Source organism: Stegodyphus dumicola, chromosome 5 (genome assembly GCF_044657685.1).
Source record: "Stegodyphus dumicola isolate Sdum_Otavi_A_Nest chromosome 5, ASM4465768v1".
Classification (NCBI taxonomy): domain Eukaryota; kingdom Metazoa; phylum Arthropoda; class Arachnida; order Araneae; family Eresidae; genus Stegodyphus; species Stegodyphus dumicola.
In genome coordinates, this window is record NC_140772.1 from 631,537 (window position 1) to 775,715 (window position 144,179).

General features: G+C 33.4%; 1 protein-coding gene and 2 long non-coding RNA genes across 7 annotated transcripts; 1 reads left to right on the plus strand and 2 right to left on the minus strand.

Moving 5' to 3' along the window:
- Nucleotides 1-15,143: 15,143 nt before the first annotated feature.
- On the minus strand, nt 15,144-47,702 carry LOC146996999 (uncharacterized). Of its 3 annotated transcripts, none has more exons than XR_015041047.1 (6): nt 46,947-47,702; nt 43,432-43,652; nt 40,205-40,305; nt 38,270-38,452; nt 21,537-21,684; nt 15,144-16,485 (listed from the first exon to the last, which is right to left on the minus strand). It is a non-coding gene; the product is annotated as an uncharacterized LOC146996999 (long non-coding RNA). The 3 variants fall into 3 exon arrangements; XR_015041046.1 differs by lacking the exon at nt 21,537-21,684 and adding an exon at nt 27,663-27,814 and having other exon boundaries at nt 40,205-40,314; nt 46,947-47,685; XR_015041045.1 differs by having other exon boundaries at nt 40,205-40,314; nt 46,947-47,674.
- Nucleotides 47,703-62,284: 14,582 nt separating this feature from the next.
- On the plus strand, nt 62,285-91,457 carry LOC118203841 (uncharacterized). 3 transcript variants are annotated; one of them, XM_085816408.1, is made up of 6 exons: nt 62,360-63,781; nt 64,951-65,055; nt 74,061-74,145; nt 77,735-77,830; nt 83,015-83,090; nt 89,948-90,990. In XM_085816408.1, the coding sequence occupies exons 1-6, from the start codon at nt 62,427-62,429 to the stop codon at nt 90,004-90,006; spliced, it is 1,776 nt and encodes a 591-aa protein (XP_085672534.1). In that variant the 5' UTR covers nt 62,360-62,426; the 3' UTR covers nt 90,007-90,990. The 3 variants fall into 3 exon arrangements, 2 of the variants coding, with proteins under 2 accessions (XP_085672535.1, XP_085672534.1); XR_015041048.1 differs by lacking the exon at nt 83,015-83,090 and having other exon boundaries at nt 62,285-63,781; nt 64,951-65,006; nt 89,948-90,057; XM_085816409.1 differs by lacking the exon at nt 83,015-83,090 and having other exon boundaries at nt 62,285-63,781; nt 89,948-91,457.
- Nucleotides 82,811-111,157, minus strand: LOC146997000 (uncharacterized). The gene is made up of 2 exons (XR_015041049.1): nt 110,929-111,157; nt 82,811-84,044 (listed from the first exon to the last, which is right to left on the minus strand). It is a non-coding gene; the product is annotated as an uncharacterized LOC146997000 (long non-coding RNA).
- Between the last annotated feature and the right edge of the window lie 33,022 nt (nt 111,158-144,179).

Consider the following 144,179-nt stretch of genomic DNA (forward strand, 5'->3'; position numbering starts at 1 on the left):
TTAAACAATATTTGGATACACATACAACACTCAACAAGATATTTATGCGTCATTTTAATTTGAAGCCTATAAGGTTATTTCTCCCACTTTCTTGGCGAGCCTTCGTGTAGTGGTCCGGTATTTCAGAGGTTCGCTGTTCAATTCCCAGCGAAGGCGTTGTTAATTTTCAATCTTTCCTGCTTTCAAAAATACCTAATGTCTCTACAAGGCTCCCCAAACATTTTGGCTAGTTTATATTGATTTCTTTCTCTTTAATTATCGATCTTTTTTGACAATAATTAGAAATTTGTCTCAATATGCAAATCAATGTTCTCGCTAGTTTCTGCGTGCTTTATCTCCTAACTTGTCAACCTCTCCACAATGTACCTATGAGGGTTTACTTGATCTGGTAAAAGTTAAATAGTCCCAACCCCCACCCCCACCCGATAGACGTGAAGCAAATTATCACTATGTCTGAAAGTAACTACAATATCAGACAAAGAACTTAGAACATTAAGGCATGTTCTGATGCTAACAAATTCAATTACAGCTCACGGTGACGTAATTAAACAAGAACAGTCAAATTCAAACTAAAAACGTGGACGAGTGGTCAAAGATTATACAATTTAATTTTAATTTAATCTGGCTCCGTAACTCTATCATATGAGGAAACAGAAATGGGAAGTTATAGTAAAGGCTGAAATAATAAACAATTGGGTAATTTACATAATAATAACTTCACATATCTTTGAAGAATAATTTTCTTTATATATTCGGTTTCTTTCTTCAACGTGTTTCCTTTTAATTTTAGAATTTTGGGATTTAATTAAGGATTTCTGTTATTCTAAAAAACACTAAATGCATTTAGAATGTACAGAAGAGCTGGTGTGGCAGAATTTTTAGAACTTAGTGACACACAGAACAACGAAATCTAGAAATGGCAAAACTTTTAGAATTTAGAGCGGGCATTGGAAGTAGAATTTAGATAGGCACTAGGCAGCAGAATTTAGGATACACAGAGATTGCATCAGGTGGGAAAATGCATAGCACCAGCTCTGTGACCAATTCATTTAGACATATTAGATGAATCTTTTAAATTGTATGTTTTTAATTTCTATATTAATAAAAATTCGCTTCTTTCTATAATGGCTGCCCAAGTGATAAGATTAGAAGCATTTTTGATATTTTCCATGCTTTTGTCTAGTGAAAAGTAGAGAAAATAAAAAGAAGATAAACATGTTAAGAAAATGATTTTAGTATCAAGAGTAAAACATTCAAATATTATGTTTCTATTGTTCTTCCAGACGTTCTCCAAAAAGTAAGAAATTCACTTTCTGTAAAATGCATCCATTACGTCCTGATATGTTGATACCATGGAGGCATTTTTCATTTTGTCACATATTTCTCGAATCTTATAGGATCGTGCGTCTATAAATCTTGCCTTCAAATCCTTCTAAACTTTCCATGCTTCAATGTCAAAAATATTAAAGAAAAATTATCCCAACCAATTCTGTAACAGCGAAAAGCCAGAAATATTAAAAAAAAAAAAAAAAAAAAAAAAAAAAGAAAGAAAGAAAAAGGAAGGAAAAAATGTAAAATTAATTTTATAGAAAAAACTGATGAAAAATATGAGAATTTTGAATAATTTAAGAGAATTAATTACTTGGGATAAACGCTTACTATGAAAAAAATAAAAAGAAGACATTTTAACTAATTACATAGCTAATTTTGCTTTTACTAAGAGCTGTTTTGTAAATTATGCTTTATAGCTACATACCTTATTTATTTGTCAGATTTAAAATATTGTATAATAAGTTGCCAAAATAAAACTTTATAACATGACAGCAAAAAATAAAAATTTTTTATTTTAATGTTATTTTTTAAATATAATTCTAATATATTAGCACTATTTTAATGAAATTTATCATTGATGTTATGATAAATTTTATGTCAAATCGTTATTAAATGTTATCAAAAATTTTATGTCATGTCATTTTATAATCAATGTTATGTCAAATAAAAACAATTATGAACAATGTTATGATGCTTAAAAAAAAATCGCCGAAAAATTCTCAGATCTCGGAATTAAAAATTTTCTATAGAAACTGATCTTAAAAATCGCCAAAATGTTGACAAGTTGTCAAATTTAGAACCATTTAATAAAAGAATTCACAACCCCAAAAGCGAAAAGTTGTTTAAGAGAAAAAAATGAATTTTGAAATGCTTATGTTTCACTTCTTGCTTAGAAACTCGAGTATCCGATCATCAGAAATCGAAACAAATTATAACCCATGAACCCATTCGTCATGAACGATAACGTCAATGAATCGCCAAAAATATTCCTCCAAAATGCTAATTCACACTCAAAATGGCAGTCGTAAAAACAAACAGAAATTTCAGATGATTAAAATTAAGGACTTCTACTGATTTTGGCCAAAATTAAGGACTTTTAAGGACCATAAACCGATTTCAAAAAATTTAAGGACTTTTAAGGACTCTTAAGGACCGTACGAACCCTGTGCAAGATTTATGACGTCAAGGGAATCAAAAATTACAAAATACCCTCAGTATGCATTTGTTTCCTTTATTAAACGTTTCTTTCAATGTAAGTTGTTCAAGTTACTTCTCGTAATTTCTTGTTCAGTTATAAAGTTTCTGAAATTGCCAAATGGAGAATTTCCATTAAATTGCAAATCGTAATGTTTTCGTTCTCAGCCACTTCCTTGCCTTTTATTCCACTATAGTAGATATTTAGAACCATACTTCAGATTTCGACTAATGTCTCTTTTTAACATAACTCAAGGTACTTACGTACTATCGCAGCCATCCTGACGCAATCTGACGACTTTTTATGGATGAAAATGTTAAGGTTAGTTAGCATGTGCAAGCTGGTGGGTTTTCGCGCCTTCGTTTTTAGAAAGATTCCCGAACTATCGATATTTATTTGTTTATAAGTTTGGTAAACAGTATCAACATAGAAGAGAAAGCTTAATTTAGCAATTTAAAATACAAAGTTAAATAAATAAGGTTTATGCCATACATTAAAAAGTAAAACACTTATAGTCTTCGAATCCTTCTGTGGTTTTTTTTGTTTTGTTGTTGTTGTTATTCTTTTCCTGAAATACACAGCGATCTGTTTACACTTTTAAAAAAAACCGGCTTTCTGCAATCTTCGGCAACAGCGGCTATTTACAAAATACATTTCCCCGTTGTTCCCTTTAGAAAATTTTCAGCAAAATATGTATTACTGTCGAAATTTTACGGTAGTTTCTTCCATTGCTGGTGAATTCCACAAGCTCACATTTTAAATCTAAGTTTAAAGCAAAAAAATCTCACGATTTGTGTATCAAAGATTGCTATAAGCATTGGTTGCCGGAAGAATGGTTATGCGCATAGCTGAAAGAGTTCGGCACGTTCTGAAAATTTGGCTACTTTTATTAAGATGGTTGAGATAGTTCGTAAGTAGCTAGCTAGCTTAACGTTTAATTACCGTCTACTGTACACTATTGACGATGCATCATAAGACTGGACACTAAATTTTATTCACTAAACAAGCAGCTTCGCTGCCAGACACCAAACGTTAAATTTAAAAACTGCGTAGAATTTTACTCTCGCGCGCTGCATATGTAAATGTTTTATTCCGTACAGTGTTGCTACTGCTCGCTTTGAAGCCGTTGAGTTTATTAATAAAAAATTCGTTAAAGTTTTACAGAATATGAAACATCTTCGAAACTAAAAATTCGAGCCTCCAGGTGCCCATGTTCGGGAGGAGGACTACGTTATTCAAAATTTGATGTTTTTAGGTACCGTTGTTTTCTCGCACTGCGAGAAACATACATACATTTAAGCAGATTCTTCATTATTTTATTTCCTTATATATAACACAGGGCGAAATATATTTGGTGGCAACACTCTGAAAAGTGTTACAATGCATTTAAGTGTTTCGAAGTTAAATGTCGTTTAGAGTCTAATATCCAATTCGGGGCTAACGTCCCTTTTGGCCTAATAATAATGTAGAAATATATATATATTATCTTTTTTTTAGATGCGCGACTAAAACTAGTGTCTATTTTAATCATTTAGTTTTTTCTCCATTTTTATCGCACAGTAGAATATGAAAGCTGTTGAGTTTTTTTATAACATGAAACTATTATTGTTGAATTAAGTTATGTAAATTGAAATTTAATGGAATAAAAAATTGGTTTTTAAATTAATGTAATTTTCCTGTATGTAGTCTTAATTATTTATACTCATTTTCATTTTATGAAGCTATGGAAATTTAAATACAGTGGAGTTAAATATTTAATGCGTTTATTAAATTACTTAAAGTTACTAAATATTTATTTTTATGAACCTATAGAAATTCAAATGGGATGGCGCTAAAAATTTAATGGGTCACTAAAGGTATAATTTAATTTATGCCTTTAGTTAATCTGCATTCAATAGTTGCAAAATTTTCAGCAATTTAAAGGTTTTTTCCCCCCAATGGCAGATTGTGAATAATTACAAATGTAACCCAGTCCATTAATCTATACAAGGCCAGATGTGGTGGTTTCTTTATTATGGAGGCACCCAATAGGTGGGGCAATTTAAAAGTTGTTTAAATAAGGCTGAGCCAAATTTAGCAGAACTGTGAATTCAGTTTCTACACTTTCAGTGTCTTTTTGCCGAGTGGGACCAAAAGTAAACTTCCAGTTTTGTGCACAGAAAAATCTGCCTTCTTGCCCGCTGGCTTTAATTGTAAAATTTGATAACTGTTTTCACTGTACTTGGTGTTTTACATTTTACTAGTAGCTTCGCTGCCAGCCTTCGTCTGGCTTTTAAATGTACCGAAAAAATGGCTGAAGGGAACACCAAACGTTAAATTTAAAAACTGCGTAGAATTTTACTATGCAGAACAACTTCATAAAAAAAGTTATTACGTATAGCAAAATCACAATGAAATAAGCAATATCCCTTAATACAAATATTAATTATCCTAATAAATAAATTAACGAACTTCCCTTTGCAAAATCTTAAGAACTCAAATGGTATAAAGGAGGTTAAAAACTTTGTTTCCTAAAAAAATCACTCAAAATTTTTCAATATCTTAAAAACAGTGAAATGAGCAATAAATAACATAAAAGAATACAAAAAGCAAAAAATTCTGAAAAGCAAAATATAATTAATGATATTTTATCTTAGATTTTCAAGAGGAAAAACTTTACAATGAAATAAGCTATATCCCTTAATACAAATATTAATTATCCTAATAAAAAAATTAACCAACTTTCCGTTGAAGAAAAAAAATCATGCACAACTTTTCAATATCTTACAAACAGTGAAATAAGGAAAAAGTAACATGAAAGCAACCCAAAAAACATAAAATTCCGCGCACAATTTTACTCTGAAAAATAACTTGGTACTTACGTATTATCGCAACCAGGTTGGCGCGATTTGTAAGTTTGAGTAAAAAAGTATGAATAGAAAGAAAATGTACATTTATTAATTACAGATAATTTTTAATACAGTTTTTTATATTATTTTGTTTTAAAATATAAAATATCAATTAAACCCTTCCAGTTTCGAATTTCAATAAGTTGCAGAATTATTTTTTCGGCGGAAATCTTTTGGCTATTGCTTTTAGCACTGATTGAAAACCGTATTCGCCATAACCATGTACACGTCGACTTATTTTAACTTAAAAAAAATCCCAGAATTGCACAAAAATGGCATTGCGCACACTCTTGACTTTATCCATCTACACTGCTATTTTCTCATGAATTACAAAAATTTGCACGAAAATGCAGAAAATTTTGTGAATCTCCACATACTTTTTTTACAAAACTACGTATAACACGTAGGGTTGCCGTAAGTAGGGTCGCCAAATTTGGCAATTTATGCGAATTTTGGCCTGGTTGCGTTAATACGTAAGTACCAATAAGGGTATAAAAAATCAATAAAAATGTATTATATACAGTGTCTCACAAAAGTGATGGGACACTTGTGCTTTACAAAAGGAAACTGCAATAAAATAAATTTAAAAAACATGTAAAATGTTTTGTGGGTGTGTTTCATACTTAAAATTAGTAACAATTATTACATAACATACATTTTCTCAAAATATTAAAATATTAATTTAATAAAAATACAATTGTTTAGAACGGAGCAGAAAATGGCTCACTTAAATTATGGGACACTTACTTTTCCATCAAATATTTATCCAAAAATTTTACTTTTTAAAAAGTTTTAATATTTTGTTGGATTTCCTTTTACTTTTAAAACATGATTTAATCTTCTTGGGATGGATTCGACTAATTTTTTTGTGATTTCTGGAGTAATTTTACCGCATTCTTCTTGAAGCACCGATTTTAATTGTTGTTTTGAAGAAATGGTGTGTTTGCGAATTCTTGATTCCAATTCTTGCCAAATATTCTCTATGGGATTTAATTGTGGAGATTGTGGGGGTGTTTTTATTATTTCAGGACAGTTATACAGCAGCCAGAGTCTAACGTTCAAAGCACTGTGCTTGGGGTCATCCTGGTAGAATTTAAAATCGTTATGAAGGTTCAATTTTCGTGCTGAAGATTTCAAATTTTGATTTAAAATGTCAATATACTTGTACTGATCCATTATACTGTCAATAAAAACAAGATTACCAACTCCAGCGGACGACATTCACCCCCATACCATAACTCCTCCTCCACCATGTTTTACTGTTGGCACCAAGTTCTGTTTGCGAAATTCTTCCCTGGGTTTTCTCCACACCAAGATTCTACCGTCAGAACCAAATATAATTACTCTCATCAGCAAATATAACTTTCATTCCAGTAATCGGAATTCTTATTTATGTTGGATTTTGCGAAAGCCAGTCTGAGTTTTCTATCCTTTTCACTTACGAAGAATTTTTTCCTGGCTACTCTACCGTGATATCCAGTAGATCGAATTACTCTTCTAATAGTCTCAGAATTAACAATTACTCTATATAATGCTTGTAAATCAGCAGCAACTTTAGGAGCACTCATTCTTGGATTTTTTTTAAATATTTCGAATGATAATTCGCTTTATTCCATTGGATAGCTTTGATGGTCGGCGAGGTCTTCTTTTATCCTGAATCATATGATTCTTTTTATATCGTTTAATGATATTGAAAACTGTTGAATGACTGAAGTTAACTGTTTCAGTTGTTTCTCTAATAAATTTTCCACGTTCAATATGCAAATTAATAACTAATTTTCGAATTCAAGGCAAAGTTTCTTTTCGTTTAGCATTCATGGCTGCACAGAGCTAAAAAACACAAAAATTCCAAAACAAACTGGAGAGAAATACTGCAGACAATTTTATAAATTATTGGCAATTGCTTTTGAGTAAAAATAAATACCCCAAAAGATATTTTTATTGCTTACTTCAGACGATTTTTGTTGCATAGTACGTAATGTCCCATCACTTAAGTGAGCCATTTTCTGCTCCGTTCTAAACAATTATATTTTTATTAAATTAACATTTTAATATTTTGAGAAAATGTATGTTATGTAATAATTGTTATTAAATTTAAGTATGAAACACACCCACAAAAAATTTTACATGTTTTTTAAATTTATTTTATTGCAGTTTCCTTTTGTAAAGCACAAGTGTCCCATCACTTATTTGAGACACTGTATATAAAAAAATGACAATGAAATATGCCAATGTCTTAAAAACAGTGAAATAAGAAATAAGATGAAAAATTGTTGCCAAACAATTCAAAATGATGCGATTTCATCAAAAATCTATCAACAACAATAAAAAAGGAAAATTGTTGCCCAAATCATTTTAAAGATGTGAGATGTGAGAAGTACTCGGAAGCTTCATTTAAAAAAAATTAAAAAAGTACAAAATATTACCATTTTTCCAAAACTGTTTTTGTAAAAGTAGTCGCAAGGATGAAAGTTTAACGTGTGGCAAAAATCAAAGAAAAATAAACTGCAGATTTTCAAAAATAAACTTTTTTAGAAAAAATCCCTTTGAAAAGGTGTTAAGCTCACTTTGTTAAATAAATTCGTATTTATGGATTTATTGAAACATGAAATTTATTTTAAGTTCGTAAAATAGTTAAGTGCCTACATTTCATGACGATGTGAAAATGGAGTGTGCAGAGTAAAATCTTGGTTTCCTATAGGCCATTATGTCTCAAAATGACGCGATTTCGTCACAAAACATAAAATTAAAAAATTTTTAATTCGAATTTCGAAAAAAATCCCTTCGAGGTGCCCTGGCTCTTGTCTAGATGCACCTATGTACCAAATTTCGTAGCCGCGAGTCTATTAGCTTACGTGCAGCGCGAACGAAAGACACACACGCACACACAGACAAACTCTTTCTTTTATTATATGTAAAGACTATATTTTTCAATTTTAATAAAGATATTTTGATGTTTTATGTATTTTTGCCTTGCCACGAAGTGTGAACTGAATGAGAAATATATATCTAATGAAATTCGAGGAAATAAGTTTAAATTAAATGCAGCAAAAACAAATCGTACAAGGAAGTCATGTGGTAATACACATTCGATTTTTTATAAAGCAATGGAAATTTCAATGTAGTGACATTAAAAATTTAATACGTTTTTAAATTAGTAATGGAATTATATTAATTTATGTACTCTTAATTGCATTTATTTTCATACTAAAAATTAGAATTTTAATTGCACCATTTGAGAAAAAAGTAACAAAAAGTGGTAGTTTGCATACTACATCATTAACAAATAAAATATGTATAAGTTAAACTTTCGGATTGTTTTCCCTTCCATAATACAAATTCTTTAGTTACATCCTTAATTCAAATTTCAGGTATAGTACGCATTAATTACATTAATCTACATTCCATTACCAGCAATATTCTTATATTTCAAGAAGGATAAGTTTCTGAGACATGTTACTGCGATTTTGAACAAGCGATGAACTAAAGTTCAAGAGCTTGACAGGTTCTAGATGATATGAAAATTTCTTTAATAATATCCCAATTTATTGAACGATGATCGCTAAGCAAATCTCTGACTTGATCGACACGCTGTTATTTAAAGTAAATAATCTAACAAAGCGAGTTTCGTCTTCGGTGTATTCTTTCCCTTCATTAAACATCTTACACTACTCAAAATCTCTTACGCTGAATAAAATATTGCCTTCAAAAGCATTTTACAAAGTTTCAAAAACTTACCTAGCGGATTTCCATCGCGAGGACAAAATTTCACGCATATTCTTTGCGATTAGAATCGCTATTTTGGGAAATCTCCAAAGGAAAATTTCTTTATTCATTAAAAATTAATATATCTGCAAACGATAAAAGAAAATGAAATGCGAATTGTTGCCACATGTCGATGGAACTCGTCAACTTCTGAAAAATCTTCGCAAACGATTTTTGGACGCTCGCATTTTAAATTATTCATTCTCAATATTTTGATTCCAATGTAGGGAAATGAATTTTAAATAACAAAAGTAAAATGTAAATCCGCTGCACTACAGAAATCTATAGGAAGCATAAAACGTAATCTGCTGTGATTGCTATGAGCAATTAAGCTGAGAATGGCTGTATATGAATTGAAGAATTTTTCATTCAAAGCAATTGAGGAAGTTTCCAAAATTACGTAATTTCCTACCGTTTCTAAGAAAAAGAAATGAAATCTTACAAGAAATCCACTTTTTCTCTATCTTGTGTTCCTAATTGGAAAACTAAATTTGAAACAGTTGTAATACTTCTTTCATTGAAAATTTGTTCACATTTGTTCACTTGAAAGCCATTCTGATTTCATCTCAAGTAAAAATTTTTAATTTAATTCTCAAAAAATAGAGACATGATTTTCAGAAATATTCAGAAAGGGAAAAAAAGATTTCTGGATTAGGCTTTTGTCATTTTCCTCCATCTACCAACTGAAAAAGAACTCTAGACACATAATAATAAAACATCTTAAAATATTGACAAAATAAAAGGAATTTTCAAATACAAACTGGAAGCAATGATTTTACATATTTTAAGCCAATATTTCATCCTATGAAACTGATTTTTCTTTTCAAGACTAAAATGAGATGGAATCAAATACCACACTATATAATATTTTACATGACGTATTTCTACGGTTCTAAGACGCAAATAATGCTAACACCTAACTCTTAATTTCAGAACGCAACCGAAGAAAGGCTGATTCCACGTGAATAAAATAAAGAAAATAAACGTTTAAATACGTTTAGCGTATATTTTTTTAATAAGTACACCTTGCACAATATATATATATATATAGCTTTCTACAATTTTTATTTTTTACTTATTTTGCAGCATATTGCGCAAGATGTTTTCTTGACCAAAATTGGGTTTTCAAAAATTGTTATTACTGCTTTGCTTGATAAATTATATATATATATATATGGGTTGTTGTGTTTGGCAATCACAATTCATATTCAGATAAAAGACATTTAATGAAACATTAATACATGTATAATATCGTTCATTTATTAATACAACATCTATAACACCTTATATCTATAAAAAAACATCTTACATCTCCTCTCATAAAACAAAGTGTTCAAAGTTCTATCAATTTCACTCGTGCAGTCAACAGCTAAAAATTAGACAGCTCGCGAAGAAAATTGTTAAGCTATGGATTTAGTATCCCACATTCAGGTTTCTGCTATGCGTCGACCTCGACGACATTATTCTACTCTTGACATCATAAAAAGAACCATCATCGTGAATAAGCCGAAACCTGAAAAGAAGTACGAAGGGAGAGGGGAAGATTGTGTGCTAAGGACAATATTGAAAAGAAACATCTTAATTGTCCTTCATCTTTTACTGAAATAAAAGTCATTATTAGGTGAAAACTCACAGTTCGGTTATCAGTTGTATCACTTCAGGTTAAAAACGTCATAATCAGTATTATTTTATTCATCTTCTGCTTGAGTCCATTGTTTTATGTACAAGTACAGCGCATGTACTTGTTTTAGTGGGTCCTTCATGATCTCCTTCTTTTACAACATCATAGGAGTCATTATTCTTTATTTTTACAATCTTTTACGAGCCTAGATACTTTGATTTTAACTTAAAGTTTGGTTCAAATTGCGTCCTTTTGACTGCTACTAAATCATTAATTTCATAACATTTTGAAGAACGTCTTCGAAAGTTATATGTGTTCTTATTTTCTTCTTGTACCTTAAACATTTGTATTTTCACATCTTTTCGAAGCTCTTCTCCGTAAGTTTCAAAACTATTTTGAATTCCTGCGTCAATTATTTTTTTTCCAGAAGTATAATCAGTATTTGCTTGAAAATTAGAAGCATTTTGTTTGCTTACTTCAGATATAAAATTAACAGCTGATATTGCTTTAGAAAGTCTTCTTTTGGGGACAGAAGATTCTTCAAGAAACGGCTCTTCTGTGACGTTGTCTTATGTTTAGTTGATTTGTAAATTGATGTTGAAGTCGCGCTAGATGGTGTTGGAACAGCATCAGCACCACATAGGTCTCCCTAATGTTCCCAATCATCAGCATTAAGAATTTCTCGCAACTGAAGACAACCTTTCTGATATAATTCTGATATTTTCATGAGTGATACACATTTTTCTTTCCAATTCTGCTTATTTAGCAAATAATCTCTTCTCCATAATTTCCCTCATGTAATCGTTTTCTAAAGCTAGCATTTCTTGCATGTTCAGTTTAACATTTTGAACTTCATTTTCTTTCTCAGACAGGATTTTATCTTTGGTGATTGCTACTAAATCATTAATTTCATAACATTTTGAAGAATGTCTTCGAAAGTTATATGTTTTCTTATTTCCTTCTTGTACCTTAAACATTTGTATTTTTGCAGCTTCTATTTCATTCTTGGCATCTAATAGTTCTTTCTGTAAAATTTCTACAGTCTGATACAGAAAGTTTTCTTTCCATAGTCATCACTTGTTCTTCATGAACATCCAAATCCATTTGTAAAATAGATTTTACTTGTTTTAGTTGAACACTTTCTTTATCTCTTATATCTTCTGGGTATCACAGATATAGGTTTGTTATCTTTTAAAATAATATGCATTTCAGAATTAGTATCTTAGGCTTGTCTTCCTTTAAGTTTTTCAGACATACCAGGATCCAGGATGGAAGTTTGATATTTCTGTTTCACCTGCGCACACTGAGCCGGTTCTTGGTGGTTGTTTTGGTTACGCGGTCAGAGCGGACAGTGGCTACAACGGACACGTGAGAGTAGCTAGGTGGACAGAGCGGACATTCTTGCACTTATTGTGTTGTTTTCCTAATCAGTCATATGTCATCTATTGTGTAGTTTCGAGCTTTGCACCTGCTGTAGAGATAAGCCGATACTTATAATAGAAAATGTCTTTCTCATTTTCTCAGTCGATGTTTGATCCTTATGAAGCGTGTATGTCTTTTTATAGCGTCGAAAAAAATCTGCGATGGAACCCATAGCCATTTTAAAAAAATTACTCTCTACAAAAAAGGAATGTTTAGTTGTAGATGATTACCCACACCGGAAAAATAAATTAGGAATGAGTTGGGTATGTGTAAAAGAAAAGACACATCGTTGTAAAGGAAATGTAAAGAGAAATTTTCAATACAAAGTACTGAAGAAAGTACATATACGAAGTACATTTCTGCGTGCCCAACATTACTGAGAACGAAGTTAAAAGGAAGTTAGAGACTTGCAGAAGAAAAGTCCCCCCCCAAAAAAAATCAGTTCTCGTTCCCCATATATTTCCAAAACTACTTTCAGAATTATATCAAAAAGGTTATGATTTCATTACTAAAATACCGGTATACTCCAGTGCCAAGACTGTTTTATGTAAGGAGAGGAGAAAGGCTTTGGGAGCTATCCTAATTAAAAGGCTAAATATTGACAAATTAAATACATAAACTGATTCAAAAATTTAAGTTTCTCGTTTGAATATTTTGATCAATGTTGTGTTAGTTAATATTTTTTGTATTTTCCATAGCTGTCACTGATATTACTTACTGAACCAACTCACAGAACATTTAGAATTCGTCTGCAATTTTCATCAAAACAGATAAATTCAAAGTGTGCAATTTTGCCGTTTAAGTTTTAGTTTAAAATACTAAAATTCAAACAAAAAATGCCTACAGTGTTTAAATTGTAACATGTATTATTTTGTGCTTTTGTATTTTAATATGTTTGTTTATATTTTTAATATGTGTTTTTGTTTAATTTAAAAGGGTCAGAATTCAAGCAAGTAAATTTACACAATTTAAAAATTACAGTAAGCATACTTGTCTAATTTTATCTTAAAATTCTAAAAGTTAAATGCTTACAGTTACATTTAAATATTTCTAGTAGCTTTATTTGCCATTTTTTCCCCTTAAATCTTTATTTCATGTTTTATATTTATTTTATTTTTGTTTGAAAAGTTTTAGTTTAAAATACTAAAATTCAAACAAAACATTGCCTGCAATGTTTAAATTGTAACATGTTTTATTTTGTGCTTTTGTATTTTAATATTTTTGTTTATATTTTTAATATGTGTTTTTGTTTAATTTAAAAGGGTCAAAATTCAAGCAAGTAAATTTACACAATTTAAAAATTACAGTAAGCGTATTTGTCTTAAATATTTTATCTTAAAATTCTAAAAGTTAAATGTTTAAAGTTACTTTTAAATATTTCTAGTAGCTTTATTTGCCATTTTTACCCCTTAAATCTTTATTTCATGTTTTATATTTATTTTATTTTTGTTTGAAAAGTTTTAGTTTAAAATAATAAAATTCAAACAAAACAATGCCTGCAATGTTTAAATTGTAACATGTTTTATTTTGTGCTTTTGTATTTTAATATTTTTTTTTATATTTTTAATATGTGTTTTTGTTTAATTTAAAAGGGTCAAAATTCAAGCAAGTAAATTTACACAATTTAAAAATTACAGTAATTAAGACAAGATTGTGTCTTAAATATTTTATTTTAAAATTCTAAAAGTTAAATTCTTACAGTTACATTTAAATATTTCTAGTAGCTTTATTTGCCATTTTTTCCCCTTAAATCTTTATTTCATGTTTTATATTTATTTTATTTTTGTTTGAAAAGTTTTAGTTTAAAATACTAAAATTCAAACAAAACAATGCCTGCAATGTTTAAATTGTAACATGTTTTATTTTGTGCTTTTGTATTTTAATATTTTTGTTTATATTTTTAATATGTGTTTTTGTTTAATTTAAAAGGGTCAAAATTCAAGCAAGTAAATTTACACAATTTAAAAATTACAGTAAGCGTATTTGTCTTAAATATTTTATCTTAAAATTCTAAAAGTTAAATGTTTAAAGTTACGTTTAAATATTTCTAGTAGCTTTATTTGCCATTTTTCCCCCTTAAATCTTTATTTCATGTTTTATATTTATTTTATTTTTGTTTAAAAAAAATCTGAATTTCAGCTTTAGAAAAACTATTTAAAAATTACTAGTTTATTTAATTTAGTTTTTTTGTTTTAAAATGCTAATATGAGCCGGAAAGTTTTATATGCATCAGAAAAAGAAATATGTATTTATATAAATTTTGCAGCTTAGAAACCTTGGAAGTTCTATCATTAGATGAAAAAGAATAATTCATTCATTACATAACAGTGAATGGTTTAGAAACATGTAATTTAAATCAGAATTTTCCGAATTCATTTAGTAGGAAAAAAGTCCATATCAATCATGAAATTGGTAAATTGGTAATTGTAAAACAAGTTAAAAAAAATTAAGGAAATGTCGTTTTCCAAATAATTCTTAATTAAAATACTGGATTGACAGTCTCATTAATTCACAATAAGGGGGGGGGCAAAGACCATAACAAAGTTTTGTTCACATCTAATACAGCAAATGCTTTATTGTGTGCTGCTGCAAAATAATCATTAACGGTTTTTGTAATAAAATAGTAACCATAATAATACAACATACTACGAAATCATAGCACCCATATAGTGCCACCTATTCCAACTGGGCACAAAAATAAGAAAAACTAAAGCAAGTCACAATTTTTTTTTCTGCTGTAGCATTTTGTGAACCAAAGTGGTCCTTTCATTTATATCCAACAATTTAAATATTTCCATACATTGGTAAGATTTACATTTTCATACATTGGTCAAACATTAACATTCAAGCATATATTACTACAAACTGACAAAACAGCAGTGTGTGTTATGAAGCATTTCAACAAGGGTGTGTTTCTTCGTCACACACGTATATACATACATAAAAATATCTTTCTACATTAGTAATAATAATATTATTGCAAATAATATGATTCAGCATCATAAGCATAACAGTATTTTTTTAGGGGAACAGCTTTAGTACAATACATAAGTAAGAAATTACATTAAACAAAATGGTCTCGCAAAACAGATTTAATTCATTAATTTGAATCAGTTTTGCCAGCAAAGATTTTAAAAGTAGAACTGAATAAGATATATTCTCATGTGCTTTTAACTCAATCAATGTCTGAATTAATATAATTTATAAGTATAATATGGGCATACTACTCGTATATATGTAATATATACAATCCCTTTGTTTTCAAATAATTTTCAATCTACAACTAAGTAGTTTTTGAAGCAGCTGTGTGATGCCATTTGTAATAAGCAAACTATGACTCTAATGATTGTATTCCACAAAACATAGAATTTGTTATTAATAAAATAAATATACTTTAAATAGTTTTTGACACACTTCAATCTGCATATCGCTTCATTATGAATAAATAAATTTCTTAAACAATTTTTGTGTTAGATTAATATACAATAACAAAGTTTTGTAAAGTAGGGAAGAATCATAGTAGAGGTTTTGTGGATTATTTCTCTAAAATCCCAAGTATTCAGGAATGGTACTTTCATCTTTTATAGATAGAACTAACAACAGCTGTACATTGACAGCAAATTTGGTGTTCAGTACTGTAATTAAAAAATGAGTTTAGATGTTGCAATAAATTTTACTCTTCACCATTTAACATGTTTTGATAAATTCTATCTAAAAGCTCTCAAAAAATTGTCCATGGCGTCACTTCACTGGCTTTCTTTGAATTATAAGCAAATTTCTGAATTATTCATACCCTACCCCAAAACATAAATTTTTTTACACTTCAGTTCGTGAATTTGTAATACATTTTCTGGTATTGGTCTGAATGTTCACGTTCCTGCACAATGAAAGAACACAACACTGCACAGAAATCGCCTCTTCTTCTAAAATGCACTTTTCACAAAGTTTTTTTTTTGGGGGGGGGAAGTTTTTTTTTTTCTCTTAACCACAGTAATGTTTGACAGCAGTTTTCGTTGCCTTTTTATGTTTTCCTTTATTCTTTCTATGATGTGTTGGTCTTCAGAAAAAGATGGCGACTGCAAAAATGCAGGAATGATGGATAAGAAGCCATTGCTAGGTGGACCAATGGGAGCACCTGATTTGGTAAGATCACGCCTCATCATCATTACACGATCAAATCATGTGTAGGGCGCCAGTGACAATTTACACATCTGGGCGGACGATACGAGCTTGACGACCTTCCCATTCCAACAACAGTTCACCTAAATTCAAAGGAGATTCAAATAAATATTTAGTCAAAATTTAAATAAATACTCATTCATTCATTTAAACAGAAAGAACAAAATGTTATTAATAGAAAATTGCTAACGGAACATTGTTAATGGAACACTGTTACATAATGAAACATTGTTAATATTGTTATTTAAATTATTAACTTTGCTTATGACAGAAAATTAAGATATTAGCCGAGAAGCTAAATATAGAGATACTGCGAGAAAACTTGGAATATCATTAGGCTTACCAGAAGTCCTCTTTTGACTGGAAACGATCTCGTCTGACGATGCGGTGCCTGCCTCTCAGCCAGTTATTGGTATTTTTCCACTTATGTGTTTAAATTTTAAAAGTCCAGAATACACACAAATGATATTAATACAAGCCTAAAAGAGCTTACAACATTCTACAATGCATTCGTTATTACACTGAGGCACAGAAAGAAGTTTTGATGGAGCAAAACCTCTTATATGGATACACAGCAGTGAATTAACATGGTCTGAAATTGAAGCTTCAGGTGTAATTAAAAAATGTTGTCTAAATAAACAATTAAAACACAACTTTGAAGCTTTAGAACAGCCATTTTATTTTATTTTTAACAATAACAATGGTAAAGCAAAAACTGGTAACCATGGTAACGCTTTACGACTGTGCAGATAGTCTCGCAGACGAATACAAAAATTTTAAACAAGGTGAAAGCATTAATGAAGTTCCCGCAAATAACGCAATAAGCATGGATCATCCTTTTGATAAAGTTGATGATTGCAAAGGCTTTTTGGCTAACTAGTTTGAAAATTTGGAACGGGATTATTTGGAAAAATAAATACTGAGAAGATGGATGGATATTTTTCCGGGCATTTCAAAGGAGTCTGATGTGTACACCACATGGCTTCCTTGTAAATATTAAATTATGCACATTTTTCTTGCATTCCATTTATACCTAACCTAAAATTAAATTAAACCTACTCCGTCGATAGCGCATAAAGCAAAATAGAATAAATGCATTCTTTAAAATTCACTGTATTTATTTACCATAGAGACACCCTGGAGCTAGTTTCACTTAACAGCGTTACATTTCATTCATTTTATAACTCGGAATGCACAAAAATGATATCATCTCAAGAATTAAATTATATTATCTGAAGAAAAAAATTATATCATCTGAAGAATTACATATTTTGCCTAGGCTTTGTGTATAATGTATAGACATTCTATAGAATGACAAATGCTCTTTATTAAAAGATGTTCATTCCTCAAAAGTACAAATGTTATTTTGAAAAAGTAATGAAAGAGTCCCATTAAAAATCTGTCATTCAAAATACATAAAAAAGTAGCGAGATGAATTTGATACAACATTATAAATTTGTATTTTTTATCTGGTCGAGACTGGGAATCAGTAAGACAACAATCTACCTGACAACGGAAATTAATTTCAGAAATAGTCATAAGTTTCACAACAATGCCCTTTATTAATAACTTTTTGTTTTTTCTGGCAGAGCTCACAAAGGTGGTTGTACAGTTCAATATCATTTATGTGCAATGTTTTTGTACTTGTTAAGTTTGTTAAGTTCTTTCAACATTCTGTCGCCTCGCCCATGTCCAGTACTCAAATGAGTTTTCATGAAGTACGGGAAATAACTCGGCATCCGCAACGTAGTACTGTACAGTATTGACGCTTCCTTTAAAATGATAAATCAATGTACTTTTCTTTTCCACAAATACACATCTTAGCGATTCAGGAACCATTAGTCCCATGGTTCCTTCTTAGTAGTCATTTGGGTTTTCATACATGATTTATTAACTTCTAGTAAGTAGTTTAGGTTCTTCGAAACAAATCAGAAATGTATTTCATGCTTTGCCTGTTTCTCATTTGGCATTCCTAGGAAATGTATGAAATATGAATAGTTTCATACATTGCCAGCTAGTTATAGGTATTATGTACAATGCCTTTTAATTTTTTTATTACTATGGAATTCATATTTCATGAATCATCTTCAAGAATTAGATATAAAAATATACAATTTTAAAAAATGTGTTTTAGTAATACAATGCGCATGCGAAATTTCATGTGAACAGATGCCTATGAGGGCTGAAAGCTTACATAAGAGAATACTAAATCATTTGTTCGAACCATTTTAAATAAAACTAATAGAAAACAAAACAAAAGGTGCTATGCCATTCAATTGACTTCTCTACATAAAAACAAGCACTAATCTGCTGCAAATAACAGGAATGATTAAGCATTAAGCAATATAATTGAGATAAACATAGTGAGCAGGGTGCATGCACAATGCTTACTCACCTAACGGAGGCTAGTCTCCAGATATATTGCTCAACCCTGAATGCAGCACAAAAAAGATATGGAGTGAAGAAACATATTAAGAATGCAGGCATAATAGAATGAATGCAAATAACACTGCTTAAGGAATGATCGAAGAATATGCAAAGAAGCACAGTGCACAAAATAAATAAAAAAGTAAAATGGGACAATGCTATATCTGCCGTTCTACTAGGGAAACGCGTAGAAAAGATGAGTGTTCTTAAACGTATACTCTAATATTTCAAGTCTCGTAAACTAGCGTTAGTCCTGCATATACTCTTAATATTTTCTAGTCTCATCTTCAAGTGTTCGCTACCAGTAACCAGTTCAATATGCCAAGCAGATATAAAATGGTGCTCCGTGTAAAAGTGAACCGCACGTTTTTCAATGAACACATAAATTTTTAACTCAACACAAGTGAGTACAATGAACGTGACAAGCAAATATTAAATAGGAACTCTGCAAATATGTGAATAGCACATAGGATGTACATTAATATACCCAGTCGATATTGTTCGTTTTAATGCATCAGAATAACTTCTTATATTCAAATTCTACAGTCAACATTCTCTATAAACTCACAATCACAATGCATAAAACACTGCTAAAATACTCATTCAGCACAGGGTTTCTTTAATAACCCATCTTCCAGAGTAACTTTATAAATTTCGCTACAATTTTTAATACTCCACGGAAAATTTTGGCTGGGCCTAGTGATAACAGAATGCTCCATCAATTGAGTCATACAACAGGAGGTACAGCAACTCAGCTGGTGGTAAGTAAGTAAGCGTACACTCTCCTTGGGATAGAAACTTCTCCTTTTTATGGGATCAGATGAGTACCGTTCACTCGCTGAAATAAACCGGTTCTTATTTATAACTTACAGCTCACTAATAATAACCTTGATGGAAAAATTCGAGAAAAAATTTAACCTTATTCGGGTACATTATTATATTTTAATTACGCAAAAGCCCTCCAGGAATATCTGCCTAAAGAGAGTGATGCCTTTGTGGAGGATTTTTGAAGTAAAACTGGTTCGTATACATGTTACACACCAGGAAAAGCAAGAAAACGCCATGCAGCCATCTCGTTTGCCGGGATTCCAACCTACTAATGTTCAGCGACTTTACTGCTTAGGCATAGATATTTTCAGAGAATTTGTTTGCTCCCGATTTTATTTATTGAGATGATGGTAAAGCCTTGAGGGCTATCTATCTAAGGGAAGGATGCCTTCATATAGATGACTTTCTAAGGGAAACTGGCTCGTATACAAACTTCAAATGGTGAAAGCCACGAAATGACTCATGCAGCCAATCCATTTGCGGAATTTGAACATCGTACCGAACTACCAGTGTTCAGCGACTTTATTGCTCGGCCGCTGGTGGGCTGTTTGCTCCTGAAGAGAAGAGACTTGTGTCCGATGCTTTCAAAATCAACAGAGTTATTGAAAATCTACATCAAACTAAGGCTGAGTTTGCACCTAATATGTATAACTGAAATTGCAAATTAAAATTACAAACCACGATGTTTGGCGACATTTTGTTGTTTGGCAATTTTTATAATGCCTTTTAAATTTTTTTGGCGGCTTTATTTTTTGTTTGAGGAATTTATTTCAGTTTAAAAAATTATCCTACAATTATCTAATTATTATAATTCATATTAATCTAATTATTGATCATCATAGTGATGTATTTACAGCAATGAAAATATTACTCATCTTAATTTTTGCTCAAACTCAGTCTTGAGAATTTTAGATTAACTACTGGAAAATTGCCGCGAATTCGCAAACAGATGTTTTGAACAGATACAATCGAAATTTATTAATATTTTAAATCTGTGCATTAGCCATTTTTTTGTATGGTTGGAAAGTGCTTTCAAGCATCAAAATTCTAAGTAATAACTTCCATTATTGAGATTTTCAAGGAAGCAAACAGAATACAGTCACTTGAAAAAAAAAAGACTTATGCGAGATTATCACTTAAAATGCACAAAACGGTTTTTACTATCAATGTCATTTGAGGCTGCAGTTTTATTAATTAAAATAAAAATACTAAATTTCAATTTCCTTTTTCTGAATTTTTCATATTTTTAGCAAAAAAAGATGCAAAATCTTACAGCGGTATGCTTCCGCTGAAATTTTTAAGAGTCTGCATGAGATTATTCTCTCTTTATAGATGCACATAATCATTTTTACAATCAATGTTATTGCGATGTTGAGATTTTCTGTATTTAAACAAAAATGTTAGTTTTCAGCTTTCAATTACTGATTCAGATTTTTACAGCAACAAACGAAAACTTTTATTGCAGTGGCTTTCCATAATCCAAGCAGAATAAAGCTACTTGAAAATGAGAGACCCACGTGAAATTATCGCTCGAAATGCTAAAAATCATTTTTCTAATCAATGCCACCCTCACGTTGAAGTTGTACTAAATTTAAATAAAAATGTTATATTTCAAATTTAAAACACTGCTATTTCTAAATTTTAAACATTTCTATTGCTTAGAAATGCAAAAATTAAATGTGTAAAATAAAAGATACATATAAAAATATTTCAGTAGTTTTAATCGCATCATAAATACCTTTTCTTCCCCCCCCCACTTTAACGGCCGGAAAGAAATCAAAGTGAAATTATGTTTACAAATTATGTTTCAGTGACTTGTTTTATTTTCCCAAGTCTTATTTCCTATAGCAGGTAACAATCAAATCCCAAAAAGACTTACAGATATGATAGGACATAACACTGTTCTCTCTACCAAGAATCCATTCCTTGTTCCTATCTATAGGCTCACTGGTGGGAGCGAAGACGATGATCGGATAACGTTGCAATAAACTCCTGCATAATTCATCCCGGTTGACCATCTCATGGAACTGAAATGAAATGAAGAGCAATTTCTTAGATCATTTGAAAAAGTAAAAGCCGGAGAAGGTGTCACATCTCCTTTAAACGAAATGATTTGAATAGTCACAAATGCAGATTCTCTTTTGAAACGAATCAAATTTATAGAATTTTTTTTTTTTTACTTCCAACCGCAGCGTACAAACAGAACAAAACAAAACAGAATGCACACAAAACAAACAGGATATTGTACAAACAATGCAATAGAATGCAGTATTGTGCAAACAGAACTCAGTGAACATATAACGCTAAAAACCAATATCTCATCATTTGCCCTCCTAGTGCTCCAGTAACTTTGTTGTTGTTACTTATGCTCACTTGTCTGACATTAAAATCAGCCCAAACCCACAAAATTCCTCTTGGCAAGGAGTGCAAGATACGCTAGTCGTTGGCAACAGCATTGAGCACCTTACAGGTGACGGTGCTATTTAGCTCAATTCCGCCCTCCATTTTGATGGAGAGCACCCCTGGAAGATGGGTCGAGGGTCTCCCACCCCTTTCCCCTTCCACCAAGCCACACGAGAGGACTCTCGGCTCGCTGCATATCCAGAGTGTCACCATGTCACTCAGAAACTAAACATTTACAAACATTCATGCCTTGTCCAAGATTCGAATTCGGGCCCTTCGGCACGGCAGTCGGCCACGCTGACCACTATACCGGTTGGCCGGCCCAACACCTCTTCACCTCAGAGACATGGACATAATCAAAATTACTTTATTCTAAATGTACTATAGTATACATATTTTAGTTGTATATGTACTTTATTTGTAATATGCCATTATATTGTTGCACCTGTATGGGTCCGTTATGAATTGTCCGATAAAAAAAATGAATAAGATTTATTATCACAACAAATAAAACAAAATGCTTAAATTATCTCAGATATTCCTACATTATCCCGATATCTCACAGAAGTTATCTTTTAAACCACTAAAATCGTTTACATTCAAAAGGTAGAGAAAGATAATCAGATTTCACCACAGCAGTTTTCTAAACAAAACTCATAAAACAACTAACTAAAGAATTGAGAGGTTTTCATGCCTCTTATATAAGCTTTTTAAATGTACGAGAATTTTTTGACACTTTCTCAAAATCAAAAAGAGATACGATTTATTTATTAAATGCACATGCTCTTGTATTTTTAATTTTCCTGCATAGCTCTTAATATTCCTCTTAATATTTGTCATGCACTGCACTGCACGGGGAATAAAACAATTTAATTTATAATTCTACTAACATTAGCTATTTCTATACCAAATCTGTAACAATATGTAATATGTTGTACTTTAATTGCGACATGGTGTATGAACCAAAGTATTATTGTATGGCAATGTACTATCTGCCAAGCCTCTTGTATGGCACTGTATTTCAATCAGCGACTGGTGTTAAGGCCTCTCACCCTTTCCATACCATCTTGGGATGCTCTGGACAAGGGGGATGCTAATTAATTGCTATTGTAGATGTGCGGTGCTTGTCACCTCAGAGGCTCCGTGCAGCACCAGGCACGTTACGATAGGGGTCCTGTCCATTTTTCATTTGAGCCACAGCTGGGCAGTTAATACCAGAACAATAGAAATACCAGAACCAGAACAATATTAGAAATACCAGAACCAGAACAATAGAAGTGGCATGCCCAGTGCTTAAATTGTGGCGGAGCCCAGCTCCGGGGCTTCTAAATTTTTAAGATAAATTACAATTGTAGCCAGAACACACCGGAGCCCTAAATAAGATGAGCTCCGGTACTACTTTTTATAAAACTAAGCCACAATTTCAAGGACAAAAATTAGAATTCCTAACGTTTTAGTTTAACAATAAGCAGATCTTGCAATACTCTATTTCCCTAGAAATACGAGCTCATGAGAACATGAGACGTTCAAGTAAAGTCCCCTCACTCACATGCAGAAACCTTTCTGTTTAAGAAGGGCAATAAATTTGGGGGAGTTTGTTTAGGAACGCGTACATTTCTCGCCATGCCATCATATCTAGTGCATTCTTATCGATGCTTACAGCTAGTTACCCTTCCAGGAAGGAAAATTTGTGTTCTTAAATGAGCATTAAGTGACAGCGAGTACAGTAAGAGGAAAAACTGAGATAAACTGCTCAAGCACATCCTACACATCGTCTTCTCAGAGTATCCACTAATGTAACCAAATACGGGGGGTGAAAAAAGCGTAACCAGCAACTTCGCATTCATTCTTAACAGATTCAGACTCATTTTACCCCTGACATACATCCGCTTGATGGCTATAATTGTTGGCTTTAGTTTTTCCTTATGCAAATTTTGATTGGAGGTCAATCGGTGGTAAGCTAACGTGGTTATGGAATAAAGCATGAATTTTATTTAGATTAGTCTTAGCTTTATTTAAGGGAAGCAAAATATGCTTTGCCTTTATCTCCACTGCCATAACGGTTATGGGCCCAGAGCCAACAGCTAACCTGTTACCCAGTTCAACTCAGCATTGAAGGAATGTAAATGAAGAGGGCCGTTATCCACGAAAAGAAGCTGACCTGTCTTAGAAGTTTGTTCAAGTCGTTGTGCTCACGCTTAATTGAAGATGTCATTACTACCTGAAAGTTTTGAGCTGCTAAACCATGACAACTGGGATCGATGGAAAGTCGATATTAAAATGCTGGTACTGGATAGAAATTGTTGGATCTTCATAGAGGATGAAGAAGAAGAATTAGATAAAAGTACAACAAGACGTGAAAAGCAGGAATTCACATTGAGAGAGAACAGAGTCTTCACTACATTATATTATGGAATTAAAACTGAGTTCAGGCCACTGATACAAGAATGTTCAAGTGGTAAAGAAGCATGGGAAGTTCTACAGAAGCAATTCGAACTCAAAACAAAAAGCAAAGATAATTCAGTTACTGGATGAATTTTTTAGCATTAGACATACACCAAATGAAGAAATAGGATTATTTATCGCGAGGATAAAAATGACTGCAAAGTTGGCTGAAGCTGGACACAACTTGCCAGATCTTTTTAAAGGATTTCAAGCAATAAGGAGATTACCCAAGGAATACGCCGGCATTGTACAGTTGATCTATAGGTGGAAGGACGAAGATTTTACGCTGGAAAGAATTGCTGAAGAACTGGTAAGGGAAGAAAGCCGACTTATGGTAAATGCTGATTTAGAAGACAGCAAGGTAAGCGTGTTCAATACTATTAGTTCAAATGCAGGGAAAGATATGCAGGGAAATGGGGAATAAATGCAGAGAAATGGGGAATATGAGAATAGGACCTTGTTTCTGACGTCATAAATTTGGACACTTAATCGCTCAATGTGAAGAAAATGTAAGTAAAAATCAGAAATTTAAAATAGACGATAATAATGGACAGTTTAAAGATAAAGAATTAATGTTAGTAGAAAATTATGTAACAACTACAGATAAAGGAGGTAACGCAGGTAAATTTAATTGGGTCGTAGATACTGCAGCTACAACTCATTTCTGTAATAATAGAAATTTAATGACAAATTTTGAAGAAATAGATGATATACGTATGTCTTTAGCTGTAGGAAATTCTGAAAGTAAAGTACAAGGAAAGGGTACCATCAAATTTGCAGTAAAAGTAGGCAATTGAATAAATTGGATTGAGTTAGATAATGTGTTATATGATCCAAATCTAAAAAGAAATTTACTATCGGGAGCAAGGTTAGAAAAGGCAGGTGCTCATTTTGTGATTTCAGAAAGGAAGATGTGGATGTATTTTAATAATTGGGATAGATTATGCTACGCTAAACGATATGACAGACTTTATCACGTAAAACCATTTAGATATGCAACAGATAAAAAGGAAGCTGGTTACGGTACAGAAATTGGAAAGTTAAATAAAGTAGACGATACGATGCTATGGCTTTGGAGATTTAGCCACGTAAATTTTGATTATGTTAAGAATACTAATAAGAATCAAAGCGTGAAAGGGTTACCAGAAATTGAAAAACCAATGGATAGGTGTGAACCGTGTATTATTGCTAAATCTAGTAGAATAACTTTTAAAACTGTTCCGAAGAGATCGGATAAATCATTGCAGTTGGTTTATTTAGACGTTTGTGGCCCACTCCCAGTTCCATCTAACGGTGGGAGTAAATATTTCCTCACTATTGTGGATGACTATAGTAGATTAGTAATAGTGTATTGTATGAAAAAAAATTAATCATTCTACAACTTTAAGAATTATCATAGGCAAATGGAAAGACTGACGAATAGGAAATTAATAAATATATGCACCGATAACGGTGTGCAATTCTGTAACAGGCAATTCGAAAGGTACTTAGCCGAAAATGGAATTAGTGTTGAACGCACAAACGCGTACACCCCAGAAGAGAACGGTGTGTGTGTGTGCGTTTTAACCAAATGGCATTAGACAGAGTTAAAATTATGCTTAATGATGGTAAAATGGGAAAAGAATGGTGGGCAGAAGCACTTGGCTGTTTCGTACATACGTGGAACAGAGTATGTCATAAAAGCAACCGAACCCCTTATGAAATGTTTTTAAATAGAAAAACCAATGTTGTTTATTTTAAAATATTTGGTTGTTGGCATGCCAAAACAGATTAGAAATAAATTACAAATGAGGTGCAAAGAAGAAATCATGGTAGGATATGCGAAGGAAACTAGGGGTTATAGGATATGGCTACCAGAAGAACACAGATTAATAGAAACCTGTAATGTGTTCGTTGAAAAACTGAATTTGATGAAACTTTGATTTCTGTTCCAGGATGCAAATGGCATCCTGGAACAGAAATCAAAAACTAAGTTTAAAAGACTAGAGGAACCTGAGCTATTAGCAGAATCAGATGAAGAACAGGAAACTTCTATAGAAGAAATAAAGTTCTCAGATGACAAATTTACCCCGAAAGAAGAATCAGACTTAAACTGGCAAAGAAAAGCAGTTAAAAGGCCAGACGGAAGATGTACAGACATATATTATTATGTAGAGGGAACAGACACCCGTTTTAGATCCTATAATGATATTGAAATGTATTGTGAGGCAAGAAATATTAAATTTGAAAAAGATAAGTTTGATTTTAGTGGAAAAAACGAATACTCGGGGAAAGTTAATTTTGTAGAAAAGGAGACTAGCTCCGTGTCTGAAGAGGCAAATTCCGTAGAAATTGTTATATCACAAAATTTTAAAGAAGCACGAAAATCAGTAAATGCCGAAGAATGGGATAAGGCAATGAGAGAAGAAATTGAAACAATGAAGAAAAGAAAGGTTTGGGAATTAGTCGAAAAGCCAGAAAATAAAACTATGCTAGGAAACAAATGGTTCTATATGCTAAAAAGAAATGAAAAGAATCAAGTGGTTAGATACAAAGCACGTTCAGTAGCACAGGGATTCAGGCAGAAAAGAGGTGAAGATTTTTATGACGTTTACAGTCCTGTAGTAAATTTTTCAATCATAAGAATATTTTTCACTATACTGGTATGTTTATATATGGATGGACTAATTGTCAGTTAGATGTAAAGAATGCATATTTATATGCAAACCTAAATGAAAAATATATATGACCCAACCAGAGGGATTTATTGAAGAGGAAAATAAAGTGTGTTTATTACACAAGGCCATTTACAGTCTACATCAAAGCGGCCATGAATGGTTTTGTGAATTTGAAAGTACTTTAGAAAATCTACATTTTAAGAAAATACAATGGTGTAATTGTGTTTATAAAAGTTCAGATGTAACTCTCTTGTTATATGTAGATGATATTGTGAATTTTAGTAAAGATCAATATGGTATAAAGTAATTTCACAGCTGAGTAAGTTTTTTGATCTTAAAGTATTAGGCAAAACTGAAACGTTACTTAGAATTGAATTCTTAGAGAATGAGAATGGGGTTTTTATATATCAGCAAAAATATATCGAAGAAACTTTTGAAAAATTTAAACATTTTCAGATACCAATAGCTTTACTTCCCATAGCTAAAGGCACTATTCTTACCAAATTAGATTGTCCATCTACAAGTGCAGAAATTGCGGAAATGCATACATTACCCTTTAGAAATCTGTTGGGATGTTTAGTTCTTGTAGCTAACAGGACAAGGCCTGATATTACATATGCAGTGAATATCTTATCACAGTTTCAGGAGAATCCTGGAATTAGGCATTGGGAAGCATTGTTGAAATTGCTTGGTTATCTCAATAGTACTAAATTATATAAATTAAACTTATCGAAGATTAAACATCTAAATTTATATTGTTATTCAGATGCTGATTATGCAAGTAATAGGAATGACAACTTGTCCATGGGAGGATTTATATTATATTTAGATGAAGTACTGGTAATCTGGAAAACTGTTAAACAAAAAAGTGTAAGTTTATCAACCATGGAAGCGGGGTATATCGCCTTATCTGAAGCAGCGAAGGAATTAATGTGGACAAAAAATGTCTTACAAGATGAAATTTTAAAGTTTAATTTAAGAGAATATAAACTATTTTGTGATAACAAGTCTGCCATTGATTTTTCTAGATCGCCAAACTAAGCACAGAGACATAAAATATCACTTTATTAGAAGACTAGTAAATGATGGAGTGTCTGACCTTGAATTTATCACCAGTAAATTAAATACTGCTGACTTATTTACAAAAGCGGTGACTGCTGTTAATTTAAGGAAGTTTTGTTTAGATGTTTTCAGTGTTTAAAGACAATAAGTGCTTTCGTATAATAGAATTGAACTATGAACTTCTGTAATTCTGTGTAAGTTTTTTTTTTTTTTTTTTTTTTTTGTATTTGCATGAGGAAAACAGGGCCGTTTGTTGGCTTTAATTTTTCCTTATGCAAATTTTGATCGGAGGTCAATCGGTGGTAAGCTAACATGGTTGCTGCTGATTGGCCGATGACGTCAAGATCTGCGGGTTGGCCAAGTATTATATGTACGTCAGTATCGGCGAATGTGTGTTTTTATGAGTTAGCATAATGCTAGCTTTCTTTCACTCATATGATTTTAAATGTAAAGGCTACAGTGTTAGCTTATTTTAATTTACGGAATAAAGCATGAATTTATTTAGATTAGTCTTAGCTTTAAGGGAAGCAAAATATGCTTTACATTTATCGCCACTGCCAACACTATATATATAAAGAAGAATGTTTGTGTATTTGTTCGCAATTAACTCAGCTACTACTATAGCTATCGTCACTATTGTTCTACAATTCTTTTTGGGGTCCTGAGAAAGGTCGACATCCACTGCCTCCCCAAAAATAGCTAAAATCTGAGATATTAATTAATTCTGAAAACTCTAATATTCGACCTCATTTCTTCGAGTAGGAACAATCTCGCACGTTGGAGATAAAATTCTGCTTTCTTTCGAGAAGTGTTGTCACTGCTTGCTTTCAAATCGTAGAGTTTGTTAAAAAAAGTTTGTAAGTTTTACGATGAAATAAAAATAGCTTTGCTCAACATTAAATACATTTGCTACCTTTCAAATCGCAGTTTGTTAGTCAAAAATGGGTAAGCGTTACAATATATATATATAAAGAAGAATGTCTGTGTGTGTGTGTTTGTTTGTTCGCATTATTGACTTCTAATAAATTATGATAAACCTTTTGTCACATTTAATGGACTGAAATTGAATATAGGTGACATATTGGACGGAACTTGAGCTTTTACGTCCTTTTGATTAGAAAGACGAAAATCATTAAAAACTGTGTGCGATTGTTGCCAATATAATGGGAGAGAATTAGTTTATTTTTCTACAGAAATTTTTCTGTGGGTTCCATATCGCATCAGAGTGAAAAAGGTATGACTATCAATCGTTTTTTTGCATCGTTATTACAGAAGGATTACAGTGGTATCGTTCTCTCCGTTGTTAGATACATTATTCTAAATTTAACTTAACTGGCATCGGATACTTCCTCTAGTAAGTAAATAAATAAAAATGACTCATTTATAGTTTTGATCTCTAAAAGAACATGTATAATATGTAAAAAATGCTTTTTTCTCGAAAACTTCTTAGAATAGACTGCTGTTAGTAATTAAAAAGATGTAGAAAGGAAGACAAAATCTTCTCAAACCTCTTTGAGTCAAGCAGAATAAAATATTACGGTAGAATTAAAATATTCTCTCGAGAGGCAATATAAGTGGATAGCTATCTTGGTTAATTCTGATTGCTCTGGTTCATTAAGCCTAATTAGCAAATTCTGTGTTAGGTTTTTGACAAGTGAATGTCAAGCTACTAATTTCTTTTAAATAATGGCCTTCCTTTTTCTTTCCAAAACTCTCAGACATTGAGTTGGAGTTAGATATTTTTCTTAATTATTGGTCAAACAGTTGATTCGAAAAAGAAAACTGAACCAGGAGTTTAATTGCCATCTTGGGGCACGTGAGTGGAAAAGCGTTACTACTATTTTTTTTTTTTAAACTGAGGAGGAAGGGAAGTAAATATAAAAATTTAAAAATCTGAAAATTTTCAGATTTTGTATTACTCCCAAAAGGGCGTTTTTTAAAGTTTTTGTGTGTTACCATTATTTATTAAATATGTTCTTTGCACTTAAACCATAAAATTCAATTCAACGGCAATATCACCAAATATTTAAACGATCATATCTTTAGATTTCCAATACACAGTCCTGTGCACTGGAGATTAAAATGTTTTATTCGTACAGTGTTGCTATTGCTCTCTTTGAAATCGTCCAGTTTCTTAATCAAAAACTCATAAATGCTTTACAAAATATGAAATATATAAATAAAACAAATTCCAAATTTGGGCTTCCAGATCCCCATATAGGAATGGAAGACTACGTTATTCAAAATTGGATGTCTCTAGGTACCGTTGTTTTATCACAATGCCAGAAACATACATACATTTGTGCAGATTCATCATTATTTAATTTTTTTAAATATAATACAGGGCTCTAATATTTGGTGGCAACAATTTAAAAAGTGATTTGCCGTTTATAGTGAATCAACACAAAAATGCCAAAAACGAAATGAATGGCCCTTCTCGGTAAATTCCCGTTTGGGACAATAAAATGAAATAAAACTGAAAGTGTTCAGATTTTAAAGTCACACAAGAGAGTTTATTAAGATTTTCTAAACACTCGCTGAGTTCGCAGCTTATTAGTCTGCTCTTGAACTCACTTACATAATTTGTTTTGTTATACACATTGCTTTCTTCGCTTTTACTCCGTGTAAAATTCAATGGTAAAATGACAAAAGTATTATTTTACATTTAATGCAGCATATCTTTAGAATTTCCAATACAGTAACAAGTATTATTATGCAGTTTCACATTTTTTTCAGTCTTTAATCAGTTCATCATATTAGTATTCAGTTTTGATAGCAAGATGGCTTACAAAACATTTTTTTAACATTTTCTTATTAACATTGTGTTATATTGCTATGTGCTAACAATATTGTTAATTTTTTCTTATCTATTAAATATAAGGTTCTTCACACTTCACCACATAAAATTCAATACCAAAGGCAAAATCACTAAATATTTAAAAACAGCATACTTTTAAATTGGTGATACAATGGAAGAAGACGCCATGCATATTTTTATATTTGCTATACTACTTCTATAAAAACTAGTTATCATGAAAAGTTAGAGTCGAATTTGTTTATTAAAATTGAAAGATAAATAACTTCCACTTTTCTGAATGGCAACAGCTTCGCACGCTGGAGACAAAAATATTTAGTTTCAAAGTTTCGCCGTAGGTTCCGTGGTTTCAAATCAATGAGTTCGTTAATGAAAAATTTTAAATTTTAAATGAAAAGTTTTTTAAAATATGAAATAAATAATAAAACAAATTTGAAATTCAAAAAATCGGGCGTTCAGGTGCAAATATTTGCATGCAGGACTACGCTATTCAAAATTTGCAAAAACATATGCTAGTATGCAGCTTTTAAAAATGTTCGTTGTGACATTTTTCTGAAGTGTAAGCGGCGTAATTGGGAAGAAAGCAATGCTTAATAACAAAGCTTTAAAAATGGATAACTAGTAGCGAGTGCAAGAGTAGATTAATAGACTACAAGCTGAGAGAGAGCACAGAAAACCTTAGCAAATTCATTTAAGCGACCGTAAAAATATTAAACCTTACCGATTTTTTAATTTCTTCTAAATATATAAAACATTTTTACACAAGAAGTGCAATATAAAAATGTAAAAGGCAGGAACACAAGAAAACACAACCACGAAAATTACAAAGCACTTAAAACTTCCTCAGAAAATATGTGTTACGTACGACATGCTTGCAAAATTTGAAAGCTTTTAATATTCGCTTTTAATAAAGTGAAAACTTGATTGTGTTTGCATAGAACAGCTGAAATGCCATACGTTTCATTTTGAAATAACTATCGAAGAAAAACTGATCGCATTGAAGAAGGATTGGTTTCGAACAACAAACATCATTAACATTTCCTTTTTTCTTACCTAGTAGAAGCAGACTTCAGATAAGTCAATAATTTACTGTAGAAACCAAGAAACTATCATGTTAAGCAATTTTATGCTAAATATTTAAAATATTACATTAATACCTCGAGCGCAGAGATCGCGGTAATAAAAATTGAGCCATTGTGCAAATAAAATCTGTGATTCTGTTTCTGAAAACTTGTGTATATTTGTAAAATCAAAAACAATAACAATACAAAAAATAATAAGGCAAGAACCTAGTAAACCATTTTTCATATTCTAATTATTAAGTTATTTATGTGCCATAATTTTTATTACATTTATGTGGTATGCTGTACATTATAGAGAAGAATATAAGGGGTTTGCAGAAGAAAACCATACTTTTAAAAGCAGTTGTACAAGTAACAAGTAAAAGGTCATTCTTTCATGAAATACATGGTCAAGACAACAACAATAAGTAAAAGCTGGAAAGCCTTTTAATATTAAAACATATTTTTATTTTTACTTATTACGTGCTCTGCCTTTAGGCATTACACGGAAAGGAAGGAATGCCCTGTGGAGGTCATTTTAAGGGAAACTGGCTCGTATCCGCCTTATGCATGGGGAAAACCACGAAAACGACCGGGCAGCTAGCCCGTTTGCTGGGAATCAAACTCCGAAATGAATTACCAGAGTTCAGTGGCTTTTACTGCTCGGCTGCTGGTGGGCCTCTGAACATACTAAGAAGGGTTTTTATGAATTTCAAGAAGAGTTATTCTAGTCTTTTTTTATTCAAGAGAAAATTACTCAAATTCTTTCTATGAATATTTCATGAATCACTCGAATATTTAACTTTTTTAATCAATAACTGGATCTAAATTTTAAAAGTTTAAATAAAACACATCTCCCTATTCGAATGAAACTAAGAAATATTTATCATAATTTAAATTCTCTCGAAAATTAATAAAGTCTTAAATTTCACTGAGTGGTTAATCTAATATAAATGTACTATGCCAAAACAATTAATTGACTAAACAAATTAATGTATCATTTAGGAAATGCCTTTTTCATGAAATAAGCTTTTATTTGACATTAAAGCACTTTAAATTTATTTTTAAATCTAATGAGAATATCTTATTTAATTTAAAAAAGGCTCAATAAATATTATTTCCGTTTTCAAAGCTGTACCAATACTCCTTTTGACTATTTAATTCCTGATCTTATTTTTAAAAATTATTTGCTATTACAAATGAATTTCTTATGATGTATTTTTCTTTCTAAATATTTCAAATGAAATTTTATACATTATGTGAAAAAGCATTTTTTTTTTTTTTTTTTTTTTTTTTTTAATCAATGGATTTCTTCAAAAGCCCATAAATTGCATTTAAATGTGCTCGTGAAACTCTTGTATACTGTAAAATTTATTTTGGTTAGCTTTAATTATCTCATTCATTAATTAAAGGGAAATGCAAATTATTAATCTACTTGGTTCTATACATTTACAAATGTACACAGTTGTATATTAAGAATTTAATTTCTTAATAATAGAAAAAGTGTTAAAAATTAATATTTAATAATAATGGCACCTGGTGTCAAAACCTGAAGTATTCCTACAGAAAAAATTTCAGTCAAATGTAAATTGCTTGTCATTTGCTATATGAGATTTTTACGTAGTAAATAATAAATTGCAATTTATTAAACAGAATGATATAATGATTTGTAATTGTGATTACAAATAATAATCATGCAATTATGATTAGAAATCATTAAATAATCCATAAATAAATGGAAATCATTAAATCATGCATAATTAAATGTATTAATAAAATATGTATTTTAATGATTATTTAATAATAAAATGTAATTTATATTAAAGAGCATTATTTCAGTAAACAGGATTTTGACTTAAATGTTCACAAACTTCCCTTAGAAAAGGCTTTACTTATAAAATTACCCAGAAAAGCTACCTTATCTGAGAAGATTTTCAATAAATCTCTATCGATTTTGAGGGCGATCAGGCACAGTCCCTCATCTTCAGGAGTAAAACATTTTTGCGAACATCTCGCTATCTTAAAAATAGCTATATAAGTCTAAACTGCGTCCTTCAAATTAATCATGCGATCTTACATAACACTTAATGTAGATGCCTCTTGCGAAATCAAAAAGATTGTAAATCAATAGCAATAATAATAAATAATTGTAAATCGAAACTTTTTCTAATTCAAACTAAAACTTTTGACTCCCTTCCTTCTTCCCCTGAATCCTTCTCGCTTTCATCCTAGCAAGACGCTGCTGCAATCATCTAGACTCGCTTCTATTGCCATTGTATCATGTATTGATTAGTGCTCCTAATCCCTGCTGATGAAAAGTCAATATGGCTGCTCTCTGTGTTATTTTCCCAACAGCAGTGGGATCAACAAGATTAATATTATCTCCTGCTTTCCAAAGTATGAAAAATGAGCTCTTGAATAATTTGACCAAGGACTCTTTTTATTGCTAGATTTTACTCAGATAAATACTACAAATGGAGGATGCAGAAATCAGTACTCCCAATAATCATAACTCATAGCAGCTGAAAGGAAACTGAATGTTACCTGCTATTATTTTTGTGAGTCAAACAAACTTCGGATGGCAGTCATGGGTACAAAAGTCCACCTGTGGTTTCAAGGTCTATGCTAGAGTGTTGCACTGGCATGTAAATATTGTCATTTCAGTCTCTCTCCAACTGTTAATTGATGAGAAATCTTGAACATGCATTGTGCAAAGCAGGAGTTGAACATCCTGTGTATAAAGAATATGTAGGGCAATGTGAGGAACATTGGTTTGCCCATTGTTCTATTGAAAGGAGAGGGGACAGAAGCCCTGAATATATTCATAGCCATGGGCATTAAAACCTCAGTAATATGATAGTGACTGGTAAGAGTACCAGATATACACACTACAGGTGAACAGGATGTGCATCCAGTGCACCTCATACTGTTGCTGGGCCAGCATAATGATGAAAAATGCAAGCTTCGAATATGCATTCTCCACACGTGGATATGACTATCATAACATTCTAAAAGAAAAGTGAGACTTATTAGAAAAGGTGACATCACACTTTTCATGAACCTGTGTTTGGTGCTGAACACACCATCAAAGGCATTGATTCCTGTGTCAGAGTGTGAAAGTAATGCTCACTTTACAAATAATCTACAGTGCTTCAGATGCCATTGAGCCATACTTGATGTTAAGCGATATATCCAGTTTCCTATAAAAAATTCCTAACAGTCATGTGGGCAAGATATCTGTCATTTGGCGCAATAGAGAGAGAAGACCAATGAGATTCTCAGGCCAATCTCTGTGGTTCTCCTGGAGTTATTAACTGCAAAGTCTAGCAAAAATCATTAGACCAAAATGATTAGCAGTTGGGATACACAGTAATTCACAATACTGAGTCCCCTTGCAACTGAATTCTGAGACATGTTAGTATGAATTGCTTCTTGTCTTATGAGACATTACATAACCCCCAACCTTCAAAATAACAAGTAAACATAATATATGGATGAAAAACTGGCATTTTAGTCTGCCTTTTTAAATTACTTTGTAGTGTTATTTACTCTTTCATATAATGTACACATGCTGTGGAATACTGAACATTTGCATATCCCAGCATGTTCTACTTTTTATGCAAATTTCAGATTTGATGTGTGATTCTGTCATGGTGTAATGATTCAAATGGCCAACAGCTACAAATAACAGTTCATTACATATAAATTTTACAACCTTGGTAAGCATTTCCAGATAAAAAATCTTCATCTGAAGAAAATACAAATTGCTGTTCCTCGAGCAGTGTTTTTTTCAGTGCCTTTTGATATTAGACAATGATCAAACTATTGAATACACTGAAAACAATACACTCAATACAAAAGCTCTGAAAAGGACTCAGTAGTGAATGGCATTAATTGATTGCAAAAGATGCTTCTTGACCCAGTTAAAGCAACACCTCTAACAGTTTAGAAACTCAACAAATTAAAAACAGCTTAGGAAATTATTTAGGACATTACTACTTAAATAATTATTTAACTCATAATTATTAATTTAATGCAATTCTAATTCTAGAAAAGACTGGTCCAAATTCTAGAACCAAGTGCTTTTGTTAGATCAAATTGAGTCGATTTTATGTCAATTTTTGGCAATGACTCCCCAAGTCTCTGGGCTCATTCCAATGAAGGCCAGGAAAACACTAAAATTATCATAAAAGGCACAAGGATTTTTATGTGCTGTAAGTTTTAGAAATTATATTAAGAAGTGGAATATTCCACAGATACATCTTACACTTATTGTTTTGGGCAGTATGCTAATATCCCATGTTACGATTGCCCTGTTTGTTAGTGATAAAGAATGAAAAAAAAAAATGTGCTAAGTTTAAAGCTTATTTTAAAATAAGTTTCATTTCTCAGCTTGATGTGTAATTAATTTAGCCACTGTTATGGATTTAAGCACCCAGCAAGTATCTGACCTTTGGAGGGTAAGAAAAAGTTTATTTTGAATGTAGTAGTTGATTAAAATTGGCAAAATTGATTCATAGCTGTAATCAGAAAGAAAATAAATATTGGAAATCAAAGGAAAAAACTTGTTTTCCTATTTGGGTAAGAAAATGTTCAACACATTGCAGAAAAATGTGTGTAGCTACTAAACACATTTTCCTGATAAATGAGCAAGAGCAAAAAATTACTTCTTTGTGTTTATTACTATGTGATTTTATGAATTAAGAAATGTGAAATATTATTAAATTAGTTCAAACACTACTTTCTACCCTAAATCTGGTTTACTACTTTTAAAGATAATATTTATTACTTTTCAATCCTCTTCAGCTCCAATATGTGTCTCCTACTAACAAGAAATTAGCCACCCCTTTTTACTGCATTGTCTTCTTCATATAAATGCAATTTTATATACTAATTCCAGCTATTACATTATAAAGAATTTAGTCTACGGAAAAGTCACTTCATGTTGTCATTATGCTGCCAGAGTATAACTTTGAAATTTTAAATGAAAAAACTGAGAATGCAAATGTCCTTTTAAAACAAATGCTAACAAAATGCAAAAAAGAAAACTCTATTATAATACAGAAATAAAAAAAACTGCAAGTAACTTCTTTTCTTGATATTTTCTGTCACATTGCAAATACTAAGTAAATCTTTCATTTTCTAAAGTATTAATCCTAGAAATGATTTCCAGTTACAGAAGTTTTTAAAACAAGATAGAGAAAGTTATTGAAATAAATTCAATTATGTATATCAAAGAAGTCTATAAATATAAAATCAAATATTGTATATGGTATCGGTAGCACAAAAATATTCATTATGGCATCCAAGTAAAATATTCATTATGCCTAATCATGTATATATGCATGTATGTAGGTGGGTACCTATATATTTATTTAAACACATAAATATGGCTGACAAATTCACAAAAATATTCAAGAATGAATTTTCTGACTTAGATACCATTTCAATGCTTAAATTTTCAAACAAATTTAGGGAGCATTTAAAAGACAAAAATGCTTGTTCGGCAATTAATGGTTCTATATTATAAAATGGTATCATATGTTATGAAATTTGTAGCTTGCCCACTGAATTCTTACATCACATAGAATTCAATAGTAGATTCACATTTAGAATTCTCAATAGTGTGTTAAATGTTGCCATAAATTTTCCTACTTTCTATTGTCATTTCTGAATTCATCATATCAATGCATAGCTTTCTTAACAAAATGACCTGCACAACTATCTTTGTCTTTTTAACTTTATTATTAAGCATCCCTTTCTTTGCACTTACCCCACACAAAATTCAATAGCAAAATCACAAAATTTTTAAAAACAGCATATCATTAGGATTCCTGATGTAGTATTAAGTGTTGCCAAAATATTTTTTTAAATTCCCTACATCATTTCTTTCAAAATAATACATAACAATAACATTTAGAGGCAGTATCCTTTTATTTGAAAAGTAATGTAAACATAAAAGTGGTGCGGAGAAAAATGAGAAGCGAGCACATCTGGCGATAGTAAAAAATTAAAAATAGAAACATCTACATAAACCTACCATCCCAGAGTTCAGTTTTTACTATAAAAATAACCATTTCTCTCATAAAATGAGTCAATGGTTAATAATTTAACTTAAATGGGCAACACAATACCTAACAGAACTTAAAAATACACTCAATTTTCTCACCTCAGAGTATGGCCCAAACCACCAGTTTGTAGGATCAAGTTCCTTGCTCTCAAATCATCCAATAACTCAAATGCATTGATTTCAGAACCATCAATAGAAATGTCATCATCTAATGCATGCATCTTCAAAGAAACCTGATGGTTGCCACCAACGACTTCCAGTTGATGCCATTCTCAGGAAGAACTATAGGATAAACATGAGCATGAGAATAATTCAGTTCATGTAGTAGATGCGATAGTATGCCTGAGAAATGAGCAAAATAATTGAAAATTTTAAAAAATTAATAAAAAGTGATATAACTAAATATTACTGAAATAGTGAAACCATTTTAATGCATTAAAAATATTTTTTTTGTGCGTATGTGTGTATTTATAAATATTTATGGGGCAAGAAAATAAAAATTCAGCACTAGAAATTGATGGATGATTGTCAATCAAATGGTAACTTTAATGTACATTTTAAATTGCAACAATGTATTGTTCAGTTAATGAAGCAAAAAGAACTTGAATGATTCTTCTTTTTAGTGGCAACCAAATTGCTGATAAAAAATCTGAAATTTTAACAACTGTTTCTATGCAGTGGTTTTATTGTTATATATAAATACCAGCATTTAGTTACTTTCTTCAAGTGTCTTCTCATAACAATGAAGCAGGAAATGAAATAAGAACTGGATAATAACAAAAGCCTTCATATGCAGAAAAGGTTTCATTCACCTTTTTTGTATATTATATGCACAATGAAGTGCATATGCATATCTACACAATGCTATTCATCCCTAAAGATAAATATCATTATGCAGATATTCTGGTACTGCTGCCTCATTTTGAACATGTGAAGATATTCCCATAGGATATGCACAAGTGTAAGTTTAGCATCTTGAAGCAATTGCTAAAAATCCTGTGATCATGATCTTTGTAGTCTCAGCCATAATCATGTGTAGCCAATAACACTAAACCTTAGTTCAGGTGATCACCTAACTACATGAGCAATCCAGACAGGACGCCTCATTTAGTTGACTCTTTACACCTGATTAGATAAATTGTGACTACTTATTTCTTTGTACAGACTTCAGAAGCCAAAGAATTGTGATAGTACCACATCCAACAGCATGCCACTGTATCAGCATCTGCCTTCTATGAGTTGTAGAACACAATGACTGGTTCATTGATGAATGGAAGCAAGTGGCATGCAGGTATGAGTCTTGATTCCAAATGCATTAAGCTGACTTTAAGGTTAGAAATACGGTACTATTCTTATGAAGCCAAACTTCCAATGTACCAGTCTGAAAATGGACAAGGTCATGATGATTGTGATGATTCAGTGATGGTTCGAGACAGCTTCCTTGACAATGTTTGGGATCTTTGCTATTTGAACCAACAAGTATGTGAAACTGCTCAAAAGTCACATTTCTTATCACTTTTCTGCTATCTGGATGAAAATAGAGTGTTCCAAAAAGACAATTTCTCTCCTGAGGAGCATTTTACAGAATTCTCTTTTCTGAAATGGCCACCAAGAACCCAAACTTATTAAATGATTTGGTATATCTTGAAGGAAGAGGTGTGATCCAATCATCCAACATCACAGTGTTCTTAATTTAATCATGGGAAATCCTAGATGTTTGGCACGGCTTACCCCTGAAACATTTCTGCTGACTTTTTGAAAGTAAGCCTCAGCATGTGATAGACATTGTCAGGGTTAACAGAGAAATAACTTATTACTAATCAAGTATCCGTAATACAGTGACACTTCAGCAGACATCTTATGATTACGTGAATACTATGTATAATATTTTAATAATTATAAATGCATTACTTAATAATTTCTTTAAAGTAAAGGAAGAATGGCATTATGTAAAAATAATGGAATAACTCAAAAACATTTTCAAGCATTTAAATAATATCTCATGTAATATTCAATTTGATAAAACATATTTACCTCCATTTGTAAAAAATTGTAAGTATGCACTGTGGTTCCTACTAGAAGTTGCACCAATGCATGCCAGATTGTCTCCATATCTTCCAATTCGTACAATAAATCTGATGAATCTAAAAAAAAAAAAAAAAAAAAAAAAAAAAAACATTAAACATATTTTATTACAAATGAAATAGATTTTATGTTCTTATGCAAGATCATAAAAAAGGTAATGCAGTATTCAGAATGATGATGTCCACTTTCAGTCAGTGGAAGTTGAGCTGAAAAGGAAAATAAATTACTTTTAGCCAAAAATTGTCTCCCACGTAAAGAAACAGGTGCAAGTAACCAAATACTTAGCAACTTTGGCCTGGACTTGGCAGTTTTCCTCTTCTCCAAGTTATCCATATGAACAACTTTACCTGAATGTCTGCTTTTCTCAGTTTTTTGCTCATTTGGTCAAAAACTGTTAAATTTGGCATATTAATGGACAGTAATTCTTTCTTTGATAGAACAGTCAAAAATCTCTAAAATACAATTCATATGAATTTGATCATGTTTAGAATAAATTTTAGTTTATAATTAAAATTAAAGAAATACGTCTTAAGTTTGGCTATAGTACTTCAAGCAAGAAATTATCCAACAATGATGAGATACATTTATATGAATTTGAGATAGATTAACTGTATCACTTGTCAAATTGTTGTCACCAAATATTAGCATCCTATATTATTTTTAAAGAAATTAAATAAAGAAGGATCTACATGAATTTATGCATGTTTCTTGCATTGTGAAAAAACTACCGTAGAGCAATCAAATATTGAATAATGCAGTCCTCCACCCAAACATGCGCATCTGGAAGTCCAAAATTTGAATTTGTTTTATTATCTATTTCATGTTTTACAAAAATTTAATATATTTTTGCTTAAGAGACTCAATGATTTCAAACCAAGCAGTGGCAACATCGTACGAGTTTGGTGTTTGGCTGCTTTTAAATATCTTGCGATTTTGCTGTCAAATTGAATTTAATGTGGTAAAACTGAATACTGATATAGAGCTGATATAATAAACTGAGAAAAGACTGAAAAAAATTGAAAAATTGCAGAATGTATTCCTAATATATGTCTTTTATACTGTCTCAACAGTTAAAGCCCATTCTAAAAACAATTTGCTCAAAGTCCAGAAATGAATTTTCTGGTCTTTTATTAATATTTCAACAATTTAATGTATTTTATGCATTTTGAAATTATAATATGCATAAATATACTATGAAAAACGAAGTTGATGATATGTATAAATAAGCACCATAGCATGATATTTGAATTATACATTTAACTTAGTTATATATTTAATTATACAAATTAAACTACTGCTTATTATAAAGAAAACTATATTTAAGGAGGCAAAGAGTTGCATGTGGCTGTTCAGTTTACTGGAGGAAATTTTGATGAATTATAAAATTTCTGACCACACCCCAAATTATGACAAAAACTTAACAGTGCTTTGTATTTTCAGTTTGTTTGTTTAATAGTTTTTATGGGGAAGCACAATATTCTTAAAGTGAAGATGCCTTAATGGAAGACCTTTTAAGGGAAACTGTCTCCCACTCACATTACACAAGGAGAAAAGTAAGAAAATGCCCATGTAGCTAGTTAATTTGGGAGCATCGCATTTTCTGAACTGACGAAAATTTTAACAAACTGAAGTGAAATTTCAGAAACATTTCCCTTGCAAAATGTGTAAAAGAAAAATTAATCTTATCCCTTAGACAGATTTTTTAGTAACTTTGCTACTCAGTCATTTGAGCAGCTTTCTCATTTTATTGGAATGTTTGTATAATTAATCAAACATTTTATTTTGTGTTATATTCATATTTTACATATTTTTCATTTAAAATTTCATATACTTTTCGCTTTTCCCATGAAAAATGAGTTCAAATCAAAATTCCAAATTGTCTCACATGTTGAACTCACAATATGATCTCACAAGCTTTTGAGATTATGTTTTAATACTATTTATAATGTCTTTAAAGCTTTAACTATTCTAATTAATGCTGATTGCAATTTATGTATCTAACACAGAAATATCAAATATGAGATTAAACTACAAAGTCAGAATGTAGCCATTTGCCATGTATGTTATGCTTGCTGTTTCATTTCATTTTAAAATAATAATTTAGAGGTATATGCATCAGTGAAATTTTTTTTATAATTTATCCTATGAAATTTAATTTAATTAAATAACTGCAAATTAAAATGAAAGTACTGTCTTCCAGGAATAGAATTTGAATTTACTGTTGTCTACTCATTTTTTAAAATAGTATGTTGAAGACAGAAATCTCAAGGTAGCTGAATAAACTAATTACTTTTAAAACTTATTAAGGAAGAGAGTTATTTATAAATCCATGCATTTTAACTTTCTTTAAGTTAATTTGTCTAGATTCTTTTTAAATCAAAATTATATAGAATAACATGTTTAATTTTTCCTCTTCAAGTAAGAACGCGAGTAAAATGCAAATAGAAGAAAACACAAATAGCCTGCTCTGTAGAGGCTAAAAGTTAGTGCTGTTAATTAATATGCAAAATTTGGCAAATAGTTGCCAAATATAAGCCAGTTGAAGACATGCAACTTAAGCAAAAGTTAACACCCAAGTAAGACAGGTAGAGATGCAAGATATTTTCTCAATGGAAAGGTATTATTTACTTGCAACCTGCCTCATTTCCCTTTCTGTGTGTGGGGGGAGGGGGAGAAATTTCTGCTCTGAGTATACTAATTTCCCTTTCGGCTAATCTTCCACTGACTGAAAAGACACCAAATCATTCAAAATATCTCACCAATGTTCAGAAAAAATATGTTTTCTGTAATATGCAGAAACCGGTTTATTTGATTATGACAAAGCATGTCTATGTGCATATATCCCAAAACTAAAGAAACAATTAGAAATAAAATTAATCAGTCCATTTTATAAAAAGAGCCATAAAGAAAAATTGTTACTTAGTGTTCGGTGTCTGAAAGAGTATTGCTTGGCAGCATTGTTTTACGCCAAGCAGAGTTTGGCTTTAGTGTAACCCTAAAGTTATTTCGTTTTTGCCTTATTAGTATGTATGATTTTTGACTTGATGTGGGAGCATATGGTTGTTCGCTTTTAACTAAGTTACATAGGTAACTATAAGCACATGCGTGTGCTAGTATTCAATAATGTTGCTTTTGTTAAAATAAATTTGTTATTGTTAATATTACAGTCCACTTACTGAAGTTAAGTTTCATTAAATAAGTTGGAGCTATCTTCGGCAGGAACAGCATCTCATAAATCTAAATCAACTGCCTCCAGAATTCTTGGGCCTGGACCACAGAAAACAACAGCAGTATCTTCCACAAGAACAGAACACAGCTATGCTATTCTTCCACCTACTACATAATTGCAATATGTTGGATCAAGACTTGCTTCATGGAAACTTTCTTTTAGAAATGTCTAAAATAAAAGAAATAAGAATAATAAATATTTCCACCTTAAATATACAATGAAAGACACAGTATTAATAAACATTAATTCCCTTTTGTATACTAAATTTTTTGATGAAGCAAGTTCTAATCAGATTCAGCAAAGCCACACAAATATTTCCACAAAAATAATTATTATGTTACTATTATTTGCAGGTAAACAGCCTCAAATATTTAAATAAAGCATACAACTAAGAGGTCCATGATGAGTAAACCAGATGTAATTATGAGGGTAGTGTGCGAGTTCATAATAAATTTACGTATAATAATTTTTATCAGTTTTTATTTATTTACGGTGTCAATTACGATTTTAAAATAACTGTGTTTGTCTTATTGAATAAAATTCAGGTACACAAATAAATGATTACGACAATGCATTCAAGGATTATCCAGTCCTCGAGGCTTCCTTTTATTTAGCACTTTTATTTAGCACTATTTATTTAGCTTAAATTAAACTCATTCATGTTTGCAACATACAGAGAGAAGTACATGAGGAAAGCAATGAAAATATTCACACAGATAATATTTGAACTGAAATAGAATGAACTGCCAATGTACAATTACTTTATCCACTTGATTTATGACACATAAATAAATTTGTGTTAACAGTTGAATATTCATCCAGAAAGTTGTATTTGTCAGCAATTTTCAAATGTATTTTATTTTTATTGCACGCAAACATTTGGTCATGAACCTCAGTAGTAATTTCTGCTTAATTAATTTATTGCGTTCATACATATACTGAATTACAAAAGCCCTAATATAATATATTTAAAAGAAACAGTAGACTACATATATAGTTGCTAATTTGTGATGCAATGAAACTTGTTAATAAATGATACCTAAATAAATTTAAAATAAAAAAAATTCTCATTGATGATGACTAGAAGCTTCAGTCAATTTAACAGTACAATTTTGTTCCTACAATCATAATTCTAGACATGGCAAAAGAAAAACTCTGGCACTTAGGAATTTTTATGATGAATGGCTTTCAAAATAGCTTTGTTTATTTATTTAGATTTATTTGCCAATGTATGCAGTAAAAGACTATAGATAGGCGAATGAATCTAATAAGGATGCATTTTCTTATATTTAGTAACAAACAAAATACACAAGTTTTTTTTCAATACCTGACAAAATGTAGGCAAAAGCTATTCCATAGTGATTTAAAAAATTGACTGGACAGCTATAGCTACGAAGCATGGACAGTATAGCAACATTTAAAAAAGTTTTCTGAAGTCAATTAACTTCTGTCCCTTTAAAAGTAATCCTCTTCTACATTCATATGTCATTCTAGCATTAGAATCATGCCTAGAATGCCTATGCCAAAAATTATTTAGCCAAAAATTTCATGCTACACAAGAACGTAAATTTAACCAGTTATGATTTAGAAATTTACACTTCTCCTTTTCATTTCCCTATCAGAATGCAAACTAGTTCGAGAAAACTTGAGGATTACAGATTTTAAGACAAAGCCTGTTTCTGCTTCTCGAGGCCACATTTACTAGATTTCACTATCTCAGTAATTTATTATTATATCTATCTCACTATCTCAGATAAGATCACAATCCAAAGTCTCTGGCTTTGGATTGTGACTGCTGACATTTAAATTGTTATGCTGGTGAGAAGTTTGAGCCAACTTCCCATTAAATGAATTGTGCAATATTTGATTACAGGATTAGTTTTAATTTGAATTTGAATGTGACTTTTAAGATAGCTTGCGACAAGTCATTGTTTGACTTTGTTAAACATGAGATGTGCAGTTCAAGGATCTGATTTAATAAAAAGGTTATATTTTAACCATCAGAAGTCTTTGTCAGTCAGCCAAGCAATAATTCACTTCAAGTCCATTAGGAGTTTGAATATTAGTTTATGCTGCGAAAGAGCATCAAACTCTATACACTGAAGAGAGATTTTTTTCATTCCTACCTTCAAAAAGCTAATACAGCAAGCTACTGTGTATTGTGTAGGTTGTATTTTGTGCAACAAAAAGCAAGGAAAAGGTGGGAGCATGAAACCAATGAAAATGTACCTTTAAGCACACTTCATGAAGATTTTATAGGACCGTTACTATAAACAAACAAGAATTGACCCCTGTAGACGCTTTTATAAAGTTTGTCTAGCTGTATCAGTAAAGCTGACATCAGCCCAAGATTCATCTTTGGAGATCCTTTTAGAATAATTACAAACAGAGATACGGCTTTCACCTCAAAGAACTGCCCAGATGATTACTGTGCAAAAGATAAAAACCCAGTACATATTCTAAACTACAGGCATTCTGTGAGGAAATGGTCAAGCAGAAAGTATCCATTCAACTTTCATTCTAATTCTAGTCTTAGCCAAATTGTCTACTGAAGATCCAATAAAATGACACAAGTATGTTGCAGATGCCCAATGCATGTTAAACAGCCCTAACTGCAGAAGCACTAGGAGATCAGCATTCTGTCAGCAGATCTGTCAGCAAAATATATTTTATTAAAGCAAGCAATTCATACAGCAGCAGAATATTACAAAGACTACTTTTTAAGGATACATGTGCCCTCCCCCTCTTTTATTCTATGGCTTCTGGAGCCAAACCTCATGCAGACATAAGGAAGAAACAGAAATAAGTGATTATCATTTACAAGAAAATTGTTTCTAACAGCTTATTATTTTTTTCAATTCAGTGTGACCATAACATTAGAAATGTAAAATTATAAAGAGACATAGAAAGGTGAATGCATTTCAGATTTATGATGCCATCTAAACCAATAGTAGAAAAAAAAATAATGAAAATATATCTTATAAAAAATTAAACACACATGAAACAAAAAAACCTATGAAAAAATTACTTTTATTCACCCATTAAAATGTTTCATTAAAACTGCTAATGACATGATGTTTGGTTCAGAAAAGCATCAGTTGAATCAAAATTTTCTTCTAACAGATTAGCACGATCTGCAGCACTGCTTATGATGGTGTTGTCAATTGCCCAACATACCTTAAAAGTTCTTCTACCACTTACAGATTCTTGATACCAATGAATACAAATATCAGTTGATTTTGCAGAGGCAGGTAAACCCAGTATATGTATTGTTATTTAAACTGCAGGTTAAAATATGAAATAAAATTATGTAGAATAATTACTTCAAATTATTATTAAAACTCTATCTTTTTCATCTTTATACAGTTTCAAGGAATAAACATAACTTCAGGAATAGACCATCCTTAGATATACGAAATACTAATAAAAAAACAAATATTTTAGAAAATCAAAGTTTCTTACATTCAAATATTATTTTAGCTACAGTAGCTGAGAACAATGGGGTGCCCATTTGTTCCAAACTAACTGGAGCAGATTTATCTTGAATAATGCTGTTGTGAATATTTGTAAACATCTGAATCCTTTCTGATTACACTTTTTGTTTTTCTGCATTCTTGTGGTGTTCTATTCATTTATTGTTTTTAGGCTGATAATTTTGGGGTTTACTTGATTTCATCATTCATTTCCTTTATTCCTTGGCAGCAATTTTTGCTACCCATTTGGGAATGAGAACTTGTCAACTTGGTGCTTTTATGGGAGATTTGCAAAAACACATTTTCAAAGCCAGGGTTCGTACACATTTCTGCACATGGAAATTAAGTACTTTTAAAGACTTTTAAGGACCATTAATGAAAAAAAATTAAGGACCTATGAACAAATGGGAACTGAATAAATTCAATTAAAAATATTATCTATGCCTGAACTTCACTTTTGTAACACCATCCTAAAAATAATATATAGATCCGTAAGTAGGATGCATTATTATTAAGCATAGCTTAATTAACATTATAATTAATAAGTGTGACAATAAAATTAACTTTATGGAATTTATCAAGTAGCATTAAATATTTTACACTTATAATAATTGGACATATTTGAAAGAAGATAAGTGGCATTTTATTTATGTTTTACAAATAGTTAGCTTTATGTTTATTATTATTATTAATGTTTCATTTTGTAACATACTCACTCAGTCTAGAGATTTAATAAATAGTAAACAGATTTTATGTCAAGGGGCATAGGTTAAAATGAAATCATAATCAGCATGATTCATAACAAAAGACTGGTTGTTGTCACCATTGCCTAGAAAGAGACCTGCTGATCAAAACAAACCTGAGAGGCCTGATGTAGGCACGGTTGGCAGGTTCTGAAAGTTAGCTGGGCTCCGTCTGACGCAGTTACTGTCATAATTTCATGTAGAGTTTCAGGGGTTGAGACTCAGATAATATACTTTAAGGTTCTAATAAGCCAATAAAGCATCAGAGGTGATAAGTTATTTTTCAGTATTTTAAGTGTCACTAGATGCGAAGAATAAGTTTTACATAAGTTTTTACATTTTTGTGTTTTATGTTGTGATCACATTAAGGGTTAATGAAAGGCAATAACTCGCTTTAATATGCAGAGATAATTTTTAAAGGTAAGCAGTTAGTTATAAGTAATTAAATTAGGTATTAGATAACCTCAGTCATTATGGATTTACATGGTCACTATTAAATTTTATTTATTTTTTAACAATATTTGTTAAAAAAGGCGCTAGTAAAATCACAATCTAATGAAATTTCACAGTTTAAAATACCTATAATTTGTAGGGTTTATATTTATTTTAACTAACATTTATTTTAAGTTTAAACTATCTTTCCTGTCAAGCCTTGCTTTCCCCTGGAACTGCCAATGCCAGAATATGTAAATTTTAGTAGAATGCGCAAGGATTCAAATTATCAGCGGAAGTATTATGATTTAAATAGAAAGGAAACGAGTTCGGTGTGTGATATTCTTACTTCACGAGCGCGGAGGTAGTTAGCGAGAAATTGAAGAACCCTGCGTTTCGGCATATGTGCTTGGCGGGAAGTAGTGTTAATCGTTCAAGTGAGCTTCAAGTCTGCTGAATTAGCAGCGGTATTGAAACGCGGTGAGTTAGTTATTTTTAGAGAGCCTCGTAGTTAGAGTCTTGTCTTTAGTTTCTTTTCAGGTTATTATTTTTATTTGACCACCGAGTTGGCACAGTCCGTGAGCGTCAAGAGCACGCAATTGTAATTTATTACGTTGAATAAAAAGGGACTTAAACCCTTCACAAGACTCTGTCTTTTATCCAGTTTTCACAGTCACCCCTTGGTTGCGTGCAAGTTGGAGGCGCGCAACGCTACATTGGCGCCCGAACACTTATCGAACTGAAATGGCCGAAAATTGGATGGAAGCCGCTGGACAACACCAAGAAATGACAAACCAGTTGGAAGGATTTGGATACCTGGTCCAGACTTTGAGAGCGTCAATCAAGCCAAACGTCCATTTCGATGGAAAAAATTCGGTGGCGGTATTTCTAGAAGGTCTAGAAAACCACTTTCAGCTCGACCCTGTTCCTGAAAGACAAAAAGTTGCCATCGCCACATCAGCAGTAAGAGGACAGGCCGCGCTATGGTGGAAAAATATAGGCAAATTTTTATTAGGGGTATTTGGAAGCCAGACATATACATTTGAAAATTTCAAAAAATCGTTAGTAAAGGCCTTCCCCATAGTGAAAGATCGCGCACGGCTGGAAACCGAACTATATAGTTTCTATCAACGGGATATAGCAGAATTGACGGACTTTATTCTACGAAAAATCAAGCTAACGGATATGCTGTATGGAAAGAAACCCAATGCGGAGATTATTGAAATAATATTACCAAGATTGTTACCCGCTGTTCAAGACTACTTTGAAATTAGAAACCCAAGCACATTACAGGAACTCTTCGAATTGGCGGTGAAGTTTCAAAATCGCAGAATAGCGGAAAAAGCGAGAGGGGAAACATATTCTCAAAGTACCCGAAGGAAATCTTCAAATGAGGAAACCAGAAATGGATATCACTCTTATGGGGGAAAGAGCTATCAAGCTAACTCATCGAAACTCGAAGGTCAAGGCCCAAAAAGAAAATTTGAAAATAAACATCCGCGTACCCAGAAGGCACAGATTGAAAGGAAAGCTTTAAACGAGTAGAGGGGCCTGTGAAAGGGAGGGTCCAGACCCCGGAAGTTTTAAAAAAACCCTCAAACAGACATTTAAATACGGTCATCGTAAAAAACTCACAGCTACCAATTATACAAGTCCTGGTTGGCGATGTACCAGTAGAAGCCCTCATCGATACAGGAGCAGAAGGAAATTTTATGAGTGAAAATTTCTTCAAAAAGAATTTTTATAGGGTACGATTATTTAAAACCAAAAATACGGAAATTATAGCGGCGCAAGGAAAAACATGTCACTGCATCGGGAAATTATCATTAAACTTACAGGTAAAAGAGGAAAGTCTCAAAGTATTAATTTTTGTAGTGAAAGATCTGCAAAACTCTCTTATTTTAGGTATGGAGTTTTTAAGGGCCGCGAGGGCCAAATTAAATTTTCAAGATAGTTCCGTGGTGTTGGAGATGGACCAGAGGGTGGTGGAACCTGTGGAGACACCGCAAGTGGACCTTAGCCATCTGAATGACCATGAAAGGAAAGCAATACAGCAAGTGGTGAGTAATTTTTCTCATTTGTTTTCAGAAAAACCAGGAAACTGCCAAATAGTCACACACAAGATTGAATTAAATGCCGAAAAACCTTGTAGGACTAAACCTTATCGGTATGACAAACAAAAAGACGTAATCATCGAAGAACATATTCAGGAGATGTTAAAGAATAAAATAATAACGTCCATAAATAGTGAGTACACGAGTCCAGTTGTACTATGTAGGAAAAAGAACGAGTTTCCTCCTTCGGATAAAAGGGCTTGGAGGTTTGCTATTGATTACAGAAAACTAAATAGTATTACCAAATTTCCAGTTTACCCTTTGCCGGTTATAGACGAGATCATTAGACAGATCAAATCGACAAGATATTTGTCTACTTTGGACTTAACGTCTGGCTACTATAAAATAGCTATGAGACTCGAAGATATACATAAAACCGCGTTTATAACAAAATCGGGCACTTATGCATTTTTACGCATGCCTTTTGGGTTGTGTGGGGCCCCATCAACGTTCCAGAGAGCTATGGACATTGTTCTAAAGCCTGTCCTAGGAAAATCAACTTTAATTTATCTAGATGATATAATTATAACGAGTAGTACGTTGGAATAACACATTAATGTTCTAGAACAAGTTTTTAAATTATTAAAAGAGGCCGGTCTTACAATTAACGCCTCAAAATGCAAGTTCGCAACTAAAGAACTTAAATATCTCGGTTATAAAATTTCGCAAAAGGGTATAGAAACGCAAGATTCAAAAATAAAAGCTATTAAGAATTTCCCACCGCCCAACACCGCCAAGAAACTTTCTTCTTTCCTTGGGTTATGTTCTTACTATCGATCTTTCATAAAAGATTTCGCTAATATTGTTGAACCACTCTTAGTAATCAAAAGAAAAAGGGGTAAATTTACGTGGACAGCGGAAGCTAACACAGCATTTGAAAGATTAAAAGAAGCGCTCATTAATGCCCCTGTTTTAAAATTCCCGGAGGGGGACGAAAACCTGGAAATTGCAGAAGGTGCGTCAGACTATGCGGTGGGTGCGGTTCTTATGCAAAATAACCATCCTCTGGCATTTTTTAGTAAAACACTGAATCAGACACAAAGGAATTATACAGCTACAGAAAGAGAAACATTAGCCGTATTAATGGCTGTACACAAATTTCGAGTTTATTTCGGCAAATCGCCAGTAACAGTCTTTTCGGATCATGCGGCTGTTGGTAGACTTTACTCGGGAAAAAACCTAACGCACAGGTTAATAAGATGGGCTTTAAAACTCCAAGAATATAATATCACAATAAAATATAAACCGGGTAAGGAAAACAATGTAGCTGACGCACTTTCTCGTATAAAACTGGACGATGAAGGAAATGAACTTAAATGCGCTGTGTTGACTTCAAAAATTTTAGATTCTAGAGATACGGTTATTACTGAACTGAAAGCTGATCCTCAATTTGGAAATATCTATGCTTATTTGAAAGACCCCGAAAGCTTCGAGCACACAGATATCGATGTGATAAGAAATAGAGCAAAAAACTATGAAATAATAGATAATTTATTATTCTATACGAAAACAACAAACGAAAATCTTGAGTATAAACCAGTCATCCCAGCCTCGCTTCGATTAAGCATTTTGAAGGAATTACACGAAGCAAAAACAGCGGGCCATTTAGGGGTCAGAAAGACTATAAAAAGGGTACGCGAGGCGGTATATTTCCCGCAATTATACAAAATAGTAACGGCGTATGTCAGGTCCTGCAATCAATGTCAGTTAATAAATGATATTAATTACAGCCCGGCCGGGTACTTAAATAGCATTCGCGCTACATTTCCGAATGAAATTTTAGGCATAGATCTTCTTGGTCCCTTCCCCCAGAGCGAGTTAAATAAAAATCGTTTTCTTTTAGTAATAGTAGATCATTTTTCAAAATGGACAGAAATTGTTCCACTTAAACGCGCGTCAGCCAAAACAGTCGCAGATGCATTCTTACACAGATACATTTTAAAATACGGTGCACCGATAAAAGTCATTAGCGATAACGGAAAACAATTCATTAGTCAAATATTTGAAAACATATGCAATGGACTTGGCATACGCCATATCAAAATGGTTCCGTATAGACCACAGGCTAACATAGCAGAAAGAGTTAATAAAAATATAGTAAAAATAATTCGCAGTTACGTGAGCACACATCACAAGCGCTGGGATGGCTACATAAATGAATTAGCTTATGCTTTAAGAACGGCAAATCATGATACTACGGGGAAAACTCCAGCAGAATTATTTTTAGGCAGAAAGTTAATTACGCCTTTAGATAAATTATTCTTTGTGCAACAAAGAGAGCAGGAGTTCAAACAAAAAGATGTGCAAAAGCTGATTGATCAGGCGCTTAAAAGCTCGGATACTGCAAGAAATAGGCAGAAAATATATTATGATAGAAAACGCCGTGAAGCAGATTTTAAAGTTGGGGATAAAGTATTGAAGCGGAAATTTTCTTTATCAAGTGCCCCAGACAATTTTACGGCAAAGCTAGCTCCAAAGTTTGAAGGCCCCTATGTAATTCAGGAAATCAAAGGAGTAGTATTATATCTTAAGAACGAGAGAGGGGAAATCTGTAAAGCAAGTCCCGACCAGGTGAAAAAATACTATAATCCAAATGATTTTGAAATCCTTAAAAGTTTCTTGCAGGACTCAAGTCTAAACGAAGTAGAAGGTCCAGAGACAACAACAACTATTCCACCACCCAAGAAACAGAGAACTGAAGAGAGACCTAGCCCTTCTAAAACCCGGACGTCGGTATCAAAAAGAAAAAATAACTTTCAGACTCCAGCGTTTAATAAAAACAAAAATACAGATGCACCGAGTAAAGAAACCGTGGTAAAAAGAAAAACACCACCTACAAAGGATTGCAGGAGAAATTATACATCAAGGAGAACGCGCACACGGCCACAGAGTCAGGTGCCAGCAAGGCCGCCGTTCCAGAAACTGAAACGGCAACAGGAGGCACAAAAATACGACGAACAGAAGAAATTCAAGGACTCCAGACCGGAGGACGTCAAGACCAGCCGTCCCAGGGAAAAACGGAAATGCCAACCACCAGACGATTACTCCGCCAAGAGGCCAGCATGTAGAGGACGCAAAAGAAAAAGTAATGTGGACGACACTCGGAGGTCAATAAGGAGAAGATTGACGTCCATGAAACCTCTAACTTGGGAGCAATATTGCCAAAAACGAATGACGGAGTTTCAAGCATCGAAAACTCAAAGATAAGTTAAAACCTTCTATAAATTTTTTTTCTCTTTTGTTCCGAAATGTTATGCATAAGTACGAAGTTCTATGTTTTGACGAAAGTCAATATGTCTCGGTTGAGACTTAGGTTTGTTTTACTTTATTTAGCTAAGGCAAAAGTATTATTTTCTTTAAGTGTAAAAGCTAAAAACAAGCATTTTCTGTTGGTCGAAAGACTAATTCTGTTATGTTAAAGCCAAAATTTGGCCGAAGATAAAAATAACTTCGTATTCTTGTATTAATAAGAATTTTAGTTTCAGTGCCGCCAGCTTGGCGAAGAATGAGTAAAGTAAAAATTTATTTTCTCTTATTCATTTTATGGTAAATTGTAAAAATCATATGTATTAAAATTTTGTAAATGTACGTAAATACTTGAATGTTATGTAAAAGTAGAATTTAGTCTAGAAGCATAAAATTGTAGATGCTAAAAGTGAATGCTTAAAAGCAATGAAGTCAAAATTTAAGTATTAAACTGTAAAGTCATGCTTTAGAGCGAAAGCCTGCATGTTTAAAGATGAATGAGGGGGAAGTTAGAATGAATGTGTTTTGTAGGGTTCTCCACCTACATTTGAATTTTTAAGAATATTAAAGTAGCTCATTGAGTTGTAGAATGTCGAGTAAGGTGTGTCTATTTGGTCGTTGAATTCTAACAAATCATGGTGGTTAGGGGAAGTGTTGTAAGACTAAAACACGAATATTCCCGTTTGACACCATACACGGTGGAGAGCCAGGGTAAAGTTAAATTAATGCTTGAAAAATTGAATGAATGTGAAGTAAGCAATAACTAAGAAAAACGAATCATTTAAAAACAAAAATTTATTGTGCCAAGAAAGTGTAAATTATAATGTATTTAGAAAGATACTGATACTTATTCCTTCCAGATGCTGGAAGGAAAGACCAAGATTGATTGAGTAAATCCAGGAAAAGTTGCTGTAAGAAGAGAGAGTTATAACGATCAACAGAATTTTAGTATACAATTTGTTATATAAGATTTTTTTTGTGTAAACGAGGTTCTCGCCAGTTAGTTCAGAATTAGAAAAACTTACAACAGGTCATTTGTAGGACCTGCTTCCAAGTTTTCCAAATTCTGGCAGCGGCAAATGTAGGGTTTATATTTATTTTAACTAACATTTATTTTAAGTTTAAACTATCTTTCCTGTCAAGCCTTACTTTCCCCTGGAACTGCCAATGCCAGAATATGTAAATTTTAGTAGAACGCACAAGGATTCAAATTATCAGCGGAAGTATTATGATTTAAATAGAAAGGAAACGAGTTCGGTGTGTGATATTCTTACTTCACGAACAAAGAATATAACTAGCTCATGTCTGTCACATGTTGTGTTTACTTTTGGCCCTATTGACGTACCACATCTCTCATATGCCATAGTTAATGCAAGGTGTTAAATTTTACAGCTAACAAATGCAGAAAGCCTGGAGTTAAATTTTCAAAGTTTATAGTTGACAAAAGAACTGAATGTAATCATACAGTGATGTGTACTGTGCTGGATATGTGCATAACATATTGTTTGTTCTGCATTGCTACTTTTACCTGAGTGGATTCTCTTTGCTGAAGTGAGTTAAGGGGTGATAAAATATAAATAGAATACAAAGTCTATAATCCGGACTCGTCGGGACTTCGGTAATTCCGGATTAGGGGTTTTTTTTTTGGATTATAGATCATCAATTTAAATCTGGTAAGATGACATGAAGAAATTATACAATTAAAAATATGAAATCGTAATTTATGAAATAAAGAGCAATTATGATCTAAAGGGTATCAAAATTGACAAAAAAAATAATAATATTTATTTGTTTACTTTATTAAACATTTCTTTCATATTAAGTTGCTTCGCTTTTTTTTTTTTTTTTTCCTAATACTTTCTATAAACAGACATAATTACTTGTTCAGTTACAAAGTTCCACTGTTCAAGTCCTGTAAATGCTGTGTCGAGTATACCGACTGACTTGTCAATTGAAATTTTTTCGTTTTCAATAACCTCTCTGTCACTTTCTTCGCTATACGGTATTTTCTGGATCTAGAACCATACTACAGATTTCGCTGTCCATTTATTGATGATTGGGGTATTATCATTGCAATGAAAAACTTCTGCTATATCATCTTCATTTATTACCACATCTCCACATTTCTTTACAAAATTTAATAACTGGAAAATTTCGCCTTTGGTTTGCGATGTCCGAAAACCTCCAAATTTGCGGCTATCATCTTCATCCTTCCAATGCGCATGTGCAAACGTGCGTTAATGCATATGTGTAAACGCATTACATGCATGCGTAAAGCATACAAAAGAAAATTTCGCCTTTAGTTTGCGATGTCCGAAAACCTTCAAATTTGCGGCTATCATCTTCATCGTCCTCACCATGAAATATGGTAGCTGGCCATAAATTATGCCATGCATTTTTGAACGTATCTGGAGACACATCCTCCCAACGCGCATGTGCAAACGTGCGTTAATTCGTATGTGTAAATGCATTACACGCATGCGTAAAGCATACAAAAGAAAACTGTGGCTTTGAGTTTCGGATTATAGATCATTCCAGATAGTGGATGTCTGTATTACAGACTTTGTACTGTATTATGCTTTTAATATTGAATTTATGATCAATTGCTCTAAAATTAAAAATTAATTTTTCAGTTTTTTAAGTTCCTTACTATATATTAAAGCAGAATGAAATATGTACTGAAGGTCTGAATTTTCCTGTACCCCCCCCCAAATTCTGCTATGCTACATCAAAGTGGCGGGGTGTGTCACTGGGCAGAATGAGCGAAGTATGTTGGGAGCATAACTCCTGGTAGGGCCACCTTAGACATGAAGGCCATTTCAATATGCCCTGCTAAAGCATAGCAGGTGAAGATCCTTCACGGGATTACTGTCTTAGTGATCGGGTATCACAATCCTAGGCCTTTTTCATCCTTTCTATCCTTTTTCCATCTCCTCTCAAATGTTAACTTTTCTCTTTTTCTTCTGCTTTGTGGTATTCCTCTTCCGAGGTTGAGGTTTGTTATGAGAAACTAGAACTGTTCTTGTCTCTAGTTTTCGAATGGTGAGAAAACTGCGTGCGTGGAGATCCATGTCACTGGAAAGGAGGGTCCTGGTAGTTGAAGGACGAGGTACTGTCCCCAACACACTGCTTTGGCTTCTGCTTCTTCTAAATGGGAGGCACTTTATCGTACTCATGGGTATCAATCGGCTGGCCACTGGTCCTTTTGTCAGTGGCTTGGGGACAAGCTCTCGGGAGTACCTGCTTTTAGGAAAGCTGACTGTGGGGCTTCAGTTTGCATATAAACCTGGTTATCCTTGGTGCAGGAATCTGAGTCCCCTTGTTGGACTCTGTGGTGGGTGGGGATGCCAGGTTCAAATTTTTATTTCCTTCAAATATGGCTTTGCAAAATTTTATTACACTTCATGAAACTGCCAAGTAATCATCTAGTAAAAGACCTCAAACTACAGAAAGTACAGAAAACACCTAAATTGTTCCCCTATTTTTGGTTATGACAAGATCTGCTGAATTGCATAAAATGTCACATTTCCTTGTTCAAAAATATATAAAAGCCTGTGCAATGTTTGTATGTAGAATGTTTCGAGCCACTCCTTCAGCTGAGACATGAGTAGTTGTCTCTTCACTATTACTTCAAAAACTGTTTCACATCCTGATAATTCAGCCAACTACTTAGTGCTCGATAGCCAGTTTTATTTGCTCTACCAAGTGCATCTTTCTTGTATTCCTGCTTTGGGATTATGCATTCAACAGTGGATGCAAGAACATGGCTTCTAAGAGGTGAAAGTTCAAGCAGTAAAATATTTGGAAATCCTCCTTGGAAAGATGCTTACATTGAGCTTCTCAACACATTTTCCAACTTAGCTAAAGATAACACCAATGATGATGTGTACAAGCAGATTTTCTATGAACATAGACAGGCTTTCAATGACTATGTTGCAGTGTATACAGATGGATCTAAGTCCCAGGATCACGTCGGCTCTGCCTTCGTGTGCGGGAATACTGTTGAGGGAAGAAAACTTTATCTCGCTTATACCATCTTTACTGCAGAGATTGTTGCTTTGCTATTAACTCTATCTTCCATAGGTAAACAACATATGAAAAATTTCATTAGTTACACACACTCGCTTAGTGTGCTAAAAGCTCTTGAATCCTATGTGGATAACACAAATCTGTTACTCGTAGAAGTTCTGAAGTTCAGTGTTAGCTTAAAAGCCAAAGGTTACCAGATCCTTTATTGCTGGGTACTAAGCCTTGGCTTGGTACCCAACAATAAAGGATCCTACAATAAAGGATACAATAAAGGATCAATAAAGGATTGACAATGACCTTGTCGTGCTTCCATTTTATCCTTCTGTTAGCTATAAAATTGCACGGATTCTCCAGAAATTCAATTTTCAAGTCGGTTTCTCGCCTATTAATAAAATTCACCCTTCGATTCTAAAAGATTGCGTTTCTGTCTTGAATTCTTGGGGAATTTATAGGATATCGTGTCAGTGTGGTTTAAGATATATTGGCCAAACAAAAAGAGCATTAAAGTTTCGTATCAGGGAACATGAATCTTATGTCAGAAAAGGCGAAATTAACAAGTCTTCAATAGCAGATCATAGTTGGACATTTAACCATAATTTTGACTTTGGGTCTGCAAAAATTATCCAAAAGGCTTCTTCCATAGGTGAATTGGATTTTCTTGAGGCTTTTCATATTCACAAAGATTTAGCATGTTTAGTTAATGATTTTAAGTCCAATCCAGTCCTTCGTAATGCCTTTAAAATTCTACTATCTTAATTCAGTTATTTTTGCCGAAAAATGGTGTTACCTGCTCGCATTTGGTATTACCAGAGGGTATAAAAATCTGTTCAGTGGTTGCTTTCCATTATTCGAAGTTCAGATTTTGAGCGTGAAGGTGCATTTGCCCCTCGCTCCCTATTTTTAACTTCATCATTTTTCTTGTCCTTTGTGTTACATGTTTGATCAGATAGCCTGGCTCAGTAAAAGTAGGCGGCCAGTGCAACTCTGATTAAAAATTCGGTTACAACCACGTGCAGTGCTAATAAGGACCACGTGTTTCTAAGACTCCTTTCCCTGTATTTTTCCTCTTTCTTGTTATTTCTTTCTCCTGATGAGGAGGGACCTTTAGCTGCCCTCGAAATCGATTGTTTCAAAATACTTACGCTAAATACAAGGTTGTTTTTACGATTTTGATTGTCACATTGGCGTGTTTCTCTTCTATTCTAGTCTAATAAAGGATCCATTGGTGTTGTGGGAAACGAACTGGTGGATGTCACTGCAAAATATGCCTGTTCAGCTAACCCGTTCCCTATTCATATAACAACACTTTGATTGGGAGGAAAATTTTGATGAAATGGCAAAATCTTTTGGATGCACAGTTAACCAATAAATTACGAAATACAAAACATAAAATAGAACATTGGAAATGTACCCTATACCGAAAGGAGGAGGTCCTTCTGACCTGATTAAGAATTGGTTTCACAAGGCTAATACACAGATACCTATTGATGGGCGAAATTGAACCAGTTTGTGCTAAATGCAACACTGTTTTAACCATTAAACACATTTTAATTGATTGTCCAAATTTTAATTGCTTTCGAAATTTGTTTTTAATACTTGGGAGATTTCAGCAAAAGATTAAGTTGGTAAAGAACTACATTCTAACATTTTTAACTTTTTAAAAGCTACAAAGCTTTACCATGTTAATTGGATGCCCTGAATCCAATTTGAGTTTCAGAAGATCTAACTGGGATCTAGTTATATTCATATTCATCAGAATTTATCCTTTGACTATAGAGTTTACTATCTGTATTTCATGGTTTTCAAAAATTAGTAAAAAAGAAAATTGTGTGTTTGATCTTATAGCTTGCTATTTTATACCTATATGTAACATTGTATTAAATTTCCAATCATGACTCGTGAGTATGCACTGAATGGTGCATGTGTTCTTGTCTTTATTTGTTTAAGTTTTGAAAATACATAATCTTTTGTTTGGCGCAATATTAATCACCATGGGTTTTGTGCCGAAAAGTTCCAACCAACCAACCTAAATTTTCTGTGCTTTTCAAATTTCTACCATTTTCCTAGAGAAAAATGCAAATATCTTTCGGATATTCTTACCTAACATTTTGTTAGTTATTTAACTTAACATTTTGTTAAGTACTTACTACTTACCTTATTGGTCCAACTTTTTTTCACATTGCTTGTTTATTTTTATTCATTACATTTTTCTTCGCAGATTGATGGCGGCTAAGTGAAATATCCCATTCTACCATCTAGATTCTTCTTATCACCCTTTTGTTGTTCCAGACATTCTTTTATCTGATGCAGAGTAAAAGCGCACTGTCACTCTCTTTCCATTCGATACAAGCAAATTTCTAGCAGCATACTATGTTAACAAAAAAAAATTTGGATTTTACCAACTGTATCATCTTATCATGAAACATTTCTTGTTTTTCCTTATTTGATTAACCCTAAAGGTAGGAAATGCATATATGGAAGATAAAGTATATGCGAATTAAAATTACAATTTAAATTAGCAATAGCCAGTTAATTAAATTAGCCAGTTAAATTAGCAATAGCCAGTTTATATTTAATTTGGTCATTTCCCTCTCTGTTCTAAAAATATTGTTAACTGTTTCTGGACTGTGTTCTGTCTAGATCAGTCCATATAATATGACTTACATAACATTGAAGATGTAACTAATTCAGAACTTGAACTTAAAATTTTGAGAATAAATCTTTCTCTTAGTGAACTTTCATATTGAATAGCTATGCTCTTTTGCATATCCCTCTGTTCTTGCTAAGACACTGCCTTGCTGCTCTATTCCTACTACAGTATCAGAAAGGTAAATATTTTTTAATAGGCATGACTAGAGTGCCAAGTGAATTGTGGCTGTAAATGTCAATTGAAATAAAGATGAATATTTATTTGCCTCAACTGCCAAGTTTGTTTTTTTTTTTCAATATTGATCAGCATTCTATGCTATCAATATTGCTAAGTTTGCTGTATTGCATATAGTTACTGAAAACTTAGTGTATTAAAATTATTTTTTTGCTAGTGAACAGGATTTTCATTACTGCATATAATGTCTGAAAGAGATTATAACATGCATTAAAAAGTTTCTACTCTTTAAGTACCTTGAAAGGTGTTGCAGCAAAATAGTTTTTGAAGCAGTGGTTGGCAAATTAACTTTTAAATTTTATAAACTAATAATGTATGTTTATATTAGATTTCTGTTGCAATGCTTAAAGTTTCAGTAAATTTAGATATGTTTTGATAACTGAAAACTGGCATCTATTAATGTATTTATTCTGTGGCTGTTTTTACTTTTATATCGTCCAAGGATTATATTAGAGGCAGTTTTATCTTTGCTGATTTCTGAAATTTATTTTTAGTATTTATTATTAATATGAAAATATTGTTACGAATTTGGTATTTAAAAAGCTAATGTTAGTTTAATTATAAATTAAATGGTTTTATTTCTCGCGCAGTGCAGCGCGTGACGAATATTAAAAGAAAGCTAAGCCGGAAAATTGAAAATACAAGAGCGCGTGCATTAAATAAATAAATATCTCTTTTTCATTTTGAGGAAGTACTGGAAAATTCTAGCGCGTGATTTTAAAATCTTATAAAAGGAGGAAAACATCTCAGTTTGTAGTAGTTGCTTAGTTTGTTGTTGTTTAGAAAACTGCTCTTGTTGATTGTAGCGAATTCGCGGATTAGCGTTCTTTAGCTGTTTTGAATTACGTTCTATTGGACATTTGAGTAGTTAAAAGATAACTACTGTGAGATATTGTAATACTGCATGATAATTTGAGAAGATTAAGCATTTTTGTTGTGATAATAATAAATTTTTGTTCATTTTTCATCGGACTTGTGCATTCATTTCATAACGAACCTGTATGCACGCAACAATTTTTGGTGTTAGAAGTGGGATTTGAATGCCAATAACAAGAGCGATGGAAGAGCAGTTAAGGCAATTGATAACAGCCTTTGCCTCGTTTAAAGAAGAAATGAAAGAAGAGATGAAATCTAGCCAAGGAAAGATGGAAGGGGCCGTCAATTCCGTTAAGGAAGAAATGAAATTGGGCCAGGAATCTGTTAAGGACGAAATGAAAGCCGTTCAAGCTAAGATTGAAGCAGGTCAAGAAGAAATGAAAAGAGAGATTACCTGCATAATAGAAAATAAATTTGAAGCTATGGAAGGCAGAATTGACACAGTTGAAAATAAAGTTGGACTAATTGAAGAAAGAGTTTCTTCGGTGAAAGAAGAAATAGAAGAAAGAGTTTCTTCTGTAAAAGAACATATAGAAGGGAGAGTTTCTGCTGTGGAGGAACGAATTGAAGGAAGAGTTTGTGCCGTCCAACACCAAATCGAACAACAAATTGATGAGAGAGTTTCTGCAGTTGCCAAAGAAATGGATACTTTAAAGAAATTCGTAGCGATGGCAGGGAACAATAGTGATGGTTTTAAATTTTTACCCATGCCTGCTCGTCCCTCTCTGAAGTTATCCACTTATGATGGGAAGACCTCCTGGCAAGTGTATAAAACACAATTTTCTATAGTGGCGGAGGCGAATGAATGGGATTCCCAAACTAAGGCCTGTCATCTCGCCGCTTCGCTGAGAGCAGACGCAGCGGATATCCTGCAGACGCATCCTGAAAACCAAAGACTTGACTTCGAAGCTCTATCCGGCGCATCGGAGCTGCGCTTTGGCAAGAAATGTTTAAAAGACTACAGCAGGCTTCAATTAAAATCCCACTAACAGAAGCCCACCGAATCACTCCAGGAACTCGCCGCGGATGTTGAAAGGCTGTCCCATCTCGCCTTTTCGGAATGCCCGACAGAAACAAGGGAAATCCTGTCCTTACAATACTTTATCGACCGCATCCGAGATACTGAAATACAGAAAGCTCTTCGAATGGCAGATGTAAAGGACATAAAAAGCACTCTGTTCGCCATGAAGTTCGAGGCAGCCCAGCAAGCAACTAGTAGAGATCGCTACCCAGTTAGAGCTGTGCGAGTCCATGAGCCAGTGGATCAACTGATGGCTCGTTTAGATGATTTAGCCAGACAAGTCGAAGATTTGATACGGAGTAGGAGCGAGAAGAAAGTGGCTCTAAGGTGTTGGAGATGTGGTAGTGAAGGTCACCTAAGACGGAATTGCAGAACACCCCAGGGTACGGAATATAAAGCAAATGATTTTACCAGACAAGTCAGTGGCTTGAGACGGAACAGAAGTGAAAAGAAACTAATTCTAAAGTGCTCGAACTGCGGAGTTGAAGGCCACATACGAAGAAACTGCAGAACACCCCGAGGTACGGAAAATAAGACCATTTCCCAGCAACAACGCAGTAAACAAATTAGTGACCATATCGAGGAACGGAGGTTGCCAGATAGTGAAAAACCTTGTTTTAAAGCTCTTAAAATTTATACAGTGAGTGGCAACAATAACGGACTGTCCATCAATGGGAATATCGATGGAGTTCCTTGCAGTATGATCATTGACACAGGAGTTAATGTTACCATCATTAGGAAAGATTTAGCTGAACAGTTTAAAGATAAACTTATTTGGACGCCATCCTGTGTTAACCTTCAGACTGCGTCTGGTGACAAGATCGACATAACTGGGAAGTTAAACGTAAACATCAGGTTTGGAAGTGCCGCCTACCATCACACGGCATATGTGGCGGATATTACAGATCCATGCATACTCGGATTGGACTTTTTAAGGAAATACAATTTTTCCTTAGATTTCAAAAACAATAAGCTGCTTTCAGCATCTGATGGCATGACTATCCATCCTCAAAAGGGATCCTCGCCTGGAAATGTCGATGCCTTGTCCGAAAGATCCAGTTCGGGAAGCTGCCGAAATCATACTAGGGTCGAAAAGAAACGCAAGACTACCAGCTCTTCTCCAGCCCAGATGCTCTTCGGTCAAGACCTTCGACTGCCTTGTGACTGCCTGTTTGATCGCCGCACGGATGCGCCTTCACCGCCTGAGGAACACATCCAAGATGTCCAGGCCCGTTTTGAAGTGATGCCCCGTTTCGCACGAAATCGAGTGAACTTGGCGACGGAGAAAGTGAAGACGAGATACAACACGAGAGCTACTGGACATAGATCCAAGAAAAGAGACAAGGTGAGGTTGTGGAACCCGATTCAACGAAAAGGACTCAGTCCTAAATTACAGTCACCTTCGGATGGTCCATATACAGTGCTGAACACGAATGACGTTGTGGTTCGGATCCGTGAGTCTTCGAACTCTTACGACAGGTTAGCTTATTACTATGGCCATAGTACATAATGTAAATAATTGTAAATAGTATCAGACCATGGTCCTTTTTGTTTTCAAATGTGTATTTGATTTGTTTTGTATTTAGTATTTGATAGCATTTGATTTGTTTAAGTTAGTTATTGCATTTATTGTTTATGTTGTTTGATATTGTAATGTAACGTTTATGCCACAGTTGTAAGTTTAGCTTCCTGTCCAGGGATTGTACTGCCCGGGACGTGCAGTCCTTGGGAAGGGGGCAGTGTTACGAATTTGGTATTTAAAAAGCTAATGTTAGTTTAATTATAAATTAAATGGTTTTATTTCTCGCGCAGTGCAGCGCGTGACGAATATTAAAAGAAAGCTAAGCCGGAAAATTGAAAATACAAGAGCGCGTGCATTAAATAAATAAATATCTCTTTTTCATTTCAAGGAAGTACTGGAAAATTCTAGCGCGTGATTTTAAAATCTTATAAAAGGAGGAAAACATCTCAGTTTGTAGTAGTTGCTTAGTTTGTTGTTGTTTAGAAAATTGCTCTTGTTGATTGTAGCGAATTCGCGGATTAGCGTTCTTTAGCTGTTTTGAATTACGTTCTATTGGACATTTGAGTAGTTAAAAGATAACTACTGTGAGATATTGTAATACTGCATGATAATTTGAGAAGATTAAGCATTTTTGTTGTGATAATAATAAATTTTTGTTCATTTTTCATCGGACTTGTGCATTCATTTCGTAACGAACCCGTACGCACGCAACAATATATATTTTTTTAAATGAAGCTTTAGAAAAAATTGTTGTGGATGTTTAGGTCTGCTTTTTGCAGTTTATGAATTAACAATTTTACAGAAAAAAAAAAAAAAACTGTGTTTGAATTTGCTTTTGCTAAAGTGACTGGTCATTTGAAGTGTTTTTTTTTTTTTTTTTTTTTTTTTTTATTTTGCTTAATATGTTGAAAGCGTAATGCTTCATTGTCATTTAAGCTTTTTAAAATATGAATCATTAGATTCATATTTTAAAAACTGTTTGTTTGTTGATATTACTGTTGTTTACTTCTTTTTGATATTGCTATTATTTTGTTTTCAGTTGGTATTACTATTATTTTATATTCACCAATGTACTTCATTTTAAACTTATCCGATATATGATTGGACCAATATTTTTATATTTCAGTTTCTGTCAAGATACAGTAAAACTAGGCAAAATGCATTACGTTATTTATTACAAAAGTAAGCATATTTTTTCATTTTACTTACTAATTTTTCTAGATACCTTATGGTATGTATATTTTAGATTTTTTTTTTTTTCCTTTTCCAAATGCTTTGTAATATACTGAACTCTCCTGTGATGACCACCTTTTGTAGACAGCTAACTGCATGAGAATATTAACAAACACTGGTATTAAACATTACCTCTGAGGTGACCAAAATCATCTGAAACCTTGAGTGGTTTTTCAAAAGCATTCTCTGTTTGTATAAAGGCATTTGAGAATCAATCATTATTATTGAAAATGCGTGATAAAGAGTTAAAATCAACAAAAATGCAAAAATTATTTTTCATCATAGTAAAAAAGTTAAATGAACTCATCTGTATTTTCACATATTATCAGATGATAATTCATGTTAAGAAATCTCTATGGGCTGTTTGTCTTGCTTCATTGTCTTGGAGTCCTTGTGTGAAGAATTGTTGTTAAAAAGGTTAATCAGTTGCAAAGAAGATGAGGTTAACCACTTGTTGAAGGTTAAAATAATCATAAGACAAAGCAGAGTATTCATGGACTGATGTCTCCACAAAGTGCTGAACAAGCCATACAGTATTATTTCCAGGATTCAGAGAAGCCTTCTAGGTTTAGGAACAGTTCGATGCTAACCACTAAGAGGTGCTTGCTAAAAGTTCGTAACCTGCATGATGTGGCTTGCATTATCTTTATAGTTTCATGCAATGATATCTGGCAGGTAATAATTTTCAGAGCTTAAGCCACCTCAGTAGAAAGAAATTCATTATTGTCTGTTTGCTACTGTGTCTCCGGCTCAATCTGAACTTTTCTTTCTTTAGTGAATATATTCATTGTAACATCAAGCGAAGGGATCAGTTTGGTTGTCTGAGGGATGCAACAGGCAAGCATTATTTTGAATGGGTGTGTTATTTTGACACTCAGTTGTGTCTCTGCCTTTGTATCTTTCATGCATATTTTTTAATTTTATTAATTGTAGGTGACTTTTAACCAATTTGCTCAAGGAATGAACAGAATTTTTGTGTTTGAAGTTGAAGGAAGTCTATGATTTGTTTCATGTAGGATATCTGATGGTATAATTTTAACATCTTGTAGAATTCCAAAAGTGTGTGTACTTTTTCTTCATTGGTTAGATGAAAACAAATCCCAATGTGACATGCAGTTCACCTTCTTTCATGTTTCTGATATTAATATAAGTTACTTTTCTTCATTCTCAGTGAAAAATGGGTTAATCTTGTAACTACTATTGTAAAAATCATTGCATTATGCAATTATTTCTAAGTAAAGTACAGTGCTCATTTAAACCCTTTAAAATGTCAAATATGAATTTGGGGAAATGTTTTGACTAGTTGCTGTTTTAGAAATAAAATATGCATTTTGATTGCCTTCTTTTATTAGAGAAGAAAATTCTAAATCTGAAGACTATGGCAGGTGAAGCATGCAGAACTAAGACTTGTTAATAGAACATATTGTGTCAGTTGATAATTTTATAACATCATACATTGAGTAAAATAACTGATAAGTATAAAACAGCTTGTTAAGAAATATGAATACTATTTGAAGAAAAATTTTAGATAATTTAAAAAGCTGGAAGCATGTTTTATTTATTTATTTATTTTTATTTATTTATTTATTTATTTTTATTTATTTATCAGACACATAGCAGTGTAGAAGTACAAGTAGTCCTTCTTCAACACAGCATCCTGTAACACGGTTTCGCTGTAACACGATTCATAAATTGCAAGAACCCTATAACAATATACAACAGGGATAAGATTAGATTGTCTTTAAAGAAATTGTTTTAGTTCTCATTTCATCAATAGATGTCGCCGGTAGCTTAACTCATGTTCAGTCTTTCTTATCTCATCTTATCTAATAATCTTATCTTGTTCATTTGCACTTTTGCAAATGAGGATGATGGTTTGGTAAAACCATCGAAACTAGTCCTGTGAAAATTTGAAAACATAATACTGATTTTTGTTGTTTGACTTCTAAATTAATGTCTAGCCCTATATCGAGAAATTTAAAATGACCGGGTAAGAACTAGTAAGCAAAGTAAAATTACGGATTTTGTAAAGATGGAAGAAAATGGCAGAACTTTAAATGAAGAAAGAAATAATGAAAGTGAAAGCGATTTCATTCCACTGAAAAAACATTCTCTGTTGATTATACTGAGTAATGACAAAGAAGAAATTTATTACACTAAAGTTGTATTAAATTAAAATATGTAATATTCTTTGTTGTGTGTTGGCCCCTTTTTATATTGGCTCTGGGTCTCGTACAACATGATTTCACACAACACGGCATTTTCTAGGAACCTATCTACTGTGTTATACGAGGGTTACTTGTATTGGCATTATATTAGCAACATTATGGTAATGATAATCTTAAATTGAAGCATTTTAGTTACTCATAATAAAGAAACAATTCTAAAACAATTGAATTTCGGCCATAAAGACCAAACATTGTTCAGATCATTGTTTTTACAAGTATTTCATAAAAGCATTATCAGTATGATTGTCAATCCATACATTTTACAAGCATTTTAAATCTTGCAGTTATAAACATTTCAATCATTTACCAAACCACAAGGTTTAAAGTTTCAAAGACAAAATTGCACTTAAATTATGTGTTAAAGCATCTAATACGTGTAATCTATCCAAGGAAATTAACATGCGAATTGCAATGAAAATGGTATAAAAATTGCCTCTTTTTTGAGAAAGTGGCATGTGTAAAGTATATACCATGTTTATAAATATGTAAATTTTAAATACAGTATCTATATGTTTATATTTGTTAAATTAATATTACATCTATCTAAATATTATAGTATTAAAATAAATGAAAATTATTTGTTTTATGAAATTTCAATTGTCTGTTTTTCTGCTCTAAAAAGTTAAATTTAATGTTTAACCATATTTTTCTGTAAATGCAAATAATCAGCTTTAAGTAAATTTTGCTGAATAAATTTCACTAAAATTAAAACATTTTCAGCTGAAGTAGAGATTACGTGCAAAGCTTCTGAGAAATTTGATTGCTGACATTGAAGTGATATTGGGAGTTGTTCTAGGTGTTGGGAGGGTGTGTTCTATTGTAGTATTATAGTCATTCGTACAGAAATGTCCTGTCATATATTTTAGAGATGCCTTGGTCCAGAATTTATATTCATGCTATATTGCATGTTTTCATGAAACTTGGGTGAGGGAAGTGCTTTTCTCCATGTAAAGGATTCTGATGCATGGAAAGAGTGTCTAACTATAAGCTTAGCAGGGCATTTTCAGGTATAACTGAATCAAGGAAAAAAAAGAAGGCGGGGAAGCAATTCTGTATCTTCCATTCTACTCGGCCAGTTGCTGAAATTCAGCTTGCATTTTTTATGTCTTGAAAGCATAACATAAGATATATATTTGATAACATAAGATATATTTATATGGAGTGTTATTCTAATATACTTATTCTGACATAAAATTGGAATTTTTCTGAAAAAGCATGGCAATTTTTTTTCCATATTTCAGTTCTAAGACTCAACTTATGTATTCAAATATCGAATTTTATAAATTGTGATCAGAAATTTAAGGAAAAATTTGAGAATTAAGTTTTGCTCACTTTTTTTACATTGTGCCAAGAGTAATTCACTTGGAGAACTTCCTAGTTTTTGGCAACATATTTCACTTTTCTTTTCATTCTTAATCTGCCGAAGTCTCAGTTCTTCTTTCGTAGAAATATTTTTGCCATATATTACATTTTTTAATCACTGTTGAAATTTATTCCCTTTTCAAATTTTACTGAATTGCTTTAGATATATTACTGAATTATATTCCTTTAAATAATTATGTAAAAAATTAAATTTTATACATTTGGATTGTGTAATTTTAAGTATTTATTAATATAAATTTTTCAGTGTTTTTTATTTATTTTAACTGCATTTCCTTTTAAAGAGTGCTTTGTGAACCAGTGTACACCATGATGCATTTAAAAACTAGATGTCTTAAAAAAAGGAAATATAGTAAGCACAATTCGTACGTCTTTCAGTGAGCCGTTTTGGAAGAATATATAAATGAAAAAGATGATAATAGAATTTTAATTTAGGAGGAGATGCATATATTGTTTATGCGGTTTTTCATTGCCTTGTCTTTAAACAATTTGTTATTGTGACTTTTTATATATTATTACATTTTTATCATCTTACTTTTAAGTTTGTTAAAATGTTATGCGTATTTCAGAATAAGTTTAAATATTTCATTTTTTAAATCATAAGAATTAAATAGTGTAATATAAAAAAAAGAGTTCACAAAAATTATTTTTGAGTTTTTAATACTTTGCCAATTTTTTTGACACATTCTACAAATATGTCTGCTGTCATTCACTTTTTTGGGCTGCATATTGTCAGTAGTTGTGAAAGATCTTGGTTTTTGTAACATTCTTAAGAGTAGTCTTCTATTTTTTCCTTATTTGCTCATTATAAAATAGTGAAGGGATTTTCACCGTGATACTGAAGGTCTTCAGAGGTGAGGTATTTTAAAAACTGGAGAAGAAAGAAATGACTAGTTTCATCAACATTGTAAATGATTTTAGATGGTATAAATGTTTTTACTTGATTGTTGAACTTTGGATAAATTCTTAATCATTTGGCTGAGACATCTTTGGGTTTTCAATTTAAGATATAACATTCTGTGACATATGTAAATTTATACAGCCCTTCAGTGAAAAAATAATCATCTTTTGCATTCATCCACAAAGTTGTATCTTGGCCCTTTTCAGTTTACATAGGCCCATTTGCTTAACTACTTGATGTGCTACACTGCCTGAAAATTTTTAATAAAATACGGTTTGAACATTCAGATATTTTGCTTTGAACATGCAACTTCTCTGAAATGGATTTTCTGCAGTTGTTCATTCTTCTAATTTCCTTCTTTCAGAAATATTTGTTTTCAGTGTTGACACAAAAACATTAGTTTTTAAACAGTTATATTTCCATTAATTATGTATTCTGGCCAAATTCTCAAATTTGAATTGTATCTTTCAGGAAGACCACCTTTCATTTTAAAGATATTTCACTTGCAGATTAAATTTCAAGCAAAGCTCATTGGACATACTATTGAGTTAAAACCTGTTTAACAAATGATAGAGACTTGTTTTGGGCAATGCTGTGAGAGAGGATCCACTATCCAATTGCAACTCAATGATATGTTATATATCCAATTGCAACTTAACTTTGTATATATTGTTTATTTATCTATATCCATATCATGTACAGTATGGATGTTTTGCTGACACTCTAGTGAGCAATCAGCTATGTTGTTTTCTAGGATTAAGTGAACTGTGAGTGCGGCATAGAAAATATTCCTAAATTGATTTGCTTCAGAGAGGCAAGAAAATTCTACCTCCAGTTTGAAAAGCAGTTATTCACTGAGCTCTTGCGCCTGCTGAATTTAGTTACTTTGTTATGTACAGTAATGGGTATAAAAAGCCTCCCCCCTTTTTTTTATATTTGGGTTATCTTGCAGGTTTTGGTATTTTTGAAAAGAATAATCAATAAATTTCATCTCTGATAATGCCAGTTTGCAATATATTTGAGAAATATTCTAATTAGATTCTTAGGTGTTTGTGGCAATAATTATTGTTTGTTATTTGTCTTGGAAGGGATGCTTTCTAAGAAAAACTGCTATGTATTCACATTATTTATGGAAAACATCAGCCTGTATGCCAGAAGCCAAATCCAGTATAAACTATTAGAATTCAGTGGATTTAATTGCTTGGCCTCTGATTGATGAAATATTCTCATATAAGAGCTGTTAGTGATTCATTTAAATATTATTATTTGCTGGTACTGTGCTTTAGTGTCTAAACTGTGAACCCAACATATGTGCATGTATATATGAAAAGTATAAAATAGATATTTATAGGTGTACATAAAAATAGAAATCTGTTTGAAACTTCATTGAATGAACTTTGTAACTGCATATGTTTCTAATTAGCCAGTATGAAAATTTTTAACATCAGAAAGAGAATATTAATGTAGTTCATTTATTTTGTTATGGGCTATCTCATCAAGGCTGTCTGCCCACTCTGGAGGTCTCTGTAAAGAAAACTCACTTATTGATGTGTTGGAATTTATAAAAATTCACTCACTCAGCCAGTTCAGAAATAAAGAAGTCAGATCAAACTCTCATTATTTTGTGCTTTTTAGCCTCTGAGGCAAATAATATATTTCTATGAAGGTTTTTAATTGTGCTCAGTTTATCAGGACCACTATTTCGTCTAATCACTTTGGCGAACATGTGGGTGTCCTGAGAAGAATAGTGAGTTTACTTTAAAGTATGTTCGATGAAATTGTAGAAGATATGACAAAGATGGGAAGGATTTAATTACCCTTTATTCTTCATGGTTTGCAGCTGCTCCCACACTTCAGGATACAAAGACCAGTACTTGTGGTCTGAACTAAAAAAATAAGAACTTCAAACTAACTAAATTTAAATAAGAGCTAAACTCAAATACTATACAAAGACTAGTATCACTAAGATTGGCCTTTTAGGTCTTTACGTATGTAATACACAGAATGCGGGAAAACTACAGTATGTCTTCAATATCAAGAGGACTAAATTTCTGGCCTGAAAGGTGGACAGCAACTGACTGAAAAGCGTGCATGAAATAAGGTGGCGAGAAGTCTCTCTCTCTCTTAACTCCTTCTTGGCTAAAAGCCACAACTTAAATACTTAATAGTTTGCAAGCTCAATTTGCATACTAAAACTAACCACGTTTATTCTGGCCGGAAGTGGAAAATAAGAGAAGACACTAAAGTTTTAAAATAAAATAAACTTTAGTAAAACATAAAATCCTTACAAGTTAATTGGCCTCACATATGATAATCCCATATTTTTTGAAAGATTCTAGGACTAAGAATAACATATTATGAAAAAGATAACTTATACATTCTACAAGGAAGATAGTTAATTTATCTAAATACCATACTGTAAGGAAAGCAAATATATAAAGTTTTATTTCAGAGGTTTGAAGTTATTAACTATTGAAATATATTCTTAAATGTTTAAATAGATTTTCCAGAAGATCATTTTCAGGAGGAAAATTATCATATATTCTTAATATTATAGAATGCCAAATAGCTCATTCATTTGGGTAGTTAGCTGGTGAGTATTTCATAAGACATAACACCTATAAAATCTGCAGATTAAAAAACCTTGCATTCAATCAAATTTTAATGAGCTGAATTGAAGGGACTTCTTAATCCCTTCAGTTCAAGGATGCTCATCAAAGTTTGTCTGAATTGAAAGGACTATGAAAAATTTCGTGCTGAAAAATTGTTTGACTAATTACATTTGAAGAAAATCTCGGATTCTTCATAGATATGCATATAAGTATTTAATTAAATAATAATGCTTTTTAATTAAATAATAATGTCTTGGGCATAGTAGTAATGCTGAACCTGTTAAAGCATAATTAAAAGCAAAAAGTTAATCATAATTAATTTAACCTATGATATTGTGGCAATTGAAATGATATAGGCATTCATGGATTAAGTGATGCTGACATAAAACCATACAGTTCCATTAGTGAATTAGATTGTACATCTGCACTTGAAAAAGAAACGATAATTTTTCCCATGATTATGACTATATTTCTCTTTCTTCCAATGATAGAAATATCTGGAAATGTTATTAGTGATGCAGTCCAAATGATATTAAAATATTACCTTTTAATTTCTGAATGGCAGTGTTTCAGATTTCTTGAATCAGCAAAAAGAGAAAAAGGGAAACAGTTCAGGTTTATTTAATTACAAATAAAAATGTAGGAGATACTGCTGAAATAAATTTTCTTGAAAGTGTGTTTTTAAATGCTAAGAAGTGAAGTGAAGGTGACTAATTTATTCAAAAGACCATGGAAATGCAAATTACTCCACATTTATGGATTGTGTGAAGTTGGTGTGTGACATGACCTCAGGGATTGATTCATGACTTTTAGGGATAATATCAGGCTTCAATTGCTAGGGAAGGGAAAAAGTCAAGAAACGGTTTCATTATCATTCAAAAACAAGTTTTTCTTATTAAATTCTGTGCATTGAAGAAATTCGCTTTATGGAGAAAGTTTACATTAAGTTTCTGTACAATTTGTGGAAAACATAAGTTTTACTATGTAAGTACTGGAATTTATTTTAGTATATAATAACTGTTCATTATAGAGAAATGCCGCAAATGTTTGTGCATCCACATAAAGATATTTCAAATGTATTTGACAAGGGGCATGGTAAATTCATGAAGAAGTCTGTTTCTTAATTTAGCTGCAAAAACTTAATGGTCATTCATATCAGGCAGGCTTTATAAAGCATGCTTATTGTTGACTAATTAATCTCTCATTTATAATTATTAAATATTATTTGTAACTTTACCACCCTTGATGAGGGCCAGTAATTTATTTTGTTTTTAGATATTGCAAAAGAATAGAAAAAATATAAACAAAAATAGAAAAATGATGAAAGGAGCAAGCTATTCAAAATATAGGAAATAGAATGTTCTTATTCTATATTGACTGCATAAACACAATCATTGCTGTTCCCCCCCCCTTGTATACAGAATATAATTATAAAAAAAAGTTTTTGAAAATAAAGGAGAACAGTATTCTTTCTTGAGTATTTAAAAATAATTTCTGATATTAGCATTAGTTATTGAGCATAGTGTTATGATCCTTTATGTTTGTTTATTTTTATTTGTTCATATTTGAAGGTTACATCAAGTTGGATTATGCATTTTGTTCTTTTAAATATGCTACTGTGTATATAGTTATTTTAAATTTGTGACAAATTGATCAGTTTCATATTTATAGCTGAGGCATTTAATTTTATTATTTTTTATTATACAATTTTATGTTATTATTTCAAATTTCTAAGACTGTGTTACACTAAAAAAGTTGTTGTAATATTATCTCATAGCCATTTTGCAATTTGTCTTGAATGCTTTTTTGTTTTTGTTTTGTTTTGCTTAGTATCTATTTTAGATAATGATATATTACAAGTTATAAAACTGATATATTACAGGTTTTCTACTGACCAATATGAGAAAGTACCATTCTTTATTTTTGGAGACTGTAATTTTTGCCTAGATACCAAAGATGCAATACAGGTAATTTCTTCAGAAAAATAAGTTTGCATAGTAATTATAACATTTATATGTTAGATAAATGGAAATAATTATAACAAGATAGCTAAACATTGTTTATTCTGTACTTCTACTAGCTGTTGTTATGTATTAGAGTTATAATATGTATAATCTTACAGTTACATATTTTGCAGTAATATTCCTCTAAAATATCTGAGACACAAATTTTTGTAGTTTATAGTTAGTCATGCAAATAGAATATTCAAATTCGTTAACAGGTATCTTAGTATATATTATTTTCTAAAATTGAAGGAATCTACAAGTAACATTGAACTTGCCAATTTAGTTTGAGTTTTACATAGTTGTAAAAAAAGTTTTAATTTCCATGTTTGCAAAAGAATAATGCAAAACTTTAAAAAATGAGCAAGAGCTTCAAGTTCTAGTAATATATATGTTTCTTGTAATATTAGAAGGTGGAGTGAACATAGTTGTGTATGTTATTTGAATTAATTTGTTGAGGTTTTTAAAATCTTAGTGATAAAATTACTGGTTTACAAGGGAAAAAAAGCTGGTGATAAAATCTGAATGTGCATATTTTCTTCCATATTTTATTTTTTGTTTACTTTACCCTCCCCCCAACTCCAATTTTTTTTTTAAATGACCAACATAAAAGTTTCGAGAAAAATCAATTTTTATTTATTTTTAGATGTATACAAAACAGCATATTTCACCTTTATACTGAATGTATAATGGCCTACCATACTTTTCCTTTCCTTTGGAAATTTTTCTTTAAAATTTCAAAAGGTTGAAACAAAAAAAGGTTCAAAAGGTACCATTGCTTGCTTTTTAGCATCAGACATGAGGAAGCTTCCACCCTTGTCCTTTCAATTACTGCTCTCAGATTGATTTTGAGTGAAAGCAACAGCTGTCTTTTTCTTCTCTCTAATGAATTCATCTAATGTGAGCTGTTCATTACTGTATGTTATGGACAGAGATCTATCTCATTATTTAATAACCACACCATGTAGGTGTCTATGCAAACTGGAATTTCATTTGCAGTAACACAGTTAATATGTAAGACTTCAGAATTTTTTCGTATATTAAATGTGCCCACCAATGGGCGAGCGGTAAAATCGCTGAACAGTGGCAGGTATGACCTGGGTTTGATTACAGGTGAACATGCTAGCTGCTTGGGCATTTTCATGATTTTCCTCATGTGTAACGTGTATATGAGCCAGTTTCCCTTAAAATGTTCTCTACAATGGCATCCCTTTAGACAGATAGCCCTAGTGTGCTTTGCCATAATCAACTAAATCAAACCATATATTAAATATTGACCTCTTTATGTTTATCATTTGTATGTTGCAACACAAGCTAAAATATTAAGAACTTTATAGTCAGTAAGGAGATTTTTGTATCTGCAGATGTGAAAAAACTGAATTCCAAAGAATAGTAAATGACAGGTTAATATGTAATTAAGTGAAAATATTAATTCTGTTGGTGGAGATTTCCGAAACATAGGGAAGGGAAAACTACTGTAACACAGCTAGAATTATCTATGATATGTGTTTTTCATAATAAACTGAATTGCCTGTTTACTTTTATTCCTCTAGATTAAGTATTACAAAAGCCATGTTCTGAATTTCCTTGATATATCCAGAATACTAAAAAAATCATACTTTTGTTGGACCATGTGTCAAGAAATGCCAGCTAAAGGTGCTAAAAGGTGTTGTTAAATAATAAATTAAATATTACTACCATCTGAGTCATCTCAGCCTAGTATAATGATATTATACTAGGCTGAGATGGCCAATATGTATTTTGCTTATAGGTCAATGGATAGAAATGGATGTATGTGAAATTGAACGTAAGATATATGTACTGCACTAGCTATTTAACACATCTGTCTATGTCAAAAGTGCCCAAAATGGAGAAGTCTTTCAGTCCAGATGTAATAAGTATGCACAACTAGTGTTTATCTCCTTATAGAGACAATTACTAGGAATAGGAGATTACAGCCAGCATGTAGAATTTCCACACTGTTTTTTGTAGTTATGTTCTGAAGGATGAGTTTTTCCATTGCGGGTATGCATATGTAGGTATATGACAAGCCATATAGCTTTATACTGTAAAACTATAGTTCACTATAAATGTTTGCATTGGTACTCTTTGATTGGTCTTTCTTTCTTCATGACTTGACTAGCGAAAGATATTCCGAGAGAAGATCTTGTCAGAACTGCAGTTTAATGTTCCTGGTATTTCAACATATTTATTTTTATACAAATGTTTTAATGATTGAAGCTAATATGTATCCATATTCTAACATATTATTTTATTTATTAACAAGTTTTATGTACTTGTTAATAAATAAAATAATTCTATCATCAAGTTCTACTTATGATGCTTCTTCCCTAAAATGTATATATATGACATGTATGGAATGGGCTGAAATATATATACCCAATAACACAGGGGTTCTCAGCTAGGTTGAAATTTCCCCTTGGGGGGAAAAATTTTCATGGCTCATGTGTGGGATGTGGTCAGCCATTTACTCTTTAACTTGTTTTAGTTTATGTATATAAAAAATTACTCTTATTCAAGTTTTATCAACATTTTCTATACTTTTGGTTTAATTAAAAGAACATTAAAAATAATCTAAATTTAAGTAGATGTATATGCATTTTTCAGTTTTGGAGTTGCATGGGGCAAAAAAACTTGAGAGCCACTGCAGTAATGTAAGCTCAAAGTATACCCTCGTAGTTATACCACCATAATATGAAATGTATAACTCTTTCAAAAACGTTTGTGGAAGAATCATATCACATGTATAAAACTTGCAACAACTGAATTTTGTTGTTAGAGGATGTTAGTATATTCTTTATAAAAGACATATGTGAAGTAATATCTTGTGGGGCAGCATACACAGGTGATCTCATGCAAATAGAAATTAAAGCATCTTTTGACTATTTAGTGTGATGCTGCATTTTGTAAAAAGTGTGCTCGAATGCAAATACTTGTGTTTCTTTGATCAGAGAAAAATTTTCATCAAACCACAACCTTTTTGGAAAATGTTTTATCCTCCAACTCCATTTTTCTGCATTATTTAAGTGTTTCTGTAAGGTCAGCATTTCTGGATAATACAAGCTATTCAGTATGATATAATGGACTGTCTGTGATGTACATGTAAGACAGGCATTCTACTAATGCTTCCATTGAAGTGAATGTTTGTACATTCAAGTGTTGAAAAAATTTCTTGGCTGCAGTTATCCCCCCCCCTGATATTTGCATTCAATAATTTGTGGTAAGGAATAAAAAGTTTTATTATTTAAAAATAATGACTGAGTCATTTCTTAAAAAATACTTCCATGCTAGGTGTTTTAAACTTTGTGCCTGTCATTGTATGCAGGTGGTTGGCACTTATTTATGTTTTACATTTCTGAAAATCAAGTAAGCCTTATATTTAAATTTTAGTGATTTAGATTTATAATTAAAATCTCGGTAATGTTTTTATGTTGATTGATTTTAATATTTCTGTATATCTTTTTCCTTTACTCTTTAATTGAATAATCTGAATATTTTATAAGTTCTGAAATTAATCAAAATTATTATTTAGAAACTGACCAACCAAGCTGTTCCTGTCTATGTCAAAAGTGCCCAAAATGGAGAAGTTGAAAAAATGTTGTATAGAGATCCAGGGAATGAAAATAAGGTAAGTCTTTTATCCTCACGAGCAAAATTTAAAATGGAAATAAAGTAAAATTTCTGCTAAGATTCTGCAATATCCAAGGTGAACTTCTAAATGTAATGTGCAGTGTGCATCAGAAAAATGTATACATACTTTGAACTGTCATAGAAAATTTATTTTCCTACCTACAAAATTAAATTTCTAAGAAAACGTAATGTTATGTTTCCTCAGTAGGTAACAGCAGTCATTGATCTAGCTGTACAATCCAGTTAGTGTCAAGTGAAGTAACATCAACATAGCAGACATATGTTTGAGCTTTCAAGAGCAGATGCAGGTTATTAAGTGGTAGTGAAAGTTTGAAAATATTGCTGTAGTTCAGAGAGAGTGGAGGTGTGAGTGTGGGACTAATCCGCTTTCAAGAGTAATAATTACATGTGTACAAGAAAAATCTAAGGTCCGTGGAACAATGTGTGATGTGCATAAAAGCTAATCAAGCCAACCTTGTATGGCTACAAGTGATGAATCTTCATTTGTGGTGCTGGAACTGTTTCAACATTCACCAAAACCAATCGTCAAGCAAGGCTTGCATGAGAGTGGTGTAAGTGCTAGTAGTGTGATATACATTTTGAAAAAGGGCAAGTTTAGGGTACATTCCAAGGCTGGGGCAACAGCTAAGTGATGATAACCCTAATCGCTGGGTACAGCTTTGTGAACGAGATCAGAAGGTGCTTAAACGCGATTCGGGGTTTATGGATAGCATTGCTTAGTCAAATGAGGCACAATTTAAACTTAATGGAAATGTCACTACGCATAATTGTGTGTAATGGATTGAAAATAATCTCCACATTACTGTTGAAAAGCCGTGAATTTTCCTGGTGTGGTTTGTCTCCTAAGGTATCATAGGGTCTTTCTGTTTTGAAGGTACTGTAACTGGAGAAGAGTATTTAACATTGCTTGGTGATTCCATTTTCCTTGCCATTCTTGCAATATGTGGTAATGATAGGGTATTACCAGCAAGATGACACCTCTCCTCTACATAGCATACCTGGATCAAAATGTACTAGGACATTTTGATAGGGTGCAGGGAACCAGTTGAGTTCCGTGTATGCTCTTCACACCTTACGCTGCTTGATTTTTTTGTATGAGGCACAGTAAAAAATGAAGCGTATTGTTGTTAACCATGCAACCTTGACACACTTGGATAAGATTCTAGTAGTTTGTGCAGAAATCCCATCAGACACTGTAGTGCAAAGCACAAGTCAATGGTAATTCATACTCTGAAATACTCTCTTTCGCAAAAAAAATCAAAGCACCATGGAGGAAGTGGTTGTTTTTGATGAAATTGAATATGCATATAGCTCATACATAGATAATAAAATAATGAAAAAATTAAGGTCATAGTACCTGTTCATGGCTCACAGTCACCCACTGAATGTTCAAATTCTATAGTACAGTCAAAAGTCGTTAATTCGGAGAGCCATAATCTGGAATAATCTATAATCCGGACCTCAAAGTTACAAACTTTCTGCGCATGCATCGCGTTTACACGTGCGCGTAAGACCTTTACGGCTGCGAATATGCGTGTGCGCATGCGCATAATACGTTTACGCATGCACGTTTAATGTATAACGGACGGTATAAGCTAAGCTAAAATGATCTAATTCAGTTAATGTTGCAGATTGCATTGTTCCTTAATCTTCAAATTGGATACGGCTTATTATTTTTTGCAGACTGTTAGAGCAATTTTATAAAAGTAAGCTTGAACTTTCGATTATGTCAAATAGAATTTCCAATATATATTTACTAATATGTAAAGGATCTACAAAGAGAAAGTATGTTTCGAAGTCCATGAAACAAAAAGTTGAATTGCTGTAAAAAATGGATAAAGGCATACCTTTGTTTCTTAACCATTCCGAAATCTGTTTATCAATTTCACGCTGCTCTGCGGGGGTTGGGGAGGGGACATCGCGGTGCGCAATGAACTGGAAGTTGATCTATTAGCACCATCCTTATCTTCAGGGCAGATGTTTTTATTTTATTCAGCTTATAATTCCGTACTAAATGTAGTATTTCATCTCGATGTATTCCGTCTTTGATATGATTTAAATCAAATTCCTTGTCATTATAAATATCACGAGTACACATCAAATAGTTTTCTGGTTGCAATTTTCTAATTTCGACTATGCGTAATGTATGCTTTACGCATGCGCGCGTTGGAAGAAATGAATAAAGTAAACAAATAAATATTAAGCTTTTATTTTGTAAATTTTGATACCCTTTATATCATAATTGTTCTTTATTTCATTAATTACGGTTTCATATTTTTAATTTTATAATTTCTGCATGCCATTTTACCAGATTTAAATTGGTGATCTATAATCCGGAATCGCCGAAGTCCCGACGAGTCCGGATTAACGACTTTTGACTGTAGTTGGTCGAACCGCCCCTGGTGGCAACGCATGCTTGAATTCGTTGAGGCAAGGAGTGGTAGAGATTCCTAATGTCATCCAGCGACACATTTTGCCAGGCATTCATCAGTTGTCACTCCAGATCTGCGATATTTTGTGGTGCCCGAATCTGGCGGCCTACTATGTCTCAGACATGCTTGATTAGTGAAAGACTCATGATTCCAACTTCCTCTTCCCCCAGTGTAGGGGTCCACTAGCAGCCAAGTAATGCTGAACACTGGTAAATTGGTCTTGAGTTCAAATTCCGTTGAAGATGGGGCATGGCTGCATGGGTGTTTTTGTAGTTTTTCCCATGTATAATGTGTATATGAACCAGTGTTCCATAAAAAGCCCTCCACAAAGGGAAGAAGGCATCTCTTCTATCTTGGGCAGATAGCTCTTGAGTGCTTTGCCCAACCAGCCCCCCATGTAGCAATCATCCTTCAGTACCCTCTTCCTTCCTAGTCCTTGAATTGAAGCATATGTGCTTCAATTTTCTTACAGCTTCTTTACATAAAATATTCTTCATAACAATGCAGCATAAATAACAGTATTCTATACTATATTATGTATTGATATGATTATTACTGAGCTCCATAAACATGTGCAATATTCTAAAATTTTAAGTTATTAAATTATTTTAAGATTAATTATTAATAATTTTATTTAAGATTATTTAAATTAGATTCTCTAAAGGCATTTCACTTTGATATAAATCTTTCAGTTCTAGTTAGCAATCCCAGTTCCAATCCGTCTTGTCTTTACCCTCAGTTTCTAATGAAATTATTTGACAGCTGTTTTCATTTTTCATCATCAGTAGAGGGTGCCAGCAGCTTGACATCCTTCTTATCATTCTTATTGCCTAATCTTATTACTGCTTTTTTCTTCATCATTTGCACTTCTGCAGTTGAAGAAGGAGTTTCTATATTAAACCTTCAAAACTAGTCCTGTGAATTTATAAATATTGTGCTAATTCTTGTTGCTTTAACTCCTGCAATAATAGCTATTTGCATGTCATTTTAACTCGGATACACTTGATTTCACATATGTAATATTCAATTAAAAACTCTTCCTTGCCAAATAAGATTTAAAAAGCTCAATAGCTTTTCCATAATTCTCTTTAGAGAGCAAAATCTTCTAATAAGCTGGCGAGTTCGGTTTCATGCATTGAAATAAATGATCAAATTTATCCTCAGAATTAAGAGATTCATATTTAAAGTAAACAATATTTTCATTGCCATTCTGTAAAAGATAAATTTAAAGCAATGCAACAGTATTCGTATTCAACAGATACACAGTTTGCTTCACGTTAGTGCCTTTTCTGCTTAAAAACTGCTTTCTCTATAGAAAACAAATCATTTCTCAAAAACAATGAGCAATCCAGACTTTTTTAAGGTTAGTTTGAAATTAAAATAGGTGAAAATTATGCAGGATACCTCTGTTTTATAAGGAGGACTTTGCTGCTGAATAGTGCAAATTATTATGAAATAAATGCTGTACATCTTATATGTATTACTTTGTGTATTTTGACTTAAAATGTTGTCTTTAGAAATTAAAGAAAATTCTGATCAGGAACAGTTTTTCCCTTTCATTATGAAAATAACTCGTACTTTTGTACTTGCGTAGATCTTAAAATGTTTCCCTTTTTTTCAGGTAAGCTTTTCATTAGTTTTAACATTATTGATAAATATAAATACATAACATGAACAATAGAGTTAATTATTACTCAAGGAAAGAATATCAGCTATAGAACTATGATTAAAAACAATAAAGACAGTAGGAGAATAATCATTAGGATCACTGGCTTTCTTTAGTTCATCAAAAAAATCATCTAAAAAAATTAGAATGTCATTATTGTCTATAGAAACATCAGTCTTTTCTCTCAGAAACTGGGCCATGCCACCAAATGTTACCTATTCAATAAAATGTCAGCACCAACTCTCCTGCTGAGATCTGTGAGATTTTCTTTCCCAGGGCACTGGTATCACTTAAACCCTGTATTTCGTTAACTCTGTTGGCAGCAAATGATTTCTATCATTTTGTTGTCCTCTTAATCCAACAGAGTGATTTTTGAATCCGTCCAAAAAACACCAAGGAGCGCCTTTTTTTAAATGCACCATTTCCTTGACTTTGCTTGCTAACTGAGCGGCAAGCAAAGCGCCGAATAATTCTAGTTTTGGAAGAGTGATTTTTCTTAGTGGCGTCACTTCACACTTGCTAACCAATAAATTCACTTTGTTTGGGTTGTTTACTGTATTTGGTATTTTAGATTTTTCTGTATTTAACAATTTCGAATGAAGATGTTTGAAGTGTTTATGTACTTTTGCATTGCTGCGAAGTGATTGATTGTAACAGAAATGCATTTCTAATGAAATTCGAGGAAATAAGTCTAAAGAAATTGCAGGGATACAAGAAATATAAAAAAATTGTCTAAAGTCAATTCCTACTTAGATCAACACAGAAATATTTTAAAAATACAACAAAATTTTAAATATGTGAAAAAATTATATTAACATCAAGTGTCATGAACTACAACTTTAAAAAAATGTATTTGAACTTCAGTGGACGAATAGAAAGTATTTTATTAACAATTGAAAATTTGCACAAGATATTGGTTGAGTGTGAGCTGATAGTAGGAATTTTAAAAAGTAAAATTTCAATAGTCAGTACAAGGCAGTCGCATGGTGTGCACATTATATATTTACTATGAATTTAATTGAAATCTTCTCTAACAAGTTTATTATTATCTATTTCAATGCAGATTGAATTTGAAGGTGAAACCACTGATGGAAACTTTGCTCTTGATGACGTCACCTTTTACGATGGGAACTGTCGAAGTAAGTATGATAACACATTTTTATGCTCTTTTTAAATGCAGCTAAGATGCTCTTCCCTATGTCAGTCAGTAGCGATATCTGCCGTGAAACCTCTGGCAGCCCCCATTAAAATTTAGCCTTTGGAAAGTTGTCAGAATTAAAATCATAAAATGAAGTGCAGTACAAGTTGTCAAATGAAGAAAGTCCATGGTTTCACCGGACGGACATCATCAGCAACTACACTAGTGCGGTGCAGGTATTTATATAAAATGTCCTGTCGAGAGTTGAAAATTTGCCGTAAAGAATGCACGGGGTATGTCCACTGGGATAGGCGAAAATACAAGAGTATTCCACACTTTATCAGTTGAAAGGAGTTTATATATTTAAAAGTTGGTCCACTTTCCTCTTTGCCTCAGAACTAAACTGTTAATTGGAGAGTGAGAAATATGGCATTTTTATCATTCAGATATCAAATCATTATAGCATAATGTGGCTAGGGTACAAATAGGGCGCAGCCTCATCCACCTAATCGACAAGATTTTATGACAAACAAGGGCTGCGCCAGGATAGCTTACAGCCTACAGCCATTTTTAGGCAGAAGATGGGCTTTTTCATTTCCAGTGGCTGGGGATCCATTGAAAAACAAGCTCCGAGCCAAAAGCCATTGCATTGGATACATTTATCTTGGTCTCTTCAACAAGAAAGTAATCAGTAGGTGTATGAGACAACTGCCCACTCGGGAGTGAGCAAATATAACTGCCTTGCTTAAAGTTAGTATCAGGTACAAGAAGATTTAAAATTGCCTTTCCTGTGGCAAAAATCTCTGCGTCGAAGTTAGAGGCATTCAGATCAACAGAATAGGATTCCGCAAAATATCCTTCACAGTACAACCGGCACCAGTATTTTCCTTACGTGCAGTGTCATCAGTAGAAATGTGGATCCACTCACAGCTAGGGTTATTTGTAGCTATAACTTCTAAAAAAAAAATTTTAAGAGCATCAGGAACTGCCTCGTATATTTTTTCAGCCATACCAATTTCAAGATTACAAGTAGGAGCCCTAATAGTAGGAGGAGAGAGGCTAAACTGGTTAGGGTGGAGTAAGGTAGGCGTGATTAGGTATTGCAATTTCGGACCAAAATTTCAATACCTGCATTTTTTGTAGGAGAACGTTTAAATGTCTTAACAATTTTTCAAACTTGATTTAATTATAATGAACTTGATGAGTTAATATTTCATCCTCATTAGCAATATCTTCAACAATTACAGGGTGATTATAATTAAAGTTGCGATATCAAAACGCTGCTCTAACTTTAAAACTACCAGTCAGAATGACTGGATATTTTACCAATGGAATCTGAACCATCGTGAAACAATTGAATTTTGTTTAGTGAAGGAAAAATACCATATTTGCCGCCGCATAAGACGCACTTTTTGTCTTTGAAAATAGGTCTGAACAATGGAATTCGTCTTTATACGTCAATACTCAGTTTTCGATTACATTTATTTCTCAAAATTTCCTCTATTCGGAGTTGCACAATCTTTTGTCTTGTTTTTTGCAGAGTATGGGAACATTAGTTACATAAAGTTCATTGAACCCGCATGCGCACATATCGACAATCACAGCTGAAAACTTTCCAGTTTTTGTGAACGACTTTTAAGCGTGTGAAATTTCTACTGTTCAGTTATCTTTCATTTTTTGCCAAGTTATAGCTAAAAGAACCATTGTCCGCATTGCTATAACATAACATGCAAGGTACGTGTGATTGCGTATGGTAACAAGACTATAGATAGGCATTTCGGGCCACCCCGACTGATAAAATGATAAGAACTGTGAACTGGGATGCTGTGAAACTAAAGATAGTGTTTAAATCATTTAAGAAATGTGGTATTAGTAATGCACTGGAGGGTACAGGGGACAATTTGTTGTATGAGGACTCTGATGCTGATTTAGAAGGTTTCTATTGACTTTCCAGTTAGCTCTTGAGATGAGTATCTGAATTTTGACGAAAAAAATTAAAAGATGGTCTTTCCCAGATAGATTGGATATTTGCAGAAATTATCAATTTGTATTACTTTATATTTAAAATACTGTAAATTCATTATAATGATCAGTGATAACGTTTTATCCTTCAAAAATGTGTATAAAAAAGGGGTGCGTCATATATGCCAGCAAATACGGTAGTTAAAAAAATGTGCCGATAGATGGCATTGTCAGGGTTTACATGGCTGTTGTAGAGATATGGATATTTCAAGACTTGTCATGCACACCACAGATATAGCTGTGATAAAAATGCAGAACGTTAGCGGAACACGTAATGCTTTGCTTAAATGCTTTATTGTGACTGACAATGAAGGATCGCGCTCTGCTCGTGAAACTTTTCTATCAGAACGGTGACTCTGCATTAACAGCTATCAGGAAGTTTTGGACATTAAAGGGCATAAAATTCGCCCCCAAAACCACTTACGGCCTGCGAAAACTGATGGATAAATTCAAAGAGACAGATTTATTTAACGTGAAACGAGGTAGAGGACGAAACCCAGTTGCGATAGTGGAAGATGTGGCTACAAAGTTCCAAGAATAGACGAACAGTGATACAGGAATCAGCAGTGCATGGGGAACTGGACGAATGTTGGATATGCCTGTCAGCACGGTGCGTAATGTCCTGTGGAACATCTTGCGCTGTTATCCGTGCAAGCTAACTCATGTGCAGAACTTTCTACTTGCTTACCTGGAAACATGTGAATCGTTTGCACAGTGATTTCTTGCCCGGATGGAAGTGGAGAGTGGATGGCCAGGGAATATTCTGTGGTCTGGCGGAGCCCATTCCGTTTTGCAAGGTTCTGTAAATACTCAAAATTGCAGGATATCGGTGATCAAGAATCCGTTCCCGCTACAGCGAGTACCTCTTCAGTCTAAAAAGGTCACTGTGGTGCGGAATAATGGCAACGTTTGTCATAGGTCCGTTCTTCTTCGAGATCACATCTGCAGGGCTCATTAACTGCTTAACCATGTCCTTCTGGCAATTTAGCAGCATCAGTGGTTTGCTCAAGATGCAAGATGGTGCTCCTCTGGACATTGCTACTTCTATGAAGGAACTGCTGACCACTCATAAAATCATAACCTGCCATTTTCCAACAGTTTTACCGCCACATTCGCCCAACTAAACCCATGTGATTTTTGGCTTTGGGGGATACCTGAAAAGTATTGTTTGCAGTCGGTAGATTGGGAATCTGGCCGACTTGAAGGCAACCATCACTTACCACATTCATAGCATCAGCACAGATACCCTCCGGAACTGTACTGGAACATGTAGTTTTGCACTTCCAACTAGTAGCGGAACAAGGTGGACACCATATCGAACAACTTATGCGCGTTTGTTTTCATGAAGCTCTTCCTTTTTCTCTTGTCATTATCATTGTACACACGTATTCTTTAAACTATTCGCTGTAAACATGTCTTTTTGCCTGTCTTAAACCTTGGAGTCTATTATTTTCTTTTGGCTAACAACATTCGTGTGGTTAATGATTAGGTCTTACCCCTGCTAGCATAGTCTGTAGCCACATTTTGGAACTATTTTTTCCCTTCGCCAAACAAAATTTCATTGCCTCTCGATTGTTCTGGCAAAATATCAAGTCATTCTGACCTGTAGTTTTAAAGTTAGTGTTCTGAAATCGCAACTTTAATTATAATCACCCTGTACCTTGTCATTATCTTCATTGTCACTCTCTTCAATGTCGGAATCGGAAGTTCCTATATCTACAGTATGCGGGTTCTTCTGTTGTTTATTATTTTTGGTATAATACATCTACTACTCCTAATTGGAGAGAGTGTGCGTATACGTGTGAGAGAAAGAGTGAGTGAGAGTGGGTGTGAGGAGCGTTTGAGAGAGTATACTCTCTCTAGCACTCTAACTCTCGCGACCCACAGTCTCTGTCTCTCGCACTCACACACTATCTCTCTCGCAATCATACTTCTTTTTCACACACTCTCTCTCTCGAGTGCGAGAGGGAGTGTGTGAGTGCGCGAGAGTTCGTGAGTGGCAGAGAGAAAGTGTGTGTGAGAGTGAGAGTGTGTGAGTGCGAAAAAGAGCGCGTGGGAGACTGCGAAAGAGAGTGTGCATGTACGTGTGAGAGAGAGTGTGAGTGCGACAGTGTGTGCGAGTGCTAGAGATTGAGTGGTGAGAGTATGAGTGCAAGAGACAGAGTGAGTAGGTGTGAGGAGGGTTTGAGAGAGAGAGAGTACACTCTCTCTAGCACAATCACACACACTCTCTTGCTCTCACACTCGATCGAGTGCGAGAGTGTGAGTGGGTGTGAAGAACGTTTGAGAGGGTACTCTCTCGCTAACACACTCTCTCGCAATCACACCTCTCTTTCACTCCCCCCTTTCGAGTGCAAGAAGGAGTGTGTGTGAGTGTGCGAGAGAGAGTGTGAGAGACTACGGAAGAGTGTACGTGCGAGAGAGATTGTGAGTGTGAGCGAGTGCTACAGCAAGAGTGAGTGAGAGTATGACTGCAAGAGAGAGAAAGTGAGTGATTGTGAGGAGCGTTTGAGAGAGTATACTCTCTCTCGCACTCTCGCACACTTTCTCCACACGCTCCCTGTCTCTCGCAATCACACCTTTCTTTCACACTGCGAGAGAGAGAGTGTGCGTGTATGTGCGAGAGGGAGAGTGAGTGGATGTGAGGAGCGTTTGAGAAAGTATACTCTCTCAAACGCTCCTTACATCCACTTACTCTCACTCACTCTCTCGCATATAAATGTTTCTCCACACTCTCTCGCACCCGAGAGAGTGTGGAGAAAGTGTGTGAGTGCGAGAGAGAGTATACTCTCTCAAATGCTCCTCACACTCACTCACTCACTTTCTCTCTCTTGCACTCATACTCTCACTCACGTGCACTCTCTCTTCCGTAGTTTCACACACTCTCTCACGCACTCTGTCGCACTCGAGAGAGGGGGAGTGAAAGAGAGGTGTGTGAGCGAGAGAGAGTATCTCACATGTTCTTCACACCCACTCACTCTCTTGCACTCATACTCTCACTCACTCTCTGTTGCTCTCACACTTGCACACACTCACTCCCTCTCGCACTCGAGAGAGAGAGAGAGAAAGTGTGAGAGCGAGAGTGATTGTGCTAGAGAGAGTACTCTCTCTCAAACCCTCCTCACACCCACTCACTGTCTCTTACACTCAACTCTCACTCGCACTCGAGTGTGTGTGAGTGCTAGAGAGAGTGCACTCTGTCTCGCACACTCAAACACACTCCCTCTTGCAGTCAAGAGAGAGGGAGAGGGAGTGCGAAAGACTGTGTGTCACGAGAAAGAGTATATTCTCTCAAACGTTCCTCACACTCACTCTCTCTCTTCCACTCATCCTCTCACTCGCTCTTTCTCTATCACTCTCGCACTCGTGCACACACACACTTTCTCGCACCCACTCACTCTCTCTCTTGCACTCATACTCACACTCCCACTTTCTCTAGCTCTCGCTCACACTCTCTCACAGTCGAGAGAGTGTGTGACTGTGAGAGAGTGTGTGATTGCACTTTCTCTCTCAAACACTCCTCACACCCACACACACTCTCACTCAGTCACATACTTTCTGGCACGTACACAGTCTCTCTTGCACACTCGCACTCTTGCACTCACAAACTCTCTTGCTCTCACAATCACACACTAACTCTTTGACTCACAGGCATTCTCTCTCGCTCTCGCACTCTCATACTCTTTGACTCGCATACTCGCACTTACACACACTCTCCCACTCACACACACACACTCCCTCCCTCCCTCCCTCTCTCTTATTTCGTAAGATAACCCCTGTGTATCTAGTACTATGGTACTCAAATTTTTACACACCTTTGATCACCGACGCTTTCCACACACGTTGCTCTTCCGTTCCCTAAAGTGTCACAGAGATAGGGTTGACATTGTCAAATACTTTTCCCCGAATACCGGGTTAGCAAGAAAATACATAGCAAGCGAGCAAATTCCAAAGACGTCTCACCCCAGTTCTGCATTGCCAGCCAAGCCAAACATTACCTTAAATTATCACCCAGCTCAGTCAGTAAACCGACTATGCGACCCACATTTCTTCATAAGTGCTTCGGGTGCCCAAGAAAGAACCATTGCTCTGTGTATGTTGATCTAGCTGCGAGTATTCCCTGAGCAACAGAACACGGAAAATGGACTCTGGAATACTCTGGAAACTGGTATGAGGAAGTAATCAGTCTTAAAAACGACGACACACTCAGAATAAGGCGTCATGCTCATGAAGCAATGGATCCTGCATGCCAGGCCATGGCGACTTAATCATGGTTTGGGCTGTTTTCTCTTTGGCACTATTTCGGTGTTTTGCTACTTGTATCAATCTCCCTCCGTATGCTTCGGTACGTGGAGTTGCTGGCCAATCTTCTCTATCCATTTATATAACCTATTAAGTGTTTCTTTAACCATGCCTGTATCAACAAGTTAATGCAAATGTACCTCAACTACTAGATGTTCAACAGTTGCCCCTGTAGGGCTATATAACATATGCCTGTTAACCTCTGTTAAACTTCAGGCGTTCCCATCCTCCGTCACCTGTCTTTCATACGGAAATTCAGTATTCCAGCAAGATAATTGCACCTCTCACAGGTCCCAGTTGCCTACTGCATGCTGACATCACCATGCCTCTGACTTCTGCGTCATGAATTAGTTACCTAGAAACCCTAAATGACTTAATCCTATTGAGAAACTTTAGGGGAAAGATGTAAAATTCCAGAAAATTATTGAATCAATGCCTGGTAGTGTTGCGGCCAGATGAGGCCAAACGTCTTACGGACTAGCTATCCAAAATACAGTTAACACTTTTTGTAAGTAAAATTCTTTTCTTTTCCAGCTCATCCTGTAGAAGCAGCAGTGGAGCCCCCTATATCAGAGAAATTCCAAGTGGTTTAAGAAACTGCTAAAAAATGAAGAAGAAAAATGCCGCTTTTAAAATACAGAATATTTCTAATTAAAGCAACCAAAAAAATATAAAAATTAGGCTTAGCATGTTTCATAAAGTGCCTTATATTTACTCCTGCATCCCATTACAGTGGCAAACTGAAAATCAGATACTTTCCTCAACCATCTCTGCTTTGTGGCAAATTTTGATACTTTGGAAAACATATCGATATTACTTTCTCTCGTATTGAAGGACAAGCTGAGACTTCAAAGAGGAATCTGCCATTATTTTCATGCAACTGTGGTATCAGCCAGCTTTTTGTTCGCATCTACGGCATTTTCGTGGCATTCAAATAAATCTTGGCATACCACATAAATAAATGTCTGCTCAATTCGCAAAGCTGTATGTGAAACAAATCTGACACATTAAAAAACTGAAATGTTTCACGTCATGTAATTATAAATAACCTTGTATTTAAATACATTAATACTAAAACTATTTAAAATTATGACAATTTTTATACTACATCATTAAAAAAGATATCAGTTTTGCAAGAAACTCTCTATTGAATCTTTCCTTTTAAATAGCATGTGCGTAATTACTATAAATGCAATATAAATTAATGTTTATTAAAGAAAAAGAACAAAATGGAAAGCCTTAACCTAATTTTAAAATTGATATTTGCTAAAAAATCTTAGCAGTATTTTAACACACGTAAGGCAATTTAAAATTTCACGATCACCGTTTTGACTACATATTATCATACACCTGGTCACGTGCGCATCGAATTTCGAGTTTTTAGATTTACTTTTTGCAAAGTTAATACTTTGCACTAACTTTCATTAACAAACTTGGCGATTTCAAAGCAATAGATGGCCACTCTGCAAGACTTATGATATTTGTCTTTCAAATTTCATCAAAACCAGCAATTTCAAAGAAATATGTTCACGCTCCAATTTGTTTCCATTCGGCGAAGCATAAAATACTTTTTTTTTCTCCAGTCTTTACAGTATATAACCTGCCTCTTACTGATAACCAAATTAAGCGATTTAAAATCAACTAGTTCTTTCAACAAGTTCTTTGTGTCTTTTATTATTAATTGCTAGTTGGACATGTCAAATCAATCTAGGACTCATTATAATTGTATATTTTTTTCCTAACAACTATTTTAAACACTTGGTTTAAAAAATACGTAAGTGAGAAATATATATATTCTTTAACTTATTTTTTGCGTGTTTTTTCCTAATTTCTTTTGGTGAATATTTTTCCATTCTCTGTCCTTGTATTCAGTTATAACAGCCATTTTGTTAGAAGTGAATATGTATACTCTTCAATATTTATGGTGTCGAATAATAATAAAGTATATAGCAAACATAAAATTACAGTATTTTAAATAAAATTGTGAAAAATTACAAAAATGTATAAATGAGTAAAATAAAGCATTTGAACTTGCGTTTTTTTATTATTATTATTATTATTTCAATTTTTTTATTTTATTTTTTTATTTAGAATGAAATTTACAGGTGCACTTTTACAACGCATTTCAAAACGACGTCGCATGACCCAACATCTTACGCATTTTGCGACGAGAATGTAGTATGACAAAGCGAAACCGATATTTCTGCTTAAAAGAAAAATGTAAGCAAAGACCTGAAATCCAAGTCTTTGCGACGGTCAGAGAATCGTGGAATTTCGCATATATCTAGGTAGCTTAAAAAGGATGGATTTCGTTGTGCCGAATAAAACAAAAATTTATCTTTTAAACGCCAGATAAAATAATAACGGTTTAAATGAGGTCTTTTTGTTGATGTGTTTGTACTCATAATCTACTTAAATTGATATTTTTATATTTTTTTAACTTTCTACTAATATTTTCTACATCGCCGTAATAGCAATTCTGAAACTACAGAAGATTTTCTTATTCCTATAAATACTAAGTTATGATTTCAGATCTGAAGAATAAATTGTGCAAATTTCGCTTCAAAATTTAGTACATTACATTATTTTATATAATGCATTATACGATTGTACCTCAAAACTTTAAATGGTTTTTATTTTATAGGTTCACCAACGAAGGGCGCCACAGATAAAACTTTGTTATATTCATTGCTGCAAATGCACAGCACATCAGCACGAGCAGAACTACCATAATAATTGCATTTTTCTACAACTAGGACTAAAAAATTCTCCACTTTAAAATCATAAAGTGGATCTCCTTCCCCACTACGACATACCCCGTAGGGTAACTACTTTAGGAGTCAAAGTCTTTTAGACTAAATACTCCTCCTACCGCAATTCATGCCGTGCAAATACGCATTTAACTCATGAAATGTAAAGATTCAACACATTTGTAACCATAAGGGTCACTTATAATTTAGTTATGAATAAATCAAAAGTAAATTTTAATTTAGTACCATGTATTTTCACACGCGAAAAGCACCCGGAAATAATATTCTAAAATATTCAATGTAGCTGCAAATAATGGTGAAAAATATTTAAAATAAAAGCAATAGCAATCAAAATTCTGAAAGAATTACGATTTTATCGGTCGCCCAAGAGGATTAAAGTTTTTATGCTGTCGCTAAGCTCGCAGTCTAAGAGTCTGTTACATTCCCTCTTACCAACCCCCCTTTTATTCCTTTGTCTATTTAGCTCTATTATAAACCACCATTAACACTTATACCACATAAAGTATGTGTCATCTTTTCAAGGTATATGTGAATCGTTTGAAACAGAGTCAACCATTTAAAATAACTGTCTACTTTTTGTAAAAAAGCCTTTTAACCAATGAAATTAATTTTAAAGGTAACCTTCCCGTAGCCAAATACATATTCTCACTCACATTATTCGACAGAAACAAATATTCTTTAATATTACATGTTTGGAATATTCACAACATAAATTATTCTTGTAAAATTAATAAAATGTATTTTAATCTTCCTGCGATATTAATTATAAAGACAAAAACTTTGTTATGACCCCGAATATTAAAATTAACCAATATAATACATTTTCATAAAATATCAATCTTTAACATACTGAAAATTTAAAAATAACAAATATTTTCTTACGATAAAATAGGAATTATTTTATTTCTTCAGTACACGTTTTCAGACGATTCTTTTTTCATACCTCGTGTTAATTATTTTTTCTCAAACGTTACAAGTATAAAAAATTATCTTTTTTTAATTCATGAAATAAATTTAAATAACAATTATAAGCACAAATTTGTGATCTGGTTCCTTTGAATTCTGATCTTTAAAAAGTAGACATGCTGATATTTTCCACCAAGGTAACAAACATCCTTAAAGAAGAATTTACAACAAAGAAAAAATAAATAAGTAAAAGCATTTATTTATTGTCCGATATTTTACTTTCGTAGAAGAACAACTTGTGTAAAAGCTCATGCTGCTAATTCAAATGAAACTTACTGAAAACTCATCGTAGGTAATTAATAAATTACATTTTCTTAATTTTTAAGCAGCGAGTAAAATTAATTCCTACAATTAATTACTTAAAAACTTAAATCTGAAACCGAGATGCATTTCAATAAATTTTATTGGTTTATTCTTACCTCACCTCTGAAATAGTCAATATACTCATGAGCTAAGTAATTCTGCGATTTGTAAATTAGTGAATTATTTTTTAATGTCAAAAGAAACGTCAGTGTCAAGTATAAAATCAGGTAAAAATTCCAAATTTAAGTTAGCTTTGATTTTATAGTAAACTCGATCCAAGCAAAAGGGTCTTTTATTTTCGGTACGAAAAAAAAAAGATCCACAGTACAATGAAAACTACCTTCCTTTGAAAAAATATAAATAAATAAATGAAAACTAAAAAGTCTGAAATTATATTCGACAGAAACCGTTTGGCTCGCCCAAAACGGTTTGCTAAGGTTTTCAGGTTCGCAGTCTGCCTGTCTGCTGTTGCACTCCCTCCTACTAACCCCCTTTTTTTATCTTTTTAGCTCTGTGATTAAGCATTATTTTCTTCGCACTTACGCTTTATACAATTCAATCAGAAAATTACAAAACTTTCAAAAGCAGCACACCAGTATACGTTTAAGAATTCCTGATGCAGGGTTGTTGGAACACACTTTTCTGCTCTCGTACATTCCTGTGAAAATGGGGCTGAGCAGTTGCAAAATGTGCTATGAACAGGGTTCGTAGCGGTCCTTACAAGTGCTTATAAGTCCTTATATTTGAAAATAAAATATAAAGGCCCTTATAGGTGCTTACTTTTTCTTTAAAGCCCTTATTTTTTTTGTTTTTAGTGCTTATTTTTTGCTTTTAGTGCTTTTTTTTTTAATCCTTTGTTTTTAATGAACACGCATGTTTTCCCTGTACCAAAGCCAAAACTAAATAAACAACTTTTCTTCCTTATATGCAACGTCAGGTGGTGAATCATACTCCCGAAAATTGCTTCCCCCCCATCCTCTGCCTTGGAGGTAGGAAAGAGAGGAGGGGCCAACCCGCGCTAAAAGTGAAGCACTGCTTTGAAGCTTGGGTCACCAGATGGGGTGTTCTTTGTTTACATTCAGAAGCTCGCTTGACAAGATTCTGATAGTATTTCGACACACGACAGTTCCATAGAAATCGAAAAAGGGACACTTTCGCATGAAAGAAACATTCATAGTGTGATGGATAATAGCAATCTGTATAGTTTAGTGACATTTACGCAAAAATCACGTCTTGGTTATTTTTCGATAACTAACAAGAGCGATTTTGATTATGAATTTGTTTTATAAAAGTCTAAGCTGTTGCACTACAAAAATATAGATTTTAAGAAAAATGTTATGCTTAAAAGAATGAAAAATACCTTACGGTACATTTAAACCGTCGGGGTTCAAACATCACTTTCTTATCAGTGAATAAAAACAAACAGTGATGTGTAAGTATTCAAAGTGATACAGTAACGGAACATAAATCGAAAATAAAGTGTACTTAGTGCATTTCTTAATTAAAAAAAAGATTTATATTTTATACAATGCCGAAACATAAAAGAGCAGGCGGACTTGCCAGTTCTGAAGCAAAAAGCCAAAAACATAAAGAACAGCGAAGAGCGCGAATCACGTTTACGTTCCCAACGAAGGCGAATGAGCACCGTGAGAAGCACAGAAACCGAAGAAGAACGAAATGAATGAACTGAAGAATGAAGAATTGCTACACAACCTTATAGTAAAAGACTACGAACGCAAGCCAGCCATGAAAAATACGAGAAGCGCGGACAAGGTCAAGTAAACAGTACAACCTAACAAATGAAGCATTCCAGACGACCAGCCTCATTGAACTCAACAGCGATTTCTGTTACGTAGCCACTACTGGAAAAGAACTCATCGACCCAATTTATCCAAACATTGTTCGCAACTATACCAATGCGGAGTGACTATTTCAAACGGAAATTTTGGCAACTAATAATAATATTATTGACAATATTAACTTTAATATTCAAAAGAAAATTCCGGTAAAGAGAGAATATGTAAATCGATTGACAGGATGGTAAACGTTGAAGAAAGTGTTAACTTCCCTACACAATCTTTAAACTCTTTGCCATTGCACTGCCTCCGACTGAAAACTGGTCTCCGAAGATACTGCTCAGAAATCTCAACTCACCCAAACTATGTAATGGAACATGGATGGTCGCCAAACAGCTATCGAATAATATCATCGAAGCCGAACTTATGACTGGAAAGGATACATAGTATTTATGCCCAGAATACCACTGATATCTGAGTTGCCATTCTAATTTAAAACTGCAATTTCCAATCAAATTAGCCAATAATGTTTTAATTAACAAAGCACAAGGACAAACTTTAAAACTTTGCGGCATTAACTTCAAAGCCATTTCACTTTAAAACACTCAAAAGACTCCTTTTTGTCACGGTCAGCTATACGTAGCTAGCTCTCGAATAGGTTTAGTTTGGTTTGGTTTGGTTTTATTAGATTATGGCAAAGCATTCGAGGGCTATCTGCCTTAAGGGAGGGATGCCTTCGTCGAGGACTTTCTAAGGGAAACTGGCTCGTATACACGTTACACATGGGGAAAACCACGAAAACGCCTATGTAGCCAGCCCGTTCGCGAGATTCGAACCTCGGACCGAAGTACCAGTGTTCAGCGACGTTACCGCTCGGCCGCTGGTGGGCCGCTCTCGAATAGGAAAGTCGAAACATTTTTACGTATATATCTCGGAAAACAAAATGATAAATGTTGTTTATAACAAACACAAAAAAGTAAAAGTATTGTAAGTAGATAAGTATTGCAAGTATTATAAGTAGATCGAATATGTTTCAATAAAAAAAAAAATTACCTCTTATTAGTCCAAAGGGACAATTTGCCCTGAAGGACTATCAATTTCGTTTTAGCATTTTGCGTTGAAAACTTTAAAATGCTGTATCACTTTTTCAAATCGTTGCCACCCTATATTATCACCCTGTCTTATTTTTAAAGAAATTAAATAATGAAGAATCTGCATAAATGTATGTATGTTTCTCGCATTCTGATAAAACAACGGTATCATTAAAATTTGAATAACGTAATCTTCTATAAATATAGGCACGTGGAAGCCCTAATTTGAATTTGAAATTTTGTTTTATTATCGATTTCATATTTTGTAACACTTCAAGGAATTTTTGATTAAAAAACTAAATGATTTCAAAGTGAGCAATGGCAACACTGTGAGGGGAAAAGAAAAAATTTTTATCTCCAGCGCGCGAGACTGTGTATTGGAAATTCTAAAGATATGCTCTAAAATGAAATAAATTAATTTGCTATTGAACTAAGTTTTATAGTTTGAGTACGTAGAACATATTTTATACATAAAGGTAACACACAAAGCGTTTAAAAAAAACGCCCCTGTGGATGTAATTTAAAATCTGAAACCTTTTTATCTGTTTATTTTACTTTTTTTATTTTAAAGTTTATCCTTTTATTCCAACTACCACACAACCTCGTACGAATTCTCTGAGCGGAGCCGTTATCCTAGATTTAAATAAAAATAAATAAATTGCTGCGTTGATTGCCTTCAAATTGCTTATATTACTAATCAATAACAGGCAGATTCAATTTTAAAGGGACGGTGGACTTAAAAATGAGTTTTTTAAGTTTTTGTGTTTTCAACAAGAAATTTGACACATATACATATATTTTATAAACTGATGTTACAATATGATCAAAATTTCAATTTATTTTAAATAAAAAATTTTTAAAACAAATTATTATTTTAATTAAAGATTTAAAATGTTCCTTGCACACTAATTTTCAATACTTTTTCCTAATTTTTCCTTTTAGTTAGTTATAAAGACTTGACACAAATTTTTGTGTATCGGTTATTGAATATTATGAATCAAAAATTTTTAAAACGGATTTTTGTGAATTTAAACCTAGTTTTCGGAAAAATATCTGCATTTGATTTGGTAGCATTGTGTTGCTAGTATCTCAACTAGAATAGTTATCTCCACGCGTTGGTATGTTGACATGCCTGAAACAAAATACGTGAATGGCATCTTATGCTTTACTGAATGGTAACACACTGGCGTGTTGCCATTCAGTAAACATAAGGTATTTAACTTTCAAATTTAATATTTCCGTTACTGAATAAAAAACCAAGCTATTTTAAAACCAGTTTTTAAGAATATGTTTTTCTACTTTTAAATCTGATTGATTTAAACAGAAATGCAAGTTAATCATTAAATATCTAATTAAAAGTATTAAATATTTTCCTGAAATTACGCTAGCTGAATTCACAAAAATTACTCCATTTTTTCCCTTTTTTACATCCATTTAAATTAAATCAAGAATTTTCTGTATTCAAAATGGTCCCACCAGTGGCCCAACAGTAAAGTTGCTGAACACAGGTAGTTCGGTCTGTGGTTTTAATCCCGACAAACAGGTTGTGTGCATGAGCATTGCCGTGGCTTTCTCCATGTGTAACGTAGGAGCCAGTTTCCCTTAGTCCTCCCGCCTCCCCTTAGGAAGATAGACCTCGTGTTATTTGCCTTAACTGAATAAATGCAAACCATATTCCATTTGTATTATTACGTTAACAAACTTTCGAGGACCAATGGAAGTCATAGTATGGAAAAGATAAACGTAAGAAGAATTACATTTAATTAGTTTGACTTTATTTTAGGAAATTCTTCACTATCATCAGAGGCAAGGTTTTTGTTTCCATTATGGTATAATCAGGAATGTTATAATAGTTAAAAATATGTTTGGTTTTTAAGAACGCTAAATACAAGGAATTCGACCCTGGTGAACTCATGGAGGTAGGAAGTAAGACTTACCTCCACGGTTGAACTCCAGGGGAACGGACCTGCCTTCCGGGTTGAACGAACCAGGTTTGGCTAAAACTAAAAAAGACTTCCACGGAGACATCCCTTAGCAAATATTCTTCGTGCGCTTTGCTAGACAAAAATAACCCTGCCTAAGGGCGAATTTCAGAGAAAGGATTGGCTGTTTGGCGATTTTCCCATATGTAATACGACAACGAGCGAGTTTCTCATTGACAATTCTCCTCAAAGGCATCCCTTCTGTTATCAGCTTCAACATAACCAACCCGTACTTTGTCTTTATCTATCGAACAACAAACGATTATTTTTTATTTATGCCAAATGAGCGCTAATTTTAATGTACTATTTTTGCTGTAGGTTAGGTTATTTTAATATGTTAAAGCATATGATGGTTATTTGCCTAAGTTGAGGGATGCCTTCGTGGAAGACTTTCTAAGGGAACATGACTCATATTCACGTTACACATGCGGAAAACAACTGTTTCTGTGAAAATGAAGAAGTTAAAGAACGCATGTACAGTTGAAAAGAAATTTTCGTTTCTGTCAAATTTTTTCCCTTAAAAAGAAAAAAGGTACTTTCATCAAACCTCAATTTAATTTTAACTATTTCATTTTCCTTTTAATTCTAAATTAATTTTTAAACAAGAATTCTTTAGGCATAGTATTCATAAATCATCTTCCTATTCTCAATATAAAAAGAATTTTTACTCACACTGTAGCAGTAAGTGTAGTAGTAATTTAGCAACTGTAATAACAACTTTGCAGTAGTAACCTAATGCTAAATTTATTTGTTTTGAAAACTTAAAAATTTTTTCTCGGCTCCGATTCCAGGCAAACGGACTGGCTGTGTGGGAGTTTTCGTGGTTTCGTTCGTGTGTAACAAGCATACGAGCCAGTTCCCTTAGAAAGTCCTCGACGAAGGCATCCCTTCCCTTAGGCAGATAGCCCTCGCGTACTTTGTCATAATTAAACATACCAAAACTTTCTTTTGTTACTTTTACACCGTAGGAAAATGTACATGTTTAATGACGCAATAAAGTACTTTATCGAAAAATAAACTTTTTCAGCGCATTACATTGATGGAGAAGCATACGCGTGTCAATAACATAGTAATGTGTCCTTATTCTTTGCAAATGGCCTTCGCCTACGTTATACACTCACCTCGGAATAAAAAGAAAAATCCATTTAAAATAAAAAATAATCCATTTAATTTTTCGAACTTGATCTGGCTACTTCTCTTGAGGGGTAGCATAACAGCTATATCTTCAGCTTGTAAAATACAAGCTGATAATATTTTACATGCTGCTTGTATTTTACAAGCATCAGCTTGTAAAATACAAGCTGATGTAAAGCTACAGTTTATACGTCAGAGCAGAAATTTATTACGTTGAGTTTTAGTAATTAAATTACTTTTCTTTCAATAAATTAGCCAAGAAAATTTGCTACATAAACCGCAGGAGTTTTCTGTAAAACTTTTCTTCTTCTTTTTTTTTTTTTTTTTTTTCTCTTAAAAATAGGGAACAAACTTTTTTAATGTAAAAATTTTCAATATTTATTTATTTCTCTTTTGAAATTCAAATGATATCTGATTTAACAACTTGGCACAAAAGCAAATAGTTTTTAGAAGCGCTTTAAGAAGTTCATTTAGCAGTTCTCAAGGATAAATATATTACTTCTATATATTTTTAAAGATGACTTAACGTTTATTAATTTCATGGAAATGAATTTAAAATAATTCAAATTATAAAATTTTTTTATTTAATTTGGGATATTCTGATAATGCATATTTATAAAAATGCTTTTTTTCTGTTTCATTATAATATACATATAATATTTTATAAATATTTACATAATGTTTATATCTTTACATATATATTATATATATGTATGTAAAGAAAATAAAAAACGTAAATAGAATTTACCAAACAAGGGAGATAATTTAATTAAATTGCTTTTGCATTTCTTACAGTACAAAATAAAAATGATATAATAGGATTATTTAAAAAAAGCTACAATATGTGGAATTCGATCGCTGATTTTTATTTATTTATTTATTTATTTATTAGTCTGATATAGTCACATGTAACCTTTAGTGCTACCGTGATTCTATCAAGAAGATGAATTCAAATAATTAACATGCAACTTCAGGGTCACCTTTTGTTTTGCTTGCCTTTAAGAGGCTTAAGATGCGTTCACACGAATGGATTGCATTTTAAAGCCCATTCTTCTACGCATAATTCAGGCGATATCACAGCAGTTTTTGTTGTTAATGCACATATCTGAAAAATGTGTTTGATATTTCTAGTATCAAAACGTGTAATAACTCGAGCATTCAATTTATATATATTCATTAGTTCAAGTAGGCCCGCCAGCGGCCGAGCGGTAAATCGCTGAATATTGGTAGCTCGATCTGGAGTTCGAAACTCGGCGAACGGACTGGCTACAGGAGCATTTTCGTTGTTTTCTCCCTATGTAACATGTAAACGAGATAGTTTCCCTTATAAAGCCCTCAGTATGCATTCTTAAAGTTAGGCAGATAGCTCTCGAGTGCTTTGACGTAATTAAGTAAACCAAATCAAAAGTAAAGTCATAAGTATGACTCCATAAGTATGCATTTTACATTACTAGTCATAAGTATGCATTTTACAGAACTTCTTGTTTTCTAATTTTAAGTAACTGATGAAATCTTGTTTCGGGTTTCATGAAACAATGTTCTACAAGTTTCGTCGCTGACAGCACGGGCAGACTTAAGCTGGATGCAAGTGAAATTCCGTTAGCGAACAGCTGAATGCGGAGAAATCTTAAAAAAAAAAAAAAGAAAAAAAAAAGAAAAAGAAAAACTTAGCCAATTATGTAAAACTATTCCTTTCAGTTTCCGGAGTTTCTTTTTCTAAACTTTTTTATGATTATTATCTGTACAAGGCTTATTATCCGAAGTGTATTCGGATAATATGTTCTTATAATAATAATATAGTAAGCTAATATAACTTAAGTAATATTCGGATAATAAATATACATTATGAGTTATTCGGATGATCTTGGCTAAATATTGATGTGCAATCAATGATAAGCGGTGTAAAAGTTAGTTTCAAATCCTTGCAAGTTCGGTTGGCTGGTTAACTGATTAAGGCAAAATACGTTAGAGTATCTGTTCTCGTGCTGGATGCCACCGTGGAGGTCTTTCGAAGGAAAACTGGCTTCATAGTACGTATGAGGTGGACCACGATAGACCGTGTAGCCAGCCTGTTCGCCAACAAAACACTTATTTCTAAGCCAAAAACTTCAAATGGAACTCTTACTGCTTTGCCAGATAGCTATGTTGGAGAACTTAATTTCAAAGATCCGTAAAAGCCTTTCCCAATAAGGTGGCTGTATGAATTGTATATATTCTGAACTTGTTCAAACTGTTTCCTTTCTTTAAGAAATTTCGTAATTCAGTTGTTAAGGATGCTATACTGCATCTGAATTCCAGAAGAATTCATAGATTCTGCAGCCTATATGATTTTTCGGACTCAAGTTCAGCTGTGAGAAATTTGAAGATTTGCATTTAGAATATACTGATTTACGCCCAAAAGGAAAAACTAATAAATCTTTCAGTTTTTATTATTGATCTGCGACCATTTTTTCTTTTTTCAAGATGTAACTTCTAAATTTTCTCACAAGCGGTGGAGTGGTAAATCGCTGAACACTGGTAATTGGACGCGCATCCAAATTCCAGACTGCATTTAAATACTAGACAATCTGCCTCAAAAAGTCCTTCACGATGGCATCCGTTTCCCTACACAGATAATGCGTGCTTTGCCACAGTCAAATAGGTTTGGTCTATCTGATTACGGTAAAATCACGCGACAGCTATCTGCCTAAGGAGAGGGATGCCTTCGTGGGAACTTTCTAAAAGAAACTTTCTTCTAGAAAGTTCCATGTACCATGTGCAAGGTGTACGACAAATCATACACCTTACACATGGGGAAAACTACAAAAACGCCCATGCAGCGAGCCCGTTTGCGGGATTCCATCCTTGGACCGAACTACCAGTGTTCAGCGACTTTACCGCTAGGCCGTTAGTAGGTACCTCCGTGGAGGACTTACTAAGGGAAAATGGCTCTATACACCTTGCAAAATTGTTTTTGTCATGTATAATGCTTCCATGCAGGTAACCCGTTCTCCGGGATTCGAATCCCTGGGGCCTAACTACTAGTGTTCAGTGAAACTACCGCTCAGCCGCTGGTGGGTCGCTATAGTCAAATAAATTAAACTCATCTTCTGCATTTAAAGAAAAAAATTGCTTCTACTGTGGCTTAATTTTACTTGGAATTATTTTGTTTTCAACAGAATTTTTCAGTTTTAGTTAGCTGATAATTATTATTATCAGGTTGTTAAATTATTTATTTGAAATATGAGTTATTTCTCTTTCCTGTTATTGTGAAAGGTTAGATTATTTGAATTGTGCAAAGCACATGAGGGTTGTCTGCCTAAGAAGAGTGCCATGGAGAACTTTCGACTCATATTCACATTATACATAAGAAAATCCCTTAAAACTAACCCTGCAGCCAGCTCGTTCGCCTGGAATAGACCACTAGGTCGAACTACCAGCACTCAGTGGTTTAAACCGCTCAGACATTGGTACAGCCTATACTGCGAAAAGAGGTGGATTTCTAATTACTAATGGAAAGCCATGAACTGTAAAGAGGACGTTTTTAAGTATTTAAATTAAGATCAAAACTTTTTTTTTTGAAAATTTCAGTTAGCTTTTATTATAGTTAAAACAGCGTGGCTTTTTGAAGTAGATTATTTCAGAATTCTATAATCTAAAACTAGGAATTAGCAAAATGTTTCTTTGACTTCCTCGTCTTCCCGTATATGTTTTGGGTCTTGAAAGAAGACTCGACTTTTACACCGATAACGATGCAGCCATATGCTGGTTTGTATTAGCATATCGGGTATAGTCTTCAGCGTCAATACAAACCCTGTAAAAAAAGGGGGGAATAGTTTTGTATCCCCCGTTCTACTGGGAAGATTGAGGAAATTTAATTTGTGTTTCCATGTCTCGAACGCGCAACTTGCGATACATATTAGATTTATAACCTGATTTTCCTTAGTCATTCAAATGAAACGGTAAAAGAAAATATACGACACAAAAACCCTTTAAAAAAAATGAGAGCTTAAAAGTCATCAAAAGGATTTTCCTAAACTACAATCCAAAATCTTAAATGCAGTAAAAAGAAAAACAATGTCCGAACATGACTAGAAATTTAAAAGTATCCCTTCATAATAATACCCATAGCCCCACGAAACGAGACATCTGCGGAGATAAAAATGAATAAAATAATAAAACTGAAATAAAGACTGTATATAGAAAAGGGATTGTGTGGAAGAAGGGGGTAGTTGCTTGGGAGAGAAAGGGAAATGCCAAAATCCACGAGTGGTTGAACGTTTCACGTGATTTAGAATAAAGCACTGAAGCGCAGGACCTTGAAGTTGCGAGATGAAACTGCTCTTTTTTGTCTCAGAATTTGATCAACAAGATTAAGACGACAGGAGAAAACTGTGGATTATGGAAAATCAGAGACCGCTGGTAAAATGGGCCTGTGAAGACAAATCCCTCTTTTAGATTCTTTTGTTGTCGACCATTTTTCTCAACTGTAGAATTTTGCAATTATAAATCTATTGATTCTGTTTTTGTTTCTTTATCTACTAGCAGAAAATACCATGTTAGTTTTTCAGAAATTTTAGTTGAAGAAAATTTATCGAATATTGCGATGTCCGACTTTGGCTTATTGCCGATATTTGCCCGTTTGGAAAGAAAAGTGATGAACTTGCGACATAATCCGTTATTTCATCATTTTCCGTCGATAATTTCTGCCGCAACAAGAAATTATAAAAAAACATACTTTCCTATGAGCGTGAGTTAAAACTATGGGATAGGTTCAAGTTTACCTGCTTGAGAAATTACACCTACAGGAGAAGATGCATTAACATTATGCAGTATAACATTGTAGATAAATGGCGGACTCAATGGGAAACTCTGCTAAAAACAATACGTTCATGAAGATTTTGGTTCCTAAGGAAAATATGAATATTTGACTTGAATCAGTTAATTACAGGACATGGGAGATTTGCCTTTTATCTGAAAAGATTCCATGTTCAAGATAACGATTTATGTAAAGTATGTACAAAAGTAGGAGACAATGTCCGCTTTATTACAGAATGTAAGTTAACCAGATGGAGCGAACATACATTTTATGAAAAATTGTTTACTTAAGGCAAGAGAAATAGAGCATAAAATCATGAAGATTATTAACAACAATAAAGAAGCCACTGGCATTGTGTGATTCTTGTGTTTGTATAGTTGTGTGGTGATTTTTGTACTGGCGTAGCCCGTACAGGGTCATAGGGCAAACTTTGTTTTGCAAGGTAGACCGGGCTGCGCCCTAACCAAAAAAAAAAAAAAAAAAAAAAAACACCTACATGTATGTTTTTCTATTTGCCTTGCAGAGTGTCTTTCCCATGACGCCACAGTTATTTGGATGTTAGGACCTCACAGAGCAGAAGATGGAAGTGGAATGCAAATATTTAAGCGTGCTTTTTTTTTTTTTTTTTTTTTTTTTTTTTTTTTTACAAAGATCCTTAATTCAATAAGTTTTCTTTAGTTCTTATAGTAATATATACTAAATAAACTTAAAATTTTAGAAACCAGCATTAAGTTTAATGATTAATTTAAGCTCCCTAACCTAGAGGTAATACTTGATACTTAGAGGTAATACTTTATAAAATAATTTTATTTTTGCATAAAACTGTACAATGCAATTATTATACTAGACTGTTTTGAAAGAAAAATGAAAATATCAAATCAGTAGTCCCCAGATAGTTGAATACCCACGTTGTCGTGAACATTGTGAGTTTAAGAGAAAATAATGAGCGGTTTGTTAAAATTTAGATCAGATGAAAGATCTTTTAATATATAGCATTTTAATACTATTTAGCACAGTGTAATAAGTTCATTTTACAGTACGCAACATCCTCAAAAATGATCGTTACAACGCAGTTCGATCATCCATCTTTTCTGAACAACAATCTCTCTCGTTGCCATTCCGTAACAGAGAAACTTACCTCTCATGGAGTTCGACAGTGGCGCGACATTCTCCCCACCTTGAGTTTGGGGATACAAACTCAAAACAGTAAAATAATGATAATACATACATACAATTTTGAGATAACAATAACGTGCATAATAATAATAGAAATATTTCAAAATAGTAGAATGCAAATTGAAATCAATATTTTAGAGTTCAAACACAGAAAGTTCAAAAGTGTTTAGAAGTTTATAAATCCAGTCTTTTAACTGGTTTTATTTTTCGTCCTGAGCGAGACACGCGAACAGTTTCATTAGAGTCAGTATTAAGCTCAGGATTTTCAGCTACCACTTCCGGAACCTTCTGAGGTTCCGATACGACTTGCTCGTAATTTGGGGTCAATTCCAAAGGATAACAGTCGTTGGATTGGTCTTAATATGTTTCCCTTTTCAGTTCGCAGTAACACAAGTCTGATGATTCCATCTTTTCCTGGAAAGAGTTCCAGTACTCTCCCTAGCAGCCAATGGAGCCTTTTTTTATCATCTGTACCAATTAACACTATGTCACCTACATTTATTTTATCTTCTCTTTTGTTAACTGAAGAACGAAGGAAACCCAGATACTCCCTTTTAAACCTTCGTTTTAGATTTTCACGAACCTTTTGAATATGTCTCCATCTCAAAACAATATTAGTCTTTTCAATTTGATCCAAATCAGGTACATCATTTAATGGAATGTCCTGAAGAAACATTGAGGGGGTCAAGGTCTTCAGATCTTGTTCCTCGGATCTGCTGTTCATGATCGATTCGCTTTCACAGACGAGAGTCTGCAATTCCTCGTAAGACAAACAGGAGCGTCCAAGATTTTTTCTCAAAAGATCTTTCAAAATCCCAATCAAGCGTTCCCAGAAGCCTCCCCACCATGGAGAGGAGGGTGGGTTAAACTTCCAACGAATTTCGTTGACTCTAAATTCACTTTCAATTGTAGTCCAATCTAATTGTTTCAGAGCATTATTTAGTCCTGTAAAATTAGTACCATTGTCTGAATACATCACAGAAATTCGTCCTCTTCTGGCTATAAACCTACGCATAGCTTGGATGAAGTCGTTGGTACTCAGTGAAGGTATTAGCTCAAGATGGACAGCTCTAAATACGGCGCAAGTAAAAAGTACTATCCACACCTTTTGTTTAGATTTAGTCAACAGAGGTCCAGCTATATCTACACCTGATACTTGAAAAACTGCTGCTACTTCTGTTCGGTCTTTTAGAAGAGGCGGAAAAGGTACCTCAAGATGTTTTACCTTTTGCCTTTTACATGTTAAGCATTCTTTGATAACACTCCGGACAGTTCTTTTCCCTTTCACTATCCAAAATCTTTCCCGTAAAATAGTCAGTAGAGTTAATGTCCCAGCATGCTTGTTAGCAATATGTTGTTGGGCTATAAATCTTCTCACTGCCAGATGTTTCGATGGTAGAATTATTGAAGAAATAAAATCTTTCGATTCTTCCTCATTTATCAATCTGGACTTCAATCGTAAAATTCCTTCTTCATCTTCAAATATTAGACCTTTCAAATTTTTTCGTGTTTCTTCATTGGAGTAACATTCCTTTTGTATTACACGGAAAATAGTCCTTTGTGCATTTAACAATTCTTCATTTTGAAGTTCCTTACATTTTCTTAAGTCCTTGGACCTTTGGTTGAAAACGCAGTATCCAAGCCATAACCCTAATCATCTTTGAAAATCTAGAGAATCTTCTGGCTAACTGTAATGGAATTGACTCTAGCTCTGTGTTACTAGCAGAGATGACTGACTTTCGTTTCTCTATCTCTACTTCTTTTTCGTTAATATTTACAGCTGACTTTGGCCACTGCTCCTTCGGATTCTTCAACCAGGCTGGCCCTTGCTACCACTTGCGTTTCTGAAGTTGCCTAGGTCCACAACCTCTTGACAAAAAGTCTGCTGGATTCTGGTCAGTTGAAATATGGAACCAATCTTCCGAAATTGTCAATTTTCTAATTTCACTTATTCTGTTTGTAAGGAATACCGACCACTGTTCTCGACGAGTTATCCACACAAGAACTGTGGAAGAATCTGTCCAAAAGTACGTCTTGATGTTGGGAAGTTTTAGAGCTTGCTTCACAGAACTAAACAGCCTAGCACCTATGGTAGCAGCCATTAGTTCAAGTCGTGGTATAGTAATAGTCTTCGTTGGAGTTATTCGTGATTTGGCTTGAAGTAATTGAACAGTCACTGAACCCATACTGGATTCACTTCTTAAGAAAATGCATGCCGCATAAGCTGTCTTGCTGGCATCGACAAAAGTATGGATGCTTAAATTGGATTCCTTCATCACACCTAACCATCTTGGAATTTTTATATTTTTGAGGTATTTCAGTTTTTTTCCCCATTTTAAAAAATTCTTCTTTATTTCATCATTCACTTCATCATCCCATGATTCTTTGCTCTTCCAAGCGACCTGCAGCAAAATCTTAGGCTGAATCATAACAGGTGCAAGGAAACCTATGGGATCAAATACTCGACTAACTAGTGAAAGCATTTTCCTTTTAGTTACTTTTTCTCTTTCATCAAATTAAAAAAATTCGGTGTCTATTTCCAAGGTATCTAAATCTTTGTCCCAAACCAGTCCTAATACCGGTGATGTTTTACTTTCTGAAAATGCAGGAATGCCAAAACTTTCCCATCCTCTGAGATCAAACATTCCTTCTTTCATTACATTAGTTGCAGATTCGATGAATATTTCTAGTTCGTCATTATTTTGTACACTAGTTACGCAATTATCGACATAAAAACTATCTTGTAATTTTTTAAGAACTTCTTCAGAATATTTTTCTTTCCACGTTTCTTTGGATAAATGATAGTCAATAACCGCCATCAGCAAAAATGGACTACAAGTAATGCCAAATACCACACGGGTGTGACGAAATGTCTTCACTCTACCATCATCACCATACCAAAGAAATCGTAAAAAATCTCGATCTCTTTCATTTAGAGATATCTATAAAAAAGCTCTTCTGATGTCTGAAATCACACCAATTTCATGTAAGCGAAATCTTGCTAGAATAGACGGAATAGTTTCAATCAAATTAATTCCAGTCTCTAAGCAATCATTTAGAGATGGCTGATTAGAAAGCTTTGCCGAAGAATCAAAAACGGGTCTAATTTTCATGGAAGATAGTGAGGACGTTTCCTTAATGACTGGATGATGTGGGAGGTAATGAACAACGGGTAAAGACAACTCCTTTTGGGGAACTTCTTCAATCACTCCTTCCTGCAGCCATTCATTAAAGACTTCATGATACCTTTCACGATATCCGATTTTTTCCAACTTCTTCGTAGTAGATTCGAGTCTTTTCAAAGATAGGTCATAATTGTCAGGTAAGACTGCATGCTCAGTTTTCCAAGGCATATCAACCTCGTATCTACCATTTTCTAATTGACGAACTGTTTCTTGGAAATGAACCATAATAGCTCTTCTTGACTCTTCTTTAGTTTTTTGTTCAACAGGATCTCAGATACCCAATTATTCTAAGTCCCACAACGATGAAATAGGCAGGTCTTCTTGAGATAACATAGAAACTATAGTCATATTTACATTGTGCTGATGTTCGGATTGAGGTACTTTACCCATCAAAGTCCAACCCAATTTTGTTTCTATAGCCACTAAACCTGTTCTTAGTTCTTCTCGTTTGCCAGTAAATAACTTCCCTGCAACGTCTGCCCCTAACAGTACTTCAATAGGGCCTGGATTCCCTTGGGTATCAGTTAAGCGTATTCCCTTATTTCCTAATTCGCGAATCCAAGAACCATATCTTATGCTTGAAATATCATTAGAAATAACATCATGGTCTACAGCATCTAATTTACACGAATATTTACCATCAAGGCTACTCAAATAAATCTTGTAACATTGATGTTTATAAATTTCAGTTTTCTTTCCACCAAATAAAGAGTGACTAAATTCTTCCTCCCATTGCAAGTCAAAACCCATTTCTTCTGCAGTAGACTTTAAAACATAAGTTTTTGAGCTACCCGTATCAATCATTAATCTAACTTTACGCCGTTTATTCTTACCCTCTATGTTCACAACTAGGGTCTGAAGGGAAGCTTCATTCGTAGCACGCGAATGCAAAGAATCGATTGTTTTCTCTTTTTTCTCATCATTTTCCTGGTTATGCATTTCACTAGACTTATTACATTCAAGACTAGGACAAAAAAATTTCAAATGCCTTTTTGAACAAATCTGACACTTAACACTTAATCGACACTGGTTACTGAGGTGACCTTTAACCAAGCATATTCTGCATAAACCTTTCTTTTTTACCGCAGACATTTTTTCATCTAACGGAATATAAAACGCCTTTTTACAATTACGCGTTTCATGATCTTTTAAACAAAACGAACAAGAAGGTATTGCTTCATGATTCATCAAATCCGACGCGGAAGGAATATTTTGGCTAGTTGCCAAGTGCTTACGATCAGACTTAGAAAAAATATCCGCTCTGCTTAATTTTATTTTTTCTTTTGACTGAGCTTCGCTTTTCAGAAATTCAATTATTGCATCAAGACTCGAAATGTTTCGTTCAGATTCAGTAATTTTTCGTTGTCTTTCAAACGATCGCAATACGTGAATAGGAATAGCACTTTCCACAAGAGGATATAAAATTGTTCCACACTGATCAGTCGTTACACCAAGACTGCTCAGGGCTCTAAGTTGTGTTGAAAGTTTGTTATACAAACTACTCAAAGAATCCTGCTTCCTTTTCGCTGCGTTATCCAAAACAAGTTTTATTAAATCTCGAACATAAAAATCAATTAAAAGTTCTTTACGCCCATATCTCTCAGTAAGGCTTTCTATAGCCAAAGGATAATTTTCGTTCGTCACCGGAAAAGATTCTACAATATCTCTAGCTTCTGATTTAATTTTTGTTGACTGTATCAAATAATGGAATTTGTCTGCATTCGTTAAGTTATTATTTTCATGTATGTTTTTAAACTGATTCCAAAACGTAAGCCAATTTTTTAAATCACCTGCGAACTTATAAAGTTCTACTTTCGGTAGGCGTTGGCACAAAGTTTTACATGTATTTTCATCAGTAACTAATTTCTGACTACTCTCTGACGATGTATTTTGGATTTCGTTCAATTTACTCTTAATATTATCGAGAAATCGTTCCGATTTTAACTGTATCCTAACAGCCTTCTCTCGATAGTCCTCTGTTATTTCAAATTCTGTTTCGAATTCTTTATCATCAGTTATAGTATCTAAATAAGCACCGTGCGTCAATTCTAATGTTTCTGCCTTTTTCTTGAACAAATAAAAACACATTTCTGCTTCTTCATCGTCAACATTATCATCATTTAAAAGTTCATATAGTCTTTTATATGCTTTAGTAAAAGCTGAACGTTGCGCAGTTTTATTTCTTTTCATCACTTCCATTTTGTCATAAAAGTTTAAAATATTCAGATAAAAATTAGGCAAGAAAAGTATTTTAAACTTCAGTAAAACAATAATGAATAACTTCAAAACGGAAGTAAAAGGTAATCAACTTACCCTATCTATTCTTTCATCCGACATGTTTCCAACAAACACGCCCACCCGGGGGCGCCAGAAATGTCGTGAACATTGTGAGTTTAAGAGAAAATAATGAGCGGTTTGTTAAAATTTAGATCAGATGAAAGATCTTTTAATACATAGCATTTTAATACTATTTAGCACAGCGTAATAAGTTCATTTTACAGTACGCAACATCCTCAAAAATGATCGTTACAACGCAGTTCGATCATCCATCTTTTGAACAACAATCTCTCTCGTTGCCATTCCGTAACAGAGAAACTTACCTCTCATGGAGTTCGATAGTGGCGCGACACACGTATTCCTTCCTAATCGCTCATTCATTTGTGATTGTATTATATCATTTCGAAACTCTAAATATCACCTAATACAGACCATTTCTTGGACTTTAATAACTTTTTCCAGTAACGGCTACCATCCGTTTCATCTCGACCACCTAAAATTAAATTTCTAAGCCTAAAAACGTGTATGTGCGAGATTAACGTAAGCGTAAAGTGTGTGTAAACGCAACGTATTAACTTTATTTAAAATGTATTTTCACGATTGGCAACAACAGTTTTTTTCAGAACGATAATAATTTGAACTGTAATGTTTTTGAGCAGTAATGTTGACGGTAATGTTTCTGAATAAAGCAAGTAACTAACAATTAATGTTTGACGGAATGTGTTTTTAATAAAGGAACTAATCAATTGCTAACATTTGCGAGATATTTTCATAAAACTAGCAGCTGAGTTGACATGTGAAATAAAAATTTGTTTAATATTCATTTAAATTCTCAGATCATCTTAAAGAGTTTATGCATTGAGAGGGGAAAAAATTCTACTTTGTAAGTCTTCTGCCAAAAACAAATTATCAGAGATACTAGTATATTACCAAATAGTGTTTACCAAAAAGTCATTCGATACACAAACTAATACATAAATTTTCGTAACTATTTATGCTCACTTGCGCAAGTTTAAATGGCTCTGAAAAAGAGGCAGAATATAAAGTTTTTAGAAACCCGTCTACACAAATATACTTCATCTTCCCTTAAATCTAATGATATATATACAAGGAGTTTCTTCTCTGTCTTATGCACTGGGGGGTTAGACATATCACATATAGTATACTAAGAGTTTCTTTTGTGTCTTAGGGGCTGGGATTAGGGATATTATACTCATGTATACTTATCTGCTTTCAGGAGGGTTGCCTTTGTAAGAGCTTTCAGAAGCAAACAGGTCAACATCTTTATGATCCCCATAAGGTTAACAAAACCATGTTAACTATATGGTGATCATGGTAGATAATCTTCACTAAACAATGATCATGGTGGAACAACAATGATCATGGTGCATATTAAATTAGCTTAAGCTTGCTGATTATTTAGCTTGATAGAAAATCTGGGACGAACTATTAATATTTTGAAGTTTTAGGCATTCGGTTACTTCTCAAGGACAAACTAGAGATTACGATGATGAATATTGTTAATTCAGGTGCTTTAAATTACTGATATCTCTTAATAATGAGTTAGTCTGAGGTTGAGAAAGTCGACAATTTCATTTTTTCTTACCGTTATAAATGACAAAGCAAGCAAAACTTATCTATCTGTAGCTTAGTTTATCAGAATATGGCAAAGCACATAAGGGCTATCTGCCTAACCAATTATTCTGATTTTGGAATAGTTTATAATAATAAGAAAGAAAAACATGCTTTTAAAACTTACAAATGCATTGCATTCGAACGTTGCTATTGTTAGTCGATTATGGTAAAGCACGGGAGAACCAGCTGCTTACGGTTAGGTTAGGTTAGGTTAGGTTAGGTTAGATTAGATTATTTAATTACGGCAAAGCCTCGAGGGCTATCTGCCTAAGGGGAGGGATGCCTTCGTGGAGGACTTTCTAAGGGAAACTGGCTCGTATACACATTACACATGGGGAAAACACCGATGCAGCCAACCCGTTCGCGGGATTCGAACCTCGGACTGAACTACCCGTGTTCAGCGACTTTACCGCTCGGCCGCTGGTGGGCCTATCATCTGCTTGAGGAAAAAATACTTTGTGGAGAAATTTCTAAGGAAAGATGGCTCTTATTCACGTTGCAGATGATGGATAACCCACGCAGCCAGGCCGTTCATCTTGAATCGAATCTGGATTGAACTACCATTGCTCAGCAATTTCTTCTACTAGGTAATTCATGAGCGTAACGTGATTGAAAATTTGATATTTTCTATCAAAAATTATCTGCAAAAGAAATTTGGGTGTGAATCTGTGCAGTGTGACCTAACATGTTTAATTCTGATATTCGTAATGATGGAATCCTCATGGCTTCTTTCAAGTGTAACGCAAATATGAGAAATTCATCGCTGATATTACTCCCACACCTTAGTACATTTTGCTCCAGTTTTTTTATCCTAACACAACTTTATCATTCTTGTTCTGTTTTCCACGTGGTAGTCATTATATTAGTTAGAGACAGCAAAAAGGTTTCTTGAAAAGGCTACTGACAACTTCAGTCAAAGTGTTCTAATTAACCCCTACTTCTCTATTTATAACGTCAAATTTTCTAACGTTTTCTTTCTAACATCAAGTTAGAAAATGTTAGGTTATTTGCTTACTGAAGAATACAGGAGGATTAACAGTTTTAGCAAAGACTTCATAAAGTTAATCCATGTGACGGCAGTTTTATTTAATTGATACTACCTAGTGTACTGAGATCAACTCATGGTGATCCAAAAGTTAATATTTAGTGTTTTGCGAATATTCTCTTTTAACTTAAATATATGTTTTTAATTCTATTTTCTGTTTTCTTAATAAATCTTAGCATTTTCCGGTATATGTATTTTACAGTAATATGCATACCTATATGCAATAATCTGTGCATAACAGAATTAAAATTTAGAAAACTTTAGTTACTCGGAATTTCTACAGTAGCAGTCATTCAAGAGCTCTGCTTTTTACGCTTGATGTTTGCTTTAAAAGCAAAATATATAAACTATAAAATTAAATAATTCTTGATTTAAATTTCACCAATGTTTAGTTCAATAAATAGCGTTGTAGTTTACAAAGATACTAAATAACTTTGAACTCCACTTTGAATAGTAAGAATTAAAAATTCAGTAACCCTTTCGACTCGCTTAATGAAAATGTATTATCTCTTTGAACCGCTCTATAGAGACTAGGATAAAGAAAGCATCTACGAAAATAAAAATATAGACTTTTCATTTTAACTTGTAATTTTGAAACGGAGTTAATTAATTAGCAACCAGTGACAGTTGCACGATAATGAGACACGTTTCCTGTTTACGCATCGTCGATTAAAGTGACCCAATAGTGGCCGAACAGTAAAACCGCTGAACACTCGTACGATCCGGGTTCAAATTTCGACAAAAAGGCTGACTGCATAGAAGTTTTCGTGGTTTCGAGGTAGTTTTTCCACATGTAATGTGAATACGGGTCAGTTTTTTTTAATTTATGAAATTTCTCTACGTAAGTATCTCTTCTCATAGATCCTTCTGTACTTTGTCAAATCTAAAGAAGCCTAAATTCTATAATTTACCCTCAATAAGAACAACTTTCCCTGATCTTTGGTTGTGCGGGAGGAATGCGTACATTGTCAGGCAGAAAAAGCCATCGGGAACTTAAATACTTCTGTTCTACATAATATTTTTGTGCAAAAAGACTCTTCTAGGTTAAATGCATAAAAATTAAATATGGAAGCCGATTTGAAATTCAAATGAGATTTACTTGATAACATTTCGAAGATGGAATCGGCTATTACAGGAGCAAAAAGGGGAAAACAGTAATAATTATATTTTAATAAAAAATGTAATTACATCCTTTCTAACAAAGCTTTTTTCCCTTAATACGGCAAAATACACTTGAGATTTTAATATTTTACTTAATAAACTACACAATAGCAGCCTGTGAAAATGAAACTACTTTTTTGTACATTCTTTATATTAAGCAAAAGTTTTATGTTAGAAAAAATGCACATCATAAGAAAAGGTACCCTTTCGTATGATGAGTATTTTATCAAAATTTAAGAGCCCATTAACTACCGTAAGATTACAATAAGACGCTATGTAAAATCAAATTATTTTTATTATATTACAACCTCACAAATCTATCCTTCAAATTTAAGCCTTTTTAATCCTCAGGAAAACCTTCAAAACGAAAATTTTGATAACATGGTTGTCCAAGTCTGTCGGCCAAGAGCGTGTTGGCTATCAGGTAAAGTTTTTGGATGCCTTCAAAAGCAGTCACAAATCAGAATACACCTTCTCTCTTTTCACTTTTATGAATTTCTGAAATGTTTTCAAATTATGTTCGTTAATGCGAGATTTCATTTAGGGAACAAAAAGAACTGAGCACAGTGCCAGTCTGCCGAATAATGGGTGACTGAAACACCTATTTTACAGAGCTATATTGGATGGTAGCTGCATTTTTGGAAGAAAACTTTTTATCGTTTTATCACCAAAATTTTATCGCTAATTATTCATCCTCTGAATCCATAGCAGCAGATATTAACTGGATGAAATTAAAAAATTTTAATCTAAAGTTCCTTTGATAAGTAGTCATATTATAACAGTCTATGTCATATGTCTAGGTTAAGAAAGTGAGATGTGGAAATAATTACTATCACCCGTTATCATTTTGGCAGTTTTGCTTCGATTATAGTTGAATAAATTCGACTTTTCGTAGAATTACTGATCAGATTGGATTTATTAGTTATTGATAAAGCACGCTAGTGCTAGCTGCCTAAAGGCAGGAATGCCTTCGTGGATGGCTTTTTAAGGTAACCTGGCTCGTATTCATGTTACACGCGGAGAAATCACGAAAATTCCCATGAAACCAGGCCATTCGCTAAGGTCCGCCAGAAGCGAATTACCTATGGTCAGCATTTTCACTGCTCAGATCTGGCGGAGTTAAATACACCAATTATCTGCTTAGACTTTTTAAAGAAAGGGCAATTTTATAGTTTTAGGAGGCGGAATGCAATCAGCCTTTTACATATCAGTTCTAGTTTATGAATGTAAAAAGCTGTTTGTACTCAGATTTTAGTATTTATCAACATTTTCTATACTTTTTCTCGTTTCATTTTACACAGCGCATTACAAATAACCTAAATTTAATAAAATATATATTTATATTTCGAGTTTTGGAAAAAAGGTGGGAAAGAATGTCTAGCAGTAGTGAAAGAGGTTGGCCAAAAAGGTTCAGAGCCCCTGGTTTAAACTATTACTATTCACTTTCATTTAATTATTTATCTTCCTTTCGGAACACCTACAATTTCTTCTTCAAGTTATTGCTAGGATAGTTTGAATAAAATTAGATTCAGGAGTCTTTTATATAAGAGAAGGTCTTTTATTTTAACCAATATGGCTTCTACGTTTTAGAAGTAAACTCCATTTTTTGTTTTCCAAAATAAGCCAATGATTTTAATAATATAAATCCCATCGCATCATTTGTATTAAATATTTTTCTAAAAATTAGTGATCTTCTAAAAATGCAGATTCGTTTGGAGATTGAAGGAACATGTGCAAAAATTAGAAAATGCATTATGCATAAAATTGTATTAGCAAAATTCCTTATCTCCATGCATTTTATGGAGCATTTAACCGAGGAAATTTTTAAACTTTTCACGTCGCTCCAGAGCCTTATCTAATAAAAGTAAGCAGTGCATTTCCTGTGAAATTACGTCGAAGGGTCCGGTTGTGAGAATTTAGGTAAATGATAGAAAGTTATATATGGAAACTATAAGTAAGGAAACAATTTAATTCGGAAAATTCAATATGACAGGAAAGCTTTCAAAAATGTTTCTTTTCAAAGGAAGTTTAATTGATATTTACTTTCTCCCAACAGAAAAAAAATATATATATATAGAAAGAAACGTGTTTTTCTACGAAACATGAAAAGTTTAATTAAATTTTGTAAAATCTGCAGTTTGTATTTGGTAGCCCTTTAAACTTTCCCTATCTGAATAGATAAACGGAGATTAATAAATAAAGCATAAATTTCAAAAATAGTAACTGAATAGATGTAAATGAATTTAGCATATTTACATAGATTCTTTAAATACATAGCTGACATTTGATTATTTATGTTTCATCTTCTTCATAAAGATTTCCTTAAGATAAATACTGAAATAAATTCATCCTTTTTTTTCCATCAAGCTAGCTGTGTAATTAAACTATTTCAAAGCGCAACCATGATATGAGCTTTGCACCGGAAAGCTCTTTGTGATTTTTTTTTTTAAACGTGGGCTAGTGCTTCGAAAATAGTACAAAAAATAGCAATTAGCATGTGTTGCTTGTAATTTGAAATCTGAAGGAAACTGCTAGCATTCAAAGATTGTATTCGATTGATTACAAACAGATTTTTAAGACGTATATTCCAGATTCGGCGAAATTCGAGCGAAAGTATTTCAGCGGAGTCAGTTAAATTTAAGAGTAATGGGAATAACTTGTACCTGATTATGTTAAGTTTTCTAAGTACCAAACTAAAATATTCATCTGGGCCTTAATTAAACTGAATCTGAGTTCTGTGAATATAATTGGGTCTGTACAGGTTAATCTTATAAATACGGCTACTAGCGATCAAAACGGCTGGCTGCATGGGCGTGTTCGTAGTTTTCCCCATGTATAACGTGGATGCAAGCCAGTTTCTCTCATAAAGTTCTTCGCGAAACCATCCATATACATCCGCAGATAGCCCTTATGCTCTTAAGTAAACCAAACATAACCAATTTTAAAAATAGAACCTTCTCTATTTTTAAAATTAGAGGTGAACTATTACAACAGTTTCTCGAAAAGTTAATAGCAAAAATCGTGTGCTGTTATACAGCGAATGCTGTAAAAAAAAAAAAAAAAAAAAAAAAAAAAAAAAAAAAAAAAAACTGTAAAATTAAAGTAACATTAATTTATTATTATGTCATTTTTAAAGTAAAAACACACGCCTTCCTTTTAGCTGAAAATCAGTTTTTCAGTTATAATTTAAATCTAATTTTCAACAGTAATAGTGTAAACTTCTAAAAATAATCAAATGGAAAACTGCAAATCGCTTTTTATAAACGATATATTTTGTAACTATTATAACGAGATAAGACCTTTACTATAAGAAGAAATAGTTTCAAGAGGTCCCTTATAGTTAGTTATACGTACAAAAAACTTAAATTTTGTTTTCGTTAAAATTGGCAAAATATGATAATAATGATCAAATTATATAAAAATCTGCCGTCTTTTTTTAACTAATATTAATAAAGAAATGTTCACAAGAAAATTAATGGCTGTTTTTTACTACTATTTATTCTCACATAGGTTAAAAAAACATTTAGTGGGCTAATCTTTGGAATATGGTAACAGGTAGTTTGGAGACATTTTGATAAGGCGATAAAGGTTACTAGCTAGGACTTTGGCAGTGTACATGGATAAAGTCAAGAGTGTGCGCAATGCCATTTTTGCGCAATTCTGGGATATTTTTTTAAGTGAAAATAGGTCGACGTGTACATGGATACCGTGTATGTACACTTTTTAAAAATGCGGCAAGCAATGGCGATTCTACACTTTCTCCTAATTTCGCACCTAATCTTCGTCATGATTAAGCATTTTTGTTCCATAAGTTCTAGCATAAGCGTAATTCGGCTAGCAGATTGTTGGAAAAAAATGTGGAGTTAAAAAAAAAATTGCTTTTACTTCGTGAAAACAAAATGGCGTCCGAAAAAAAAAACTAGCAGGTTGCTATAACAGGGTTGGTCGCCAAATTTTCGCCAAAAAATCGCCAAATTACCATAATCCAAAGATTAACAATTTAGTGTTCAGTAGAATTAATCAAACTTATTAAAATTCGGAATTTAGCAGATTCTCTGTGATCAGATTTATTTGCTTGTTTTACTAAAAAAGACTACAAAATTTTTGGTTATGTGAATACAGAAGCAACGTTAAATAGCGTCCTGAGTATAAAAGAATCATTTGCAGAAAATCTCTCTCTTAACATATATTAATTTTCTTTCAGTATATTTTCAGTATATTGTATATCAGCAGAACGAATTCGTGTAGAGCAAAAGCCACTCAGGCAGAAATCATCATATTAAGTTTTGACAATTATTGCAAAGCAGATTATTCTGAAGATTTTAAAGAACTCTTTCCTATAGCTTGGAAAATAAGGTTTTTCTTTGAATTAAATTTCTAAGCTGAGAGTTGTTTTAGGCCAAAGGAAACTTTAAAAAAGTTTGTACACTTGAATTTTAAATAAGTACTTGAAATGCGTTTTACGATTTCATATTTAAATAATTTGAATATGAAATAATATGATTTAATATAAAAAAACTACAATTTATTTATACCTTAATAATAAATTTTTCTTAATATTTGTCCCATAAACTTTTTTTCAACTGAATATCATTGACAAATAATTTTGTGCGGTGTTTCTGAAAAATTTAACATACATCTAAAATTAAGAATTTACTTAGTTTTAAAAGTGCACCATTTATTCGAGAGCTACTATGAACTACACTCATGTCCATAAATTAAGGATAATTCGGAGTCACGCGGAAGTCGAGCTCTAAAATAAACATATCACTTGTAAAATCACTATACACATCTTCAAGAATCATATGCAAATTTCAGGAAGTAACCAGATGACACCGATGGTACGTCACAACGAGAGTGTAAGAGAGTGATATATAAGGAATACAGGCAAAGAAGTAAAATTGTTCGCAGGCGCTTTGTAAGCATTTCAGTGCAATAACCGAATATTTATGACACAAAGGACGCATTTGGATGATTTTTTACGTGGTAGAATTATCGGCCGTCTGGAATGTGGGCGTACCCAACTGGAAGTATCAGACGAACTTGGAATTGCCCAGAGTGTCATCTCCAGGCTTTGGCAACGATTACAAGATGATGGTAATGTGAGTAGGCGTTACAGCACAGGTCACCCCAGAGTTACAACGCCGCATGAGGATCGGTATTTGGAAGTTACTGCCAAAAGAAACAGGCGCAGCACAGCCTCAGACCTGTCTCGTCAGCTACTGGTACGACAATTTCAAGGCAGAACGTGTACAGACGCTTAGGAAAGATTGCTCGTAGACCTGTCAGATGCGTTCCACTTACTACAACTCACTGTCGCCTGCGGTTAGCCTGGAGTAGAGAGCATGCATTGTGGACACCACAACAGTGGGCTTGTGTGATGTTTTCCGACGAGTCCAGGTTTAGCTTGCAGTCCGATTCTCGCCGGACTTTCATATGGAGAGCTCCAGGTACCCGTTACCACCAAGAAAACATCATTGAACGACACAGTTAGGGTGGTGCAGGAGTGCTCGTTTGGGGTGGAATTATTCTGGGTTTCAGAACTGATCTGCATGTTCAAATTGGAACCATGACAAGCCAAATCTATCGGGATGTCATTCTGGAACAACATGTACGTTTGTTTAGGGGCGCCATGGGCGCACAATTTGTGTTTATGGGTGACAACGCCCGTCCTCACCGTGCAAACATCGTAAGCGAATGCCTTCAATCGGAGGATATTCCCCGTATGGACTGGCCAGCATTCTCACCGGACTTGAATCCAGTACAGCACGTGTGGGACATGCTTGGCCGACGAGTTGCAGCCCGTCAACCTTCTCCTACATGTCTACCGGAACTTCGGAGAGCATTGCTTTTTGAGTGGTGTAATATTATCAGGATCAATGTTCCTTCTTACCTTCTTCGGGAACATACAAGGACCTGACTCGGAACAGAGAGCTTACTAAAGCTATGTTCACTAGTTGTGGTAAGTAGACAGGATACAGACGAAGGGTATACAAAACCCTTTATTTTTCTCTATATACAAGAACTTCCGTACTTCGGAAATACACTGACCCGCTACTTGGGGTCTAACGTAAAAATATAAAAATAAAACTAAACTCTAATTTAACTTTAGAATAATACACGTGGAAGATTGGCCTTATAATAACAGGAAGCGTATGTAGTACAGAGACTGTGGACACTACAATACGTTTGAATTTATCAAGAGGATTAAAACCTCTCGCCTGGAAGGCAAACAGCAACTGCGTAACTTCTAAGGTAAGCGGCCTGCTTTGACTCACTGCTTCCTTTCTCTCGCTTGGCAAAAGGCCACAACTTAAATACTTGGCGTTCGCCAGACAAACTTTGCATAAAAACCTTAACGCTTATAATTCTGGCCGGAAGTAGAAAATAAGAAGTGATAGTAAAGATTTAAAATAAAATAAACGTTAGTAAAACTTAAGATCCTTACATACTTCCCGCCAGAGTTAATTAGTTTGAAACTGAGGTCTAAAACGACCTTGTTGAAAACTTTTAGCTCTAGAATCTAACGCGAGGCCAACCTTTTACAATCATAACTTCGTTAGAAACTAGAAATTTAAAAGAAAGAAATTTGTTACAATAGCAGCTCCCAGGATATACAAGAATTTTTTTTCATCTGTACTGCATCTAAACAGGAGCTTTTATTCAATTCTGGTTCCTTCCAGAGATCTGGAAGGAAAACTAGTTTAATGAAATGTTACACAATGAAATGGCAAGTAACATATACAATTCTACTTCTCTTAACATTCTTATTTCATTCATGACTATTTAATTATCTCTCCCCGTGCTCTCTGACATGTGTTGTAAAAGAACACCAAACACGAATGTGTTTCTGTCTACGTGTGCCACACTTCCTCCTACAATCAAAACACTAACGTGTTAAAATTCAACATAACGAGACCTCTTAACACACCCTAATTTCAACTCTAAACCCTGAGGTACTATTCTGAAAGTGGCTAACTCTGAAGTGTAGCGTCAGAGAGCCTAACTACATCATTCAACCTTTAACACATATTCGCCATGATTTAGTCTTTACAGTCACACGAATAACAAATTTTTAACATCACTTTCACTTTTACCATATCACGGTATTTTTTAACATTTAAAATAACAGTTCACATGTATATAAGAACATATCAACATGCCGTTAATTTTACACATTTGAAAACATACATTAGTAGTACATTGTTAACTTCTATTCTTTTCAAAACAAGTGCCAATTCTTTCTACATTGAAATAATACATTTCAAAAAGTCTTTCAGACTAAAACTTCTTTCTTGCTAGAATGTTTTAAATAAAATTTATACAATAACTTTTTACAATATTTAAGTTTTTACACAACGCTATTATACATCAACTTTAGTTTTACGCGCGAGTAATTGAAAAACATAATACGAAAATCGGTCACAACTCATTTCTCGCCCTTTTGGCGATAAAGGTAGACCTCGCATGAGGTAAAACTTCTTGAAATCTGCCACTTGCAGTAAGAATGAAAGATTAACTTAAGTTTGCAAAGTAACATAAAATTTTACTTATCTTTGAAATATTCAGACATCCTTTTCTGGGCCCAGTCTTTAAAGGTACTGCAGATAGTAGTTTGATTTATCCTCCTTCTTGTACGGGCTCGCCCTTCAGTGCTTTCCTCTGGAAGCTTCCTTTTTTCACCAGTTCGGCCACCCTTGAATACCTTCCTTTTCTCCTCTGCTTGTGGTCTTGGCCATTTGATGGCAGCTGGTCTTGGCGGAACCGGGAAACTTCTTTCGTGTTCTTGCTTGGACCTCGTTGCTGGCCGTTCAAATTTTCCTTGTACTTTTTCCTCCGCCGCTGATGGCCATTCCGCAGTTCGGCGACTTTTGCTGCGGAGAGTTCTGTCGGATGAGTAGATCTTCCGTTTTAGAGCCGGGTTATAGTTGCCGTCATTTCTCCTGGTTCTCTTCCCATACGTCGTCCTTCTCGCTTCTTCATTCTGGGGGTGTTCGTGAACTCTCTTTTCTGGACGGTGGAATGGCTTCTTTTTCTTGTTACCTTGAATTTTTCCGCGGGGCAATTTTCTTTTCACTTGCTTCTGTCTCTTATTGGCCTGCCCTTGTACTTGTCGTTTTTCCACCTCTGGAGCTTGTACCTGCGGTGTCTACCGTGCCGGATCCTGCAAAAGATCTGAAAAGATTTGCATTTTATTACGATCGAAGTAGCGATTGATTTGATCAATGTTTGCGGAACAGGTTTCACCATTTCTGGCTTTTAACACTACTACAGCGTGAGTTATTTTTTCTATAACATATGGTCCTTCAAATCGTGGAAAAAATTTGGCAGTTTTATCTTCTGGTGCTGAAGAAAGTGAATGCTTAATTTTTAAAACTTCATCCCCTATTTTATAAGTTACTCCCCGTCGTTTCAAGTCATAATGCAGCTTTTGTTTTCTCTGTGCTACTTCAGTATTCTTTTTTGCTTCTTTAATTAGTTTTTCTATATCACCCATTTTAAATTCTGGGGCTCTTTGTTGCACATAAAATAATTTATCTAACGGCGTTATAATCTTTCTGCCTAAAAATAACTCAGCAGGAGTTTTGCCCGTTGTATCATGTTTTGCGGTCCTAAGGGCGAAAGCAAATTCATTGACATAGTTATCCCAGCTTTTATGAAAATTTTTAACATAACTACGGATAATTTTCACTATATTTCTATTGACCCGTTCCGCTATATTTGATTGCGGCCGATACGGGACCATTTTTAAATGACGTATGCCCAGTTTTTGGCACATGTCTTCAAATATATTACTTACAAATTGAGGACCATTATCCGACATAACTTTTAGGGGCGCCCCGTATTTTAAAATATATTTATTTAAAATAGAATCAGTAACTAATTTCGTGGAGGCTCGTTTTAAGGGAACAATTTCGGTCCATTTACTAAAATGATCAACCATAACAAGGAGATAGCGACTTTTATTTAACTGACTTTTTGAGAAAGGGCCCAATAAATCGATGCCAATTATTTCATTTGGAAATTCGGATTTAATACTATTTAGAAACCCGGCCGGGCGGAAATTAATATAATTAACTGCTTGACATGTTGGGCAGGACTGGACATACGCCCTTGTTAACTTTTGCAGTTCAGGAAAGTAGACTGCCTCGCGTACGCGTTGGATAGTTTTTCGAATACCAGCATGAGAAGCTAAAGGGCTGTCATGGAGCTCCTGCAGGATATTTAATCTAAGACTAGCTGGGATAACAACAGGTCGAAATTCGTTGTTGGAATTCGTAGTTTTTGTACAAAATAATAGACCATCTATTAGTTCGTAATGGGCCGCCCTATTTCTTATCGCCACAATATCTTGGTGGCTAAAATTTTCAGGATCCTTCAAATACTCATAAATACTTCCAAACTCAGGATCCTTACCCAGTTTGGTTATTACAGTTTCTCGGGAATTTATTGTACATGCTGTAAGCATTGCCACCTTTACGGTATTACCGTGTTCGTCTATTTTAATTCTTGACAGGGCATCTGCTACGATATTTTCCTTTCCGGGGGTATGCTTGATTACCAGATTATATTCTTGCAGCTTGAGTGCCCATCTTATTAACCTTGGGGATAAATTTTTCCCTGAGTACAATCTAGTTACCGCCGCATGATCAGAGTATACTGTTATCGGCGCCTTTCCAAAATAGACTCGGAACTTTTGCACTGCTAACAGAACTGCAAGTGCCTCTCTCTCGGTCGCGGAATAGTTTCTTTGTGTTTGATTTAAAGTTCGGCTAAAAAATGCCACGGGCTGCTGATTTTGCGAAAGTACCGCTCCTACCGCATAATCCGAAGCATCCGCTGAAATTTCTAAATTCTCATCCTTTTCAGGAAATTTCAACACAGGGGCTTGCGTTAATGCTTGTTTTAATTTTTCGAAAGCACTATTGGCTTCGGCCGTCCACGAGAATCTTGCCTTTTTCCTTTTTAATTTTAACAATGGCTCAGCGATAGCCGCAAAATCTTTTATAAAGGACCTATAATATGAACAAAGTCTTAGAAAAGAAGAGAGCTTCTTTGCCGTGTTTGGAGTCGGATACTTTTGTACAGCGATTATTTTTGATTCGTCTGTTTCTATTCCTTTCTGAGATATCTTGTAACCTAAATATTTTAATTCAGGGGCTGCAAATTTGCACTTTTCGACATTAACTTTTAGACCGGCCTCATTTAATAAAGAAAACACCTGTCTTAAATCCTGTACATGTTGGTCGAGATTATCACTAGTAATAATGATATCGTCTAAATAGATAAATGTGGACTTTCCAAGAACAGGTCTTAACACAATGTCCATGCATCGCTGAAATGTTGCTGGGGCCCCTGAAAGGCCAAACGGCATACGCAAAAATGCATAAGTACCAGACTTGGTTATAAAAGCAGTCTTAGGCACGTCCTCAGGCCTAATCCCTATTTGAAAATAACCAGTCGTTAAGTCTAAAGTCGTCATATATTTGGTGGATGTTATGTTCCTTAAAATTTCTTCTATGATCGGTAACGGATATACCGGATATTTAGTTATGGAGTTTAATTTACGGTAATCAATAGCGAATCTCCACCTTTTTGAATGCTCCAAAGGATAGTCATTATTTTTCTTACATAAAACCACCGGACTAGCATAACTACTTGAGATGGGCGTTATGATCTTTTTACGTAGCATATCGGTAATATGCCATTCTATAATTTTTTCCTTATTCTTATCGTACCGGTATGGTTTTTGACGAACTGGCAATGCATCTCCGGTGTCAATACTATGGTTAGTAACCTGAGTAAATCCTGGAATATCACTAAATAACGAAGCAAATTCACTTACCACTTGTCGGATTCTTTCTTGCTCGTCATTAGGCAGGTGGTCAAGATTTACCATCTGCGGTTCAGCCTTTTCAGTACGAACTGGTTTCATTGTCAGCTTAAGAGACGCTTCATTAAAATCCAGTGTTGCTTGTGCGTCTGAAAGAAAATCTATCCCTAACATTAAATGTGCTTGCAGATTCTTTACTATAAAAAACATCACCTTTATTTGTTCGTCCTTGATACGGACATATAGCGGTACTTTACCTATACACTTACATAGTTCTCCTTGCGCCGCTAACACTGTCGTATTATCCGAATTATATATGCGGTATTTCCGAAAATACTTTCTAAAAAAATCTTCTGCCACACAGGAACACTGCGCGCCTGCATCCAGGAGTGCGGTGGCTGGGATATTATTCACCAAGACTTCAATCTTCGGAAGAGTCAGATTTTTCACCATTACTGTATTTAACTTATAGGAAGAGGGGTTTTTGTGACCTTCGGATTTCCGCACCCTCTCGTCAGCAGAAATCCGTTTTAGTTTAAATTATTTTTCCTTTCCGTGCTTTCCTTCTTTTTCCACTGGCCTTGAGACTTTTTTCCTGGGTTGCTATTGAACTGTCGACGTTCGCCGGCTGTTTTTGAATGCTCGGGTTTCCTTGCCCACTGATTCGCTTTTTCTCCGTAGCCGTGTGCTTGAGTTTGCTGTAGTCTTGGCGTACCAAATTGGTTTCGCTGTTGATACTGGCGTCTTCTTTCGACGTCCGCCGTTCTTCTACTTTCAAACTGGATTGCTAGCTCAAATAACTTTTCCAGTGTAGTCGGATTTCTTAATTCAATAAAGTCTTGCACTTGGGGTAGTAACCTCGGCACAATCACTTGAATTATTTCAGGATCAGGACGGTTTCCATACAAGAGCTTGAAAACGTGAATTTTTCTTAAAATAAAGTTCGAGAGGTTTTCGATTCTTTGTTGATATATACTAAAAAGTTCCGTTTCTAATTTCGCACGATCCCTTACAACAGGGAGGGCTTTTAGTAGGGCAGTCTTGAAATTTTCGTAAGTATAGGTGGGACTTCCTGCTTGACCCAAGAGACTTCTGCCTATACATTTGAACCAGTTAAGCGCTTGGCCCCTCAAAGCGCTGGTAGCTAAGGTAACTTTTTGAAAGTCGTGCACGGGGTAGAGCATGAAATGGTCATCCAATTTTTCCAAAAAACTGGTTACCGGTGAGTTTCCATTAAATGTTGCTTCTGGTTTCATCGAAGCGCGCATGGTCTGGACGATGTAACCAAATCCTTCCAGGGCGGCAGCTGGCATTTCTGGATTCTGAGCCGTTTCTGCAGGCAGCACAGGTTCTTCTTGAAATTCGGCCATGGTTATTCTTCTTCGTTGGGCGCCACTATCAGGATCAATGTTCCTTCTTACCTTCTTCGGGAACATACAATGACCTGACTCGGAACAGAGAGCTTACTAAAGCTATGTTCACTAGTTGTGGTAAGTAGACAGGATACAGACGAAGGGTATACAAAACCCTTTATTTTTCTCTATATACAAGAACTTCCGTACTTCGGAATACACTGACCCGCTACTTGGGGTCTAACGTAAAAGTATAAAAATAAAACTAAACTCTAATTTAACTTTAGAATAATACACGTGGAAGATTGGCCTTATAATAACAGGAAGCGTATGTAGTACAGAGACTGTGGACACTACAATACGTTTGAATTTATCAAGAGGATTAAAACCTCTGGCCTGGAAGGCAAACAGCAACTGCGTAACTTCTAAGGTAAGCGGCCTGCTTTGACTCACTGCTTCCTCTCTCTCGCTTGGCAAAAGGCCACAACTTAAATACTTGGCGTTCGCCAGACAAACTTTGCATAAATAAGTTAACGCTTTTAATTCTGGCCGGAAGTAGAAAATAAGAAGTGATAGTAAAGATTTAAAATAAACGTTAGTAAAACTTAAGATCTTTAGAATATCACCCCAAGATCAAATCGATAATTTTATACTCAGCATGCCTAGGCATCGTCTAGGAGACATACAATGCATTAACAATCATACCAACCATGTAATATTGGTTTTTTGTAATTTGCTCCAGGGAGAAAAAATCGCTAATTTTTTTAATAATATCAAACATATAGCATCTTTTTTTGTTCTTTACCTTTTGTTTAATAAATAAGCTTTACAAATAAGTCAAATTTGTTTTGCTTCTAACTCTTCCTTTGCCGGATTTTGCATTATCCTTAATTTATGGACATGAGTGTAGAAACACTTTAGATGATCTTACATTCCATCCTTCATGTGTTTGAGGTGCCCACCAGAGGCCGAGCGGTAAAGTCGTTGAACACTGGTAGTTCGGTCCGAAGTTCGAATCCCGCGAACGGGCAGGCTGCATGGGTGTTTTCGTGATTTTCCTTACGTGTAACGTGTATACGAGCCAGTTTCCCTTAGAAAGTCCTCCATGAAGGCATCCCTCCCTTTAGGCAGATAGCCCTAGTGTGCTTTGACATAATTAAATAGACCATGTCTTTGAGTTTTTCCATCATCTGCCTGAAACGAGGTCTGCTTTTTGGAATTTCTGTTCAACGTTCTGTCATGGTCAAATGTAATACTGCATGTCCGTCTCCTGTAGAAGCAGTCGAAGTAACTTTCTCGAAGTCTTATCTGGTCCTTCTTTCACGAAATGATAGAAAAAAGCATATGTCTTGCTGTACACTACATAATAAATCTAAATAAAATTAGGTTTCGTTTAAGCGGATTGGATGGAGTTCTAGTTCACTAGGTAGAAAGCTGATCATTATTTTCGTGGCACACTGACAAAAAGATACAACCTTTTCATATAATATGAAAAGAAAGTTTCATGCTTCTCAAATACTGAAGCAGAATTCTATAGTCTACATTTGTGAGAAATGCTGATAAGAATTTTCTTTCGAATTCTGTATAAACTGAAAGGAAATAAGTGCCGAATATTTCGAGGTATGAAGAAATATCAGTTTTTTTTTCTTATTCCGAATTTGTTTACCTTTTGTTATTATTGTCGATCTTTTTCTTTGCTTTTTAAGGTGTTAAGAAAACACAGCTTGGATGCATTTCCTTTAAGACTAATTCTACACACAAACATACATTTTGGAGACATACAAGGCTTTGGTCACAATTTTTTTAGCTAATATTAAAGAAAGTGTCGGGGGAAGCTAATGTTTAGTCAAAGTGTTTCAGCTTAATTGCTTTTAAATAACACTGCCTGGTAAGTGAAAACATCTCGTTCTATTTAGTCACGTAATATACTTTTTGCCCGCATAAGTTATGTGTTAGAATACCTTTTTGCAAACGTTACCACAAAATGGCACTGCCATATATTATTATAAAGAAAATGAGAAAAAAATAACAATAATAATAAATAAAATACAGACCTTTCTCTCTTCTTACTAAGAAGTGAATAATTTACCACGAAAATATTTTTGAACGAAATGATTTCGGAATTAATTTAAGTAATTTTATACTAAATATTTAAAAATTGCATCAATACATACATAAAAGGCGATCATCACATTAATCAAAATTGAACTTTTTAAGAATTAAAATTTGTGATTTTTATTTTTGAACACTCGTTAACATTCGTAAAATAAAAAAAATAAAGAAATAATACAAAAAATGAATAAAAAATCAAATCAATAAAATATAAAACTGTAAAAGGGTTTTGTGGGTTACATTACGCCCAAAGGGGCTTTTTTTAACGTTTTGTGGGTTACCTTTATTTGTTAAATATCATGTCCTTTGCACTTAAACCATAAAATTCAGTTCAACAGTAATATCCCAAAATAATTTTTAAATAAACCTATCTTTAGAATTTCCGTTACACAGTTTCGCGCACTTGAGATAATTTTTTTTTTTTTTTTTTTTTTTTTTCCGTACAACGGCTCGCTTTGAAATCGTCGAGTTTGTTAATAATTGTTTCCAGATGCCCATTTTCAGGTGGAAACGTACGTTATTCAAAATTGGATGGCTCTAGGTACCTTTTTTTTATCAGAGTGCAAAAAACATACGTACATTTATGCAGATTTTTCATTATTTAATTTCTTTAAATATAATACAGGGCTGTAAAATTGGGTGGCTACAGCTTGAAAAGTGAAACTCATAAAATGACATTTTGTTTTAAGTCCGAACTATGATTTCGAAGTTCACAGTATGCAACGTAATTCAAAAACTTCTGAAGAAATTTTTGATTGATTCCTTTCTAATCGAACACATCTCTGTGGTGTCTATAATTCTGACATTTTTAAACTAAATGTGTGCTGAAAACGGGTATAAGGGTTGATAAAAAGTTTTTTTGGGGAACTGGAGAATCGAATAGGTTCCGAATTCCGTTTTCATTCCGAATGCGTTCTCGCTAACATTAATTATCAGCTTGAGAAATCGGGTTGTATTTTCAATTTAAACTGAACTTTGTTGTGGGCATCGAAATCTCGTAACTTCATCATCCGGTTGAAGTGTGTGTGTGTGTGTGATTATGGCAAAGCCTCGAGGGCTATCTGCCTAAGGGAAAGAATGCCTTCGTGGAGGACTTTCTAAGGGAAACTGGATCGTATACCCGTTACACATGGGGGAAAACCACGAAAACGACCATGCAGCCAGCCCGTTCGCGGGACTCGAACCTCGGACCGAACTACCAGTGTTCAGCGACTTGACCGCTCGGCCACTGGTGGGCTCATCCGGTTGAAGAACTGAGTCCAACGTTATTAAGCTGCTATGTTTAAATGTAAAGAAGATTTCAACCAAACAACTGGAGCGAATGGAGCCGAAACGTTCGGAAGCAAAAAGCATGAAAAGGCTCGTGAAGCAAATAAATTTTGTATAATTAATAGTTTTGTTCAACCGATAGTTAAGGAGACTACGTAATTAAGTAAAATAGGGCTTAATTGTAAATTGGGAAAATTAGCCATGTGTTAGAAACCAAATTCAAGGAATCGCAATTCCATCAATCGCGTTTCAATTCTCAAGAACCAAGATGTACCTTCTAGTTCTCGGTCAAGAATAGCTTGTGGAATCAAACTAGAGTCTGTTTAGACTATATCTGAGGCTGTATGAGGGTTACGATAAAGGATGTTGTTATATATTCTTTGCAAATTCTTTATCATCTAATATTTGGTGGCAAAAATTTGAAAAGTGAACCGAAATTTAAGGTTTTCAACGCAAAATGCCAAAACGAAATTAGTAGTCCTTCTGGGCAAATTGCTCCTTTGGACTAATAAAGTTAAGAGCAACGCAACACCATTTTGTTTTGGTTTTTTTTTCCATAAACTTTATCTAGCGAATGTAACCATCATTTTGTCTACCACACGGTAAGTTTCGCAAAATAATTTAAAAGCAGAAAATCCCAAAATTTGGCAAAACAACCAAAAAAAAAATGCTTTTAATGCGATAACTTTGTCGTACTTTTCCTCCATCTTTACATAAAATTCTTTGTACTATACGTTTACTTTCCACCTCTTCGCTCGCATCCTTGCTTGGATTTCTTTCGTCAGGGAGTTCTCCGGGTAACCGGGTGGTTAAAACTGCTGAATGATGGTAGTTTGATCCCCGTTCCATCCCAAGTAAGCGGGCTAGATTCATTTCTTATTTTTTCCTGTATCTAATGTGAATACGGATTAGTTTCCTTTATAAAATCCTTCATGAATCCTCCCTTAAACGGGTAACATTTGTACGCTTTGTCACATTTAAACGATTAACACATAACCAATATTTTTAACCGAAGAACGGTACTAATTAAGGTTTTTGGTAAATTAAAAAATTTCATAAAATGGAGTTTGAATATAAAATATTGATACAAGCCCTGAATGAAGATAAGCAGTTTTTAAAAATGCAGGAAAACAAACTAAACAACAATGCATTACAAACTGAATACACCAAATAAAATTAAAAATATAATTCTGTTAGCATAGAATAGCATACGATAAATTTGACTAGAATGAAGAATTATAATTCAGACCTCGAAAATTCAACAGTAAAAAATTTAATTTTTATTTAAACAGCAAAAACTATCGAAATAAATATCAAAAACTCTAAATCAATGAAATAATAATTATGCGTTACATTAAATGCTCTACAAAGATATTAGTGCAAAACAGTGCGTTAAAAATACAAGCTGTAATCATATATTTCAATAATACTGAACATTGTTAAACATATATATTTTGTTGTGAATTAAGTAATTATTAGTCCAAAGGGCGTTAGCCCAGAACGGCTATTAATTTCAAAACGGCATTTTCGTCGATTCACTTTTATAACTGTTCCCAACAAATATTATCACAAATATTATAAATCTCTACATATAAATAAAAGAAAGAGTCTCTGTGTGTGTGTGTGTGTGTCTTCGCGCTGCGCGTAAGCTAATAGACCCAAGGCTACAAAATTTGGTACATAGGTGCATCTAGAGAAGAGCCAGTGCACCTCGAAGCGATTTTTTCGAAATTCGAATTTTTTTTTATTTTATGTTTTGTGACGAAATCGCGTCATTTTGAGACATAATGGGCTATAGGAAAGCTCCATTTTCACATCGTCATGAAACGTAGGCACTTACCTATTTTACGAACTTAAAAATAAATTTAGTGTTTCAATAAATCGATTAAATAGGAATTTATTTAGCAAAGTGAGCTTAACACCTTTTTAACAGGATTTTTTTCTAAAAAAGTTTATTTTTAAAAACATACAGTTTAGTTTTCTTTGATTTTTGGATACGTTAAACTTTCATCCTTGCGACTGCTTTTACAAAAAGAATTTTGGAAAAATGATAATATTTTGTATTCTTAAACAAATTTAATGAGAAGCTTCCGAGTACACTTCTCACATCTCGCATCTTTAAAAATGTGATTTTGGCAACAATTTTCCTTTCTTATTGTTATTGATAGATTTTTAATAGAATCGCATCATTTTGAATAGTTTCATTCTTTTAGAAATATGCGTTTGGCAACAATTTTTCATCGTATTTCTTATGTCACTGTTTTTTAAGAGATTGGCATATTTCATTCTCATTTATATATATATTATACATTTTTATTGATAAAGTTGTTCTGTAGCGTAAAATTCTGGGCGGAATTTTATGTGTTTTGAGTTGCTTTCATGTTATTTTTTGCTTATTTCACTGTTTGTAAGATTCTGGTGTTGCGTGGCCTCAACTTGTCAGCAACTATGGCAGTGACTGCTATGAACTGTAAATTGCACAAACTCGTAAGAAGGGTTTAAATCCATTTTTATTCCACTTTAGAAATAACAGCTGCGTTCACTTGACGCTCACAAACAACGCTGAACCGGCAGTTCAACAAAAACAGAACTGTGAAACTAAAAATTAATGACAAGATGAATAAACAACTAGATCACTACCTATCAGGCTGTGAAATCGTAACTAACTTAACCGCGTTCTAAAATACAGCTGAGATTCAGCAAGCTTACTGATTAAGCAGTTGAACGATTCAACGAACTGCCGAGATAGGCACACAGGCCGAAACGCGCGGTTCTTAAATTTCTACAATACCTAGCAACCTTCACGTTAGGGATTGAAGAAGCACACATACAATCTCGTTTCCCTTCTATTTAAAATCAACTTATTTCTGCTAAAATTTGAATATACTGCTCGTTCTACTACAATTTACATACTCTGGCATTGACAATTCTAGAGGAAAGTAAAGGCTTGACAGGAAAGATAGCTTAAACTTAAAATAAATGTTAGTTAAAATAAATATAAACCCTACAAGATATTGAAAAGTTTTGGATGATTATTTTTCTTCAACGGCAAGTTGGCTAATTTTTTTTATTAGGATAATTAATATTTGTTTTAAGGGATATAGCTTATTTCATTGTAATTTTTTTCTCTTTAAAATATAAGATAAAATATAATTATACTTTGCTTTTCAGAATTTTTTTTTTTTTATGTTATTTATTGCTCATTTCACTGTTTTTAAGAGTTTTGAGTGATTTTTTTAGGAAACAAAATTCTTAACCTCCTTTATACCATTTGAGTTCTTAAAATTTTGCAAAGGGAAGTTGGTTAATTTATTTATTAGGATAATTAATATTTGTATTAAGGGATATTGCTTATTTCATTGTAATTTTATTATAAATAATACTTTTGTTTTATGAAGTTATTCTGCAGAGTAAAATTCTGCGCAGTTTTTCAATTTAACGTTTGATGTTCCCTTCAGCCATTTTTGCGGTACATTTAAAAGCCAGACGAAGGCTGGCAGCTGCTAGTATTTAAATAAAATAAACAATGAAGAATCTGCATTAGTGTTTCTCGTATAGTGAAGAAACAACGGTAACTGGAGCCATCAAATTTCAAATAACATAGTCCTCCAACCGAAGATGGGCCCTTGGAAGTCCCAAATTTGAATTTCGAATTTGTTTTATTATGTATTTAAAATTCTCTAAAAAAATTTTTTTAAACCAATTCAATGATTTCAAAACGAGCAATGGTAACACTGTACGAAAAAAAAACACATTTTTATCTCCAGCGCCAGAGACTATAACAGAAATTCTAAAGATATACTGTCTTTAGATATATTGTGATATTGCTGTTGAATTGAATTTTATGTATTTTAAGTGTGAAGAACTTGATATTTTATAAATAAAGGTAACACGCAAAACGTTACAAAACACCCTTTAGGGCGTAATATAAAATCTGAAAGCTTTCGGATTTTCTTTTTTTTTGTATGTAATTTAGATTCTTGTGTATTTTATTTTTTTATTTATTATGTACATTTTGCTCGCTGATTCTATGTTTATATATTGCCCACGTGTGTTTAATCAACTATATTGCTACATAGTAGTTAGCTAAGCTATACTTTTAGAAATGCAATGCGATGCCATGCGTCTGTGTAATTCAGTTGTATGTCAAACATTGCGAGTCGGTGAAGTTAGATGCTCAATATGTCGACCTTTACTGTGACTGAGAGTGTTCTTGGCCTAGTCGCTCTAGCTCAAAGGCTCCCAACCAGGGGGATATTCATAGTTTCACGGGGAATGCACGTCAGCTTTTTACTCAGCTGTTAAGTATTCAATTTCAGTTTATGAATATAAAAAATTACTTTTATTCAAGTTATCACTTTCTATATTTTCTGTATGTTAATTTATGAATTTTAAAAATAATTTAAATCTAAATATTACATGCATTTTTGTAATTTTGAAAATGTGTATGATTTTCTAGCCGTGGGTCAGAACAGTTCAAGAATGAATGTTCTAACTTATTGGAGGGTTAATTTAGAAGGCAAACAACAAAAATCAGCCTTATATTTTCAAATCTTCGCAGGATTAGTTTGGATGGTTATAACGAACAGTCACCACAGCTGCCAAAATGCAAATGAACGAGATAAAATACAGTGATATGGATTAGGACTATTCAGTTATGGCAAAGCACACGAGGGCTATCTGCCTAAAGGGAGGGATGCCTTCGTGGAGGTCTTTCTAAGGGAAACTGGCTCGTATACACGTTACACATGGGGAAAACCACGAAAACGACCATGCAGGCCCGTTCGCAGGATTCGAACTTCGGACCGAACTACCAGTGTTCAGCATCTTTACCGCTCGGCCACTGGTGGGCCATACAGTGATAAGAAAGGGTAAGATAAGAATGGCTGGACAGGAGTTAAGTTACTGGCGCCATCTATTGATGAAACAAGAAAACTAAAACATAGTTTCCTTAAATACTGAAGGTAAAGATGGATTTGAATTAGGGTCGTTAACTATAACAGAAAGATTTTTTTTTAATGTGAAACGCTTCTAAAAAATCCACTTCACCAATGGAAGATGCTTTTTGGATAACTTTGAATAATTTTTGTTGTTTGATTTCTAAATTAATATTTGTTTTCCATGTTATTTTACCTTAATTATTGGAGGGTTTTAAATGTTAGTGGCCAAAGACGAGGTTTGTGGTAATTGGTAATTACGAGTAATTGGGTTTCCAATATGAAAGCATTTGCGTACTATGGGCAACATACAGCTCATCATATCTCCTTATGAATTAGTATTTACCCTGAATTGTAATTCAATTGTGATCAGATTCATTGCTCTCAATAGAAGATTTTTTATTACAATTATTTTTTTCTCTTCGTCAGAGAACACGGTCATAAGTATGTCATGCATTCGAAGTTAATATCTCAGAGTAAATGTTGTTCACATTACAAAGTACCAGTTTTGGTTGGACGTTAGCCGACGGCCCGTCATTTATATAAAACAAGGATTGAAATCTAATAAGTATTCCCCTTCATGTTACATTGTCATTCATTTTTTGATAGTTTACATTCTCTCAGTGAAATTAACTAACACCTGTTCTGAAATATTTAATTAGTCGAAGAAAAATTTTAACGAATGTATTATTAGTATTAATACTACTGGCTGTTTTTGCTAAGAGTTCAATGATATTAATCTTTTTGAAATAGAATAGTTGATAACCATAACTAGCGGAAGTACCGATGCCAGTTACGTTAAATTGAGAATAATGTATTTAACAACACAGAGAACGTAATGATACAAAAAATATGATTCATAGTCATACATGTTTCAGTCTCATGCGATATGGAACCCACATAAAAAGTTTTGATAGAAGAATAAGCTAATTCTCTCCCATTATATCAGCAACAGTGGCACGCAGTTTTTAATGATTTTCGTCTTTCTGATCAAATGATCGTAAAAGCTCTCGAGTTCCATCCAATATTTCACCTATATTCAATTTTAGTAATTAAATGTAGCGAAAAAATTATCATAACTGATCACAAATAGATAACGCGAACAAACAGGTATTCTTTATATGTATAGATTTCATAAAACGTATAAATTTTTAATTAACGAACTCTACAATTTGAAAGCGAGCAGTGGCAACACTTCAAAATAAACCATTTTTATCTCCAATGCGCGAGACCGTTGCCACTCGGGAGTGCGAAAATTACCGCTTTCAGAGTTTTTAATTAATATTTCGGCTGATTAAAGTCGTACGAAGATGGGAATAATCGAAGTGGCTTCCCACGAATTTTTGGAATCGGGAATAATGTATTTAATCTTTGGCGATTGCTACACCTTTCGAAATAAAGCAGATCTTCAGCTTGCGAGACTGTTGCCACTCGGAAAAATGAGGGTGAAAATTGTCGTTTTCCCGAGTTATCTCTGATTTTAGCTACTTTTTACTTCCTCGTACGAAGTAAAAAGTAAGTATTGTAATCGCGAAAAGTTTTAGGCAGCATAGTTCAACGAAAATATCCATTTTGACCGCTATCGAATGCAATTTAACGATGTTTTTGCGTGATATCTGTACGTAAGGACAGAATAAAATATTCTTTTCCTTCAAAAAAAATTATAAAACTGCTTTAAAATTAATTCTGAAGAGAATTTTTCGTGGCGTCTGTACGAACGTATGTACGTACGTATCTCGCATAACTCAAAAACGAGTAGCCTCAGAACGTTGAAATTTTGTATACAGGACTGCTATAACACGTAGATGTGCACCTCGTATTTTGGTTGCAATCGGCCGCACCAAACGTATATAAATATATTTATATATATATATATATATATATCAACTCTGTTACCCGGCTCAGTGATCTCAGTTTCTTTACTCTTATATGTTTGTAAATTGTACATTTTTTGCTTTAAAAATGATTGAATTATGTTGTTTTTATCTTCCGGTTAAGGGTTTTATGCCTTTAGTAAATCTTTGTGCAATATTTTTAGAATTATCAGCAATTTTAAAGTTGTTTAATTGCCGCTAAGCCTTTTTTAATGGCGGCCATTGATGTTTACATTTGAAACGGGAGACTAGTGGATTTGTTGCCAATCTAGAGAGACTAAGCTTCGCAACAACAAAGATAACGCCTTCATTTATTATTGCGAATTAAATCATGCTTAATCCTTTCTGGAGTTTTTTCGAGGAAATAAGTGTTCAAGATTTACTTCGTAATTTTTAATATAGATATTCTGAATTTTTATGTATTTTTGCCTTCTCGCGAAGTGAGAACCGAATTAATTGAATGAGAAATACTCAATCGTCTGTGAAAAGCTGTTTCTTTTTTGTTTTGTTTGCTTAATTTCTTTTATACATAAGTCTAGCTTTATTATAGTATTTGAATAGAACATGTGGCAACGATTAGATAATTCTTTAAATGATATACATTATGTGCATTCTGAGTTATAATATGAATGAAATATAATTCTGTTAAGTAAACCTAGCGCCAGAGTGTCGCTATGGTAAACAAAGTGAATTTTAAAGAATGCATTTATTCTATTGTGGTTTATGCGCTGTCAGCGAAGTAGGTTTAATTCAATCTAATAAACTTAAATAAAATGCAAGAAAAATGCGTATAATTTAATATTCCGTACAAGGAAGTCATGTGGTGTACACATCAGATTTATTTTAAAGTAGACGTAGACCTTTTTCAGGACCCAGAAAAGAATTGTAAAAACTTTGGTGACGATAGCTATAGTAGTGACTCAGATATCAGCAGATTTTCTTATATATATATATATATGCTATAACCACATATAATAAAAATTGGCCATCGTATTGACACCTAGTAGGAAAGGTATAAATATCATTACGTGGAGTGCTGTAGGGAAGGCATAAATGTCATATATGGGACATGGGGGCACTTTTAAAATACTGTTCGTCTCGAAAGAATTGCCGTAGAGTAAGAAAAGGTAAGAGACATTTGAATCCATCCCGGTGAGTATTCTCTATCGAAACCTGGACAAAGCCGGAGAAGTTTATACTGTCGTAAGTTCCCCAAGACTTAAACCAACAAGAGACTCTTTACAGGCATTTAGCCACATTTTTTTAGCCAGGCTGGCTTAATTTACATTGTGTTCAGATCAAGAGCAGCACAATTCTAACGTATTTTTATAAATTGCTAATAAAATACTACACTTAGTAAAGAGTGGTTTCTTATTTGTAGAAAATAATTTTGAGACATTTTTTAAAGAATTTGAATAGCACTTTATTCGTGCATTAAAGGATAAATTTTAATTCCTTCAAGGCTAATAATATTTAAATTTTCTTTCTTAGCTTTGGAAGACTTTGTAGTTGGGCACATATTTTCAACCTTTCTAAATTCTTATTTTCATTATCAAATCGAGGCCAACCAGCGGCCGAGCGGTAAAGTCGCTGAACACTGGTAGTTCGGTCCGAGGTTCGAATCCCGCGAACGGGCTGAAAGATTTTTTTATTTCAGTATGTACAGGAGTCAACTTCATACGAATATGTTTTACAGTAGCACCAAATGTTACTTCAACAGTTAAGGAATTATTAATGAATTTATTCAACAATTACTAAATTTACTAATGAAGTAGAAAACTATAGTTTGTAATTAAGAAATATATATGCGACTAACTAGATCTTTATGTGTGTAGAAGAATTGAAAACAAGTTCAGTATAAGTAGGATATTGATGTGAATATTAAACATATCGATTGAGGTGAAATCTGAAAAGACTATGGAACAACAATTTGAAATGCAAATTTTACAGGTAACAGATATGGAAATTGTTTTTATAACTTACGACTACAAAATTAATTTTATTTCTGTCTCAATTTAAACAGAAAATCATAATGTACAAAAGTTTTAATATTTATTTAAAAACACGACGTGTTATCAATACATTTAATTTTCATTTAATACATTAATATGCCTTGTTTAATTTGTTTTTAAATATTTTAGCCCAAATGCTCTCGAAACGTGTATGTGTGTATAAATGAAAAAAAGAAAAAAAAAAAAGAAAGCATCTTTGGGATTAATACAAAATCAGAAAGGCCTATAGATGTTATCTATTTTTTTTTATAATATTTCAGTTCAGGCAATCTCTTTCGGAGCTCAAAAAACTGCATTATGCACACCAACTCTTGTCATTTTCCCTATCCTATAACTACAAAATTAGAGATATTCCACAGCTAATTCTTTTAGTTATGAAATATTTCTATACGAATGCAAACTCCATTATTTTGAACAGAATTTGGTGTGGCGACTTTTGGTTATTTCTCTCCAATTTTGGCAACAAAATTAGTCGCCAAAACCGTTTACTCAGTAGCCATTTACTCAATGTTAAATAAGACTGTATTTCTGTTTTTCCAGCACAGCATCACTTCTGTCGGCTTTAAAATACAACAATTTTACATGTAATTTCATTAAAATTATCTATGTAAAAATTTCTAACAATAGTTTTGTGAAAGTAAACATATTGCAATTCTTGGAGGAATTTTTTATAATCTGAAATGTTTAGATTTGTGTTAAATTTTGAAATTATATACGTAAATTAATTTGTTACGCACGTTACAGAAACCTTAAATTTACGTTGCTTAATTTCCTATGGGGCATTCTAAACGTATGGATGCCCATTTCATCTATGATGAAATTCAGCATTTCAAAAAAAACCCTGTAAATTTCTTAGGTTTTTTAATTTAGACGACATACATCTAGAACGAGAAAATGAGACGAAATGAAAAAAAAGAAAAAGATATGAAATTAGTTAAAATGCTAATCTTTCATTCGACCTAAATATCAAAGAAATGCAGTTTGCATGCTTAGAAATGGAATAGATTAATTTTTTTTCCTCTGACACGTTTTAATATATGTCTTCTTTCTCGGTGTTTCTCGGATGTTCTTTAGAAACAGGTTTAGAAGTTTATTATTAAGGGAGGAGAACTAAAAAGGGAGAAAGATTATAAGAAGAAAAAGAAGAAAACTAGAAAAAGGGTCATTAAAAGAGTTACTGTGTAGTGAGTGAATCAATTATTAGCCTGCTGGATGAGACCAGATTCCGAACACTTTGTACCTTTGGGAAAGGGGCGAAACCTAACAAAACAAGTTTTACATTAGGCTAGCATAGCATATAGCATATGCCAAATTTAGAATAATACTTAATATAGGAAACAACAGAAAATATAGAATAATACATAAAGTATAGAATAATACATAATATGTCATATAATAAAATTTGGAATTTTCCAAACTTGGAATAAAATTTAAAAAATAGAATATATCATATGACAATTTAAAATAATACTTATAATATAGAAAATGAAATTCAGAATAATATGTAATATATCATATAATAAAATTTAGAATATTTAGAATCTAGAATAAAATGTTAAAACAGTACTTAGCAATTGTGTACTTGAAAAGTCACAGTCCATTTACCGGTTTAGACAGAAAGTTTACTCTGCCACGTAATGAAAACAGATCCACCAACAGCCGATCGGTAAAATTCAAGAACACTGGTAGTTCGTTCCCGGTTCGAATCCAGACGAACGGGATAGTTTCACGGGCGTTTTCGTGCTATTCTTCATGTGTAACGTGCATACGAGCCAGGTCCCTTAGAAAGTCCTCCACGAAGGCCTCGAGTGCTTTGTCGTAATTAAACTAACGAAATCTAACGAAAACAAAATATGAAAATCCACTTGCCAGCTTAGGGGCGATTCATAATTTAAGTTATAATTTTGATTTATACATTTATTTCATATACATACACACGAAAAAATAGTATATATATACATATCATGAGTACATCCAATATGAATATATATATACGTATATTTATATGTATTTGTCATCAAAATTAAAAATTGCCATTTCAGAATAGGTGTATATTTTTTTGCAGCAAAACTCTCGAGAGCTATCTGCCTAAGGGAAGGGGTGCCTTCTTGGAGAACTTTCTAAAGGGAAACTGTTTCGTATACATGTTACAGATAGGGAAAATCACCAAAACGGGCATGCAGCCAGCCCGTGTGCGTGATTCGAATCTGGCACCGGACTACCAGTGTTTAGCGACTTTACCGCTCGAATGCTGGTGGGCGCTATCACTTTTATTTTTCGATGTATTTAATGTTTGCAGATAATAATCTTATTTTATTTATCTTTAAAACTTCTGTTTTCAATAACTGCCATTTTAAAAATCACATCAGTCACTGTTCTACTTTTGAAATCTAAAAATCAGTAAACTGCATTATAGATACTCCTAGATATATCGGATGGAAGATCTACAGGATGTTGAAAAGAACGTAATTTTTCGATGATTTATTTGAAGTAATTTTAGTTAATAAAGGAAAGTTTAATCAATAAGATTAGTGCATGAACAAAAAATCTGATGTATACACCACATGACTTCCTTGTACGGAATATTAAATTATACACATTTTTTGCTGCATTTCATTTAAACTTATTTCCTCGAATTTCATTAGAGATATATGTCTCATTCAATTAATTCAGTTCTCACTTCGCAGCAAGGCAAAAATAAATAAAACCTCAAAATATTTTCATAAAAAATTGAAAAATATAGAAAAATATAAAACAACAAATACAGTTAAAACAATTTTTACAATTTAAATTATATTTTCTACTCAAAAACTTGCAATTCTGCTGACGGGCAAGAAGGCAGGTATTTTGGTGCTCAAAACTGAAAAGTTTATTTTTGATCCCATTTGGCAAAAAGACACTGAAGGGGTAGAAATTGACTTAATTCACTATTCTGCTAAGTTTCAAATGCAAATAAATATGGCTGCTATGGTAAAACGTTAGGTTTATCCGAACTTAAACAACTTTTAAACTGTTGATATTTATACAACTATTGCATGCAGATTAACAAAAGGCATAAAAACCTTTTTTACGTACTTAGAGACGTCACGAAAAAAATCTCTTCCGGATCCATTTTAAATCATTTTTGCAACCCGTTTTGGGAAAAAGAGTCCCTTATCCTATCCTTACGTACAGATGTTGTTCAATTGTATTCGATAGCAGTCAAAATTAATATTTTCATTGAAGTATGATACCCAAAAATTTTCGCGATTTCAATACTTCCTTTGCTCCGTACAAGGAAGTCATAAAAAACATCTATATTGAATTTGTAAAAGTAATCCTGAATTTTGTAGTATTATCGCTAATAAGTGTTATGCATCGGGAGTTAGGTATGCAAATACAATATTCATAGAAATAGGTAAGGCATACAACGATAAAAAAATTATTTCAAGATTTATATCTATAGGAACAAGAAGTAAGAAAACCCAGTTATACTCTTGCGAGGATTCTAGTTTCCCAATTATAGTACAGAGGCAGGACAGAGGAATGTCTTTTGGATTCTTCCCCACCTAAAGACCATCTGGGGAGGAGAGATCACTATCGCCAAATTCAGGCGGTTACGAATTATCGTCACCGACATTTTTTACTTCTGGCGCCACGTGTGGAGTCACTTAGAACTTTTGGAGCAGAAAATGTGAGAAAATCACTTATGCATTTGACGGGATTCAAACTCTTGGCTTCCCGATTGCTTGCCGGACGTGTCTTCAATTACACCAAGAAGGAAGGAGGAAAACTTTTACAACTTAAATAAATGCATAAAAAAAATCTGAAAGCTTTCAGATTTTACATTACGCCCAAACGAACTTTTTTTTCTTTTCCATATACAGACACATACACATTTCGAGAGTCTTTGAGCTAAAATTATTTAAAAACAGCATATCGAGAATTTCCGATAGACAGCCTCGCGCGAGTTGTTGCCACTGCTCGTTTTGAAATTATTGAGTTTTTCATCTAAAATTTTACAAAATATGAAATAAATAAAACAAATTCGAAATTCCAAATCGGAGCTTCCGGGTGGCCACGTTTGAGTGTACTCCTGTATTACTCAAAATTTGAAGACTGTAGGTACACTCGTTTTTTCCCGAGTACGAGAAACATACATAGATTCATGCAAAGTGTTCATTATTTAGTTTCTCTAACTATAATACATGCGATAATATTTGGTGGCAATAATTTCAAAAAAAAATAAATATTTAAGTGCTTTAACTCAAAAGCCGTTTCAAGACAAATAGCCTTTTGGGCTAATGACCCTTTGGCATTACAAATAAACAAACTGTGAAATTTATCGAAGTAAAATCGCCGAGTAAACAAAAAATAATTACAAACATAAGCGATCTTGTATTTCACAATTATTTTTGCCCACTATAATCACACCCGTTGTTTGCAACTGCAAAAAAAATTACAGATCAGTGCGTTGAATTTCTAGCAAATTTCTGCTTCTAACAATCAGTTTTTATTTGTCACAGCAAAACAATCCTAAACGAAAATGAACTAATCGTGAGTACGTCTAATAAAATAAATTAAAAAAAAAAAAAAAAAAACTTAAATGTTTCAGATTTTAAATTACGTCCAAAGGGGCGTTTTTTAACGTTTTGTGTGTTACCTTTATTTATTAAATATCATGTTCTTTGCACTTAAACCATAAAATTTAGTTATATAGCAATGTCGCAAAATAATTTTAAAATGAGCCTATCTTTAGAATTTCCGATACACAGTTCGACGCGCTGGAGATAAAAAGGTTTTTCCCCCCGTAGAGTGTTGCCATTGCTCGCTTTTAAATCGTTGACTTTGATACTCAAAAATTCGTTAACGTTTTCAAAATATGAATTCGATAATAAAACAAATTCCAAATTTTGGATTTCATATGCCCATATTCGCAGTAGGATTACGTCATTAAAAATTCGATGGCTCTAGATACCGTTGCTTTATGAGAATGCAACAAATATGCATACATTTATTCAGATTTTTCATTATTTAATTTCTTCAAGTAGAATGCAGGACTCTAACATTTGCTGGC

Bases quoted from the DNA above. Each gene is read 5' to 3' on its own strand.
- LOC118203841 (XM_085816408.1), top strand. From the start codon at position 62,427: ATGGCAGATGTAAAGGACATAAAAAGCACTCTGTTCGCCATGAAGTTC. The intron at 63,782-64,950 runs GTTAGCTTATTA...TTTATATTTCAG, and splicing joins TCTTCGAACTCTTACGACAG to TTTCTGTCAAGATACAGTAA. The intron at 65,056-74,060 runs GTATGTATATTT...GATATATTACAG, and splicing joins ATTTTTCTAGATACCTTATG to GTTTTCTACTGACCAATATG.